This window comes from Pseudophryne corroboree, chromosome 2, assembly GCF_028390025.1.
Source record: "Pseudophryne corroboree isolate aPseCor3 chromosome 2, aPseCor3.hap2, whole genome shotgun sequence".
Taxonomy (NCBI): Eukaryota; Metazoa; Chordata; class Amphibia; order Anura; family Myobatrachidae; genus Pseudophryne; species Pseudophryne corroboree.
The window spans coordinates 369,383,238-369,527,416 of record NC_086445.1 but is presented as its reverse complement, the minus strand read 5'-3'; the positions used below and the strand labels follow the sequence as shown (position 1 = coordinate 369,527,416).

The 144,179-nt window shown below is 43.0% G+C and overlaps 1 protein-coding gene across 1 annotated transcript; it reads right to left on the bottom strand.

Moving 5' to 3' along the window:
- Positions 1-71,647: 71,647 nt before the first annotated feature.
- EFNB2 (ephrin B2) lies at positions 71,648-122,009 on the bottom strand. Its single transcript, XM_063953198.1, has 5 exons — positions 121,344-122,009; positions 99,570-99,850; positions 80,184-80,276; positions 78,449-78,562; positions 71,648-75,251 (listed from the first exon to the last, which is right to left on the bottom strand). The coding sequence occupies exons 1-5, from the start codon at positions 121,463-121,465 to the stop codon at positions 74,869-74,871; spliced, it is 993 nt and encodes a 330-aa protein (XP_063809268.1). The 5' UTR covers positions 121,466-122,009; the 3' UTR covers positions 71,648-74,868.
- Between the last annotated feature and the right edge of the window lie 22,170 nt (positions 122,010-144,179).

Genomic DNA, 144,179 nt, shown 5'->3' with positions numbered 1-144,179 from the left:
CTATAATGGGTGCAGTGTGTGCGGTGCACAAGGGCCCCTGAGTCCAGGGGGGCCCACACCACAAACACTGCACCAATTTCTCCTATACTTACCTTTCCTGAGTCCATCGCTGACCGTGTGGGCCCCCTCCTCTCCCGTAGCCATCGCGCCGCTGCTAGCGCACTGACCACTAGAGACTCTGGCACAGTGCCAGAGTCTACAGCGCTTGCGCAGGACTCTGAAAAGAATGGCACGGCGGCCAGAGTCTACAGCGCTTAGAGTGCTAGCAGTGGTGCAACGGCTACGGGAGAGGAGGGGGCCCACACACGGAGTCTGCACACGGGTCCCCTCCTCTCTAGAGACGCCCCTGGCACCAACACATGCCATGCTCATTTCTCAATAACAGGCACATGGCATCACACAAAGAGACAAATGGCTTTAATGCAATGGAGTGTAGATACACACCTTTTGGTGGCTCTCTGCAGAGACATGCAGGAATTGGCTGACAATGTCCTGTCGTAAGCTTGGTGATAATGTTACCGTAATACCTTAATTCATGCTAACTAGTAGTTACCTATAAGGAGGTTTTATGTATTTTTTGAGTATTCCACAAACGCAAAGTTATGCACCCACAATGCCATTAATAGAGCAGGAAACACATTGGTGTAGTTATATGTATATATGTATTTATGTATTTATATGTAGTTATTCTTGCTTTTATTTTTTATATTTCTGTTTTTCCCAAATTGCTATGTTTGAATTGCTGATCTGCTTTTGGTAATTGCAAATCGATATCACTTTATTTTCAAAATCTTTAAACCTCTTCTTTGTTTCTTTTTGAGACTGTATATAAGCCAGATTCCATTTGGGGATTCTAGAAGTAAGACAAAACATATGGAGTTTGATTTGAAATCCAGTATCATTTATTTCAGGTCCCCTTTGTAACCTTGACCAGCAAGCATAACTCCTGCATTAGTTTTCTATGTCAGGCATCAGATATCTACTATGCTTTGAAGACCTACTTCCTGCGTTATCAGTGAACATGATCACAGTCTATGCATCAACAGCATCTGCTTCAGTCAATGTCAAGACAAGAGCTGTTTTCTGTTCATCATATTCTTCATGGCAACCATAGGCTCTTAGATACTCATAAATATTTGCTAAAAGCATTGCCACAGGCTCTCAACATTTCCTGTGACCATCAGCTCTGCAGATTGTTTTAAAACGCTCCTTTCTAGCAGCCTTTTGACATTATTTCACTCGAGGGGGCACTTTTCCCTGCTGGCTACTCTACAATGCATCAAGTCCCTCACTCTGTGCACTGCTGCTCAGTGATTGAGCAGTTTTGTGCTGATCCATTTTCCTTCTGCTGCTGGCTGTACATTACATGCTTTTTTCTTATGAATCATTTCTACTAGCCGTGTATATCAGGTGCTGCAGCTCAACATCACAGGAACAAGTTCCTGGCATTGTGTATATTCTGATTTCATTCTGCAAATAACCATTATAACCCCTCACTCACTGTTTTTGGATGCTGGACACAATCAAAAGAACTGATGAACTAGAGCCAGACCTAGGGATATAATAATATATATAAGACGGATTAGGTGCACTGTGGCTGATGCAGAGTTAAATGCAAGTCTATTTGCGGTGAGTATCTTTCACACTGCGCATGCTCTGGAAATAACTACAGGCAGTGCAAAGTCATAATCATCTCAGGCGCATCGCCACTTGCAACTGAGTGGCTGCAACTTGGCTGAGGCAGGGCAATCTCATGTAGGCTAAGCCCAGTGAGGGTGCATTGGTGGAGTAACAGGCTAAGAGAGTTGCATGTTTGTGTAAATACGACTGTTCTCAGGTGGACTAGGGAAGTATTGTTGGAACCTTAGACATCACCTTTCTACCCTCAGTAAGCGACAGTATCCCCCCCCCCCCCCCCCCTCTTGGAAATGGAATTTCTGCCATCCAGTGCCTCTCAGCTAAGCAGGCTGGAAGTAGAGACAACATCTGCTGTTCCCTTCTATTGAGTGATGCTAGTCAGTGACATGATCATCATTATATAGGCACATGCATAGCAATAGCAATGTCACCTTATTAGGTGTCACATCCCTGAGTGCATAGTCACTACTTCCAAAACACTTAGCTGTTCCCAGAGCCTTTCTCTTTACCTGCAAACACCCTTTCATAGCTGCTCAGATCTCAAATCAGCAGGGGCGAATTTATAGGGCAGGCAGTCCTTTAGCACAACATTACCGATCGCCCCAATCGAGTCACTGCCCCCTTCATGTTAGGGCCTCCTGACTGCCAAAGAAACACTAACCTCACCCTCCCCTCTACCTCCACAATTTAGTAACCATTGCCCCCCTCCCCACACACACAAACACACACTCCCACACCAGTTACCAAAAAAACAAAAGTTGTAATAACAAAAAAATAATCACCCAGACTCATCTGGCCATCAGCCTAGCTTGGCTCTCATGCAAGTGAGCATGCTGTGCACCCCCCACCCACACCCTGGCAAGTGTCACCCATAGGTACATCCTCATGTGCCTAGCGGGAAATCCACCACTGGAAATTGGTAATGTCCCGTGCAGTGAAAGCCACAATTTGTTTTTTGGGAATTTTTATTGTGTTCAGATCTGATATATCTTTACAAATATCACTACGGTAGGTTTTGCAAGAGTGTGTACCTAGTTGTTGCAAGTCTGTGTGCCTAGTTGTTGCCAGTGGCCTGTTATGATTCACCCAGGATCAGAGTTTGTACTGGTCCCAGCAGGCCTGTATCTAGGTGTGGCAGAGGTTGCAATGAGGTTCATTGCTTGGATGGTAAACACGTTTATTTATCTCCAGGAATGAAAAACTTAATCAGATGCTAGTTTATGTGAGATGGTGATAGTACCATTATATTAATCTCTGTGAGAAGGCTGATAAAGCTGGATGCTGTGTGTGTTAAGATCAGAGTCTTCCCCTATCAAACTGCTGAGATCTGATATAAAAATGATTAGAATAATACAAAGAAGATATTTATAACATAAATATCTTCTTTGTTTATTGTAATCCTTTTTATAGCTAACACTCCCCAGCTTTGTGGAGATCCCTGGAGCTGCAGGGAGAAGAGAGATGAGGCAGCAACAGCTCTGCCTCGGCTCTACAGTCAGACACTGCTTTGCAGAGCTGTGGCAGGGCCACACCATGGGCAGTAAAGTGGCACAGAAATGGAGCTAATAGAGACATGACTCTGAGTGTGGGGGTGTGCCTAGTGCACTGATGGACACTTGGATGTGTCATGTGATCAGGACAGGAAGTGCACTGTAGTCAGAGCTCAGTCATCAGCAGCAAGAGAAGACACAGAGATTCAAGTAGCAGACTCAATGGACACTATGTAGCGAGGGGAGAGTTACAGTGAGTAGGGGTGAGACAGGCTCCCAGCATTCAGACCCATCCCCATGTGTACATCCGCTGACATTCACCTCACTGCACATCACTGCTTGAAAGACAAGATTCCTCTTGTTGCAGAGTGGAAAGTATTTTCTGGGTTATATAATCAAAACTAAAATACTATAAACTGTAGCTGCATAGTATTTATCCAAACTGATAAACTACATAAGGGCCTATGCTGCTACAATGTGATGAGCACCTGCCATTCACCTCTCATGTAGAGAGGCCTTAACAGTTTTGTCATAGTGACGTCTGTGTGTGTTGCCTGAAGAAGACTATAAAATCAGACATTGGCAGAAGTAGCCTTTGGTGATCTCCTAGCTTTATTTAATAAAATGGTTACTAATAGTTCAGTCTATTTCAACCAGACTATTATCAGCCATAGTAGTTGTTTTTGCACCACAAGCATGGCCAGTATTACATAGCCCTTGTATTATCCGAGGTCCTAAATCTGAATCTTTCCCAACTTTGGACCACACTAATGTTTGCAAAGCCAACTTCCATCCCACACCCCGCTCCTCAGTCTTTTAAAATTGAGCTGTGTTTTGCCATCAACTTAAATCTTTGCATTTTATTTTCTTATTTTACCCTATGTTATAAAATAATTGCAATAAAACAGAGCTCTTACAGCTGTAAAATTCTTAAGGAAAGAAAATAATTCAGGTGGGCGCATGATTCACTTATACAATAGGAATGTTGCTAGGAAGCATATGGGGGCCCAGATTAATTGTGCTAAAAAAAGAAATGCAAGAAAACAAAACTCTTCAAATCCAAAAACCTACTTTATGTAGTGGAAATGGAAGTATGAGATTTAAAAAAAAAATTAATTTGTTTAACTATCACTTCTGAATACATGGCATTAAATACAGTCACACTGACAGTAAGTTTCTCTCTGCTACCATTCTGTGGGTGCATTTCCAAAGTGATGTCAGTCTATGTGTAATTATGAATTATCTTTTGTCCTAAGACACCATTCAAAGCTGCCACCACATGTGTGTTTTGTAGTGTTCCAGAGCAGCAAGATTTATTTACTTATTGTATGTGTTTATTTGTGTAACTGAGCACTTGTGTACACAATAGTCCAAGAGCCAGGACAATGCTGACACAATTAATTTGACATAGACAATTATTTTTAAATGTAACAAAGTATTAAACAAACACACGCTGGCAGGTGGTAATGTTGGCTGTGGGCCTCCTGTACCTCATTCATCACTGGAACGTACTCATTCTCTTGTAACGGTTGTGTTACAGTCTGGTAAGCAGTCAGGGAGGGTTCTGTGGGGGTAATTCAGAGTTGATCGCAGCAGCAAATTTGTTAGCAGTTGGGCAAAACCATGTGCACTGCAGGGGGGGGCAGATGTAACATGTGCAGAGAGAGTTAGATGTGGGTGGGGTGTGTTCAAACTGAAATCTAAATTGCAGTGAAACAATAAAGCAGCCAGTATTTACCCTGCACAGAAACAAAATAACCCACCCAAATCTAACTCTCTCTGCACATGTTATATCCGCCCCCCCCCCCCTCCCTGCAGTGCACATGGTTTTGCCAACTGCTAACAAATTTGCTGCTGCGATCAACTCTGAATTACACCCTACATCCTAGCAGAGAGCGTTAGTCAGTGTGTTAGCCCCTGCTATTGTTAAGGGTAGTCGTAGAATTATTTTTGTTTTCAATAGTTAAAAGCTATTGTGATATATGAATGTAGTGTGATATGACATTAGACACTAGTGATACCAGTACATCAGTTATTACTTGGGCTATACATGCAGCAATTTGCAGTAAGGTATGTCTAAAACAAGGTAATTGTCTGGTTATATCATGTATATATTAAAAAGTAGTTTGGCTTGTCTTCTTCTTCTTTAGACAATGTAAAATACACATTTCACCATAATATGAAGGGAATGCGGTCAGGATCCCGAAGTTCGGAATACAGAAGCGGGAATTCCAACACTGCTCAGAATACCGATGCCGGGATTCCAACATGGATTACAATGCTGGTACCGGTATCCCAAACACCGGGATTCCAAATAAGAAACTGTTGCCACACAGGGGAGGTAAGCCGCTCAGGTAGGTAAAGGGTGGTTAGGTTTAGGCTGCGGAGGGAAGGGTTAGGGTTAGGCTGCGGGAATGGGAGGGTTAGGATGCAGGAAGGGGGGTTTAGGGTTAGGCACCATCGTGGAGGGTTAGGCTTTTCTTACTGTTTTTATATTTATGATTTGGAGCACTTTATCTAAAGTAGTAAACATATTAAATACTACCTCTATCTTTCCCCAAACTATCCCTGCGTTCCACTTATCATAGTGTTTACATGTGTTTCTAACAATACCTGGGTGTATAAAACAGCAGCACTTTTATTTATTTCTTGTGCTTGTATTTTTCTGAATAATGATCCTTTATACAAGGTTGTAAAGAAGGGAGCATTGCTTATTTTATTGCTACTGGACAGAGAGCTGTTACTATGAATCACTGATATTGCATCCTACATATACAATATTGTAAGTGTGTATCTGTGGTTACTAAGGTTGTGGTTTATTTTGTTGACATTCATTATGTTTACATGCTTTGTATGTTGATACTGACCATGTCAACACAGGACTGTCTTAACAGCAGTGCAGGCCTCTGGGCAAAGCAATGCACTGGGGCCCCTACCCATCCTCCAGCGATAGGGGTGGGGCGTTCTATCAGTAGCAGCTTTGATGTCCCGTGGGTGGTAGGGGGTGTTCTATCTTCCTCTCAGCATGTAGGATCTGGAGCAGTAATTTCTGCTAATTACTCCTAGACTGCACAGTTTGTGTGAGATGAGGGCAGGAGGGAGAACACTAAACTGTAGAAGGGGCATTGGGCTGAATGTAGAGACCCCAGTACTTGACTTGCAGGGTGGTAAGGGGTGTTTAATATGCAGGGAGGGGTGGATAGTAGGGTGGGTTTAATATTAATTTTCCAGTGGGAGTGCAGCTTGTGTGACTGCAGATATCTCCTGTTCCTGGAAATTGACTTCTTAGCTTTCAATGGGAAAACTAGAGAGTCTCACCTTCAGGAGGTATTGGGGACCTGGGGATCAGAGTTCAGGAGCCAGAGCAATCCACTGATGAAAATATAAAACTCCATACTAAACGTGTGGAGCTGGAGCAGGGACCATCTACTGGAAGGCTGATATCTCTAGTTCTGGGCATAGTAGAGACAAGATGCCAAGGTCCACTGAAAGGGGAGAGTCCCAGCCTTTGAAATATACTCTCAGAAAACTTTAAGTCAGAAAGAATCCGAGATATCTGGCTGGGAAGAGCAATTAAAAAGCTCAGATGGGGACCACTGCTTAGAAGTTGGATATCTCTGGTTCCCCATGGCCGATTTTCAAAAATCTGGTCTTCCTGAAAAAAGGGGACCCTTAGTTATCATCCTAGGGCCCTTATCCTCCTGGGACCCTTGGGCAACTGCTCATTGAGCCCATACGAAAAGACGGCCCTGTGTCAACACTGATGAAATGTCAACAGCATCAGAATGTCAAAAAAATGTTCCTGGTAGCTTAATGGTGACTTACCTGGTACTGCGAATCCGGCAACTCCAGTGGCATTTTCCAAGTCTAGCGGTGCTTTCAGGGGTGACTATCCTAACCGCCTAACACTCCCAGTTATATTTTACCTATATGCCTTCACATTCATAACATTTTTCTCTCCTTTTGTATTTCCTTATGTTGATATCGCTTGTACCTTTTGTTTACAAAAATATTTAAATGTACAATAAAACTAAGTGATAGTGAAAGAGAATCTTGCATTACTCACATGACAGCAGATATATTACTCATAATGATTTCTTCAGAAACTTTACCAACTTTTATTGTGAAGGAGATTGTAAACAATTGGAAACTTCTGGGGAGTATTAATCTTGTAACCTGTTTACAGTGAAAATTCATGTTCTGCACTGAAAAGTATAACAGTTCAGAAAACTCAGTGAAATCCTATTAACATTGTTATGATTGTATTGGAAAACAAGAGCAGCACAAATCCTATATTCCTATCATTTAATACCTTATATTTCATGTTTTGGAAAAACAGCACAATCTACTCACAGTACTGTGATTTGATTTGGGGTGAGATTATATTGTACATGACACAAATACCTGTCCACATGCTGTTAAAAACCCGCTAAATTGAAGCAATGAATTAAATAGCACCTCCAAGCTAATATGTCATTGGAAAAAATAAACAAACATGAAAAACTCCAAAATGTTGGGGAAGTAACTCACAGGGACAGCGGTTATCGCTAACACTGTGCCTGTGGGTTTCCCTTAGTACTGTATATAATGGGGATATTTTCAATAAAAATGAAAACATCCCCCATTTAAATGGAGTGTTTATAATCACAGCAGTGTCATGCGCTGATTTTGCACCCATACATCTATTCAGAGCCTCTGCACATAAAAGGAGCATTGCATGTAGTTTGGAGCTGTGCTGACTGTTGCTGCAGGGCACACTCTTTTCCTCATGCTGTGGTGAGACATGCTTCCTCTGCTCCATGACTGTGGTGGATGCACACAGCATTATAGGGGTTAGTCAGACTCAGTAGCAGTTTTGCTAAAAATGCAAAACTGCTTCTGAAAAATTTTTCATGCTGAGGGAAAGAAAGCACAGGGTAAGAGCGCCCACCATGTGTAGCGCAGCCTGCAATGCGATCGCAATTAAATTGTGATCGCATCGCAGACATCAGGAAATAGAGGTATACCCCTGTATACGCAGCCAGGCTGCATATATAGGCGTACCTCCACCCTGTTTCCCATCACAGGAAACGCAGACGGCGTGTATTGTATAGTGGTCACTGGGATTCACTGTATACTGAATGGTTGTCTTTGGGATAAATTGTATATTATATGATCACTGGGATACTCTGTGTACTGTATTATAGTCATTAGGATGCTCTGTGTAAAAAAATATGTTGGTGGAACAGAAAATAGCGCTTAGTGGAATGAAAAGCTGCCTAGATGAATTCTAGTGATTCCCAATCACCAATAACACAATACAAAACAAAAACTTGAATACACCTTAGGCGCTACCACCATATAAATGGATACCACATAACAATGTTAATAAAATGTCCGAAATAAATCTTTCAATGGCTGTTAAACTTCTTCAGGACTTTATTCCTCACAGTTCTTCAAGGTTCAATCCCTTCTTGTAGACGGGTGTTCACAATATGCAAGCAAGAAGGAAATATGCTTCTTGTGTAGTAGTTTAAAAAGTTGACAATTTATTTTTCATATTGAAACAAATGTAAAACATATAAGAACATAATTTCATCCAATTAAAAGTGACAGCTTCACTTTAAAAGTAAAAATTGGAACCATACTGTGCCAAGCTCCCAGCAAGGAGCAATGGAAAGAGTATAAATGGAAGGTTCTGGAATTCCTCCCTCCTCCCTCCACACTATCTGTTGGCCACTGGACTTGGTAAGTTCCTCTGTAGTTGTGGATGCAGGTAGATGGATCAAAATATGCCTCCAACGCGTTTCCAGTTGTCCTTAACTCTTCCTCTGTTTGCTATATGTCGCTTACGTGGATGTTCTGTGTACTGTAATGGCAGTAACTGGGATACTCTGTGCACTGTATGATGGTTATTGGCATGTTCTGTGTATTGCTTGTTGATCATCAGGATGATCTGTGTGCTGTATGGCAGCAGGGCCGAAACTAGGGGGGGGCTAGGGGGGTAGGCGACCTGGGCGCCAGATTGGAGGGGGCGCCGAGACCCCCTAACACCCGCCGCGGCACTTTTAACACTTTTAAACCCCCTTCTCCCGAGTGCCCAGCTCGGGGGGCGGGGTTTCGCGGAATGACGCGATTGCGTCGTGACGTCACGGCGCAAACGCGTCATTCCACGAAACCCCGCCGGAGGAGGGAGAAGGGGGAGCCCGGAGCCGCGCAGACGAGGAGGGAGAGGCGGCTGAAGAGCGGCGAGAACCGCTTCAAATGTAAGTCAGCCCCTCTCCCTTCCTCTCTCTCTCTCTCCCTCCACCACCTGCCGCAATGTGTAAAATGGGGACCTGTGCCTGCCGCTATGTGTAAAATGGGGACACTTGCCAGCGTACTGTGTAAAATGGGGACCTGTGCCTGCCGCTATGTGTAAAATGGGGACACTTGCCAGCGTACTGTGTAAAATGGGGACCTGTGCCTGCCACTATGTGTAAAATGGGGACACTTGCCAGCGTACTGTGTAAAATGGGGACCTGTGCCTGCCGCAATGTGTAAAATGGGGACCTGTGCCTGCCGCAATGTGTAAAATGGGGACCTGTGCCTGCCGCTATGTGTAAAATGGGGACACTTGCCAGCGTACTGTGTAAAATGGGGACCTGTGCCTGCCGCAATGTGTAAAATGGGGACCTGTGCCTGCCGCAATGTGTAAAATGGGGACCTGTGCCTGCCGCAATGTGTAAAATGGGGACACTTGCCAGCGTACTGTGTAAAATGGGGACCTGTGCCTGCCGCTATGTGTAAAATGTGGACACTTGCCAGCGTACTGTGTAAAATGGGGACCTGTGCCTGCCGCTATGTGTAAAATGGCGACACTTGCCAGCGTACTGTGTAAAATGGGGACCTGTGCCTGCCGCAATGTGTAAAATGGGGACATTTTTTCCTGCCGCAATGTGTAAAATGGGGACACTTTTTCCTGCCGCAATGTGTAAAATGGGGACACCTGTCTGCCGCAATGTGTACAATGGGGTCACCTGTCTGCCGCAATGTGTAAAATGGGGAATGGGGACACTTGCCTGTCGTACTGTGTAAAATGGGGACACTTTTTCCTGGATATGAAATATATGTTAGAAAAGGCAGTTTTTCAGGTAAAAAAGTTCTGAAAGACAGATATATATATATATATATATATATATATATATATATATAATATTTTTATTCATTTATTTTTTATTTTTTTTATTTTATTTCATTATTTTTATTTATTTATTGTAAAATATATTTTTTTTGATGCGGGGGGGGGGGGGGTCAAATGACTACCTTGCCCCGGGTGACAAAAATCCTAGTTTCGGCCCTGATGGCAGTCATTGGGATGCTCTGTGCACTGTGTGTAGGCTACTGGAATGCTATGTGTACTTCATGGTGGTCCCTGGGCTACTCTGGAACTGTATGGCTGTCCCTTTGATGTTCTGTATATTGTATGATGGTCACTGGAGTGCTTTGGGTACTGTAGCCCTCAAACCACAATCTAGGACTATGTTAGTGAAAACTTTACTAGGATATAGACTTAAATGACTAAAATGACTAATGACAGATTGCTTATTGATACATTAGTAATAATAATAATAATAATAATTTAATTTAATTTATATAGCACTTTTCTCCCATTGGACTCAAAGTCGCTTTACATACATCAAACATGAAACATAGTACAAGGATCTAGCAATACAGAAAGTAAAAGAATCACAAAAATAATAATAAACAGCAAAACCTAGATGGCATAATCAGCATAATGCAGGGTTGGTGCAGACGTTTTGGGTAATAACCTCCATAGGTAGTATATTCCATCCAAAAAAGGTACCAGGTGAGGCAGCCGTCTTGGGCACACTACGTAGGACTACCCTGAGTGGAATAGGTTATGCCTAGAAGGGAAGACACAAAATGGGTGGCTGAGGTGTCCTATGGCTAGGAATAGCGTCCCAACATAACCCTCAGGTCCATGTATTTTTTATCCCATCTACAAGCATACCAAGTGAGGCAGCCATGTTGGGGGCATAGTGTAGGTTGCACTATGGTAAGTAAGCCATACAAGAGCCCAAGGCATATGTGGGGGAACTGACATGTGTGTAGTAGTATGATATACCCTGTATAGATAGATCCATTACTAACATATTCCGAGATTGTTTTTTTTTTTTTTAGCAGTATGAGTGGTCTTGTAATGTGAATAAAACTGTTGAACTGCCTTATATAACAGATTGAAGCACTTGCACTTGTTTTCCAAGGCAATGTGATTTCCAGGGCTCTTTCAGAGCAGGAAATATATTTTATGTATACTAGATGCACTTTATGTAGTATGCAGTGTATTTCTACCCCTCCGTCCCCTACCCTATCCCTAACCCTCAGGCGGTGGCAGCTATGGATAAACCACCAGGGTGGGTCAGCTATGGCTAACCCTTAGGAGGTGGTGGCTATGGCTAACTACCCACCTAGAGCTTAACCGTAACCCTCCCTAGTGCCTAACCATAACCCCCCCCCCCCCCCCCCCGGCCTTAACTCTAACCCTGAACCCCAATACTCACCTTCGGCGTTACGTCGGTCAGGCGCCAGAATTCTAGCATCGTCACATGACCACTGGCAACCCCACAGCCGGGATGCTGAATGCATCCCACAGGGTGATAGGAACCAAGAACCAAAGGAAGTACCCTAGAGTGCCCACAGAGCTGCCACCTGCTCTGTCTAAACCTCCATACCTTCAATTTAAAAATAATTTCATAGTGCATAAATTAATAGTTCATGGTGGGAATCACTGGACAATGTAGCTGATATCACGTAGACTAATAACACAAATTGATGTAACTTAATACAGGAGTCATATGCTTTTGTTTATAAGCATGAAAAGCTAATATATAGAACATAAATTTTTTTCCTGCTATTGTCTCATCATGCTATTTTTCCTTATTGTCTATGGGGGTAATTCCAAGTTGATCGCAGCAGGAATTCTGTTAGCAATTGGGCAAAACCATGTGCACTGCAGGGGAGGCAGATATAACATGTGCAGAGAGAGTTAGATTTGGATGTGGTGTGTTCAATCTGCAATCTAATTTGCAGTGTAAAAATAAAGCAGCCAGTATTTACCCTGCACAGAAATAAAATAACCCACCCAAATCTATCTCTCCCTGCACATGTTATATCTGCCCCCCCTGCAGTGCACGTGGTTTTGCCCAACTGCTAAAAAAAATCCTGCTGCGATCAACTTGGAATTACCCCCAATGTTTTCAATAAATGTCATGGAAAAAACAATGAATACAATTATAAGAAATATAGGCAGCCCTCATATGTGAAGGGAACACACTATTCATTCTCCTTGTACTATTACATGGAGAATTACATACATAGACTCAGGACTGACCCACATTACATACTAACATAGCCCAAATTCCATATGATAGTACATTCTCACAGCATCTACATGCTCTGTATACTTTGGCTGTAAGAACGATGCATTAAGCCACAACTTAATGAGGCCAATGTTTTTACTGTATTGTCATAATGTGTTACAGAGATTTACATGCTGCCAGACTGGTGTCAACAGGGAATTGTTGTTTGAAAGGTGCTGATGGAAATGAATTTGATTTGTACCTGGTCACACATCTTCAGGTCCAAGGGACCTTGTGGTGCATTGTACGTGTGGCGATCAGCATGATCACCATGAGCAGGAACGCCTTGAACTGGGATCTGTCCTGGTAATTGCTCATTTTTATTTGCTCGTATTTAATAACTATAGGAGTCAGTTCTCATCTCTGCATGAAACACAAGAAAATAAACACTAGGGTGGAAAATCTGCCTTTCAAAACGGTATGCTATTTCTTTTCTTGAAAGATACAAAAAAATGTTATAAATCAATGAGTTTGACAACTTAATTTATTAGCACTCCCTCTGAATAACAATACAATAAAGTGTTTTACAGAAGTAGATGAAAAACAAATGTAAATACATTGTCCTTCAAGTAAACACAAAAAGCAGAATGCCAAATCAGTTCTTGAAATAATAATTTAAAGGGCCTGACAGATAGACCACACAGTTCCAGAATCTGGCAGGGCCGGACAGACCATCTGGCAAATGCCAATGGTAACAAGGGAAATGAAGGGACAGGAAGGGAAGAGAGAACTGGAGGGTTGTCTGTGGATAAACTGGACCTTCATGACTGATGAATGTAATACCTGAGGGGGGCTCTGAGCAGTGGTGGATTTCCCACTACGCAGCTGAGGCACATGCACTGGGTGCGGCACTTCTATTGGACGGCACACAAGGCTGATGAGGTCAGGTGATTCTTTTCTTTTTGCCATTACAACTTATTTTTTTATATTTTAATTTGCATTTGATGGAAGTGGGACAATGGGCAGCAAATTGTGGTCCTGGAGCTGGTAGTGGGGTGTGGTTGGGGTTGCTTTGTTGGCCTCCAGGCATCCAAACTGACCCCAAAATGATAGGGACAGTGACCAATAATGTGGCGTAGGGCGGCCTGACCCCTAAATCCACCCCTGGCTTTGAGGATATCCTATAAAGTTTGCCCTATGAAGTGGACTCTTAGGCTGACCTATTAAAGAGGCCCATTATAAGGGCTCTGAGGCTGGCCTTTTTAGGGGGCATTAAAGTTTGCTTTGAGGCAGGTATATGAGGCCCGGGGGCATTATATGGCATTTTATGTGACATACTAGGGCACTATGTGGCATTCTTTATGTAACAACTAAATGTTTGTCATCTTTTAATGAACGCTCAGCTGAACCCACTACTGTTTCAAATTAGGAATGGTGGTGGCAAGGTGTTGTAGATCACAATTCATTTTGACACATGAAGGTAGATCACAACCTATTTGAAGTTGGGCATGTTTGATCTAAATGGATAAAGGCAGCTTGGGTGTTTTTATTCAGTGGCAGACTGGCAACTATAAAGTCACAATTGAAGTTAAAGATGTCATGTTGGATGGTCTGTTGGCTTATTGTTTGTTTACATTGCTACAAATATGTGATTTATTGCACTTTTCTGCAATGTTGATGTTTACATGTTAACTTAAGCGTTTTACATTATGTTTGATTTGATGTTCTGGCTTACATATAGCAAATGATCAAATTATCACAATGTTTCAATACAATACTATGGCCTTTACCTCTTGTTCAGGGGGAAGTAATATGGAGCAAAACATCCCAGAATCTAATTTACACACCAAGCGCCGGAATGAAAAATACCACAGCTTGAAAAAGTCCACACAGGTGGATGAAATGCGTTGCTGCCCTTCTACTACTGGATCCTCACTGCAGCACTGTTAACTGACAAACCCGCTGATTGTGCTGTCATCATAGAGGACATTGCTCCATACTAATTATCAGCGAGCTCTGCAGCCGGCTCCTAACAACCAACACTGACTGAGGTTGGCCAAACTACACTTTCTCCTGAATGCAGGAAAATGGAGCCCCATGCCACAGCAGTGTGCACCCAGCACTAAGAGATCCCCTGCTACCTTTTGTGCTTCGGCTGTGGTACTTGCTACCAAATAATATGACTGCAGGAGATATGGCTTCTCGACCCACAGCAGCTCCCAGGATATACAGAAGTATTCAGCCAGCCCATGCCACCAAGAGATTTCCAGCTACCATATGCAAACTTCTGACTTTGGCACCCGCTGTTAGGGGGTAATCCACTGTCTCTCATTATGAACGGCAGACAGTGTTATAGAAAAGGGGGGTGTCGGGCTTGTTTTCTGGGCGTGCCGAGGCCAGATGATCCAAAGCTATTTCTTAGGACAAAGCAGCAAATCACAGAAGCAGCCAAGGAATCCTTTCACACAAGACGCCTCCTGCAGCATCATTATATTCATGCACAGCAGCTGCGTCCAGAGCTTCAGCTGTTGTGTCTTCTGCGTCCATCTCCGAATCAGGCCCACAGTCCGGTGACTAAGGCTGTAGCCATCTGAACATGGTGCTGTACATATTGCCCAAATTAATCTTTCTAAAAACCCAAGGATATTTGGTAGCTGCTGTTGGTTTTGTATATACAGACTCTGGCTGCCTATTTCAACATCCTATGCAATACTAATGCTGCATTTCCTATGAACTGATTTTTGGTCATCCATGGCATTAAATATAGGCTTGAGCAGAAATACAATGGGTCTGATTCAGAGGTGCACACAACTCATGTGCGCCTGCAATTACTCATGTATTCGCAAGTACAAAACATGCAAATGTGAGTTAAGCATTTCCTTTGTGTTCTTCCCTGTAAAGGACTGAGCATACCTTGCAATGCCCACATTTCTCATCTGAGCATCCAATCACTCCACCATCGGCAAACCACTGGACAAACATCAACTCATTGAGCAGGACTGGTACAGAGTCTCTTGTGCAGCTACTGTGGCTGCAGTGCTGCAAAAGAGGTTGCAGCCATATGCCAAAGCAATCCCATGACACTCCCATAACATGCCCATGGCACTCCCATAACATGCCCATGACACTCCCATAACATGCCCATGGCAGTACCATAACATGCCCATGACACTCCCATAACATGCCCATGGCACTACCATAACATGCCCATGACACTCCCATAACATGCCCATGGCAGTACCATAAAATGCCCATGACACTCCCATATCATGCCCATGGCACTCCCATAACATGCCCATGGCAGTACCATAACATGCCCATGACACTCACATAACATGCCCATGGCTCTCCCACAACATGCCCATGGCAGTACCATAACATGCCCATGACACTCCCATTACATGCCCATGACACTCCCATAACATGCCCTTGGCAGTACCATAACATGCCCATGACACTCCATTATCATGCCCATGGCACTCCTATAACATGCCCATGACACTCCCATAACATGCCCATGGCACTCCCATAACATGCCGATTGGCACTCCCATAACATGCCCATGGCAGTATCATAACATGCCCATGGAAGTCCTATAACATGCCCATGACACTCCCGTAACATGCCCATGACACTCCCATAACATGCCCATGGCAGTACCATAACATGCCCATGACACTCCATTATCATTCCCATGGCACTCCCATAACATGCCCATGACAATCCCATAGCATGCCCATGGCAGTACCATAACTTGCCCATGATACGCCCATATCAAGCCCTTGACACTCCCATATCATGCCCATGGCACTCCCATAACATGCCCATGGCAATATCATAACATGCCCATGACACTCCCATAACATGCCCATGACACTCTCATAACATGCCCATGGCAGTACCGTAACATGCCATGACAGTCCCATAACATGCCTATAACACAGATTCTGAGCTGGACGCAATGCCGATATCAATGTTTTTCACTCATATGATCACCAAATGATCACTCATGTGAGCACCTGATGCCCTAGATCCTTGCGACTTTCAGCACTTGAAACAATACATTCTCCAGTTACTGTGCTGGCTTGCCATTACTACTGTACCCACCACTGTCAGGGGCTGATTCAGTCGTAGGCAATGCCGATATTCACACAAATGGTCAATGTTTTTCCACTGTGTATACATCTAAGTAACTAAATAGTCGCACAGAGAATGTATCCCATGGTCCCATGGAGTCGCCGGACTGACTGAGGCACATGGTTTCAGAAATATACTGGAAATGTATTTGCCATTCATTTGTGGTAACTAGGATGTGGCTTTTCAGTACTTGCGCATACAGATGGAAGGATCTACACCAGGGAAGGGCTTATACTAGTGACAGCATACAGTCACAGATATGACTGCAACACAGACATCGCTGCATCCGACACAAGGACAGACATCATACCTGGATGCAACCAGAGAGATAGTGGGATAAAATCAGGTAGATTAATTTTACCAGAACCATACACAAAAAAGATTTTACCACTGTATACATAGGCGTTATCACCTTAAAAAGAAAGTTTTAAATTACCCTCCTTTTTTGGGATTCACGGTTTCTCACAGTTTATATACCAATAATTAATTTGTATTCCTTAAATGGAAAGAAACAAACACAATAGTGCAGATGGTAATGTTACACCAATATGATAGAGGAGAGAAATTATATGGACTCCTACCAGAAAAGGTGGTCTACTAATTGTAGACAATCAAGCGGCTATATGGAGCGGACAATGCCAGCCATGAAGTCTCACTTAATTGTTGGGGGTATACAGTATATATCAGGATATGTAGCATGTCTCCTCATACCTTGAAAAAGATACCCTGTGTGGTATCGAAACGCGTTGGTGAGGAGCTTGTGGGGACTGCTTTTGCACTCATACCCAGTGTGTGTGGAACATCTGTCCAGGGACGCCTGTGGATATATACACTTGCCTATTTGTCTACCTTGCTTGTAGACTGACATCTTCGGTGAGAGTACAATTCTTTACCCATTGTGTATTTTTAAAATTTTAATGTAAATAGAACAGTATTACACTATGTGGAGTTTTCTTCCCTATCTTTTAAAATAACATGGAGGATTGTGGAATGCGTAAGGAGTCTTCATGACTGGCATTGTCCGCTTCAAATAGCCGCTTGATTGTCTACAATTAGTAGACCACCTTTTCTGGTAGGAGGCCATATCATTTCTCTTCTCTATCATATTGGTGTAACATTACCATCTGCACTATTGTGTTTGTTTCTTTCCATTTAAGGAATACAAATTAATTATTGGTATATAAACTGTGAGAAACCGTGAATCCCAAAAAAGGAGGGTAATTGAAAACTTTATTTTTACGTTGATAGCCCCTATGTATACAGTGGTAAAATCTTTTTTTGTGTATGGTTCATGTTTAGTGTGTTGGTCCACTGGCTATGGGCTGCTCACACTTCTTAAGTGCAATCAATTTCTTTCAACATACCTTTTGAATTTTACAAGAAGCATTTATTTTTACATTGTCTGGGGTGAAGCATCCATTATGCCCATTGGGCCTAATTCCTGTTTGTACGCAATGCTGATGTTCAGACAAGGTACCTTTACAATGCTGCACGCAGTGAGATTTGTAGATATTTAGCACAAAGTGATTTACAGGAAGGGACCATTTTCAGGGCGTGTTTAGAGAAACATGGCGCCAGCATCAAACAGGAATTATGCCAATGTTTGACAGGCTTCATGTGGGGTATATGCCATCTGTCTTATATAAGTTTGGACAAGAAGGAAGTAGGACTCATACTAATCACTGCCTCGGTTCACTTAGGAGGTGAACTTTCCTAAAATTCCCTACCTCCACCCCTGCTCCCCCAACATTCCCCCCACCCATCATTGTGCAATGCAATGATGTGATTAAGCCACACCCATTTTTGTCAAATTCTACATACATTTTTAAAAGTTAAGAAATAGGGGAGAAAGCATTAAGAGTGCTTTATCTTTGGCATCTTGGTACAATTGAGCATGTGGAAAAAACACACACATTGACCTACACAACAAAAATGAGACACCTAGATTAAATGATTGCTCCCACATGAAAAAAAAACTAACACATTGATTCATTGCGGCCACAGACAGAAAAATAAAAATGAAACAAACATTGATTACCCCAGCCCCCTACAGAAGACTGACCTCACCTGCCGGGCTGTCACAGCTGCAGAGCTAATCGCAGGAGACCAGTCTCCAATTGCTCTATACAGTCCAGACAAGTGAGTGCCTTCCTCCAGAGAATACAAATGAGGCCAGTGGGTTGAAACTTGGCCCCATGCCCTCCATCCTGTGGGCTCTCAGCACCTCATTACCATCCTCCCTCATCACCTCAGCATCTCTTGATCTTCCTCAGCCCTCAACACCCTCCTTAGTCCCAATCACTTTGCTCAGCCCCTCATCAGCATTCTCAGTACCTCATCTACTTCCTCATCCCCACTCACCTTCCTCAGCCCCAGCCCCCATCACCTTCCTCAGCCCCATTACCATTCTCAAGCCCTAACTCCATCACCTTCCTAAGCCACAGCCCCATCACCTTCCTCAGCCCCCAGACCCTCACCTTTCTCAGCCACAACCTCTGCTCACTCGCAGGAGGGCTTACGATCTATAGGATTGTTAGCTGAAGGTCTTTACCATTATCTACTCATACTTTTACAAAAGAGAGTTAGATGTACTTTATAGTTAATAAAGTGTGGGTTTATAGAAGTGGAGATGTTGCCCCTACCAACCAATCAGATTCTAGCTACTACCTTCTGAAAGGTACTATGTAAATACTAAGTAGAATTTGATTGGTTGCTAAGGGCAACATCTCCACTTCTATGAACCCGTACTTTAGTAAATATATCCCTTAGATTGGAGATAATCAGATTACTAAATAGTGTCATTTTAGTTAATTAAAGTGGCTAGTTTAAGTACGCAAAGCTTTAGGCATTTTAATTAACTTGGACATCTGTTTCAGCCTCAGACTCTGCAACAGATGGTAATTTCAGTAGTATACATATTGGTCTAACTCTCCACTGAAATTTGTGTAACCGTTGTAACTAGTCTTATGATTACCTGCTCCAGGCTTCCAGCAATCTGAATCTGGGTTGATGATAATGGTTATGTTTAATCAGTTATTTTATGACAATTATTTCCTGTGGCAAACACTGTAAGTAGGTGTCTCACTCATGCAGCGATATAGAATTTAAAAACATTCCAATTATTTTCAGTGTTTTTAAACTGAGCTTATATAAATTTAATTGAACATACCTATTTATTTCCAGGCAATAGAATATAAGGGATGGTAAAAACATTGGGCCTCATTAGCGTAGGCATGTATAACGTAAACATACATTTAAGTTACAAATCTGCAGCTTGGCTTGTATTAAGTTGCAGATATCTTAGTATAAAGCCTTATTCATGTTTGTAATCAGACCAAAAAAAGCACACCATGTTGCACTGCAGGTGGGGCAGATGTAACGTGCAGAGTTAGATTTGGGTGGGTGTGTTCAAATTGAAATCTAAATTGCAGTGTAAACATAAAGCAGCCAGTATTTACTCTGCACAGAAACAAAATAACCCACCCAAATCTAGATCTCTCTGCACGTGTTACATCTGCCCCACCTGCAGTGCAGCATGGTTTTGCCTATTAGTGTCCTTTTTTGGTTTGCTAACAAACAATACACTGCAAACATACATCTGCATCAATATACGTTCTAAACACATATTTAGTTGGCTGGAATATAGATACAGCTGCCATAATCATCAACTTCATGATGATGATTGCAGATTTAAAAATAGAATAAATATTTACTGTAAAAAATAAAATAAAAAACACTCACACACAAATATATGTAATCATCAGCAGTGCTCTAGTCAGTGCTGAAATATTCTAAAATGCGGAGATTAATCTAATGGTGTGTACACACGGTGAGATTTTTTCTTCCAATTCTGACTATATAGTCAGAATCGGAAGAAAAGTTAGTGCAGATCGCAAGGTGAAAGTCACCTTGCGATCGCGATTCGATCCCGATGCGCGGTCCCGCCAGGTCGGCATCGCAAGAAAAGACAGACTGTGCAGGTAAGTCAATCCTTGCTAGATCGGTGTACTATCTAGTTCATCTCACATGTCAATGACATCTCATATAAGCCAAAATCTCACATAAGCCAAAATCGTAATCACACATAGGGGGTCATTCCGAGTTGTTCGCTCGTTGCCGATTTTTGCTATATTGCGATTAGTCGCTTACTGCGAATGCGCAAGGTTCGCAGAGCGCATGCGCTTAGTTATTTTACACAAAAGTTAGGTATTTTACTCACGGCATAACGAGGATTTTTCATCGTTCTGGTGATCGTACTGTGATTGACAGGAAGTGGGTGTTTCTGGGCGGAAACTGTCCGTTTTCTGGGCGTGTGCGAAAAAACGCTGGCGTTTCTTGGAAAAAGGAGTGTCTGCAGAAACATGGGAGTGTCTGGGCGAACGCTGGGTGTGTTTGTGACGTCAAACCAGGAACGAAACTGACTGAACTGATCGCAGTGTAGGAGTAAGTCTGGAGCTACTCAGAAACTGCTAAGAAATTTCTATTCGCAATTCTGCTAATCTTTCGTTCGCAATTCTGCTATGCTAAGATACACTCCCAGAGGGCGGCGGCTTAGCGTGTGCAATGCTGCTAAAAGCAGCTAGCGAGCGAACAACTCGGAATGAGGGCCATAGTCCATATCTCAAGAAAAGTTAGTCAAAATCTGTGCTATCTGGGCTCCGGGGAGTTCAAGGGAAATCAAAAGTGAAAATCGGGCATAGCAAGGATCTCACCGTGTGTACACACCCTTACATGTACTCATACCTCCCAACATAATCCTTTCCAGGAGGAACAAAATGCCCTCTTCCTGGGCTTCCCTCTAAATGTATGATCGCCATCACCTGTGTTTAAACACCTTACTTATAATTTACCGGTTCAAAACAGGTGATGGCAAACATAAATTAAGAGCGACGTTCATGAGCGGAACATTCTGCCTGTCCTGGAATGGGTCATGTTGGGAAGTATGTGTACTTGTTAAGACCTGTAGCTGTAGATCCACAATAGTATTAAATTATTTTATTACTTTAAACCAATGGTTCCCAAACTGGGTGCTGTTTCATCCTGGGAACCTGCGGGGAAGTTGCAGGGGTGCCACAAGTTTGTGGCCCAGAACTAAATGAAATTATTTATGGTCATTGGGATGAGCAAAGTCGGTGATGGTGGCTGCCAAACATATAATATGTGACAAACAGAAGCACAACCCTGTCCACCACTGAATAACGGGATCCGGTCTGAATATCGACAGTGCCTAGGTCGACAATGTTTAGGTCGACCACTATAGGTTGACAGTCACTATGTCAACAGGGTTTGAAGGTCGACAGGGTTTCTAGGTCGACAGGTCAAAAGGTCGACATAAATTTTTCACATTTTTTTCTTTTTTTTTACTTTTTCATACTTATCGGTCCACGTGACCTTCAAGTGGAACGGTAATCTGTGCCGAGCGAAGCGGCAGCGGAGCGAGGCACCTTGCTCAAAGCATGGCGAGCAAATCGGTGCACTAATTGGGCTTCCCGGTCACTGTACGGAGAAAACAACACCAAAAAAAACATGAAAAACTCATGTCGACCTTTTGACCTGTCGACCTGGAACATGTCGACCTAGAAACCCTGTCGACCTTCAAACCCGGTCGACCCAGTGACTGTCGACCTATAGTGGTCGACCTAAACATTGTCGACCTATACACTGTCGATCTAATGATCCTCACCCCTGAATAACTGACCCTAAGGATGACAAGTACTGACTATTTACTATTTCATCTTTTTGCTGAATTTCTCAATAAGAAACTTTTAGCCTAGGGCTGTCATGAAAAAATAATGCAAATAAACTAGGGAACCATGATTCAAGAACATTTGGGAACTCCTGCTTCAAACCATTACACTTGCTCTAATTGTGCCAGGGGTCCCAATGTTATTCAATGTGGGTCTGGTTTGCTGTACTGGGAAACCAACATGTATTTTGGTGGTCTGATTTACCACATGCTGATCAGTCTGATTACAGGCGCTTTAAGAGAGGAGGGGCCCCGCGTGCAGTTTCCAATTGGGCCCCTTCCTCTCCAGCACTGCAGTAGACTCTGGGGCCCGTGTGCACTGCACACCTTGCACCCATTATAGATACGTCAGTGAGTCTGATTCAACTGTTGCAATGTAACCACCCCAGCCTGACACAGGGGGACATGTACTAAGCAGTGATAAAAGTGAGACATGAGACCGTGGAGAAGTTGCCCATGGCAACCAATCAGCACTAATGTAACATTTATTTATTTGCATACTTTAAACATATACAGAGCAGCTGATTGGTTGCCATGGGCAGCTTCTCCACTGGCTCACTTCTCCGCTTTTATTACTGCTTAGCACATGTCCCCCATAGTCTGGTGCTAGTAGAGAATTTTGGGTGGGGAGCCCATCCATATGATCCTCTTTACACCATGGCTTCAGACAAAATTATTTTATGCACTGCATAATGAAAACCTGCTTAAACCCTTGATTCGCCTTATTCAAACTAGGCCTCATCGCCATGTGGTAAGTTACACTTATGCAGTGACGTGCGGTGAGTTAAATGGCAGGGGAGGCACTGGTCTTATTAACTCCCCCCCACCCACCCCCCAATGAAGAAGGGAAGAGAGGGGCAAAAAGCGTGGGCCTCCCCCTATGTCACAAAAACCAGCACCAGGCACAACCAGCCAGGGGGAGTAATGCCATAGCAGGAGGGACACTCACTGTGGGGTCCCCCTGCCATCACATTACCCACCCCTAAACTGGTCAGCACAGGGCTGGAATTCCTCAGAAAGTGGGGACACCCAAAAATAAAATGGGGTCCCGCCCTCCTGAGCAACAACCAGCACTGGGCTGATAATTTCCAGCAAGCCTGCCCAAGCATGCCGGCACTTGGAGAACCACAAGTGCCAGCATGCCCGGACATTATGAGCCCGCTGGCACCCATAGTCCGCCTGTAAAGAAAATATTAAAATAAAACCACCACACCATATGTTTTAATATTTTATTGTGCTGCACCTTCACCTGGGTGCGGTGGCATTTCAGCTCTTTTGCATGGCTGCTGCCACTCCAGGGCTTTCGGCGTCTTCACCTGATGGGTGGCGGCCTTTAAACTCTTTTGCATGGCAGCCGCCCTTCCAGGACTTCCCCGCGTCTTCTGCCTTCAGGAGCTCCTCACTGCTCCCCCTCTACCGTCGGTCTGACCCCGCTGCCTCGCGCTGACTTATATAAGTCAGCCAGAGGGGGTGGGGCGGGGCGATGACACGGCGAGCTGTGATTGGCTCGCGGTGGCCATCTTGAATTTCAAAAATGACGCTGAGGCGCCATTTTTTAAATGGGTACCCGCTGCCGAACTCTGCAAAATGGCTAGCAGGCACAGGATCCACCTGGATCCAGGCCTGCCGCCAGCCGCACTATGTCCGCCGGGTCCCGCCGTCACAAACCCATCGTGTCCCGCCGCATACGCTCGCTACGCAGCGGATCCAGCACTGGTTCCGGGTGGATCCTGCACTGGATCCGCTGGGCCAATCACATCTTCTGGACTGACAGGGGCGTGCTTTCATGTGAGTGAATGCACGCCCCTGTCATTGAGGCACCTTTACTGGTGCCACTTTTACGTACATTTTCAATGGGCTCTTACAGCCCGTAGATTGGCCTCGCCCCTGCCCGCCCCCTCATTGGCTGAACTTTACTACTGTCAGCGGGAGGCACCTCTCCCACTGCCTCCCACCCCGCTATGCTGCATCACCACCACAGAGGTGATGATTAGAATAAAACAAAGAAGATATCTATAACACAGACTCTGTTATAAATATCTACTTTGTATTATTTTAATCATTATGACAGGGGAGGCACTGCCTCCCCTGCCTCCCCTGACTGCACGTCCCTGCTTATGTGTACATGTGCTAGCTGTTAATACCCTGATCATCCTCTCCAGGCAAAGGGGGCTGCAAGTTCAAGTTCCCTGTAATTCCTCTTATTTTTACAATCACCTACTGTGGTAGGTATGTTATGTTGACAAGTACATTGCAGACATTTTTTATTTACAGGTGGATTACAGGCTCAGGGCTTTGTTTGTGAGGTGAGGAGATTGAAATGGATTCTCCGGGAAAAAAGCAGGCAATTTAAAGCATGGAAGCTGAGCAACAATAGAATAAAATCAGTCTAGCAGCAGTGTTGAGGATGGATTGTAGTAGGAAACATTAGGTTAGAAGGCCAGATAGGAGCATGTTTCAGCAGTCACGGCAAGAACTGAGAGATTGAATACAAGTTTTGATAATATGAAGATTGACAAATGGCTTAATTCTGGCTATGTTGCAAAGCAAAGAAGCAACAGTTTTGGGAGAGGGACTAACTATGGTGAGTGCAAAAGACGAGGGAGGTGTTTAAGACAATTCCTAGTTCAGTGGACATGAGAACCACAGAAAAGTAAATAGATGGTGTAATGGTTAGCATTACTGCCTCAAAGAACTGAGGTATTGGGTTAGACTCCCACCACAGCCCTAATACTGTGAAGTTTATATATTTTCCCTGTACTTGCATAGGTTTCCTCTGGGCACTCCAGTTTCCTCCCACATTCCAGCAATATGCTGGTAGGTTAATTGGCTCCCAACAAATATCTAACCCTAGTGTGCATTTGGGATGGAACATAGACTATATGCTTCACATGGGGCAGAGACAGATTGGCTAAATATTATCTGTAAAAGCGCTGTGGAATATTGGGTAAATGTATTATAGCAGCACAGATCGTGCCGCTATAACACTTCCTGCTTTGCCTCATTACCGAGGCGAAGCAGGAAAGGACATCGACAAAATGTATCAACATCTTGTCTACCGAAGCGGGGGAGTGAAAACTCGCTCCTCCGGCGATGCCCCCCTGAGCACATAGCGCATCACCTTGCAGGTGTGCTGTGTCTCCCTGCCCGGCCGGCTCCACTACGCATGTACGGGATCTCTCTACTCACGAGAGATCCCCTGTGCAGTCCAGAGCCAGAACCCTCCACAGCCAGGGACAGCTCAGTCCCTGCTGTGTAGATAGGGTATAGCCACCTGCAGCTGTGGAAATCAGTAGCTGCAGGTGTCGGAACGGTCAGTGCTGCTGACCATTCATACATTGCCAATGCATATCAGCGTGCAGTGTTATAGATAGCAGCGCTGATATGGACAGGTGTGCATAGCGTCACTGTCACTGAGCACACACCGCTGCTGTCATACATGGGGGAAAAGCGGTATCAGTGCATACCTCTTCTCCCCCATAGCAATGGATCATACATTTACCCCTATGTGTGTGCTATATAAATAATTGCTAATAAATAAGGAGCCCAGTTTAAATAGTGAGGCAGAGATAGAGAGGTGTGGGAAATGCGTTGAGTTGAGAAAGAGCTGGGACATCCATGAGGAAATGACAGATGAGAGAGGAGGGAAAGGGAGAAGAAAGGTGAGGACAGTTATATGTGGGTGTTGTCATCATAGAAGTTCTACTGGAGGCCAAAGAAGCAAATTAGTTCACCATGGGAGGAAGTGTACAATGATAAGAGAAAAGGGTGAAGGCGGGACCATTGTGAAAGCCACTGATAGGTCCAAACGGAAGAACAAGGAGAAAAGAGCCTTGGAGTTGGCAAAGAGAAGATCACTGCAAACACTAGTAAAAATAGGGGTGGAGAGTGGTAGGGTAACAGGGAGGGGCAGATAGGTGTGTGTTTCTTGGTGAAGCAGGTGATGAAGTCTTGGGCAGAGAAAAATACGGAGAGAAGATGAGAAAGGTGATTGCAAAGGAGGGAGTAGTTGAAGGTGGCAAAGAGGCATATGGGTTGTAAGAATGATAATAAAATAAGAAACCCGAAGCAGAACTGTTTAATGGGGATGCGTTCAGCATACCACCTGTCAGGATCCCGGCGGTCATGTGACCAACGCCAGAATCCTGATAGCACTCAGGAGACCGGCACCAGATCACCGACAGATGGGATGCTGAAGGTGAGTATCAGGGTTTTCCTTTAGGCTTAGTGCCCTGGTGGGGAGGGTTAGAGCAAGGCACTAGGGTGGTGGTGGTGGTGGGGGGGGGGGTTAGAGTTAGGCAGTAGGGCAGGGATGGGGAACCTTTGGCCCTCCAGCTGTTGTTGAACTACACATCCCAGCATGCCCTGCTACAGTTCTGCTATTTGGCCATGCTAAAACTGTTGCAGGGCATGCTGGGGTGTGTAGTTCAACAACAGGTGGAGGGCCACAGGTACACCATCCCTGCACTAGGGGGATTTAGCCATAGCCGCCACCCCCCTGAGTATTAGCCATAGCCGACACCCCCGGAGGGTTTGCCATAGCTGCCGCCCACCAAGAGTTAGTGTTAGGGTTAGGGTAGGTGACAGGTGGGGGTAAAAAATACTTACCCCCTCCAATGTTGGCATATTCAGATTGAGGATGCTGCGGTCAGTCATGTGACCGCCGGCATCCCAACCACCGGAATTTTGTATGTATTGCATTTAAAGATAGTTTGCAAAGCTGTAGGATGAAAATGTATTTGAATTGCAGGAAATCAGTGTCAAAGTAAGATTTCCTCCAGCAGTGCTAGGCAGTGAATATCATTTTGTATGATCTGTTTGGAGTGCGGGGGTTGGGGTTTTATTACTGAAGGCAAAGAGTGGTGGCTGGATCAGTAGAAACACATCAGTACAGTTGTACTGATTGGATCAGTAACTGTAGAGAGTAGTTTTTCAATGCGGAAAGTTGGCAAGTTCGGGGGCGTCAAGGTTACACTTGAGCATGTGATTAAGTAAAGGGAGAGGAGCAGGAGGCAGGCTATGCTTAAGGAGAGGAGATGGTGGTATGAGATATGAAAAGGTGAATTGGCATAGAAAAGCATACCTCCCAACATGACCCTCTCCAGGAGGGACAGAATGCTCTGCTCCTGCTCTTCCCTCTTACTATATGATTGCCATCACCTGTGGAGAAACACCTTTCTTATCAAGTAACTAGTTCAACACAGGTGATGGTAGTCATACATTAAGAAGGAAGTCCAGGAACAGAGCATTGTGTCCCTCCTGGAGAGGGTCATGTTGGGAGGTATGGAAAAGGGAGTGGACAAGATCAACAAAGTGACCATTACAGCCGTTAAGGAAGTCTAGTGAGGAAGGCCAAGTAAAGTAAAGTAAAGAGGAAAGAAGTTTTGTGGCAGCAGCATCTGTGGAGCTTTTATTATGGATATTGAAGTCATGCACTATGAAGTAAGAAAGTCCAAGGAGAAGAAATGGAGATCCAGGTCGCAACATTACCAAGGAATTGGGAAATGGGCCAAATGGGTCTCTAGATGACATAAGGTGGACTAAGCATAAAGGATGAATGGAGTATATCTCAAAGGAGCAGAACAAGTTATAGAGGTCAGGGGAATGACCCAGAAGGTGAGGCTCCCAGATTTGGGGGATGTAGAAGTAGCTTAGATCCCCAAGTAAAAGTATGAGGAACAAATAGATTCGCCATTCCTGAAAGTATGAGACATGCAGAGAATGAAGTAGGGATATGTGCATAAGATTAGCAGGATATCTATCTATCTATCTATCTAACCACTAAGCCTGAATAGACAAGTTCTAGAACACTTACAGTGATGTGCTGCTTATTATAATCCGCCACTAGAGGATCACACATGTGAATTTAACAGTTGAGTTTCATCACATTCTTTCTTTTTGTGTGTATATCCTGTGTATGTAGTGACCTTGTCACTCGATTTTATAGGATTACTGTCCAATAAGCATACACATGCATTTAATTATAGGGCCAGCCAGATGTTTAACTGCCAATATCCATGGGTTCTGTTACAGAGGTTACAAAATGACCAAATATAGGCAAATTGTCGTAATGTTCCCAACCTATTTGTGAACCAGCTACACCCCGGCCACAGCATGTTTAACTTGCTTCCTTCAGGCAGCTGTTACAGGGCCGTCCCTGTCGGGTCCACCAGAAACCTCAAGAGTTTCTTTCCTCAAGCAGTCCGCCTGCTGAACTCCTGAACATTGACTGACAATACGTACATGTAACTCACTTGTGTCCCTACAGTATACCTATCTGTATGACTTTACTTGCCCCACTCCCATCTGCTTATCTGTTACCTACTTAGCTATTGGGGATCGGTATGAAATACCTACAATCAAAATCCCGACGATCAAAATCCCGACTGCAATTGACCGATTGTCAAAATCCCAACATGGACAAAATACCGACATTTAAAATACAGACAAGGTCAAAATACCGACATTTAAAATGTCGACAGGTCAAAAAGCCAACACAAGGTTGTTGTTTTTTTAAATGTGTATGTCGACACCATGTAAGTGTACCGCATCCCCTCGCATGGCTCACAGGGGCACAGTGCCTCGCTGCGCTCAGCACACTATTATATTCCCCCTCCAGGTCCACTGGGATGGTAAAGTATGAACAAGTCGGTTTCAATGAAAAATCATGAAAACCTCATGTCGACCTTTTGACCTGTCAACATTATAAATGTCTGTAATTTGACCTTGTCGGTATGATAAATGTTGGTATTTTGAGCATGTCGGGATTTTGACCTTGTCGAGATTTTCACCGTCGGTCAATTGCTGTCTGTATTTTGACCGTCTGTATTTTGATTGTCAGTAAATTGACTGCATCCCGGCTGTTGTATAGTGTTGTATAGCAAACTGAAGACAAATTCCTAGTATACGCAAGTATACCTGCCCAATAAAGCTGATTCTGATTCTGATTATTTACTAGAATGCCTGAAAAAGATTCCTATTGATTTCAAACGGATCCTTATCAGGTAAGTCAGTAATTTTTGGCTGACACATGTAAAGATATTGGACCAGTTGCCAGATATCACCTCAAAAAAGAGGAAAAATAAAAAGACTTAGTCTTTTAGGGTTCTTGTGATTTTATTGTTCTAATGATTGTCTTTTTATTTTTCCTCTTTTTTGAGTTAAAATACTGGAATAAGAATATCTACTGCCATTCGAATGCCTATCTCCCGGTAATTAGGGATGGACTGGCCTGGAATATAAAGTACAGCTAAGATGGGTTGAGGAGATATGGCACCATTCTTATGTATTTCAAGCGATGTCATCTTCAAGTAAAATCGAAAGGTCAAGAATACTGTAAAAAAGTATTGTAAAAGATGGCCACCTTGTTGATTGAAATGGTAAAACATCTGGTTGATTTCCTGAAATTTCACAATGGAAGCTTTTTCTGTAAGATGGCCGCTGCATGGAACGCAGAGGTGGAACGCAATCGTCACTTCCGGCCATGAAGAACGGAAGTAAAAGGCCGGACCTTCTATTTATACAATACAGTCGGAACATGTGACCGGAGCTTTCCCTTTAAGATGGCCGCTATATGGAACGCAGCGGTGAGACGCACGTGTCACTTCCGGCTGTGGGAAGCGGAAGTAAAAATCGTCTCATTCGCTTGTGACACTTTCATTGAAGACTGCGTGTTTAAAATTAATTGTCAGTGCAAATGATCCTGTTTGGGGATAAAATATATTGTATGTTCTTTATTGCATGCTTAATTGGCTAATTAATGTAATTGAAGTGGGTATAAAAATCTGTTATGTGGGGGTCCTTGTTATCCAAGCTTGAAAAAGGAGAATAGTCCCCTCTTACAGGTGGCAGCAGAATTCAGGGCTGGATTAAAGGAGAGGCGACAGGGGCGGTCATCCCAGAGACCCCCACACATTAGGGGTTCCCACATACAGCTGTGGTTAAGTGGAGTAGTACTCCTCCGGTGGCTGGGCTGTGCAGCTGCCAAGGAAGTCATCCGTGTCCAGTGAGTGAAATAATGCGAGACAGTAGGCGGGAGCCCACAGCACGGGTTGCTCCAGCACTCTAGTCTTACCGCCGGCTGCTGCTCCGTGTCCATGTGCTTCCTGCCTTACCCGCGGATCAGCAGTTCAGCACTGTCCGGCAACCCACTGGAGAGACCTGGCTGCTCCAGCCATCCCTTCTCCTCCGGCCCGTGGATCATGTAAGTGAGCTGCAGCCCTCCCTTCCTCTTTGCAGCGGCAAGCCTGTCCCCATCCTCCCTGTGCGGCGATGGATCCCTATGTTTGCGGCGCCAGAGCTGTGTGCCATGCTCTTGCTGTGTGTGGGGGGGCTGTGTGCCCCTGCTTTGTGTGTGATTAGTGAGGGCCCTTTGGCCCCCACAAACCTTAATCCGGCCCTGACAGCATTACAGCTGGGTGCAGACATTTAGTCAGGTGCTGCTTGCTGGAGAGCCGGAATCCAGGGGCCTGGAAGAGGTGCATCAGAGCTATAAGGAGCTGCCATGGGGGGCACCCCTCGGTTTCCATAGTTACAGCCGCATCCTATGTGCCTTCACATTTATACATGTCAGCAAGTAGGAAGTGCTGAGACTCTATGTGGTACAGCCTGATAGCAGTGGCTGCAACTGATTAGACCTGCAGCAGCGGCCAGTTCAGTATAAAAGAAGGAGGCTGCATACAGAGACATCCAGCACAGCTCCCCTTTCCCAGCACAGCACCCCTCACCCAGCACAGCAACCCTCACAGCACAGTCAGTCAGCAGCCCTTACCCATCACTCACAGACTCAGTATAGGCTCGTCGCGGTCACTTTTAAGTTGAGAGTCTGAGGTACAGATGGCCTCCCCTGCTTTTCCTGGCTCCTTGGTGTCAGGACGTCGTAGCTGCAGTGCAGCCTGGTAGAGGCAGAGCCAGGCCCGGTGCTACCCGCTTAGCAAAGGAATGCAGAGCAGGAAGGTGCCAGGCTGGAGAGGCTCTCTGCCTACTCTGCATCCCCGCTGCTGCGCCTGGAATCCCTGCTGCTGCCGGCTGCTATGCCTGTCACTGTATGACAGGCAGCGGTGCCAGCAGCGTAAAGCCTCCTCTCCCTCTCCTGTGACAGTGACTGAACCGACAAAAAGGGGAGGAGCTACACTGGTGGAGGGGAGGAGCTACATTGGACCAGCAGACTGCAGAGCCACAGAGGAGGACATGCTGCTCCAGATCCTGCCAGCCAGGGATAGTAAGTGAGAAAGTGTGTGTGTGTGTGTGTGTGTGTGTGTGTGTGTGTGTGTGTGTGTGTGTGTGTGTGTGTGTGTATACTGTATATGCATGTATGTATGTATGTATGTGTATTTATGTATGTGTATTTGTGCTGGGGGGGATGGGGGGAGGATGTGAATAAACTGTACTTCTGTTGGGCGTTACGTGGAAGCTGCGCTACTACTGGGGTGTTACATGTAAGCTGCGCTACTGCTGGGGCGTTATATGGAAGCTGCGCTACTACTGGGGCATTACATGTAAGCTGCGCTACTGCTGGGGCGTTACGTGTAAGCTGCGCTACTTCTGGGGCTTTACGTGTAATCTGCACTACTATTGGGTTTATTATGTGTAAGCGGCACCACTACTGGAGTCAGCATGTGTAAGCGGTGCTACTATTGGGGTCGTTATGTTTAAGCGGCGCTACTACTGGGGTGTTACGTGTAAGCTGCGCTACTACTGGGGCATTACATGTAAGCTGCGCTACTACTGGGGTGTTTTGTGTAAGCTGCGCTACTACTGGGTTTATTATGTGTAAGCACGTCTACTACTGGGGTCATTATGTGTAAACAGCGCTACTATTGGGGTTGTTATGTGTAAGCAGCACTACTACTGCGGCGTTACATGTAATCTGCGCTACTACTGGTGCGTTACGTGTAAGCTGCACTACTACTGGGGAGTTACGTGTAAGCTGCACTACTACTGGGTTTATTATGTGTAAGCTGTGCTACTACTGGGGGTGTTATGTGTAAGCTGCGCTACTACTGGGGTCGTTATATATAAGCGGCACTACTACTGGGGTCGTCATGTGTAAGCGGCGCTAATACTGGGGTATGTGTTAGCTGTGCTACAAGTGGGGCGTTACGTGTAAGATGCGCTACTACTGGGTTTATTATGTGTAAGCGGCGCTACTACTGGGGTAATTATGTGTAAACGGCGCTATTGGGGTCGTTATGTGTAAGTGGCACTACTGCTGGGGTGTTACGTGTAAGCTGCGCTACTACTGTAGCGTTACATGCAAGCTGCACTACTACTGGGTGTTATGTGTAAGCTGCGCTACTAATGGGTTTATTATGTGTAAGCGGCGCTACTACTGGGGTAATTATGTGTAAGCGGCGCTATTGGGGTCGTTATGTGTAAGTGGCACTACTACTGGGGTGTTACGTGCAAGCTGCACTACTACTGGGGCGTTATGTGTAAGCTGCGCTACTACTGGGTTTATTATGCGTGAGCTGTGCTACTAGTGGGGGCATTACGTGTAAGCTGCGCTACTACTGGGGCATTACATGTAAACGGTGCTACTACTGGGGTAGTTTTATATAAGCGGCACTACTACCGGGGTCGTCACGTGTAAGCGGCGCTACTACTGGGGCGTTATGTGTAAGCTGTGCTACAACTGGGGCATTATGTGTAAGCAGCGCCCCTTCTGGGGGTGTTTTAAATGGGGGTACTATTGTGTGGCCACGCCCCTTCCTTGTGAGACCACATCCCTTTTTTGATGCGCACTGTCTCTTTGTTAATTTATAGTTTGCAGGGGGGCGCCGAAAACCCTAGCACCAGCCCTGGGCAGAGCCATGACTACACAAACGTCACAAGCACTACAAAGGCCCATGGGAGTAGCTGCTGCATCTGGGCAAGCGCAGCAGCACTTCCATGACCATTTTTCATGTAATACTGAATGAGCTGATTCTTTGCCCGTTGCCCAAATCCACTGCTATGAACAGCAAGGCTCCTAAGACAAATGTTCTGATATACTTGAACTTGAATTCTATGAAGTATGTTTTTACTGTTATTAAACTTATTTACTTCTGAAATATATTCTCACTATCTATCTATCTATCTATCTATCTATCTATCTATCTATCTATCTATCTATCTATCCAGCTATCTATCTTTCAGGCTGACTAATATCATTTTTTGCTCTGGACGCAATTCTAAGCCTTTTTCGCCTTATCTTTATTACTATACAATAAAATTGGATTATTTTAATTTCCAGTGATCCTGGCAGGATCATAATTGCACCATGCATATTGTGAATGAATTCACCTACCCAGAAGCAAAGTGCCCTTTGAAATGATATACAAATGTTCTTAATTATGGACTAATGCTTGCAGAGAATATATATTTTATTGAAATTTTTCCTTTTAAAAACTTATTATACATGAGTTGGTGAAGCCACTAACATAATGAGGAAAGTTGTTTTTTTCATACATACTGTAGCTATAAAAGAACAATTGCAAGTTTGTTAACTGACCTGACATGCTGTGATATTAAAAGCAATGAGCCTGATATCACACTAATGGGCCCTACACACTGGCCGACATCACTGCACGATATGAACGATCTTGTTCATTAATGAACGAGATAACGTTCATATCGTGCAGTGTGGAGGCACCGGCGATGAACGATGCGCGGCCCCACGCTCATTCATCGTTGGTGCCATGTCGGCTGTGCATGCAGGCCAATATGGACGAGATCGTCCATATTTGCCTGCACGTCTACGGAGCCCCCGCCGCCGGGTCGCCCGTCGGCCGTATCGGCAGTCGGGCAGCTCGGCGGCACATCGCCGAGTGTGTAGGGCGCAAAAGTGGGGCCTTCTTATAACCCTTACGCCCTATTAGAATTTGTTCAAAACTGAGAGTGGCATTATTGGACAGTTTGTTAAATATGTTAAGAAACTTTCTGTTTATGAAAGGGATCCAGCTGCTGAATGGTCAGACCAGGGGTATGCTGTCAATTTGCCGGCTGTAAGGATTCTGAAGCCGAAATCTCGACACCCAGTGAAATGCCGGTGGTCGAATCACGACCGCTGCCCAGAATCCCCACTTTACTGGTGGTCCACGCCACCACCCAAGGGGGAATAAATTAGTGTGGCGACCTAAGGTCGCCACCGGGCCCGATGTGTGGCGAGTGCAGCGAGCCCATGAGGGGACACTCTGTGCACGGTGCTGGTATTCCAGCTGTCGGGATTCTGGCGTCAGTCTGCTGACCGCCAGGATCCCAACAGCCAGGATATCATACTGATCCCAAACAAACACACACTCACAGACATATTACACGCACCACCGATGCAGGAGACCAGCTCCTGACACTGGAGGAAGAGGACACTGCTTCAGAAGGAGAGTAATTACTGACTAATTTAGCTAACTGGAAACTTCCAATTACTTAATTACAGCAAGTCCAGATGATTTTTCATAAAAATAATGATTTTAGTAAAAATCAGACTTGCTCTGGGGCTGCATGAAAAAAAGATGCAGTGATTTGTATATAAATCACTGTGGGGTAACATTTTTTGGAACTGTTGATGTTGCCCATAGCAACCAATCAGATTGTATCTATTATCTTCAAGAAGCAGCTAGATAAATGTTAAGTAGAATCTGATTGGTTGCTATGAGCAACATCACCAGTTCTAAAGAAAACTGCCACCTTAGTAAATGTACCCATATGTCTTATTTTCTCTCCTCTAATCGAATAGGAGAACATCGTGGCTTCAGGAAAAAATCCACGCTGCAGGGTTTTTTAAATTTCATTCCCTTAACTGAATTCCCCCCCATGGTAAGATGCGCTACTGCTGGGGCGTTACGTGTAAGCTGCACTACTACTGGGGTGTTACGTGTAAGCGGCGCTACTACTGGGGTCATTTTATATAAGCTGCGCTACTACTGAGGCGTTATGTGTAAGCAGTGCTACAACTGGGGCATTATGTGTAAGCAGCGCCACATCTGGGGGCGTTTTAAATGGGGGGACTATTCTGTGGCCTCGCCCCTTCCTTGTGAGACCACATCCCTTTTTCAATGCGCACTGTCCCTTTGTAAATTTATAGTTTGCAGGGGGGTGCCGAAAACCCTAGCATCAGCTCTGGGCAGAGCCATGACTACACAAACACACTCACAGACATATTACACTCACCACCGATGCAGGAGACCAGCTCACGACGCTGGAGGAAGAGGACATTGCTTCAGAAGTTTTTTACATTTCCTTCCCTTAACTGAATTCCCCCCATGGTTTGGATTTCAGTTGATTATTTGCTCACTTTTATTTATTTTACTGTTGTCTATTTCTTTAATATTTCTATACTATATATATTAATAAGCAGTTTATTGTTTGTCACGAGACATCCCTTCACTAGCTACATCCTTTTTGGCTAGAACTGTGAACATTTGTCTCTGTTACCACCCAGGATTTCCCCATACATCTGTGCACCAATCCCCCATTGAAACATTGTGGCACTGCAGCAGTATACCAGATCTCCAACGTTGATTGCCGGTGAAGACTGTCATACCATGGCTAGGGAAAACTAGAAAGTTAGTGGTTTCTATTGTTAAATGTGTTTTCCATTACTCTCCTCATCACCACATTATAGACTGTGGGGGAAATTTACTAAGCTCCCGATTTTGACCGAGATGCCGTTTTTTCATCAAAGTGTCATCTCGGTAATTTACTAAACACTAATCACGGCAGAGATGAGGGCATTCGTAATTTTTTGCAAGTCCAAGTAAAAAATTACGAATGAATACACCATCGGTCAAAACGCGGCTGTTTAAGTATGAATCTCTGTCATTTACTAAGAAGTGCAAAGCAAAAAAAAAACAAACACTGCCGTGAAAAATTACAACTCGTAAAAAAGTGCTAAAAAAAAACAGACCTTTTTTTTTTATTCGTGATTGGATAGGCATGCACGGATCCATGAGATCCGTGCATGTATATCAGTGGGAAGGGGTGGGAAAGTGCTTATTTTTTCAAAAAAAATTGCGTGGGGTCCCCCCTCCTAAGCATAACCAGCCTCGGGCTCTTTGAGCCGATCCTGGTTGCAGAAATATGGGAAAAAAAATGACAGGGGTTCCCCCATATTTAAGCAACCAGCATCGGGCTCTGCGCCTGGTCCTGGTCCCAAAAATACGGGGGACAAAAAGAGTAGGGGTCCCCCGTATTTTTAAAACCAGCACCGGGCTCCACTAGCTGGACAGATAATGCCACAGCCGGGGGTCACTTTTATATAGTGCCCTGCGGCCGTGGCATCAAAAATCCAACTAGTCACTCCTGGCCGGGGTACCCTGGGGGAGTGGGGACCCCTTCAATCAAGGGGTCCCCCCCCCAGGCACCCAAGGGCCAGGGGTGAAGCCCAAGGCTGTCCCCCCCCATCCAATGGGCTGCGGATGGGGAGGCTGATAGCCTTTGTTGTAAAAGAAAAGATATTGTTTTTAGTAGCAGTACTACAAGGCCCAGCAAGCCTCCCCCGCATGCTGGTACTTGGAGAACCACAAGTACCAGCATGCGACGGAAAAACGGGCCCGCTGGTACCTGTAGTACTACTACTAAAAAAATACCCAAAAAAAGACAAGACACACACACCGTGAAAGTATAATTTTATTACATACATACACACATACATACATACATACTTACCTTAAGTTCCCACGCAGGTCGGTCCTCTTCTCCAGTAGAATCCAAGGGGTACCTGTTGAAGAAATTATACTCACGAGATCCAGGGGTCCAGGCTCCTCGGGAAATCCAGGGGTAATCCACGTACTTGAAAAAAATAACAAAACGGTGTCCCGACCACGAACTGAAAGGGGACCCATGTTTGCACATGGGTCTCCTTTCCACGAATGCCAGAAACCCACTTTGACTTCTGTCTAAGTGGGTTTCTTCAGCCAATCAGGGAGCGCCACGTTGTAGCACTCTCCTGATCAGCTGTGTGCTCCTGTCCTCACTGACAGGCAGCACACGGCAGTGTTACAATGTAGCGCCTATGCGCTACATTGTAACCAATGATGGGAACTTTCTGCCCTGCGGTTGACCTAAAGTGACGTCACAGCTGGTTAAAGTGTGCATGTCCTGTTTTGTTTATACAACATAAGGGTGGGTGGGAGGGCCCAAGGATAATTCCATCTTGCACCTCTTTTTTCTTTTCTTTTTCTTTGCATCATGTGCTGATTGGGGAGGGTTTTTTGGAAGGGACATCCTGCGTGACACTGCAGTGCCACTCCTAGATGGGCCCGGTGTTTGTGTCGGCCACTAGGGTCGCTAATCTTACTCACACAGCTACCTCATTGCGCCTCTTTTTTTCTTTGCGTCATGTGCTGTTTGGGGAGGGTTTTTTGGAAGGGACATCCTGCGTGACACTGCAGTGCCACTCCTAGATGTGCCCGGTGTTTGTGTCGGCCACTAGGGTCGCTAATCTTACTCACACAGCTACCTCATTGCGCCTCTTTTTTTCTTTGCGTCATGTGCTGTTTGGGGAGGGTTTTTTGGAAGGGACATCCTGCGTGACACTGCAGTGCCACTCCTAGATGGGCCCGGTGTTTGTGTCGGCCACTAGGGTCGCTAATCTTACTCACACAGTCAGCTACCTCATTGCGCCTCTTTTTTTCTTTGCGTCATGTGCTGTTTGGGGAGGGTTTTTTGGAAGGGCCATCCTGCGTGACACTGCAGTGCCACTCCTAGATGGGCCCGGTGTTTGTGTCGGCCACTAGGGTCGCTAATCTTACTCACACAGCTACCTCATTGCGCCTCTTTTTTTCTTTGCGTCATGTGCTGTTTGGGGAGGGTTTTTTGGAAGGGCCATCCTGCGTGACACTGCAGTGCCACTCCTAGATGGGCCCGGTGTTTGTGTCGGCCACTAGGGTCGCTAATCTTACTCACACAGCTACCTCATTGCGCCTCTTTTTTTCTTTGCGTCATGTGCTGTTTGGGGAGGGTTTTTTGGAAGGGACATCCTGCGTGACACTGCAGTGCCACTCCTAGATGGGCCCGGTGTTTGTGTCGGCCACTAGGGTCGCTAATCTTACTCACACAGCTACCTCATTGCGCCTCTTTTTTTCTTTGCGTCATGTTTGAGTTCCCATCATTGGTTACAATGTAGCCTATGCGCTACATTGTAACCAATGATGGGAACTTTCTGCCCTGCGGTTGACCTAAAGTGACGTCACAGCTGAGCAGAAAGTTCCCAGCATTGGTTACAATGTAGCGCATAGGCGCTACATTGTAACACTGCCGTGTGCTGCCTGTCAGTGAGGACAGGAGCACACAGCTGATCAGGAGAGTGCTACAACGTGGCGCTCCCTGATTGGCTGAAGAAACCCACTTAGACAGAAGTCAAAGTGGGTTTCTGGCATTCGTGGAAAGGAGACCCATGTGCAAACATGGGTCCCCTTTCAGTTCGTGGTCGGGACACCGTTTTGTTATTTTTTTCAAGTACGTGGATTACCCCTGGATTTCCCGAGGAGCCTGGACCCCTGGATCTCGTGAGTATAATTTCTTCAACAGGTACCCCTTGGATTCTACTGGAGAAGAGGACCGACCTGCGTGGGAACTTAAGGTAAGTATGTATGTATGTGTGTATGTATGTAATAAAATTATACTTTCACGGTGTGTGTGTCTTGTCTTTTTTTGGGTATTTTTTTAGTAGTAGTACTACAGGTACCAGCGGGCCCGTTTTTCCGTCGCATGCTGGTACTTGTGGTTCTCCAAGTACCAGCATGCGGGGGAGGCTTGCTGGGCCTTGTAGTACTGCTACTAAAAACAATATCTTTTCTTTTACAACAAAGGCTATCAGCCTCCCCATCCGCAGCCCATTGGATGGGGGGGGACAGCCTTGGGCTTCACCCCTGGCCCTTGGGTGGCAGGGGGGGGGGACCCCTTGATTGAAGGGGTCCCCACTCCCCCAGGGTACCCCGGCCAGGGGTGACTAGTTGGATTTTTGATGCCACGGCCGCAGGGCACTATATAAAAGTGACCCCCGGCTGTGGCATTATCTGTCCAGCTAGTGGAGCCCGGTGCTGGTTTTAAAAATACGGGGGACCCCTACTCTTTTTGTCCCCCGTATTTTTGGAACCAGGACCAGGCGCAGAGCCCGATGCTGGTTGCTTAAATATGGGGGAACCCCTGTCATTTTTTTTCCCATATTTCGGCAACCAGGATCGGCTCAAAGAGCCCGAGGCTGGTTATGCTTAGGAGGGGGGACCCCACGCAATTTTTTTTTAAAATTTTACAGTGTTTAATAAAAAAATAAAAAAAAATAGAACCCCAGCACGGATCACACAGATCCGGCCGAGATTAATTGTAAAAAAGTCGGCAGTGTTTTGCTAATCACTGCCGTAAAAAACACAAAAAAAACACGAATGACATCGACATCGGAAGAAAAGAAAAACCCGAATACGACAGCTTAGTAAATCCATCGTAACAAATTCAAAAAGTTGCAGTTTTACACTTTCGATGTCATTCGTGATTGAACTTTGACCTGAAACGGGAAAATACGAATCTTAGTAAATTTACCCCTGTGATTCCAATTATCTCATGCCAATATTTGTGATTCTAAATAATATGTTTGACTGTGATTCCAATAATATTCTGCCATTCTTTTACGATTCAGATTGTCTTTTGCATATTGAATGCTCCTTTGTGATGTGAAATGTAGCCAATTGTCTTCCCTTTGCTCATCTTTTATGCTCAAATTATTCTTTTTATGAGTATTCAAATTGGCAGTTAACAAATCATCATCTTCAATCCAGAGTTCATTGCAGTTAAATAAAAAGACATCCCGTTGGAATTGTTGACTCACTCCTGTTTAATATGAACCTATCCTACCTTGCTAAACACAGTACTACATGACAAGGTAAGGGGAGAAACATTTCAGGGGAAAGGTGCGTCACATAGCCACCCAACACCTGTGCTACCTCTCTCAACCACATAGACATACCCACCAACCCTGGGGTGTTACATAAACTCCTAGGCCCAATTATAGTTACATCCCTGATCATATAACTTCTCTGAACTATGAATAATACATACATGGTTGGACTAGCTTCATTTTGAATGAAACGCTCTAATTTTTTCCTCTTATAGCCTCATCGCCTAATTATACATATTGTCCCCATATTATGCTGAGGTGTACACAGTGCCTCCATAGTATGCACTGCACGCCCCGTAATACCACGAAGTATACACAACTCCTCCCCATAATACCAGAGTATACACAACTCCCTCCTTAATACCTTTCAGTATACATAGTAATGTCCAGTTTAACACCCCTCGTTGCACACAGTAACCCCATATTACATTCCAGTATACATAGTCCCCTCCCTCATACTACACCTCAGTTCACATAGCACATATTATAGTCTAGTATACACAGCCCTGTCTTTCTACCCCTCAGTACACACAACACCCCCATATTATATTCCAGTATACACAGTCCCTCCCATTACTACTAGAGATGTGCACTTGAAATTTTTCGGGTTTTGGTTTTGGGTTCGGTTCCGCGGCCGTGTTTTGGGTTCGACCGCGTTTTGGCAAAACCTCACCGAATTTTTTTTGTCGGATTCGGGTGTGTTTTGGATTCGGGTGTTTTTTTTTAAAAACACTAAAAAACAGCTTAAATCATAGAATTTGGGGGTCATTTTGATCCCAAAGTATTATTAACCTCAAAAACCATAATTTACACTCATTTTCAGTCTATTCTGAATACCTCACACCTCACAATATTATTTTTAGTCCTAAAATTTGCACCTAGGTCGCTGGATGACTAAGCTAAGCGACCCTAGTGGCCGACACAAACACCGGGCCCATCTAGGAGTGGCACTGCAGTGTCACGCAGGATGTCCCTTCCAAAAAACCCTCCCCAAACAGCACATGACGCAAAGAAAAAAAGAGGCGCAATGAGGTAGCTGTGTGAGTAAGATAAGCGACCCTAGTGGCCGACACAAACACCGGGCCCATCTAGGAGTGGCACTGCAGTGTCACGCAGGATGGCCCTTCCAAAAAACCCTCCCCAAACAGCACATGAAGCAAAGAAAAAAAGAGGCGCAATGAGGAAGCTGTGTGAGTAAGATAAGCGACCCTAGTGGCCGACACAAACACCGGGCCCATCTAGGAGTGGCACTGCAGTGTCACGCAGGATGGCCCTTCCAAAAAACCATCCCCAAACAGCACATGACGCAAAGAAAAAAAGAGGCGCAATGAGGTAGCTGTGTGAGTAAGATAAGCGACCCTAGTGGCCGACACAAACACCGGGCCCATCTAGGAGTGGCACTGCAGTGTCACGCAGGATGTCCCTTCCAAAAAACCCTCCCCAAACAGCACATGACGCAAAGAAAAAAAGAGGCGCAATGAGGTAGCTGTGTGAGTAAGATAAGCGACCCTAGTGGCCGACACAAACACCGGGCCCATCTAGGAGTGGCACTGCAGTGTCACGCAGGATGGTCCTTCCAAAAAACCCTCCCCAAACAGCACATGACGCAAAGAAAAAAAGAGGCGCAATGAGGTAGCTGTGTGAGTAAGATAAGCGACCCTAGTGGCTGACACAAACACCGGGCCCATCTAGGAGTGGCACTGCAGTGTCACGCAGGATGGCCCTTCCAAAAAACATTCCACAAACAGCACATGACGCAAAGAAAAATTAAAGAAAAAAGAGGTGCAAGATGGAATTGTCCTTGGGCCCTCCCACCCACTCTTATGTTGTATAAACAGGACATGCACACTTTAACCAACCCATCATTTCAGTGACAGGGTCTGCCACACGACTGTGACTGAAATGACGGGTTGGTTTGGACCCCCACCAAAAAAGAAGCAATTAATCTCTCCTTGCACAAACTGGCTCTACAGAGGCAAGATGTCCACCTCATCATCATCCTCCGATATATCACCGTGTACATCCCCCTCCTCACAGATTATCAATTCGTCCCCACTGGAATCCACCATCTCAGCTCCCTGTGTACTTTGTGGAGGCAATTGCTGCTGGTCAGTGTCTCCACGGAGGAATTGATTATAATTCATTTTAATGAACATCATCTCCACATTTTCTGGATGTAACCTCGTACGCCTATTGCTGACAAGGGGAGCGGCGGCACTAAACACTCTTTCGGAGTACACACTTGTGGGAGGGCAACTTAGGTAGAATAAAGCCAGTTTGTGCAAGGGCCTCCAAATTGCCTCTTTTTCCTGCCAGTATAAGTACGGACTGTGTGACGTGCCTACTTGGATGCGGTCACTCATATAATCCTCCACCATTCTTTCAATGTTGAGAGAATCATATGCAGTGACAGTAGACGACATGTCCGTAATCGTTGTCAGGTCCTTCAGTCCGGACCAGATGTCAGCATCAGCAGTCGCTCCAGACTGCCCTGCATCACCGCCAGCGGGTGGGCTCGGAATTCTGAGCCTTTTCCTCGCACCCCCAGTTGCGGGAGAATGTGAAGGAGGAGATGTTGACAGGTCGCGTTCCGCTTGACTTGACAATTTTCTCACCAGCAGGTCTTTCAACCCCAGCAGACTTGTGTCTGCCAGAAAGAGAGATCCAAGGTAGGCTTTAAATCTAGGATCGAGCACTGTGGCCAAAATGTAGTGCTCTGATTTCAACAGATTGACCACCCGTGAATCCTTGTTAAGCGAATTAAGGGCTCCATCCACAAGTCCCACATGCCTAGCGGAATCGCTCCGTGTTAGCTCCTCCTTCAATGTCTCCAGCTTCTTCTGCAAAAGCCTGATGAGGGGAATGACCTGACTCAGGCTGGCAGTGTCTGAACTGACTTCACGTGTGGCAAGTTCAAAGGGCATCAGAACCTTGCACAACGTTGAAATCATTCTCCACTGCGCTTGAGACAGGTGCATTCCACCTCCTATATCGTGCTCAATTGTATAGGCTTGAATGGCCTTTTGCTGCTCCTCCAACCTCTGAAGCATATAGAGTGTTGAATTCCACCTCGTTACCACCTCTTGCTTCAGATGATGGCAGGGCAGGTTCAGTAGTTTTTGGTGGTGCTCCAGTCTTCTGTACGTGGTGCCTGTACGCCGAAAGTGTCCCGCAATTCTTCTGGCCACCGACAGCATCTCTTGCACGCCCTTGTCGTTTTTTAAATAATTCTGCACCACCAAATTCAAGGTATGTGCAAAACATGGGACGTGCTGGAATTTGCCCATATTTAATGCACACACAATATTGCTGGCGTTGTCCGATGCCACAAATCCACAGGAGAGTCCAATTGGGGTAAGCCATTCCGCGATGATCTTCCTCAGTTGCCGTAAGAGGTTTTCAGCTGTGTGCGTATTCTGGAAACCGGTGATACAAAGCGTAGCCTGCCTAGGAAAGAGTTGGCGTTTGCGAGATGCTGCTACTGGTGCCGCCGCTGCTGTTCTTGTGGCGGGAGTCCATACATCTACCCAGTGGGCTGTCACAGTCATATAGTCCTGACCCTGCCCTGCTCCACTTGTCCACATGTCCGTGGTTAAGTGGACATTGGGTACAGCTGCATTTTTTAGGACACTGGTGACTCTTTTTCTGAGGTCTGTGTACATTTTCGGTATCGCCTGCCTAGAGAAATGGAACCTAGATGGTATTTGGTACCGGGGACACAGTACCTCCAACAAGTCTCTAGTTGGCTCTGCAGTAATGATGGATACCGGAACCACGTTTCTCACCACCCAGGATGCCAAGGCCTCAGTTATCCGCTTTGCAGTAGGATGACTGCTGTGATATTTCATCTTCCTCGCAAAGGACTGTTGGACAGTCAATTGCTTGGTGGAAGTAGTAAAAGTGGTCTTACGACTTCCCCTCTGGGATGACCATCGACTCCCAGCAGCAACAACAGCAGCGCCAGCAGCAGTAGGCGTTACACGCAAGGATGCATCGGAGGAATCCCAGGCAGGAGAGGAATCGTCAGAATTGCCAGTGACATGGCCTGCAGGACTATTGGCATTCCTGGGGAAGGAGGAAATTGACACTGAGGGAGTTGGTGGGGTGGTTTGCGTGAGCTTGGTTACAAGAGGAAGGTATTTAATGGTCAGTGGACTGCTTCCGCTGTCACCCAAAGTTTTTGAACTTGTCACTGACTTATTATGAATGCGCTGCAGGTGACGTATAAGGGAGGATGTTCCGAGGTGGTTAACGTCCTTACCCCTACTTATTACAGCTTGACAAAGGCAACACACGGCTTGACACCTGTTGTCCGCATTTCTGTTGAAATACTTCCACACCGAAGAGCTGATTTTTTTGGTATTTTCACCAGGCATGTCAGTGGCCATATTCCTCCCACGGACAACAGGTGTCTCCCCGGGTGCCTGACTTAAACAAACCACCTCACCATCAGAATCCTCCTGGTCAATTTCCTCCCCAGCGCCAGCAACACCCATATCCTCCTCATCCTGGTGTACTTCAACACTGACATCTTCAATCTGACTATCAGGAACTGGACTGCGGGTGCTCCTTCCAGCACTTGCAGGGGGCGTGCAAATGGTGGAAGGCGCATGCTCTTCACGTCCAGTGTTGGGAAGGTCAGGCATCGCAACCGACACAATTGGACTCTCCTTGTGGATTTGGGATTTCAAAGAACGCACAGTTCTTTGCGGTGCTTTTGCCAGCTTGAGTCTTTTCAGTTTTCTAGCGAGAGGCTGAGTGCTTCCATCCTCATGTGAAGCTGAACCACTAGCCATGAACATAGGCCAGGGCCTCAGCCGTTCCTTGCCACTCCGTGTGGTAAATGGCATATTGGCAAGTTTACGCTTCTCCTCCGACAATTTTATTTTAGGTTTTGGAGTCCTTTTTTTTCTGATATTTGGTGTTTTGGATTTGACATGCTCTGTACTATGACATTGGGCATCGGCCTTGGCAGACGACGTTGCTGGCATTTCATCGTCTCGGCCATGACTAGTGGCAGCAGCTTCAGCACGAGGTGGAAGTGGATCTTGATCTTTCCCTAATTTTGGAACCTCAACTTTTTTGTTCTCCATATTTTATAGGCAGAACTAAAAGGCACCTCAGGTAAACAATGGAGATGGATGGATTGGATACTAGTATACAATTATGGACGGACTGCCACGGTTAGGTGGTATAAAAAAACCACGGTTAGGTGGTATATAATACAATTATGGATGGACGGACTGTCTGCCGAGTGCCGACACAGAGGTAGCCACAGCCGTGAACTACCGCACTGTACACTGGTTGATAAAGAGATAGTAGTATACTCGTAACAACTAGTATGACGACGGTATAAAGAATGAAAAAAAAACCACGGTTAGGTGGTATATATTATAATACAATTATGGTTGGACGGACTGCCTGCCGAGTGCCGACACAGAGGTAGCCACAGCCGTGAACTACCGCACTGTACACTGGTTGATAAAGAGATAGTAGTATACTCGTAACAACTAGTATGACGACGGTATAAAGAATGAAAAAAAAACCACGGTTAGGTGGTATATATTATAATACAATTATGGATGGACGGACTGCCTGCCGAGTGCCGACACAGAGGTAGCCACAGCCGTGAACTACCGCACTGTAAACTGGTTGATAAAGAGATAGTAGTATACTCGTAACAACTAGTATGACGACGGTATAAAGAATGAAAAAAAAACCACGGTTAGGTGGTATATAATACAATTATGGTTGGACGGACTGCCTACCGAGTGCCGACACAGAGGTAGCCACAGCCGTGAACTACCGCACTGTACACTGGTTGATAAAGAGATAGTAGTATACTCGTAACAACTAGTATGACGACGGTATAAAGAATGAAAAAAAAACCACGGTTAGGTGGTATATAATACAATTATGGTTGGACGGACTGCCTGCCGAGTGCCGACACAGAGGTAGCCACAGCCGTGAACTACCGCACTGTACACTGGTTGATAAAGAGATAGTAGTATACTCGTAACAACTAGTATGACGACGGTATAAAGAATGAAAAAAAAACCACGGTTAGGTGGTATATATTATAATACAATTATGGTTGGACGGACTGCCTGCCGAGTGCCGACACAGAGGTAGCCACAGCCGTGAACTACCGCACTGTACACTGGTTGATAAAGAGATAGTAGTATACTCGTAACAACTAGTATGACGACGGTATAAAGAATGAAAAAAAAACCACGGTTAGGTGGTATATATTATAATACAATTATGGATGGACGGACTGCCTGCCGAGTGCCGACACAGAGGTAGCCACAGCCGTGAACTACCGCACTGTACACTGGTTGATAAAGAGATAGTAGTATACTCGTAACAACTAGTATGACGACGGTATAAAGAATGAAAAAAAAACCACGGTTAGGTGGTATATAATACAATTATGGTTGGACGGACTGCCTGCCGAGTGCCGACACAGAGGTAGCCACAGCCGTGAACTACCGCACTGTACACTGGTTGATAAAGAGATAGTAGTATACTCGTAACAACTAGTATGACGACGGTATAAAGAATGAAAAAAAAACCACGGTTAGGTGGTATATATTATAATACAATTATGGATGGACGGACTGCCTGCCGAGTGCCGACACAGAGGTAGCCACAGCCGTGAACTACCGCACTGTACTGTGTCTGCTGCTAATATAGACTGGTTGATAAAGAGATAGTATACAATACTACTAATATACTGGTGGTCAGGCACTGGTCACCACTAGTCACACTGGCAGTGGCACTCCTGCAGCAAAAGTGTGCACTGTTTAATTTTAATATAATATTATTTATCATGTACTCCTGGCTCCTGCTATAACAACCTGCAGTGCTCCCCAGTCTCCCCCACAATTATAAGCTTTATATACAATACATTGATGTGCAGCACACTGGGCTGAGCAGTGCACACAGACTGAGTCACTGTGTGACTGTGTATCGTTTTTTTCAGGCAGAGAACGGATATATTAAATAAAACAAACAACTGCACTGTCTCTGGTGGTCACTGGTCACTGTGGTCGTCAGTCACTAAACTCTGTCTGCACTCTCTTCTAATCTACAGTATCACAGCAATCTCTCTCTCTCTCTCTCTTCTAAATCTAATCTAAATGGAGAGGACGCCAGCCACGTCCTCTCCCTATCAATCTCAATGCACGTGTGAAAATGGCGGCGACGCGCGGCTCCTTATATAGAATCCGAGTCTCGCGAGAATCCGACAGCGTCATGATGACGTTCGGGCGCGCTCGGGTTAACCGAGCAAGGCGGGAAGATCCGAGTCGCTCGGACCCGTGAAAAAAAAAGTGAAGTTCGTGCGGGTTCGGATTCAAAGAAACCGAACCCGCTCATCTCTAGTAGTCACCCGAATCTACCCGAATCTACCCGCTACACAGTCCATGGGGTATTTTATGCAAAATAGCCTTTAGAGAGATCTGAAGGACCCCTCTCCATTACTTATCCGTTGCGCAAGCACAGACTGATGGACATGCATGTGCACTTCAACTGTCAGGTCCGAAACCCGGAAGTAACTGCATCACTGGGACAGACATGGTAAGAAGAGGATAATACATGCTGGAAGACATTACCACAGGTAAGTAGGCAATGATGGCCTTTAATGATCAGGTCAAATCTTGCATGATGCTCTCCATGTTGTTTGATTATGCCCACATACCCATTTAAATGCCATCATCATTATACTGCATTTCCTGTCCATCTGTACTCTCTCAGAAGTACTTTGGGATAGGTGGTTAGTTACGGGCACATATATGCTGCAAATTCTGTTTAATATTAGCCAGTTTTCAAGCATATCAATAGTAGATAGATAGATAGATAGATAGATAGATAGATAGATAGATAGATAGATAGATAGATAGATAGAAAAGGAAATAGACCACGCTTATTTCTCATGTTACAATTTCCAGTAATTAACTGCTTAAATTATTAAATAAAATGCCCAAGAAACACTGTAAAATATATAAAAAATATTTTAGAATTAAATCCCACAAAGTTTAGCTCATGAGAAAACTGATGGGAGAAGTAGGAGGAAAGCTGTGATCAGACACAGCCAAATGTGTGGAAAAGAGTGAAAATAACATGTTTGTAACGTCCTGAGATTCATTCTCAGGATATGCATAACTGTGGGCAGACGTATAGCATTTTGACAAGATATGTCTCCACAAAGATCTCTCCATTCAGTTTAGAGTGAAAAGATTATATTTTAGGGGCAAATCCCACATAGCCTTCAAATAAAAACAACAAGCAGATGGTAAGTATCTGAGTAATTGCATTGTTAACTGAACATTTATGTACAACTTCTTGAGAAAACAGCTACTTTGCAGCACACAGCAGCATTGTGACGTATGGTTAAAAGCCTAAAATATCCAACTTATAAATATTACTGGAGGATAAGGAATCCGATATGATTTATTTGCATTCTTTTCATTTTTACTTCTATTTTGGAAGTTTCGGTACATGGGAAAATCTTTTTTTGCTATTGGTGACTGAATCCTTTTTATGTATATATCAGATTTAACATTAGGCCACAATCTGTACTTGGCCGTTTAGTTATTATGAGATTTTATGGCCCAATCATTTATCATACAATATCTGAGGCTATGTCCCTGAAAACACCCGTTTTCGGGGGCTATCCGCAAATTTTATGTATCCCAGCAATGTAAGAAGGAGGGATCACAGCAGGTATCTCCGATACCTATTGCAATCCCTTCATTGCCACCCGCAGCCACATCCCTCATAGGTTTCTCTGAGTCACTAGTTGAATGACGAACTACAATACTAGGGAGCATGGCTATGCATGTGGGGGCGTGGCTATAACTAATTATGAACACCACTGTCCTCTTTATATACTCTACCGTCTAATGTAGGGTGTGTGGTTATGCGCTCTTGGTGGAGTAGTTCTGCCTCCACCGCAGCCTAGGCACAATGCTAGCCTGGGCCTACATTGTACCTGCACCCCCCACTCAGCACTCCTGCCTGAATTTATTAAAACATCTGCTGTAACACATGAAGACTGCTGTAAACAGACAATTCCCTAATGTCTTGAACAATTAATGATATTTACTGTTGGACAACTGCTGGCTATTATGTGGATTAATGCATCAAAAGGTTATTATTCTCACCTATGTTTTTTCCATTAAAACACTTATTTCATGATTTTCTTTAAATTGAAGGTTGCTAGCATCTAGAGTAATCAGCTAAACAATATCCTATTTATACAAGTATTAACAGATATATAGGTTATTAATAGATATATAGGTATTTTATATACAGCAGTGCATGAAAACTGAACAGGCTTTACAATATAGAGATTAAGGAGATGGTTACAATATAGTGGATGTTTACAGATTGCTGCAAATACCATTGCAGTCATACAGTGTATCAGTATCTTAGGTCTAAAATGAAAACCTACTGTATTTATTGTTGTTATGCAAAATATCCTGTATATTGAAAGCTCAATAGTTCATTCTCTAGGCCCGTCTCTCCTAGATATAAATAGTTTGTACTTGTTGACAGGTTACCGTTTGCTGACATACAAGCAGTAAAGTTATATTAATGCTTTGTTTGCAATTGTAAATAGAATGGTTAGAAATAATGCAATTTGTCATTATTAATTGACTACTTCATTGAATGTATCGATTTTTATTATTATTATTATTATTATTATTATTATTTATTTATATCAAATGAATAGGGCTTAAAGTTATATGAATGTAGTGCTGGTATTATTTCACAGAGCAGACTAGTGGGGGGAACATCCCTGGAAAATATTACAGTTGTCAACAATTATGGGGTTCCAAAATTCTTAGAAGTCCCACCAAAACATTACTTCTGTCCTAGCTTACGTAAATTGTTCTTGCCAGGCAGTAAAACATTCCACAAGATAGAAAGGAACAATTAGTTTATTTTTTATTTTATTTTTTATACTCAGAAATATTTTTGTTTTTTGTATTTATATTTATACTATTAGAATCCTTTGGTTTATATATTAAATTATATACTTCATTAATTTGAGAACTCTCACCTTTGTTGTCTGTGATCATTAAAATATGTTTATTGTCATGATGAAATAAAATTATGTGACACAATTATTATCATTATTTTTTTAATAGACTACATTAAATCAATATGAATTAAGGCTGTTTAGATAGCGATATCCAGTAAGGCAGCAAACTGGCTTATCTCTACAAGGGTCTTGCTTGGTCCAAGGACCTGGGCTCATAACCAGGTTGTTCATATTCTTCTTCTGGCTATTGCATCAGCCCGGAGGGTGTCAAATTTAGGGACGCTCTCCTGTTGCTCTCCCTTTCTGATCTGTCATCAAGAGAGGGTTGTTCTTCAAACTCATCCTGGCTATCTTAACAAGGTGGAGTCCCGTTTCCACCTTAATGAAAAAATAGTGGTACTGGCCTTCCAATCCCTGGACCTCTTGGTAGGGGAGGCCTCCTTGGGTGTGTTCCATGCTTTTCGGATCTACGTGGATCGTACCAGTTCTATCAGGAAATTGGATTCTCTCTTTGTCCACAGTAACCCCATACCTGCATCAGTATACATAGCCCCCTCCCTCATACTACTCCTCAGTACACACAGCACCCCCATATTATATTCCAGTATACACAGCCCCTCCTATTACTACCCCTGAGCACACACAGTACCCCCATATTATATTCTAGTATACATAGCCCTCTCATACTACTCAGTTCACACAGCCCTCTCATACTACCCTCTCATACTACTCCTCAGTACACACAGCATCCTATTACTACCCCTGAGCACACACAGTACCCCCATATTATATTCTAGTATGCATAGCCCTCTCATACTACACACAGCATCCCCATATTATATTCCAGTATACACAGCCCATCCCATTACTACCCCTGAGCACACACAGCACCTTCATATTACATTCCAGTATACATAGCTCCACCATCCCCCTTACAAACACCCAGTACACACAACACTTCCACGTTATATTCCAGTATACACAGCCCACACTATACTACTAAGCAGTAACAAAAATTAAATGGGTGAGATGTATCAAATATAACAATGCAGTAAAGCCTCAGAAAACTGCAGTTTTTGGAAGATTACTGCATCACATATGGATCCCCATATGTATGAATAGGTTTCACAGCAGATATCAGAGACATTTGCTGTGGTTCTGTATCATTGCAGTATCCAGCTGGGGAACGTGTTCATTATGCCAGTTAATTAATCATAACATTCTGTGACAGGGAGGAAATCTGCCACATATGAAGAGGAGTTAAGGTATATACACCTGCTTGTGTGGGATATTCAGGGAGAGAGATAGGAGAGTGAGCACAATTGGCATCACGCTGTGTGCTGGATGTTGCATACCCTGACTTACTGGGATCAGTATGAATTACTGGCGGCCAGGATGCTGGCCGTCAGTATACCGACAGCGGCATTCCGGCTACCAGTATTCCAGCAGCGGGGCGAGTGCTAGAAAGCCCCTTGCCGGCTTGCTGCACTTGCCACGATGCGGGCACGGTTGCCTGCTGTGCTCGCCACAGTTTATATTCTCCCTCAATGGGTGTCGTGGACACCCACAGAGGGAGTATAGTCTCTGTCGCCGGTATTCCGGCAGCGGCATTTCACCACTAGTCAGGATTCCAGCGTCAGCATTGTGACCTCCGGGATCCCGACTAGCGGTACTGTAACTGCTTTCCGACTTACCATATTGCTGTACTACTGTGAGGCTGTATTACTATAGTTCTGAGCTATTCCCGGTTATACTCCTGTATAAGAAGCTATTGCACTGGCTGTACATTTGCTGGAATAAATGCCCATATGTTTTCAAACACTTCAGTCTCCAGTAGTCACCCGAATCTACCCGCTACACAGTCCATGGGGTATTTTATGCAAAATAGCCTGTAGAGAGATCCGAAGGATCCCTCTCTATTACTTATCCGTTGCGCAAGCACAGACTGATGTACATGCATGTGCACTTCAACTGTCAGGTCCGAAACCCGGAAGTAACTGCATCACTGGGACAGACATGGTAAGAAGAGGATAATACATGCTGGAAGACATTACCACAGGTAAGTAGGCAATGATGGCCTTTAATGATCAGGTCAAATCTTGCATGATGCTCTCCATGTTGTTTGATTATTCCCACATACCCACTTAAATGCCATCATCATTATACTGCATTTCCTGTCCATCTGTACTTTCTCAGAAGTACTTTGGGATAGGTGGTTAGTTACGGGCACATATATGCTGCAAATTCTGTTTAATATTGGCCAGTTTTCAAGCATATCAATAGTAGATAGATAGATAGATAGATAGATAGATAGATAGATAGATAGATAGATAGATAGATAGATAGATAGATAGAAAAGGAAATAGACCACGCTTATTTATCATGTTACATTTTCACCTCCCTGGGTCTTGCCCGTGGCCCTCTCCCCACCTCACTGAGTCTTGCCTGTTGCCCATTCTCAATGTGTTTTACTTGTGAGCCTATCTCTCCCTGTTACTGTGTTCTGCTTGAGGGTCCCTATTTGCCCCTAACAGTCTCGCTTGTTGCTCCTCTGTGTTTCTTTCTGATGACTCTCACTCTCTCTCATGTGACTCCCTTCCTGTCTCATATATAATGCACCGAGCCAAAACTGGGTCTTTTTCCATAGCTTAGTACAGGTGAGTTAAACTTTGTACCTTAATTATCTAATGCAAGCAACACTTCCTAAATATCATATAATTCATTGGAGGTAATAAGTGTATTGCTGTTCATTCACTTTATATGTTGAATTAGAACTCATTATATTTGTAACTCTCCATATTTCCTTACCCTGAAAAAAAAACCATGATACACAATCCATTTGCTGTGTGTATTATGTAAAAGTGATTATCTGCATTACACACGAAACAGCCACATTCCTGTGTAATGCTAATACATATCTCCTAATATTCAAACAGAGCACACTGCTCACACTAGCAATATAGGTGACGGTCACCGGATGGATAACTCTATTTCATATGTCTGACATACTAAATGAGAGATGGGCAGCTCATTCATATTCCTTTCTTTTCGAATTTCAGTTAGCAGTTCCTATCATCTCTTACAGATGACATTCCATTCATAAATGTGGCAGTAAACCCAGTTTGTCCATGTTAGATAATTAATAGTGTCACGTCAACAGCAGTGACAAACAATCTAGTTCCTATTCTGCCTAAGATAGCTCTGGCTATAACTATGAGAAATTGCTTCCTTTGAAGATTGCTTTCACTATGTATTTGCCCCCTAATATTAACTTTTGACCTCTGTGACATATTTGGAACTTTCAACATATTTCACAATTATATTTAAGGCACCCACAGATATATAGTGAATGACAAAAAGTTTTTTTTAAAGTGCATTTCAAGTTATTTCTGGGCTATCCTGACTACTCTGCATATTGCTGGCAGCCGTTGCTTGGATGCAGTGTCAACAAGAGACATTTCAGCCATCTGACAGTCTACAAGCACCCAAAGTCAAGTCAACTGTTTTACTTATTTGTTTGTTTTAGAGGCATTATCTTGTCAATCACAAGCCTCTAAAAGACCGGACAATTTGTAAATAGCTATCATAACACAATGTCAGTCAGTAAGCTGCAAGTTGTAAGAATAAAAATGTTATCACATAGTTTGAAATCAATTATTTTTTTCAAGTTTAGGTATAATAATCATATAGGCTCAATGAAAATGGTATGCTTACATACTGCATGGGAATATTCTAGTCTTTACAGATTTCTGCTTGGCCAACACTTAGGAAAATGTGAAGTGACAGTTCAAATGATGCTTTTTACAAAAGATGATAGGCATGAGTGGTAAAAATAGATTCTATGTATTTAAGTGCATTTTTTTTTAATTCTAAACTGTTGGGGCCTAATATTTAGAAACATCTAGTACAAGTTGCAGGGGTTTAGGCTACACTGTATATGTCACAAATTGTAATAAACCATATACTAAAAGAGAACATTAGCAGCACCAATGAATGAAAACATGAACTTTTGGTACATTTAGAGGGAAGCACTACTTCCACGGAGTTTTCTTGTAGGGGCCTATTCAAAATTACCATCCAATGGCCCCGTGTAAATTATGTTTCCAGACCGTCACAAGTTGAGACTGCTTTCAAAAATGCACCAGAGCAATTCAGTTTTGCTCGGTCCCAGGAAGGCTGCTACAAAAAAAAAGCTGTCCCGTGAGCTTATCCACTACTACAGTTTACACTTGCAGTCAGAGTTACTGCACATGCGTTATCTTATTTAATGCATGTGCACAGCTAGGGCTGGAGTAAGCAGTGCAATGTTAATGGATGGGATGGAAAACCAGCCCGGGAAATTTCTGGAAGCATCCCTAATGAAGGCGCGGTCTGATGAGGGGGTCTATCAAAGAGGCAGGTCCCCCCCTAATAGGGCCTGATTCTGAGTTAGATGCAGTTGCAGCTGTCCTTTACTGAAGTTGTGCCTGCAACTGTTTTCTAATGCCGCTGCAAAACCCTCCCCTGGGGAACATTCGTGTGTCCAAATTTGCAAGGATTGAATGCACGCCAACATGCAAGAACACAATTGTTAAGATAATTAACCCACTCACTCTCATGATCATACCTGAGCCCTCAACATTAACTTCCCTCAATTCTAAGTTAATTCCTTCTGATAATGCTGATTATCTTTACAGGAATAAAAGCTATACCTTAAACACACCGTAAATACACTTTAAACCTTTAGCCGCTGCGGCCGCTATACTTAATTCACACTCTACGCACCTTTTACGCTATTAGCGTACAGAGTCCCGTACAGTGTACAGACTTTGCGTACACACGCCTCGCTGACAGTACAAAGTACTCACAGTGCGTACACACCCAGAGATACACTTTAAACCTTCTACAGCAATCCAATGCAATAATAATAATACACTTTAAACCTTAGCAGGGCAATGAGCACACGACACCAATTGTGATTTTACCGCTGGGTTCCGACACCACAGTGGATTATTTCTGAGAGGGGGTTTACAATACAAATTATACACTACAATACAAGACAATATATATAACAGAATAATGGCTACAGTCAATGTACATACGTGAGTATATTCGCGTGCGCTTCCCGGTCCGGTCCTCCGTCATCAAATAGATAACGTTGTGAGTCTTGTGTGTGGCCGGGCTGCAGCAGGCTTTATTTATACAATTCTTCCAAAAGCAATACAATGGATACTGTAATCCCTTTGTCCATTGGACACAGGAATGCACTTATACAGTACAGGAGAGGTCATAGGTTGATTTGAAAAGGTAGGCAATGTCTTTCTCTACTGCTCTTGTGGGTGGTCTCCGCTGGATTCCCGCCGCATACATAATATACAGTAAATACAGTTTATATCTATATTCTGCTTCTGCACATAACTATCCGCAGGAACATGCGATCTTCCGCAGACCAACACCGGAATGTTACCCTTAAAATACTCTACAGCTGGATACCAAATACCACCTTATAACCTTAGTCTGTCCCCTCTTATCCTGTAAAGGTGAATTCCTTTGTTCTGCAACCATTTAAACAGCTCTAACTTTCTGATGTGGTGCAAGGAAACTATGTGTACAATGTGCACTATTTGGATTAAATATGTAATGTGTTTTGATGGCTCTCCATGCGTACATAAACTCTGCCGTAAATACCCATACCACGCGCCGATGCGCAGGACCGCGGGAGCGACCATACGCAAATTGCAGATATGTGCACGCACGGCAGAACAAGTGCACGCGCAGTGGGCATGTGTGTGCAGTTTGTACGTGCTGTGTGTTCTGCAATATTTTTCGACTTTGACAGTCCACCCTTTGGCAGTCACCAATAACTGCCACTATCTAATCACTTAACAGAAAAATATCGATACAATATCTACAGACGATTGGATGGTCGGAGGAGAGTTGTAGGCGGGAAATGTATGACCTAGTGGGATAGTAAAAAGCATGTATGTATGAATCCATGGGGGGGTCCATTCCGAGTTGGTCACTCGTTATTTTTTTCTCGCAACGGAGCGATTAGTTGCTAATGCGCATGCGCAATGTCCGCAGTGCGACTGCGCCAAGTAAATTTGCTATGCAGTAAGGTTTTTTACTCACGGCATTACAAGGTTTTTTCTTCGTTCTGGTGATCGTAATGTGATTGACAGGAAGTGGGTGTTTCTTGGCGGAAACTGGCCGTTTTATGGGTGTGTGTGAAAAAACGCAACCGTTTCTGGGAAAAACGCGGGAGTGGCTGGAGAAACGGAGGAGTGTCTGGGCGAACGCTGGGTGTGTTTGTGACGTCAAACCAGGAACAAAACTAACTGAACTGATCGCAGATGCTGAGTAAGTCTGGAGCTACTCAGAAACTGCTAAGAAGTGTCTATTCGCAATTCTGCTAATCTTTCGTTCGCAATTTTGCTAAGCTAAGATTCACTCCCAGTAGGCGGCGGCTTAGCGTGTGCAAAGCTGCTAAAAGCAGCTTGCGAGCGAACAACTTGGAATGACCCCCCATGTCTGAGGGGCATGTATCATCGTGCCGTATATGTTTTAGATAAGCTTCCAGGTATTGCGAAGTATACATTAAATCCTTCTTATCCCGTATTAAGGGTCTGTAAGTGGGCTGACAAACACTACCGAGCTCTTTTCGGCTTCTTGTTCCAACAAATGGGGTGCACATTTAGTTGATGATACATGGAGGGGGAAAGTATGTGAGTGCTAGTATATGTGGATATCACCTGTCGACTATGTGTGTCATTAACTGAAGGTTATAGAGATGAAGATAAGACACATATCTAAAATACATTCACATAACATTTACATAAACATTCTTGGGTAGGGCTGATGTCTTTTCCGGATGGGTGTATCTGGGCAGAGGGGAAGACAAAGGAAAAATGGGTGAAAGAAACAGGCCATGGAATTCATTTGCAATCCTTATCATAACACTGTCTCTATGGATGGGTCGTAAATTAAATCTGCTGCTATGACAATGCCCTCACTCCTTAAACTCATCAAATTTGTGCCGTGCTTGCGCCGCGTCAGAATTCGAACACACCTAAATATCAAGCCAATAATTATGACGACTCCCAGGATACAAAGGAGAAACTTCCCTACACTCATAATAACATTTTGAGCCCACTCTCCTAATCCTGAGAACCAATTTCGTGGGTTCAACCATGAGACCCAGCCGGTCAGCTCATTACCCACAGCGGTCAGGGTAAGGTTGTGTCTCCTCCAGAACTCCCACTTCAACTGCAATATATCATCCATCTTTTGATCGATAATCTCTGTGGGGTCGTCAGTGCTGTTTGTAATATACGTACAGCACTTCACACCATACTGAGTTGCCAAAGTGACACAGTACCCACCCGTCACGGCTGTGATATAATTAAGGACCATCCTGTGCTGGATCAGTTCCGTCTTGTAAGCTTGTAACTCCCTTCCCGTATACCTGAACGTGTCGTCATACAATCTCAGTGATATTATCTATCAAGTTCGCTAGCGCATGGATATACCTATAATTTATAATTCCTCTGGCAGCACGGGTGATGTCTAATGCGAGAAGGAATTGAATCCCGGTGGATTCGTGGATCAAATCAGAGGCTACGTGCTCTGTCCTCTCTATGAGGTGTCTCTTGACGATGTGTTCATAGTGAGTATGAGTATAAGGAGCCTAAGCACTGCGGTGAACATTTTTCATCTTATCATGGGTTATGGTCATGACCTCTGGCAACACTCTTCCAGCATAACACAATCCCTCTGAGTTCGGGGCAAGCCACTTATACGCCTTCCTTCCACATATGAAATAGGCATCATCGGGGAGAACATAGGGGACAGAATATGACATTACCATATTACAAACTTTCCAAGTGAAAAACCCAATCATAGTTCTCTCATCTGCTCAGTACAAGTATTGGGCTGGATGATATGAGCACAGTACCCTGGTGATACTTCTCCAACCCACATGGTCTTGCTTCCTCGAATATACCTATACCGAAAATACCTTCCACTGTTGGCTATTTGGCGTACAAGTTCAGAGTCTATGGGTATCCTATCAGCTCTGTGCGAAAAGGCCATTATCTGGTTATTCCACGTCACTTCCCAATTTCCCGGTTTTCGGTAATTGGAAATATTGAAACATAATAAGGATCTATCTACATGATACTGGTGGAGCTTCAAACTAGGGGGCCTAGAAATATTGAATTTCTTGTCCACCGGTCTCCCACCCCATAATTCGAGTACCTCATATATTGCTAAAGGGTACGGTACTAATCCTGACTTGCTCTGACCTTGAGGTACTTGTGAGCACACCCAGCATTCTGTCTGGTTTAAGACCTTACCCACTAGTGAGTGGTAATCACTCAATGGATGACGGTCCATGTTGATATTAAGGCTGGACTGACATCTCTGGATGCACCCATCCTCGAATATGTTCTCACAATTCCTACAAATGCAATTTTCCCCAGCCAATAACCCTTCACAGTGCCTCCGAGCTCCCTGACTACCAGATTGCTTTCTGATACTCGCCTTTGCTCGAGTGATGTGTTGCTCTTGAGATTCTACAAATCCATCCTCGCCATCAGAACCCATTCCAGATCCTTTCTCAACCTCTCTGGGACCCTCTCCGAAACACACTGTCCTGGTCAACAACAGGATTAACAGGAAAACCCGAAACGCAGTCTCTTGGGGTAAGTCCATCTTGTTAAGGGAAGAGAAGGGAAACAAGAAGGGGGGGAGAAAGAGAAGAAGAGAAGGAGGGTAGTGGGAGATGGAGAGAAAAAAAAGAAAAACTGGTGCGACAACCGCCTCTGGTCTTGTTGTTCTCCGCGCTCAGGTGCCGTCTCAACAGTACTGCCTCTCAACCTTCCCGGAACAGACACTCCAGTGATACAATGTTCTCTACACTCTGCTCTTTGTCACGGGTTCTCTCTGGGTCAGCGACCTTCTTACAGTGGGACGAGTGGACCCAAGTCTCTCTTTCGGCAACCTTTAATATTGTTGTGCTGGTTAGCAAGACTTGGTACAGTCCTTCCCACCTGTCAATGAGGCAACCTGAGCGTAGAAAATTTCGAATCATTACATAATCCCCAGGTTCAATGTCATGACAATTACTGTTCGGTAGGTCAGGAATCACCAGCTTTAGACTTCTATTTTGATTCCTCAGCTGCTGGTTCATCCTAACCAAATATTTTACAGTCACTTCGTTATTGCATTTCAAATCATCCTGGGGGTCTATCATTACATGAGGTTGTCGGCCAAAAAGAATCTCAAAGGGTGATAGGTTAAGGGGGGACCTGGGAGTGGTTCTGATGCTGTACAATACTAGTGGCAAAGCTTCTGGCCACAACAATCCAGTTTCAGCCATCACTTTGCTCAGCTTGTTCTTAATAGTGCTGTTCATTTTCTCCACCTTCGCACTTGCCTGTGGTCGGTACGGAGTATGCAGCTTGCTATTAATTCCCATCAGTTTGCACATGACCTGAAAGACTTCACCTGTAAAATGGGTACCCCTATTGCTTTCAATTATTCTAGGGATACCATATCTACACACAAATTCCTGCACAATTTTCTTTGCAGTGAACGTAGCAGTATTTGTGGCTTCTACCCAATTGGAAAATACATCAATACAGACTAACACATATTTTAAATTCCTACAGTGTGGTAACTGTATGAAATCAATTTGTATTACCTGAAAAGGGCCGTCTGTCGGAGGGATATGGGATGGTTCTGTTGGTATTGACTTTCCAATATTCTTCCTTAAGTAAGTAAGACATGTCATTGCTCTCTTACCAGCATGAGAAGAGAATCCTGGCACACACCAGTAGGCTCTCACCAGCTTACACATACCCTCTTTACCCAGATGAGTCAGACTGTGTGCCGCCTCAGCTAAGTTTGGAAGATATGCTCTTGGGGCCACTGGCTTACCGTGTCCACCTGTCCAGAGTCCTGAGGACTCCTGGCCATACCTCTTTGACCTCCAGACCGCCTTTTCCTGGAGAGAACACAAATTTTGCATTTCAATTAATTTTTGTGTGTTGATTGTGTTGAATGTCATCAGTGATGTGATGTTCGTTTGTATGGGGGTGCTGGTTGCTGATTTAGCAGCTTCGTCTGCCCGGCTGTTACCAAGTGAGATTGGGTCTTGGTTGTAAGTGTGTGCTTTGCACTTGATAACAGCCAGTCTGTCTGGTTCTTGTATCGCTGTTAGAAGCCTTTTTATGTAGGATGCATGCGCTACAGGTGTGCCAGCTGCCGTCATAAAATTTCTGAGGCGCCATAGGGCCCCGAAATCATGCACTACTCCAAAGGCATACCTAGAATCTGTGTATATATTGGCTGACTTACTCTTGGCCAATTCACACGCTCTGGTTAGGGCGACCAGCTCAGCAACTTGTGCTGAGTGCGGTGGGCCCAGGGGTTCAGCTTCTATGATACCTCTGTCGTCTACAACTGCGTATCCAGTACACAAGTCTCCCGAGTCCGTCTGTCTGTGGCAACTACCGTCAGTGTAAAAGGTAAAGTCTACGCCTTCCAGTGGGTTGTCACTGATGTCAGGTCTCGCAGTGAAAGTCTGATTCAGGTATTCCATACAATCATGCGTATCAGTATCTGTACTAAATCCTCCTTCACCATCATTCTCATCCTCCACCCTTTGTGCCTGTACAGGCATACTTGGCAGATAAGTTGCAGGATTTAGTGTGCTGCAACTCTTTATGGTGATGTTTACAGGGGCCATTAGTGCTAATTGCCACTTTGTAAACCGTGCCGATGAGACATGTCTGGTTTGGGCGGAGTTCAGTATGGCTGATACTGCATGAGGTGTATGGATGGTCAGGTTGTGTCCTAACACTACGTCTTCGCTTTTACTAACTAGCAAAGCTATCGCTGCAACACTTCGCAAGCATGTGGGGAGAGACCATGCTACGGTGTCCAACTGTGCACTGTAGTAAGCTACCAGCCTTCTGGAATCACCATGTCTCTGGGTTAAGACTCCTGCTGCGCACCCTGCACTTTCTGTACCGTATAATTCAAAAGGCTTCCCATAATCTGGCATACCTAATGCAGGTGCCTGTGATAGGCACTGTTTGAGTCTCTCAAAGGCCAATTCGGACTCATCTGTGTGCGAGATCCGATCTGGTTTGTTCGAGGAGACCATTTCTTGCAAAGGTAAAGCTAGTATGGAGAATCCTGAGATCCAGTTTCGGCAGTACCCACACCTACCAAGGAAAGTGCGGATCTGTTGCTGGGTTTGTGGCAGGGTCATGTCGTGAATCGCCTGTATTCTATCAGCGGTGAGATGTCTAAGTCCTTGAGTCAAGCAATGTCCCAAATATTTTACCCTGGTCTGGCACGGCTGCAACTTATCCTTTGAAACCTTGTGTCCCGTATTAGAAAGGTGAAACAGAAGCTGTTTCGTGTCTTTCAAGGACGATTCGAGTGAATCAGAACACAGCAATAAGTCATCTACATAATGTATTAATACTGACCCGCTCTCAGGTTGAAAGGATTGAAAACAGTCATGCAAAGCCTGGGAGAAAATACTTGGGATGTCAATGAAACCTTGGGGGAGACGAGTCCAGGTGTACTGTACTCCCCTGTATGTAAATGCAAAGAGGTATTGGCTGTCAGGGTGCAGAGGGACAGAAAAGAAGGCAGAACAGAGGTCAATGACAGTGAAAAATTTTGCAGTAGGGGGAATTTGCATGAGGATGACAGCTGGATTGGGCACTCAACTATCTTGTTTATCCCCCTTAGATCCTGCACTAGCCTGTAACCCCTCCCCACTCTTTTTCACAGGAAAGATGGGACTATTGGCAGTGCTGGACGTCCTGACTAGTATGCCCTGTTGTAGCAATCGCTCTATGATGGGGTACACTCCTAATTCTACCTCTGGCTTCAGAGGATACTGAGGGATTTTTGGAGCTATCCTACCGTCTTTTACTTGCACTACTACCGGAGCTACATTCTCCATCAATCCAGTTTCTTTTGCATCTTTGGTCCAAAGGGAACCCGGTATTTGTGAGATCATTTCCTCTACCTTTGATGGACACTTGTCTATAACAGCAAAATGCGACATTAGCCTTTGAGGGGTGTCTAATATATCTTGCACTTCCTGAACGTGATTCTCAGGTATATCCAAGAAGACACCCTCAGGAGTACAGTATATGACACACCGCATTTTACACAATAAATCTCTTCCAAGCAGGTTAGTCGGAACCGCTGCAGCCAGCAAAAAGGAATGCTTGTTTGCAAGGGCCCTATCGTAATCTCTGCAGGTCTACTCAAAGGGTAGTGTTGCACTATTCCTGTTACTCCCATTGCCGAAATTGTTTTACCCGTGGTTTTCATACCTACAGTTGAATTTAACACTGACCTGGCCGCCCCTGTGTCTACAAGAAAAGGTAATGGTACACCAGCTACATCAACCGTGACCTCAGGTTCACTACCAAGGCTAGCAATCAACTTCACTGGCTGCAGACTACAGGTGTGGCCCAACCCCTATTGTGTGGCGAGACCCTCCCGCAGCGCATTGGCAGCTACGATATGTGGGGGAGGTAGCTGAGAATTTCCGGAGGTCTGCCCATCTCTCCTTGGGGGGTACCTCCTTGTTTCCCCTGCATGTGGCTCGTAACTTCTCCTATGTGGTCCCTGATCCCAATTATGTGAGTAGTAGTGTGGTTCGTATTCTCTGTCTAGGGTTCTATCTTGGCTATGCGCTCTACTACTCCTACAGTCTTTGGCAAAATGCCCTTCCTTCCTACAAATATAGCATGTTCTAGGTCTGTCCCAAACAACATTGGTCCGGGTTTTTGGCTGATGGGGTTTTGCCGTAAGGGCCTGTATACTTACCATCATCAGTTTTTCCCCCTGTGACTACCTGTGTTTAATGATGTTCCTATCATGCTCGACAGCGGACTCTCTCAATGCAGCCACTGAGATACCTCTCCAGTTTGGTAGAGAGGGCTGTACCCTTGTTCTGAGTGCCTCCTTCAACCCGTCCATTAATACTGAAACAGCTACCTCCCTATGATGTGCATTGTCTCTAATGTCCTCGATCCCAGTGTATCCAGTCATTTCCTGCAGTGCTCGATGGAAATATTCGGATGCCGTTTCACCTTCCTTTTGTCTTATGGAAAAGATTTTATTCCATTTGACAACAGTAGGGAAATATATTCCTAATTGCAGATTGATTTGTCGTACCTTCTCCTGAGTGTACTCATCAGTGATAGGTACTTCTTCGTCTAAATTGCAATCAGTTATGAACTTCGCGGGGTCAATATTGGAGGGTAAACATACCCGTAGCACTGTTCGCCAATCTTTGTTTGTGGGTTCGGTAGCGTTACCTAACTCTTTAATGAACCTCTGGCATGCGACTAGATCCTTTCTGGGATCGGGAAATTCTGACATAATTGACCTCAATTCTGTCCGGGACCAGGGACAATGCATGGCAATGTTCCTGATGGGAGTGACTCCCTGAGCGTCAGTCTTCCCATTGGGGACTGCAATCACCCTGACAGGATTTAATTCAATTACATCCTTCTGGTTTGAGTCTACAATGTGGGGTGCTATGGTTTCTGCATAATGTACGGTACCGTACTTACCTGTGGACACAACCTCACTTATCCCTCCGCTAGGGGGCCTAACTACTGCTCTTGTTGGTTGGGCCGTGCCCACCTGAGTGTCTTGTATGGTGGCTGCTAGAGAGAGTGCCGATATCGTGCTGAGCTCATCTTCTTGTTCGCAGTCCTGGGGAAAATTTAAAACAGGGTACAACTGGAATGGGTTAGGGTTAGTACATTTTGCAATTACACTCTTATTCTGTACCAATGTATCATTGTCTGTAGCCATTTTCTCCCCAACAATATATGGTGGTGGTGCCATCGCCATTGTTTTCCCGCTAGGTTTGGAACCTGCTGCGCGAGCTAATTCCTTTTGCATATCCCCCTCCTGTTGCCATAAATTTAAACAGTCTGTATGTTTAATCCTTTGTTTCTTGGATTTTATCAGACATATCCTTAATCTTAAGTTCTGTAATACCTCTGGTTCAAAGCTGCCCACTCTAGGGAATGGTACCCTATCATTGTTGGTCATACATATCCACTCATTGCATAAACCTTCTGTGTGTGAACCATATTTTTCACACATGATAAACCTTGCTGAGCCTTTTGGCCACAATTCTGCCTGAACCCTGTCTAAACGTCTCTTACTTGAGCAACTGGCTCCCATATTTGTGGGTCTCTTCTAATACCTTTTAAAAAATTCCCACAAATACCAAAATACTCAATATAAGTAGACGGTGGAAGTATACCTGAGTGCCTTCCACTCGCTCGCGCCCACGCTGGCCAATACAACGATACACTGTTGATAGCGGATCGCAATGTACCCAACTTAGGGCTCCTATCAGACCTTACACCGTAATTTCTTTCAGTGGAAGTTCTGTTTGGAATATTTTCCTGAGAGAGGCAGTGAAAATTTCCTTTTCGGTATCTTTCAACTGGAATTGTTTGTAGGGTGAAAAACAGAGAAATTAGATAACTATCCTTCACCCTTTCCAGTGAAGACCACCAGGGAGATTTCCCGAAGTTATCAAAGAAAAACCCCTTTGTCTATACAATCACGTCTGCGTATGCTCTTCCACAGCAAATGTGACACAATAATATCACGTTTCGCAATGCAGAACAAACGGACATGTGATGCAATAGCACAGCCTATAGATACTAGTTATCTATATGCCCTACGATTGTTGTAGACCACCTAGTAGACCACCTAGAGTTGTATGGGATACCACTCAGTCCACCAAGACCACCTAGTCCACTTTTTTTAATAACGCAGGGTTGCGAACCCTACGCCACCGGGTCTCTACTAACCCAGTGTGTACACCTAGACCACCTAGCAGTCCACCTAGTCCACCTAGTTCTTGGGTTCAGTATCCACTCACTCCTGCACTCGCTCACTCAGATACACTTTATTTTTCTGTACAGAAAATTATCATTCAGACAAGCAGCTTTACTCCCAGAGGCAATACAGTAAATAAGGGTTTTATACTAAACTTTGGAAGCTAGGCAATCTTGTGTTATTGTAGCGTGGCTACTATCCCACCTTTAAACTAAACGACCTATCGTGTGGTTTTATTATGCGCACACAACGCTACGCAAGCTTGCGTAATTACGCAACAATGCGTACCTTTATGCCACGTGTGCGGCCTTGCGCTACGTGCACGTTTTGTGTACACTGTCCTCACGTTTCCGTACCACGTGTACCACTGTGCGGACGCAATAAAACAACTCACACAATTTCTATAAATGTGAGCAACACTAACTATAATCGCTCACTTAACACGCCATACAGTTTCTTTTCTGTATAAACCTTTATAACTAGGCCAGACTGCGTTTGTGTTTTACACTTACTTCCTTAATATTTATATTATGAATCTAGTAATCTGAATGTTATGGCAACAATGTGGGAGAGTATGCACAGAGTATGGGTGTACGCTTGTGTTGTGTACGCATTTGGCGCCAAAAATAAATTCACAGATTTTAAATAGCTTTTTTCCTGCTTTCCTTACGAGTTCTTACCAGCATCCCTACAAACCATACAGAGCAGACACCATCTAATCAGCAATAAAGTAGGGTTTTCAGTGTATCCACCGACCACGAAAAGGATACGTAGGATCCCTGTCCACCCTTATGCTGATAGATTATGTCTGCTTGTGACCTGTTAAGCAGTAAAAATGTGGAAAATCGGACGATGCCCCCAATTGATAATGCTGATTATCGTTACAGGAATAAAAGCTATACCTTAAATACACCGTAAATACACTTTAAACCTTTAGCCGCTGCGGCCGCTATACTTAATTCACACTCTACGCACCTTTTACGCTATTAGCGTACAGAGTCCCGTACAGTGTACGGACTTTGCGTACACACGCCTCGCTGACGGTACAAAGTACTCACAGTGCGTAGACACCCAGAGATACACTTTAAACCTTCTACAGCAATGCAATGCAATAATAATAATACACTTTAAACCTTAGCAGGGCAATGAGCACACAACACCAATTGTGATTTCACCGCTGGGTTCCGACACCACAGTGGATTATTTCTGAGAGGGGGTTTACAATACAAATTATACACTACAATACAAGACAATATATAACAGAATAATGGCTACAGGTCAATGTACATACGTGAGTATATTCGCGTGCGCTTCCCGGTCCGGTCCTCCGTCATCAAATAGATAACGTTGTGAGTCTTGTGTGTGGCCGGGCTGCAGCAGGCTTTATTTATACAATTCTTCCAAAAGCAATACAATGGATACTGTAATCCCTTTGTCCATTGGACACAGGAATGCACTTTTAGAGTACAGGAGAGGTCATAGGTTGATTTGAAAAGGTAGGCGATGTCTTTCTCAACTGCTCTTGTGGGTGGTCTCCTCTGGATTCCCGCCGCATACATAATATACAGTAAATACAGTTTATATCTATATTCTGCTTCTGCACATAACTATCCGCAGGAACATGCGATCTTCCGCAGACCAACACCGGAATGTTACCCTTAAAATACTCTACAGCTGGATACCAAATACCACCTTATAACCTTAGTCTGTCCCCTCTTATCCTGTAAAGGTGAATCCCTTTGTTCTGCACCATTTAAACAGCTATAACTTTCTGATGTGGTGCAAGGAGAATATGTGTACATTGTGCACTATTTGGATTAAATATGTAATGTGTTTTGATGGCTCTCCATGCGTACATAAACTCTGCCGTAAATACCCATACCACGCGCCGATGCGCAGGACCGCGGGAGCGACTATATACATATTGCGGATATGTGCACGCACGGCAGAACAAGTGCACGCGCAGATGGCATGTGTGTGCAGTTTGTACGTGCTGTGTGTTCTGCAATGTTTTTCACCTTTGACACTTCCTGCATACCAACTCATAATATATATATATATAAATAAAGGGATAGGGTTATCAGTGACCGATGGTGTCTAAATAAATATAAATATCTATGGAGAAATGGCATAAAAAATTACTGGGGTAAAAAATTTAACAATAGATTTATTTCCACATACAATAATAAAATAGGATATTATGATACAGCTAAAAAATTATATAGACTAAAATATATGGAGGGGAGTTGCAGGACACTGTACATTAAGAAAGGGCTACAACCATATATTTAAGTAAAAAAGAGATAAAAAGTAGATAAAAAATGAGAGATTCCTGCTTATCTTAATATGGAGACTCACATGAGGTACACCCATGCCATTTCTTCATAGATATTTATATTTATTTAAACAACGTCGGTCGCTGATACCCCTATCCCTTTATTCCTATTTATTTTCACAGGCATTTTACCTGTGCCAAATACTTAGGGGTTAGCGGACACCCTATAAGAATAAGGGAGTGTTTACATTGTGTCAACAGTGACCTTTAACTTGATTTTATTCACACCCACCTGTGGCGCCGTACTCCTATTGCTTTTATATATATATATATATATATATATACACTGCTCAAAAAAATAAAGGGAACACTTAAACAACACAATGTAACTCCAAGTCAATCACACTTCTGTGAAATCAAACTGTCCACTTAGGAAGCAACACTGATTGACAATCAATTTCACATGCTGTTGTGCAAATGGAATAGACAACAGGTGGAAATTATAGGCAATTAGCAAGACACCCCCAATAAAGGAGTTGTTCTGCAGGTGGTGACCACAGACCACTTCTCAACTCCTATGCTTTCTGGCTGATGTTTTGGTCACTTTTGAAAGCTGGCGTTGCTTTCACTCTAGTGGTAGCATGAGACGGAGTCTACAACCCACACAAGTGGCTCAGGTAGTGCAGCTCATCCAGGATGGCACATCAATGCGAGCTGTGGCAAGAAGGTTTGCTGTGTCTGTCAGCGTAGTGTCCAGAGCATGGAGGCGCTACCAGGAGACAGGCCAGTACATCAGGAGACATGGAGGAGGCTGTAGGAGGGCAACAACCCAGCAGCAGGACCGCTACCTCCGCCTTTGTGCAAGGAGGAACAGGAGGAGCACTGCCAGAGCCCTGCAAAATGACCTCCAGCAAGCCACAAATGTGCATGTGTCTACTCAAACGATCAGAAACAGACTCCATGAGGGTGGTATGAGGGCCCGACATCCACAGGTGGGGGTTGTGCTTACAGCCCAACACCATGCAGGACGTTTGGCATTTGCCAAGAACACCGAGATTGGCAAATTCGCCACTGGAGCCCTGTGCTCTTCACAGATGAAAGCAGGTTCTCACTGAGCACATGCGACAGATGTGACAGAGTCTGGAGACGCCAAAGAGAATTTTCTGCTGCCTGCAACATCCTCCAGCATGACCGGTTTGGCAGTGGGTCAGTAATGGTGTGGGGTGGCATTTCTTTGGGGGGCCGCACAGCCCTCCTTGTGCTCGCCAGAGGTAGCCTGACTGCCATTAGGTACCGAGATGAGATCCTCAGACCCCTTGTGAGACCATATGCAGGTGCGGTTGGCCCTGGGTTCCTCCTAATGCAAGTCAATGCTAGACCTCATGTGGCTGGAGTGTGTCAGCAGTTCCTGCAAGACGAAGGCATTGATGCTATGGACTGGCCCGCCCGTTCCCCAGACCTGAATCCAATTGAGCACATCTGGGACATCATGTCTCGCTCCATCCACCACAGACTTGTTGCACCACAGACTGTCCAGGAGTTGCTGGATGCTTTAGTCCAGGTCTGGGAGGAGATCCCTCAGGAGACCATCCGCCACCTCATCAGGAGCATGCCCAGGCATTGTAGGGAGGTCATACAGGCACGTGGAGGCCACACACACTACTGAGCCTCATTTTGACTTGTTTTAAGGACATTACATCAAAGTTAGATCAGTCTGTAGTGTGTTTTTCCACTTTAATTTTGAGTGTGACTCCAAATCCAGACCTCCATGAGTTAATAAATTTGATTTCCATTGATAATTTTTGTGTGATTTTGTTGTCAGCACATTCAACTATGTAAAGAACAAAGTATTTAATAAGAATATTTAATTCATTCAGATCTAGGATGTGTTATTTTAGTGTTCCCTTTATTTTTTTGAGCAGTGTATATATATATATATATATATATATATATATAGATACCGGATAGGGGTATGAGCGACCTGTGGTGTTTTTATGTAGCCAAGTGTATTAAAAAGATTTATAAGAATTATAAAAGTAAAGATAAAATATCAATTTATTTCACAACATTAGGAATGAATTTAAAATGCAATGCAGATGAGAGACAATTTTCTGTAAAAATTAACATATGAAAAAATGAAAAAAAAAAGACTTCTTCATGGGGTAAGAAGAAGTCTTGGAGACGAAACGCGTTGGGCCTTCACCCAGAGACCTCCTGCTATATCAGTTAAGACCATATGCTATTTATTCCACTTTTTAAATGAGCTTATTTGCACAGGCTATTTTTTGCACTCCAAACTGAGGATTTTACATATATACAATCCCTTTTTTAAAAACTATTTTAGAACTATATTTTATGTTAAGCACTCTATTATTTTTTTTTTTTTTTCATTTTTTCATATGTTAATTTTTACAGAAAATTGTCTCTCATCTGCATTGCATTTTAAATTAATTCCTAATGTTGTGAAATAAATTGATATTTTATCTTTACTTTTATAATTCTTATAAATCTTTTTAATACACTTGGCAACATAAAAACACCACAGGTCGCTCATACCCCTATCCGGTATCTCTATTCTTTGTCTTGCGGCAACATACCATTGCCGTTTTATTAGGGGGCAGCTGACGCCCAAATAACTGGGAGTTTTTTTCAATTGAGAGTTTGTGTTATCACAAGTGGCGCAGCATTCTATTGCATTCATATATATATATATATATATGTATATATACAGAAAATTCAGCACTCACCATAGCAAGCTCACTTATCCTCACAACATCAATAAATAAATGATGGGGGTTTCGTTAGTGAATTGGTCAATGCACGGAAGCCTGCAAACCAATCGCCAAGGTACCCCACCTTCATGCAGGTCCTACACTATCTCTGTGATAGTGATGTTCTTCTCTTTTTAGCTCAACCAGTTGCAGGTGAGTGCCCCAATGTGGAACACTTTTTCTTTCTTGTTCAGTTGTTTATGCTCACACATCAATTCAGCCAGCACTTCACTGGCAGACCTTTCCCTCTATCACATGTAATGTATGATAGTAAAGAAGTTGGGGGAACAACACCACCCCGCTCTGCAGAGGAATGAGGGGGTGATACTGTAGCACTACACTGAGGAAGGTGAGGAGCCCTGCCCCATGCAGAGGAAGGAAACAAACAAGCTGTCTCACCACATGGGAAAAGGTTAGGGCTGTGCAGTGCATCAATTATCCTCAAAACACCTACTGTAGTAATCTTCGTCCTCCCCAGACTTGCCAGCACCAACATGTGTCCTTGTGTGTCCCTTGCCGCCCAGCCTGCCCCTGTGTGTCTCTTACTGGCATGTGTCCTTGTGTGTCCCCTGCCACCCAGCCTGCCCCTGTTTGTCCCTTACCACCTCTAACGTTGCTGGCTGCCGCTGCTGAAGCTGGAGGCGGAGCCATGACTCACAAGCTTCCTTAAAGGCCCATGGGAGGAACTGATGTGTCTAAGCATCTGCAGCAGCCCTCCCACAGCCATGTTACCTGCTGCTTCTAGTGTAAGCCGGCCAGGCAGAGGCAAATCCGCCCCTGGTTGTAACATGTCCTAGTCTTATAGTCTTATAGTCTAAAGCTGCCTACACTCCGGAAAAGGTGGTCAGTCTGGTAGTTGTTCTTCAGAGAGTCACAACTATAAGAAGTCTGACTGGATCTGAATCTGCCAGACAGAAAGCATTCAATGTGTGTGGTGTGCAGAGTGAACCAGAAAGTGATAAACACTGGCAACAACGTGTGATCTTGGCTTATGATCTTGACTATATAGCCTAGTCAGTCATGCAGCGTGTAGATATCTATTTATAGAGCAACTATAAACTGGACAGATATAGGTCACCTGACTGGCAGTATTGGTGTCCAACTTGGAAAAGTCCCATAGAAGGTCAAATTACAGGAGATCCATGTGTTTGCCAGCTTCAGACAAGTGCAGGATCACTTTTTTGTTGACTGTTATCTTGGCACTGATTGTAAAGTATGTATAAAACAATGTTTTCATGTCAAGGAATGTCAATGTAGGTCAGTTCTTTAATTATTATTTTGAACATAAGACATAATAAGCTGCTGCATTTCTAGTATACCATAAGCCCCTATACACCAATTGTTCCATATTTAAAAATTTGTACATTTGTGTGTGTTCGATATAGCAATTAAGGATAACATAGGGAAATCTTAGTTTAAAAAAAAAAATCAAACAAGAACTTCCATAGGAAAAAATATTTTATTTTTTAAGAACAAATTCAGTTTGAAACAGACGTGGAATGTGAAATTTCAGAGTTTTGTTGTATGGGAGGGAACGGGCTGAAGGGCTAAATACAATGTGAAACTAAAGCAAAACTTGTAAACCTAGGAAAGGCTATTTCGTTTCTTAAAAAAAGGAAACAAATATTTATAAACTCAGGCATAATACTGTGTTACTTACAAAATTGGACAAAAAAATTATTTTAAATAAATATTCATGGTACACAATTACGGCACATATATGCAGCAATTTGGCAACCTTTTTACCTTTTCTTTCTCATTACAGTGCAAAGGGAAAATGACACTGCCTTTAAACAAGCGGTAGCTAAATACATAGCAAAAATTCAATTTTATACAAAACATTTTGCTTAGACTTTGTAAAAAAATCCAACATTGCTCTATGTACACAATCTGGTTAAGAAAATCCATTTTCTGTCTTTTTTTTTCCAAGTGTAATTTTTTTTTCTATATTAATATTTAAAAAGGTGATAAGGCTACGGACACACCCCAAATCCAGATACATTTCTTAACATATTTACAGCATCTTTGCTTTGACATAATGGTGCAAATTCCTAAGTCAGGTGAGGATCACATGATCTCACAAGCAAGGCATTTACAGAAAAACTTTCCAAACCTGAACCAACTTCTAAACAAAAGGGAACAGTTTGAAGATTGTCATTCGGCGTCAGACACAAAACAGACATAAAATAAAAGGTTTGATACTGCAGGTTGATGCATTGGTTACCAAGATTTTCACAGCTTTAATAAAAAGAAGGACATTGCCAAAAGATGGTAAAAAAAAAAAAAAAATTATATAAGTTCCTTCTGGTAGCAAAGAGGATGGCCAAAACAAGGTAACACTGAAGATAGGTCATTCCTATCATATGAGTGTACCTTTATTTTACATGTTACGTTAGGATGCTGAACAATTACATGCGTCATGTTGGAATATAAAAAAAAGTGTGTTGTAAATGTTAAGAAATAATTGCCATCAATCATTTGTTTATCTGACCACACAACTATTCCTTCTTGCCAACAACATTTTCAGGTTCAAGAAAAAAGGAGAGCAATCAATCCTCTGACAGTTCATCGTTGCAGGTGCTCCTTAGAGACTCGAGAACCTTAAAACGCTGTTACTAATTTTTTTTCTTTCCAATTCAGAGAGCAAAGTGTTACCATAGAAACAGGACGGTGTTGATGATATCTGTTTTGCATAGCACATAAATGTAAGAAAGAAGAAAAAAAAGAAAGAAGAAAGGAGGGAAGAGGGACGGTGACAGGAAATAAAAGGTAGAAGAAAATAAAATAGGTATTGCTCTCTGTAACCTGCTGAAGTCTAGTAACATTGTTGCATTAAGGCAAAAGGAAATTCTAATGCAGAAAATGACTGACAAAACATCTTCTCATCTTTGTTATACGTACGATGTAGTAATACTGATTTCCTGCTTTTTTGGGCTGGAACTTCCTAGTCTGCTCTTGTGTAAGACGCCTTTAGAGGTCTTTGTTATTTTTCCTTTTTCTCATTATTGTTATTTTTGGAATCTAGTTGCTCTCTTCCCCCCCAGAAGCAGCGTCTGATTCTATGCTGTATTGCTTAAAGTTAAGTCTATTTAACTGTTGCAAAATGGATTTCACATCTTCTGGAGGGGCAGGCTGTGCAATATTAAATTATATATTAGTAAAATCTTTTTACTATATATCCCCTGTGCTATTCTCCTATTAAATAAGTCATTTTTTATTCTTTCCTGCTCCCCATACTAATAATTTATGTTATACCTAAGAACTGTAACATGTTTGCCATATGTGCTTTACTTTGAAACAGAGCACCAGCTAAATGCCGTGTCACCTACAATACCAATGCTCCACCCCTCTAGGCAGTGTGATCACAAAGAAAACACATCCAATGATTTTGTTTTAGAAGGACCAGGTAAATGGCTTTCTCAAATTCATATCAAAGAGAGAAAAATAAAATTTCATATTTTCACGGACTAGTGGAACATCTGCTCTTCTATGACCTCTGACTCTAGAAGCACAGGTCACATTTGGCTTTCTGTTATTATCTAGAAAGCTTTTCCTAGCTGAGGAATAATATGGTCAGTATAGCACCTGAGACCACTTATGAATTCAGTCACAAACAGACTAGGATTTTCATACAACATTCTCTTATTGCCTTTGTCGCCAACAGTCTTGCCTCCTAACGACTTACTATTGTCCTTCTCTACCTGCTTATCATTTGTCTAAAAATACTTCTTTGTCTTTACTTGTAGTGAAAGTATTCTGGAATAACACACACTGCTACTAGATAGTGCTACAAGACAGAAATCCGTCTGGTGCAGTCTTACTCCACTGCATCTCATTTGCCGTTCACATCCTAAGATATAAAAGTGCTTTGCTGCCTATGTAGGTTTTTTTCCTATGCTTGATTTCAGTGGCAGCAGGATTTAACTGCAACCATCTCTTTATCCCATGGACTCCTGTACTTGCCGACAGTCTAACGTCTTGCTGGAAGGCTCTGTATTAGCAAATACAATTTCCATAATATATTACCCATTCAAGTGTAACTGCGGTACAGTGGATGGAGTAAGAGTCCGCAAAGGTTAATGTTCCATTAGTGATTAAGGAGGTGGAGTGAGGGGGAATCTTATGTGAAGGATAAAGTCATCATAGACAACAGACAAAAATGAAACAGTGAAAGACTAAAATGCAAAAAATGTAGTTTTTGTGTTCTTTCACGTTTTAGACACACACGTTTCTGACAAATCCAGTATGCATTGAAAAATCTAGTTGTTATGAGATCAGGACATTGCATTTCAAGATTAATATTCTAGAGTATCCTTAAAATGCCTCAGATGAATAATGTCCTTGAATATGTCTATATTAACCTGGTTTTCGTATATGCTTGGATGCCTGGCGCTCATGGCTTTGAGGAGGGTGAACATGACCAGGGTATAGCTATCAGGTTGGGTATTTTGTTGCAAAGTCTTCCAGCTTGCAGTGAACACTTTTCACAGGAACCATCAGATCCCATAAACTGTGCGGCTTTCTCTGAAGAAAGGTTTTCTCTTGTGCCTGTTCCCCTATACAAGTCCATATTTATGCATAAGGGATCACCAAAAAACCCCATCAGGAAGCAACAGACCTTTATTTGTCCTTAGTATTGTCAAAAGGTGCCACCGAATACCTCAAACCTTGTAGTAAATATTTGCTGGACTCTGTGGTGGCATTTCTTGTACAATGTAAACAGGATGTCCGTAATCTCCGCTGACCTTCTCATAATGGGGACAGAACACACTGTCTGCAGTCCTTAGAGGGATGATAATGTCACTTGGCTCTGAACCATTATTATTGCCACTGCGCTTTGGTGTGGCTAATGTACTAAGGGACAAAGTTGTTGTATGTTGAGGTGAATGCTTTCTGTGTCGTCTTCTGTATTTCAACAAAAGCACCACTAGAGTAATTATAATGACGATGAAGATGATAGACCCTGAAGCAATCCCAGCAAATAAGGCCACTTCGGATCCTATGATACTTGTATGTCCAGAACTTTTGCCATCTGTGCTAGAACCTTAGGGGAGAAGGAAACAAAGCAAAGCTTTACGAACCATAACATAAACATACAGTACAATTTTATTTGGTCAAGGTTAACATTTTAAATTCTCAGCAGACTAGGACGAATAAACTGGATCATAACTGAACTTTGATAAAGCAATTACCATCATAGGTAGCTAAATGCAAACAAAGGGAGTAAGTGATCAATATCAAACAAGACTTTGTGTCTCATCTTATTTCCATGCTGACGTTCAACCACAGTATTTCTGCGGTGGGCATGCATCAACATTGGCAGCTACAGTAAGCTATGGATACACCTCTTCTCATAGAAATTGCTGGATATCCTGTGACGCTTTTACAGCATTTCCCAGAAGATTTGCCACTACTGTATGAAGCATATCTTATTGTGTTTCTCAAAAAAATGCTGATGAACCTTTTTAGTGCCTGAGGGAGCTGCAGCAAAGTTCCATTATTATGATATGAGTCATATCTTTCACCAGTCTGTAATGTCATTTCATGCACTTTTCAGTGCAGAATGAGGATCTAGCTACACTCAGGAAAACTGAAGTTAATTTGGGCAACACAGTAGAAATATTAATAATTCAGCTTATATAATACACAATTAACTAAACAAATGACTGCACATCTGGCAAGCAGTAAAAAGTGTCACATTGAACAGTCTGATATTCTCTGCTCTCAGCACATTAGGAATTAATTAGAATAATAAGCACATATAACATAATGAGCACAATGGGGAACATTATGGATGAACACATGGCGTATGACTCCTCCCTTTTTCACGTTATCGCATATGTTACAAAGATTATTCACAACAGTCTCAGGCATAAGGCATCCTCTAGAACATGCAATTCATTACAATTTCATATTAATGAATACAAAAGCACCAGCAAATGACTGATGTGTCAACAATATATTAATGTGATTGTTCTCTAAATGTTAACCCGTAAGAGTTAGCCTGTCTCCCCTCACGAAGACATGGACATGAATATGCATAGGGAAAACATTACCATTAACCCTTTGTACTTTGTATATAAAAATACACTACGAATATTTAATTTCATGATCTCATTAAGCTTTCATTGTGGAAACATGGAAACAGGGATTTTGGGGCTGCATAAGATTCCGGTGTCACATACTGCTAGGAAAGGAAACCCATCATGAAATGAGCCCCCAAGATGTGCCAATTGTAAAGACCAGGGACGTGTAGTGAGGTAAATGGCTCTGGAGGCACTGGCTAGTACCAGAGTCAGATTTACATACAATATATGAGCCAAAGGGTACATCTGGGCATTATACACAGGTGCGGCAGTATATATTGCTGGAAATTTGGTGAGTTTTGGACAATAGGCACTGCCTCACCTGCCGTAGACTTTTTACTTTTTTTTACGTTTTGAACATAAAAATAATTAGAGTAATACAAAGAAGAGATTTCTAATATATTCTTTGCATTTTTCATAAACTTTATAAAGTCAAAACCCTATTTTATAGGTTAGTATGACAGGATGGCTCTGCCTCACCCCACTGTACGTCACTGGTAGAGACTACATTTGTGGCAGTATAATATGTACACTGGTATGTGTGAGAAATCTGCACGGGCAGAGGCTGGGGTGACACGGCTTGCTGCTGGATATTCTATACTAAGATGTACATAGAGAAATAGAGAAAAAATACCCTTCATTTCATCTATGACACTAATTATTGATTTCTGTATTTGAATGGATTATCTCTTATAGCGGATTATGCTTTTAATAAACTGTCATTATCCATATATGTGGTCAATTGTATTGCTGGTCTAATGGGAAGTGATTGTTAGCACCCCCTGATTCATTGTTTGGAGGAATATATATATATATATATATATATATACCGTATATACTCGAGTATAAGCCGAGTTTTTCATCACATTTTTAGTGCTGAAAAAGCTCCCCCTCGGCTTATACTCGAGTGATGCTCCCGGAGTCCTGTGCAGGAGCAGAGCACAGGGAGCAGCCATGAGGAAAGGAGGAGGAGGAGGGAGGGGGACTCGGGAGCCGCAGCAGCGCACTGTAATTGGTGCATCAACCAGTGACGCTGCTGCAGCCATCCTTCTCCCTCTCCATGCTCGCTGAAGCACCGCCGCGCCGCCCGCCTCCTCAGCCGCTGCGTTCTGTCCCAAGGCTGGCCACCGCTGCCCGCACCTCCTGCCGCTGCCTGCACTCCCGTGCCCCGTCATTGATGGTGAGTAGAGACAGGCTACGGGGGGAGCGCGGGTGCGTCGGGGGGGGGTAGTTGGGGGCTGGGCATATCTGGCACTATGAGGGCATACGGTATCTGGCACTGTGGGGGCATATGTAGCACTGTGGGAGCATATCTGGCACTATGAGGGCATATGTGGCACTGTGGGGGATTAGCTGGCAGTATGAGGGCATATGTGGCACTGTGGGGGCATATCTGGCACTGTGGAGGCATATCTGGCACTATGAGGGCATATGTGGCACTGTGGTGGATTATCTGGCAGTATGAGGGCATATGTGGCACTGTGGGGGCATATGTGGCACTGTGGGGGCATATCTGGCACTATGAGGGCATATGTGGCACTGTGGGGGATTATCTGGCAGTATGAGGGCATATGTGGCACTGTGGGGGCATATCTGGCACTATGAGGGCATATCTGGATATGAGGGCATATCTGGCACTGTGAGAGCATATCTGGCACAGTGGGGGAATATGTGTATCTGGCAATGTGGGGGCATATATGGCACTATGAGGGCAAATATCTGGCACCATGGGGGCATATTTAGCACTGTGGGGGCATATCTGACACTGGGGGGCATATCTGGCAGTATGAGGGCTGTGTACGGCTAGAGCTGCATTTCCCACCCTAGGCTTATACTCGAGTCAATAAGTTTTCCCAGTTTTTTTGGGGAAAATTAGGTGCCTCGGCTTATATTCGGGTCGACTTATACTCGAGTATATACGGTATATATATATATATATATTGATATATATATATATATATATACACACACAAACACACTCACAAATACATACACACACACAACCCCCCATCCCACCCAAAAAATAAATTAAAGAATTTAATACTAGATTACTGATAGACTCCCAAACACTACGTACTGCAGACTATTAGAAATTAATTATATGCACTATGTACTGCAGACTGTTAGAAATTAAGAATATGGTAATGAGACCTACTTTTAGGGCCATTGACATATGGACTAGTGGTTGAACTCTTCCCATTGGTACCAGACTCGTGGTCTGGACGTCTTGTTGGACTTGCATTTAAACTGGTACCTGGAGAGTCCGCATCTACAAGAAAACATATGAATCGCTTAATTATACTAACACTTTATAAAGTAGAATCCATGAGAAGGTATTATGCAAAAACACTGCTTTGTCGATGTGCTAACAGTGACATTTTTCCTTTAAGGAAACACATAACGTAAGTTATTTTAGAGGCTGAGATTGTAAGAACATGTGGGGAAACTATAGGGATTCTCACAGTTGGCAAGCAATGCTCTGCAAATGACATTTCAATTTAACACAGTGACTTGATTGACTACAAAACTAAGTTCTAATTAGAAATATTATTCATTCTTCCCACATAGTAAGTTATCTATATGCGAAAACACAAGGAAACTTGTTTAGATTATATGAAATAATATGCCTTTTGAAGCAAGTGTGAGAATTGCATGTGTACTATAAACACACAGCAAATAAGCATAATTAATAACTATTTAATGGACCAATAATTGTCTTTTTGTTGTTGTATGACTGCCCAGCTTCATTAAATATTACATTGAAAATCAAGAAAGATTGCCTTGAATTGAAACTTTCAATCTACTTATACTTAGAAACCTAGAAACCTACATGGAGAGTAGAGAGTTATGGGGTACATTTTCTAAAGCTTCTAATAATGGAAAGTGGTGATGTTGCCCATAGCAACCAATCAGATTCTGTCTATCATTTCTCTATTGCATCCTAGAAAATGATAGACAGAATCTGTTTGGTTGCTATGGGCAACATCACCATTTTTCAATTTTAGTAGCTTTAGTAAATATACCCCTAAGTGGCTGCAAATTCCATGCAATCCTATTATGCATCAGCACAGGTTAGCAATAACATCTTCCAGTTACACTGTATCTTTTCCATTTTGTACTGTATTTCTAAAGGAGCAGTTTATGGAATGTCTAGTCTATGAGTTGTGCTGGAACATTGAAGGCTGCACCCTGCTGTATGGGACACGTAAAGGCCAAATTCCTCTGCCAAAATGTGCAAAATATCATGGCTAAATGTGGGATGAAGTAAATATGCCATGGAATAGTTTCTAAAATTGAGTTCATTTATATTGGAGGTCAGGACTATTAGAACATTGTTGGCTCTGCCGACTGATGGCTTGTATAGAATAATGGGAGCTTTTACATTATAATGAAACGTTATTGTTCTTAAACAACAAAGCTATGTCTAATTTTAGTAAATCAAGGTTTTGTCAGATCTTTAGACAATTACGGGAGAACATTCATGTCTAGTGGCAAATTTTACCTAGGGGCTGCAGGACTGCAGGATTCCACCCACTCCCACCACCACCACCACCCACAAAAAATTGACCTGCCTAGCAGTTGCTTCTCATTGAAAGCGCTCCCTGCTGCTGAAAATGTGTGTTACACAAGTGTCTGGTTTCACACAGCCAAAATAACAACCAATAAACTTTTGAAGTCAGATCGCATTAAAGGAATTATGATAATAGAATAATGGCTGTGCCATATAGAAAACTTTCTTATAGTCGAAATAAAGATATTTATTCCAGTTGTCTTTGTTTTGAATAAAAACATGCTATTAAAGGTCCTTTGTGCTAAAACATTATATTAAAAATCAAGTCATATTAATCTATGATGAATGATCAAATGAAATAGAGTTGGGTTTTTCTTACCTTGTCCAACCTTCATGAGGATCTTCATGGCTCTAGTTACACACACTCCTCCTTCTTGGTTATCCACCCCTTCGATTGAACCATTAGATGTAGCTGTAGAACAAGACAAATTGTGGAATTTTAAAAACACACTCTATATTGGCTAATGCCCATATTTGAGCCCAGAGCCACAAATTCTAAATTGTAATCTAGGGGTTTAGAAAGCTCATCCACCCCCTCAATCCCCCCCCCCCACACACACACACACACACACACTTTGTTGGTTTTAAGTATTTTCCCGCATCAACGTAATTTATTATGTTAAATAAATAAGATCTGGAAATAACATGGATGGTGTAATTTATCAGTTAATTGTCATCATTAACAAAAGTTAGCTGTATTTTGTCAAAGCAATCTGGCATTTTTATTAGATGATAATGTTTTAAAATGCTGTATACTATAGATGAGCATGAAAGACAGTGGCAGGTTCCTAAGTCAGCATAGGGGTTTATTATTCTTTGCTGACTTAGGAACTTTATACTTGAAAGAACTAATAGAAAGCTGAAGACAGTTTGTGAACACTCATTTCTTTTCAAAGTAAATTTAGTGCCAAGACATTTTGTTCCAAAAACAAGACAACCATTATATTTGGAATATACACTTAAAAACATCACTTATTCATTCAAAACTTCATTTGGATAATGCATGTCAATGTATAACATTGATACCTGATAATTACATTGTCCATTTAAGATCTGTAACTTGTACTTTGCATCTGTATACACCAATTGTCCATTGTTACAGCAATGTATGAGTATGACATCCCTGTACCACAAACTGTTGTACACAGTGCTCATAAATACCCATACTGTAAATGTCTTTAACTTGTTTATATGTGTACTTAACATATATAAGTATTACACACAGACACTATAGGTTTTTATCCTGCTTTATTTCATTTACACCATGGCATTCCAATGCACTCCCGTGGTGTTTCTTTGTAAAATCATGTCGCCAGACCTATTTTTATGCCGAAGAAAGAAAAAAAAAAGCAATAGTAATCTAATCTATGAGTACATCTGACAGCGTGACACTAGAACACAAGGCTCACAAAATAATGGAGACATAGTTTTTTTTTTTTTTGCGGAAACAAAAATCAATAGCAAGCAGCAGTACTAGACATAAATCAAATGTGTCTGTGATAAAAGTGTTTTTCTTTTTTTCAACCTATTTGTTGACGCACAGGCCGGCAAGATAGAGGAAAAAAAATAGGTAGAGAGAAACTAAAAGCTGAGCTGTAGATATGCTGAAGCAGTATTTTTATAATTGTAATGAAAGCTGCAGGGTGCCTTGTCCCTTGTCATCTACCAAATGTATTTACTATTGTATAGAGTCTTGCTTCTTCTGCCAGTCTGTCACTCACATCTAATATTTTAATGTGTCAGACTAGGGAATGTACAGTGGAGGAGGAGTGTTTGTAACAGAACATCTTGCAACCAAATAGAACACACCTATAGGGGTAGCTGATTAAAGAAGCGTCAGCATCTAATTCAGGCTAGAAGCTTCACCTAATAGAATGCCAACAGAAATCTGTCTCAAGCCAGCAATTCTCTATTTGAAGACAGACTACACTATGGAGCAAAGAAAACATAATATACATAAAACTGTTTCCTAATAAGTATTTATAGTAATAGTAGTATTATATGCTATTTTTAATATTACACTATGTTTTTGCTGCTTTTTTTTATCTTTTAACCCTGCATTGGTGAAGGCCTTTGTGTCATGTAATTCTGCATGTCACAGTCTTTTTGCATGATCTCTGTTAGAGGTTCCTAAAATAGCTTTGGGCACTGCAAAGCTCATCTTCGAAATGAAGTGTTATCTGGTAGCATAGCAAAAGGCCAAAGCCACATTACATCCTTAATTAAAACTGACTGCTTGTAACAACCTCTATAGGGAAATTCAGAACACCAGCAATTTGGATGAATTCCTTTGCTTCCTATTCTAAGCACAAAAAAGGCTTTTTATTAAGCAAACACATGAAATGACTGGAAGGCCTTTCTGATATTGAAGGGGTATTCTCTGTGGCCATTTTGTATTCTAAGCAGATGACAATGACATTTAAAGCAAACGAACATCAAAATCACCATAGAAACTACCAAACAGAACGAGTATCCTCTTTAAATATCATTAATATGAATGATCAAAAATTATATCTAAACATTTTGTTGGATTTATTTAAGCTTGAGGCAATGTGCAAGGATTGTTTTCATATTCATCATAATGGCATATATGTATTGCCTTATCCATAGCTGCTGACCTTATCAGAATTTTCTGGAGCTCTCATGGGACACTGGGAGTAGAAATCCCTCCCTTATCATATTCTGCTGTGAATTAGGTCGGGCGTGGCTGTGAATCACATTATCATGTCCCCACCTACAGCTGTAAAATACAGCAAATTACAACATTTTGCAGTTGGGGTAGGGATGTGATGATGGGATTCATGGTGCCACTCCACCTCCCCCCCAGTGGCATCTGGGACCTCTTTCTTCAAGATCTCCAGGAGGGGAGCCCCTCAAAGTTGCCAACTATCCATCTGAACAATCACCACATATACCACTGTAATCAAAAGTGGGCCTCCAGCGTGTTTTTGTAAGAAAAGCTTGGAAAATAGAATGCAGTTTCCCTCTAAGGCAGTGGTTCCCAAACTGTGAGCCGTGGCTCCCTGGGGTGCCTCGGGACACTTGCAGGGGCGCCTTGGATTGATGGTCCAGGACCAATTCAAAATAGTTATGGTCAATATAATAGGCAAAACTAGTGCTAGTAGCTGTCAGTCATAAAATATGGGGACAAACAGAAGCAAATCTTGTCCCTCACCACACAATTGAGCCTAAAGATGACACATAAACACAATCTACTTCATTTAATATTTCTTTCTAAATTTCTCAATAAGACAGTTTTGGCCTAGGGGTGCCGTGAAAAAAATTCTGATACTCTAGGGCGCTGTGATTCAAAAAAGTTTGGAAACCACTGCTCTAAGGTGTGAAAGATAAACCCAATCTTGCATACATTGACTGTAATTGTGCATTTGGAGATCTCGTTATCAGTGCCGTTTCTTGCGGCGGGCGAGCCGTGCAACCGCACGGGGTGCCCGCTGCGGCACTTTTTGAGGACTTTGAAACCCTCCTCCCCTCTCCTCCCGAGTGCCCAGCTCGGGGGGCGAGGTCTCGCGGAATGACGCGTTTGCGTCGTGACGTCACGACGCAATCGCATCATTCCGCTAAACCCCGCCCCCCGAGCTGGGCACTCGGGAAGAGGTAGAAGAGGGAGCCAAGCCGGCCGGCGGCGGCGCCGCGCAGACGAGGGAGAGGCGGCTGAAGAGCGGGAAGAACCGCTTCAAATGTAAGTCAGCCCCTCTCCCTCTCTCTCTCTCTCTCCCTCCCTCCCCCCCCCCCACCACCTGCCGTACTGTGTAAAATGGGGACACCTGTCTGCCGGAATATGTTAAATGGGGACTCTTGCCTGCCTTAATGTGTAAAATAGGGACACCTGTCTGCCGGAATGTGTAAAATGGGGACGCAGTCTGCCGGAATGTGTTAAATGGGGACACAGTCTGCCGGAATGTGTTAAATGGGGACTCTTGCCTGCCTTAATGTGTAAAATAGGGACACCTGTCTGCCGGAATGTGTAAAATGGGGACACTTGCCTGCCGGAATGTGTAAAATAGGGACACCTGTCTGCCGGAATGTGTAAAATAGGGACACCTGTCTGCCGGAATGTGTAAAATGGGGACACTTGCCTGCCGGAATGTGTAAAATGGGGACACTTGCCTGCGTAATGTGTAAAATAGGGACACCTGTCTGCCGGAATGTGTAAAATAGGGACACCTGTCTGCCGGAATGTGTAAAATAGGGACACCTGTCTGCCGGAATGTGTAAAATGGGGACACTTGCCTGCCGGAATGTGTAAAATGGGGACACTTGCCTGCCGGAATGTGTAAAATAGGGACACTTGCCTGCCGGAATGTGTAAAATGGGGAAACAGTCTGCCGTAATGTGTAAAATGGGTGTACATGCCTGCCGCAATGTGTAAAATGGGGACACTTTCCTGCCACAATGTGTAAAATGGGGGCACGTGCCTGCCGCAATGTGTAAAATGGGGACACTTTCCTGCCGTACTGTGTAAAATGGGGGCACGTGCCTGCCGCAATGTGTAAAATGGGGGCACGTGCCTGCCGCAATGTGTAAAATGGGGGCACATGCCTGCCATAATGTGTAAAATGGGGACACTTGCCTGTTGTACTGTGTAAAATGGGGGCACGTGCCTGCAGCAATGTGTAAAATGGGGACACTTTCCTGCCGCAATGTGTAAAATGGGGGCACGTGCCTGCCGCAATGTGTAAAATGGGGGCACGTGCCTGCCGCAATGTGTAAAATGGGGGCACGTGCCTGCCGTGCTGTGTAAAATGGGGTCGCGTGCCTGCTGTAATGTGTAAAATGAGGAATTTTTTTTTTTATCCTTTGGTGGCCGTGATGATGAGATCAGATGAGGTCACGCCCATCTTAACAATGCCACGCCCATTTTAACGAGGTCACGCCCCCTTGCCAGGAGCACGCGCGCCTTCGGCGCCCATGCTTTCACTCTTTATATCTAGGGGGGGGGGGGCCATTTTTTTATGTGAGTGGGGGGGGCGCATTTTTAAATCTCGCACTGGGAGCCAAATTGGCTAGAAACGGCCCTGTTCGTTATTAATTGAATATCTATTGATGGAATCACTGTCTGATGCTGACAAAGGCCTTCAATATGTGCACAAACCACTTATCTTGTTGTGCTGACTACACTGTGGTCTTTGATTTCCTCTTTCGATATATATTTCTAGGTATGTAAATAATACATGCAGCTAAAAGCAATGAAGGGGGTTCTTTTATTTATTGCTGAAACAAATTATTTAAAGGAAGTATAAACATGGTCCAAAAGCTCCATTACTTCAAATAGATCCTGTAAAACCAATACTAAGATTTTGATAGACTAAGCAGTTTTAAAAAAAAAGCTGTGATGATAAAAAAAGTATAATTCCATATTGTAATTATAGAAAATCCTCTATAGATGCTATTTATCAATATTAATAGGTAATTGAAGCAACGGGGCATTGAGTGATGCTCTGGTTTTTGCCAAAGTTATAGGTAGTCCTCCCTATTACAAATAGAACCCTATAAAAGCCAAGTAACATATGGAGATTAGAAAGACACAATGAGTGCACTGAGGTATGAGATCTAATAGCGGTTGGAAGTTAGTAGGTTTATTAAGTGTTTTAATTAAAGTACTGTGTGGTAATATGGTTCTGAAAGGGTCATTAGAAAACGTGGGATTGATAAGTATTTAGGAACAGAAACCGATGTTTTCAGCATTTTACTATGCAGTGAGGATCCTTTAGCAAGCGTATTATATTATCTTCTGTTGCAGTTAATGGACTTTGTGTTTATTTCAGATGTTTGTTAAATGCTTAAAAAAATTGTCACAAAGCTCATTTAAAGCTAAAATGAACCAGCCATTTGTGCCGCAGCAGATTACCTACAAACACAGTGATGATACACGTCAGAGTTAAATGGCTCTTGAAAGCTACTACATTAATACTCTAAAGGCAGATATTTTGCAAAATTTTGTTTTTCAATTGCCTTTTTCTCTCATTGAAAAAGGCTTTAATAACATTACCTTTTAAAAAGAGATTTGCTCAATTTGTGCTCAAGTTACAATGGAAGTTTCTTTTTTTACCCCTTTGGCTCCATAATAAAATCACAACATTAATTTCCTGTCATTTAAAAGGGAATTAATATTCCAAATGCTTTGTTTTTACAAATTCTATAGCCAGAAAAACATAAAAAGCTGTGGCAAAATGCTGGAAATGGAATGTGCAATTTAGAATGCCTGAGGCTGAAAGCTGTTCCTACTTTAAGAGCATTTGCTCCAATTATTTTATCATTTGCTCTTGGCTTTGTTTTCCTAGGAACAAAGTGCTACTGAATTTTTGTATTTAGAAAGCATGGTGTGAATGTTAACACAATCTCTAATTTTAATCTCTCGATTTAATAAAATAATAAATGTAATATTGCCTAGTGTCCTTATTTAGGTTTAAAACCACACAATGATATTAACATGACATATATGTATGTTACTTTTAACAGCTTAGAATGCATGTATAGCTCAATGTTTGTGTCTGAATCACTATTTCCAATAACTGGCAAGCACTTTGGATTTACACTCTTTAATTATTTAGGAAAGAATGGACAATCTTTGGTGTGCCAACAGTTGCTGACTTTCACTGATGCATAGCCAGCAAAAAGCTTTAAAGTGTCATTTAACAACAATTTTAACTCATCTGATCCACAATGTGTCCCCCCAGGCCTAGTCTAACAAAAACTGATTCAACGTACGTGATTGGAAATGATCTGATCAGCAAGTGCTGCTGTGTATACTTAAATGGTTAGCATTACTGCCTCACAGCACTGAGGTCATGGGTTCCATTCCCACCATGGCCTAACTGTGTGGAGTTTGTATATTCCATCAAGTACTCTGGTTTCCACCCACACTCCAAAAATATACTGATAGATCAATTGGCTCCCAATAGAAACTTAACCCTAGTGTGTGTGTGCATGTATATGTGTTTAGGGTGCACTAGATGGGCCAAGTGGTTCTTATCAGATGTCAAACTCTATGTTTCTATATTGAGATTTCTTTATGTAGGTCTTCTGATCAGGCCGGCTGACTACACTGAATGGAGCACCTTTGTAGCATGGCGGTTTGGCTCATCTTCCGATATGGCCTAAACTCTTTTCTATGTGATACAGTTTTGGAATAATGGTGATGTGTAAAGTATGCATATAAGTCCTGTTGGAAAACTTGACCAGATTAATAACAAAGTCCTCATCCCTTCTTTTCCTGTATTAATGTCTGTCACCATCTGAAAAATACTATGGCAGCAAGGCTGATTTGTTATTTTTCATATTTACCTGTATTATTTGTTATTGGTGTAATTATAGTTGTTTGGAAGATAATCTGATTTTCTGTAATCTAGATACAGGCAAAATAAAGCTAAGTACTCCTTAGGGTTTCAACACAGCCAATAATCCTTTTTGGTCACTTATAGATTTATTGGATATAGGGGGCATCCAACTGCACGTGGTCAATGAGCGCGGGAAATTGTATCGCTGGGGGCTATTCTATTAGCCACAATGCAGAGTGCTCCTCCCCTTGATGCCAGCATTTATCGCGGATTATGCTTCGGGTGCCTCAGAAGCCATAAGCGGCTGCTGGAGCCGCAATAACACATGGGACCCGATCCCATGTGTTTTCGTGCGATCGCGGGTCCATTTTCGGCCTGTGATAGGATACAGCGATAATGACCATCGGCCAAAAACGTATCGCCTGCAATTGGATACCCCCCCATAATGTGTAATGGCTTACTGACACAGGTGGAGAGAAAGGCTTTAGAAATAACACAGCATAGAGAACCATTGTTCTCCATGGAACAACACCACTGTCGACCACATGGGCAGCAATAAAATATGTGGCTAGGAAGAGACGACAGTAATTGTGCCGACATCATTTTCTTGTAACAGCCAATAAGCCTGTGCATAAGTCCTACGTTTTATCTGACATTGTCAGTCTATTTATCTGTCTTTCTATCTATGCTGTTCAGTGTTTGAAATGCTAACTCAAAATGAAAAGCTACTGAATCAGCAGTTAAAACCGAAGCAGCAGGCACAATCTGTTTCTGGCTATGATTTTATATCGTCCCCATGGAAGGGAAGTAATATTACATTTTAATATGTCTTCATTTGATCGTTATTATGCTGCCTCCCAGGAGACTAAGCTGCTGCATAGATCTTGGCAGATTTTGGCCTATCAAGACAGTAACATTGCACTAATCAGATAGAGCACTAAGCTGGCTGGGTTTCTGCTCCTACATATACTTTCACTAATGAAGGCTGGAGAAAAAATAATAACAAAAAAAAATCCATTCTTTGCACTTGGTTGGCGCATTGTACTCAGTTTTAGATAGAGTATCTGTTCTCTAATTACTGTCTATAATGTAGACTCTCATATATTCTGTTCACGCTATGCAGTGATTTAATCATAGTGTGAGATGAATTACCTGGGAGTTTTAAAGCCTAGTTAAACGAATATTCATTTCTCCAGTCATATCCGTTTGGGCTTTGCAAGAGAGAGAGAGAGAGAGAGACAGGCGTAATAAACATCCCTAGACTCCGTAAAAAAATCTATTCTACTCAGTAAAACAGAGAGCAGTGAAAGCCTTTAGAGTCAAGCATTAATAAGAAGCAATCCTTATTGCAAGCTGTACTTGATCTAATGTCCGCTTCACAGGATTATCAAGCTCACAGCTCTCTTATCAAAGAAAATCCTTTGGCAGCAAGAGCATACAAGCACGCTCTGGCTGTTTTCATTTGTCTGCCTGCCTTATAGTGTATAATGTTGGATTTTTTATTTTATTTTTTTAATTAGCAACCTCTCTAGCCAATCCAATGCAGAATATATATGCCTGATGTGACAAGCTAGATTCAGGAGTTACTGCAATGTCACTGTGTCATCAACTTGATGATCCACTGGTAATCCCAGCTACTAAATGTGTGCATAGTTAACTCCTCTAATACCAAAGATCATTAAAGAGACAGGGAACATTGCCCATTACTAGTGAGATGTTACTCTTAGTGACCTTAGCTTACACAGAAGTCATGACGGCCAAAAAATAAACATATTGAAAGCAGGTTTTAGACAAAGATATACAATGTGCCGGGAGAACGGTCAGCCAGATCTTTATGTCAGCAAGTGACAGTGCTAAGCAAACTGAATAGCAGCAGAGAACTGCAGGCATAAAGATGGCAAACACATGATCCAGATCCCCACGGTCAGGATACTGGTGCGAGGATTGTGTCCCTAGTTGGGATGCTGGCGTCGGCATCCCAAGCAGTGTCGGGATTCCGGCGTCAGTATTTTGACAGCTGGGAGCCCGACCAGATCGCCAGCAGAACATGTAAAAAAAATAATAATAATGTAAATTAATGTAAACAACCAATGTTATGTCTACAGGATGAAAGGTATAAAGTCTGAGATTGTGATTAAACTGTTGGGTTATGAGACCAGTGATGAGGAAAACAAAGGTATTGCTTTTACAGCAGTTTTTAAGGGAATGAAAGAAAGCCATCAATTTCTAATCACACAAATATCTGCAGGAATACTTTCTGAAGGGATATTTCCCTTTTAAAGCTGCTCACACAGAAATCCTACTCAATTACACAAATACATGTAATTCTACAACATCATAAAGTGAAAGCTGCTTTGGTAATCAAGCAAGAGGATTGTATTGCTGTACTAATGTTTATAGACATTACATTAGGTTGGACATAATGAAGTAACAAACACACACACACACAATGGGGGATCTGTACTTTGTGTATGCGCAGGACCCTTTCTGCGCATGTGCAAATGGGTCCTGTGACAAAGGACGCAGTACGGCATCAAACTGTCAGCAATTGATAGTCTGATGCCATTTAGGGGCTGGGAGGGGGTGGCGACGGCCTCACTTTGTGAAAATGGAGGCATGTTGCTGTTGTTTAGTGAGAGGGAATAGGCCAGGATCTCCAGAGATTTCCTGGACTCTTATGAGGTTCTGCGATGGGCGGCTTGTGTGGCCCCATAGGTGCCACATAGGTGTATCCAAAGAAGCAGCAGCAACAGCTACACTAATCACATCTAAGTTAGCCGCAATATGTTTGCGGGAGCTGCCTGAATTCAGTGCTAATGTCCAAACCCCTATATATAGTAACACCTAAGGAAATAAGGGGAGAATTTGTGCACAGCACCACACCTCACAACTGTCCCGATTTTTGCGGGACTGTCCCATTTTTTGGGGACTGTCCTTCTGTCCCACCCGCAGACCGCACCTGCCCACGGCGGGGACGGGGGCAGATGAGAGGCTCCTGTCATCGCTGCCCTGCTTAGCAGAGCAGCGGTGAATAAATGCTGTGCGCATGGGTACAGCATCTATTCACTGGAGACAGAGAGAGAGGTGGCATGCCAGCGGCTCACAGAGTGCTGGGCATGCCCCCTCAGTGACGGAAACGAGGGGCGTGGCTCACGAGCGAGGCACTCCCGCAAAGTCATGCCCCCTTTCAACAGACCATGCCCCCTTTAAAAATCGGGCGCGGCTTCACCGCGTGGATGTCCCGCTTTACGTGGCAGAAATTTTGGGAGGTATGCAGCACCTACTGATGTGTTCACATAATAATGCAAATACTCAAAATAGAGGAAAAGTATGCAGTCTGTATGATAAGGCATTATACAGGCCCAATACAGATGGCTTGCGCCATGCATACTGATTCCAAAACTCCATACACCGCTCTCTACATAGATCTATAGTTATATACACATTATTATCACATACATAGTGCAGAGCTCAAATTCCCCCCATATTCTTTTGATGCTATATACATATATAGACTTTCCAGAGTGAAAAAAGGAAAATACCTATTCAGTATCCTTAAAAGTAGGTGAAAATATAAGTTTTCACCTACTTTTGTAAACCTTAAGTACCGAGATGTCACTGAAATCTCCATCTTACCCGACATCCCAAAAGTGGAACATAGTCCCCATACACTAATATGGGAAACTCCTTATTTCTCTTATTTCCCAATTCATCCTCTCGATCCCCTGCTCCTTCCTATGGGAAGGAGGCCCGAGTTGAAAAAAGGGATGCATTTGAATCCCTCCACCCCTGTTTGGCTGCCCCCGCCCAACATTGGCACTTCGTTCGCATACGTGAACGTCTCTCAATCTCATTGGATTATTTATTGGTTAGGAACAACCTTGATTTTGTACATTTGCTCTTTTTTTTAATTAAATCTCTTTATATTATTCTATTAGGATGTCAATGGTCCTTTCAGTTTTAGTTTGGTGTTTTAGATTAATAAGGATTTTATCATTCATAATACAATGACTTAATGAACTCAAATATACTTTCCTATCTTGACATGGTAGAGGAAAATACCATCCAAAGTTTTTTTTTTGTTTTTTTTTTTGGTTAAAGGCAGATAAAACATCAAGTCACCTCACATCACGTGGAACTCTGGTGGCAAGACAAAAGCATAGTAGAGAGATGAATATTCTCAGTGCTTAAAGTGGTCCGAGAGAGGTGGTGGAACTCACCTCCCCCCCACGCCTGTGAAATAAAGGGAGTGCGTGCGCCGCAGGCACGATGCAAAGGGGCGGGGTCTAAAAAGGGATGTGGTCTCATAACAAAGGGGCGTGGTCACCCAATAGTATCCCCAGTTCAAATTACGCCGCACAGTAGCACAATCTAATTCACACAACACCACATAGTAGTGTCCATTATTATTGTTATGACAAAGTTTAGTGCCCCTTACATACAAAGCCCACAGTAATAGCACCCCAAATACACATAATGCCCACAGAAGTAGTGCCCTTTATACAATGCCCTCAGTAATAGTGCCCCTTATGCAATGTCCACTGTAGTGGTAGTGCCCATACTATTGGTGCCCCTTACACAGTGCCCCCATTAGTAGTGCCCCTTATGTCCCCAGGAGTGATGCTCCTTATTAGGTGCCCCCTATGCAATGCCCTCATTAGTAGTGCCCTCCAGTTTTAATGCCCCAGTAGTAATGCCCAAGTAGTTATGCCCCCTGTAGATTTCCCCCCAGTAGTTATGCCCCCAGTCAGAAGTGCCCCAGTAGATGTGCCCCTGTAGTTATGCCTCAGTAGATGTGCCCCCATTAGTTATGCCCCAGTAGATGTGCCCCCAATAGTTATGCCCCTAGTTGATGTGCCCCCTGTAGTTATGCCCCCATTAGTTTTGCCCCCAGTAGATGTGCCCCCATTAGTTGTGCCCCCATTAGTTATGCCCCCTGCAGATGTGCCCCCATTAGTTATACCCCCAGCAGATGTGCCCCATTAGTTATGCCCCAAGCAGATTTGCCCCATTAGTTATGCCCCAAGCAGATGTGCCCCTATTAGTTATGCCCCCAGCAGATGTGCCCCTGTAGTATCACCCCCAGCAGATGTGCCCCCATTAGTTATGCCCCCAGCAGATGTGCCCCCATTAGTTATGCCCCCAGTAGTTATGCCCCTGCAGATGTGCCCCCATTAATTATGCCCCCAGCAGATGTGCCCCTGTAGTTATACCCCCAGCAGATTTGCCCCCATTAGTTATGCCCCCAGCAGATGTGCCCCCATTAGTTATGCCCCCAGTAGTTATGTCCCCTGCAGATGTGCCCCCATTAGTTATGCCCCCAGATGTGCCCCTGTAGTTATACCCCCAGCAGATGCGCCCCCTAGTAGCATCGCTTAAATACACACACACACAAAAAAAAACACTATACTCACCAGCCCCGCTCCTGCTTCCAGACCGCGCTGTCCTCCATCTGGCCGCCCGCTCCTTGGAACTATGGGAGAGACGTCATGACGTATCTATCTCCCATAGCACCGCCCAGACACACACTGCCTGAGCCGGAAGCCGGAGCGCCTCCGGGAGTCACTGAGGGGAAGGAGCCGGTGCGCCCGCTGGTAACATAATCTCAGCGGGCGCCTGACATTTCCCTCCTAGTTAGGTGAGCCGGAGGAGGCGGAACTGGTTCTGTCTCCAAATGGAACTGACTGAAAAGCAGTTTTGCCCCGTACCAGCTCACTTTAACCTCTGCACAGCTCCCCCCTCTCAGCACATATTATCCTACACACAGCTCCCCCCTCTCAGCACATATTATCCCACACACAGCTCCCCCCTCCCAGCACATATAATCCCACACACAGCTCCCCCTTCCCAGCACATGTAATCCCACATGCAGCTCCCCCTCCCAGCACATATAATCCAACACACAGCTCCACTTTCCCAGCACATGTAATCCCACACACAGCTCCCCCTCCCAGCACATATAATCCCACACACAGCTCCCCCCTCCCAGCACATGTAATCCCACACGCAGCTCCCCCTCCCAGCACATATAATCCCACACACAGCTCCACCCTCCCAGCACATATAATCCCACACACAGCTCCCCCCTCCCAGCACATATAATCCCACACACAGCTCCCCCTTCCCAGCACATGTAATCCTACACGCAGCTCCCCCTCCCAGAACATATAATCCAACACACAGCTCCCCCTTCCCAGCACATGTAATCCCACACGCAGCTCCCCCTCCCAGCACATATAATCCCACACAGAGCTCCCCCCTCCCAGCACATGTAATCCCACACGCAGCTCCCCCCTCCCAGCACATGTAATCCCACACGCAGCTCCCCCTCACAGCACATATAATCCAACACACAGCTCCGCCTTCCCAGCACATGTAATCCCACACACAGCTCCCCCTCCCAGCACATATAATCCCACACACAGCTCCCCCTCCAGCACATGTAATCCCACACACAGCTCCCCCCTCCCAGCACATATAATCCCACACACAGCTCCCCCTCCAGCACATATAATCCCACACACAGCTCCCCCTCCAGCACATGTAATCCCACACACAGCTCCCCCCTCCCAGCACATATAATCCCACACACAGCTCGCCCTCCAGCACATATAATCCCACACACAGCTCCCCCTCCAGCACATGTAATCCCACACACAGCTCCCCCCTCCAGCACATGTAATCCCACACACAGCTCCCCCCTCCAGCACATGTAATCCCACACACAGCTCCCCCCTCCCAGCACATATAATCCCACACATAATCCCCACTCCCACAGTACATATAACCCTATAAACACCTCCCCGCCCACCCCATCCCCCACAGCACTTTTTAACCCACACAAATCAAACAGCTTCCCCTATGTGTCTCCCTCTTTCTTTTTAACTGTGTCTGCATGGGTGTTGGCGTCTCGTCTCACTGCGCCAACAACTCCTCCCCGTTGCGCGGCTACAGAGACGAACAGGAGGTGCCGTTTTATTCCTGCTGCCAGCGTGAGGGGGACAGGCGGAGGCGGGGCTGGCGGGCAAAAATAGACTGTGTGCATCGCTGCATACCCACCTCATATATTAACGAGGGAGGCGCGGTGCACTGTGACGGCAGGTATGACAGCCGAGTCAATCAGGAAGCACTGCCTGACCATGTACAGAGTCCTGTGGCCGGGCAAGAGGTGGGCTGGAGGTGGCGGAACTCGTTCCGCCTCCCAATACAACTGACGGAACGCAGTTCCGCCCCGTTCCGGCCCACTTTAACCCCTGAATATTCTGTAGTGCAACCTTAACCCCACGCTCATTAACTGTAATTTGAACTATATTGGAGCATTTTGGAGGGTGAAGCAAAAAAAAAAAAAAGGGAAAGTTACGAGAAACATAAGCACACACAGGCAACATCATCATTTTTCCTTATGTACTGGCCTTTCAATAGCTATCAGGAACACTTTAAACCTCAGTGTCTTGATTTAATGAGCACAGATTTCACAGACCACAGCTGTCTTTGTAAAGAACAGTTCATTGCCATCCTTGCCGATAGCAAAGAGAAAGAGTGACAAGGACACAAGTACCTTCCCAGGCCATAGCCCAATACGCCTGCATTTTCTCAAGAAGATCAAATGGTGCTTGCAGTAATAAATTGTCTTTCTTCCGCCCTCCTGGCAGCGGAGGGCGGTGTTTTCTTCCATTTAAGCACACAAGATATTCAGCAGAGATTGGAGAGTTAGTAAGGAGTGTCATATGGCCACAACAATCTAATAGTTTACCTCGTGTAATCTACAGATTTAAGTATCCCTATTATTCATAATAGAAACGTGTTTGTTCCATCTACAAGCAGTACTCATTACAATGGAAGATAAACAGAGAAAGAATTACAAAGCTCATCGAGTAGTTAAATAAGCAACCTACAGAAATGAATAAAAATGTAAATAAAGCTCTGATGTAAGTCTTGAAGACCTAATTTAGTCTTGAAAAATGACTTTATTGCCCAACAATGCCTAAATTTGTTGTCCGACTTTAACCTGATAAGACTCCACAGGGCATTCTGAGCAATATAATACTGGCAGAAACAGAACTAGCATTTATATGTACATTTATGTTCATGGCCGTTCTAGAGTAAGGCTGGAGGGCTTTCATTAAAAAGATGGGAATACACAATAAACAAGCACTTAATTCCCTCAGATGATATGCCAAAAGTCATACATGCATTTGTATCATCTCGATTAGACTACTGTAATGCCCTCTACCTTGGTCTACCAGCAAAAGAATTGCAACGCTTACAGCTGGTGCAAAACACAGCTGCCAGGCTATTAACCAACCAGCCCCGTTCTAGCCACATAACACCCATCCTCTACTCCCTTCACTGGCTGCCTGTAAAATGGCGAATCATCTTCAAGATTGGCTTACTGAGTTTCAAAGCATTACATGACCAAGGCCCAAGGTACCTGAAACAGCTTCTGACCCCATACTGCCCCACTCAATTACTGCGATCTGTAGATGAAGAACTTTTAGCAGTACCTAGAATCTACCGTAATTCATCTGGGGGTCGAGCTTTAGTCATGCGGCTCCGACTCTATGGAACTCACTTCCCCGCACAGTGCGAGAGGCCCCAACTATAGAAACCTTCAAAAGTAGACTCAAGACTTTTCTGTTTACTCAAGCATTTCCATAATGTCCCTTTTAGTATCTTCATGCTTCTGTATTTTATGAAAATGTACTTCATTATTTTCTGTACTATATTATGCTATGTATCTGTTAAGCGCCTTGAGTCCTATTGGAGAAAGAGTGCTATATAAATAAAATTATTATTATTATTATTATTATTATTATTATAATAAAAGAAGCAATTAACAGTAATTTGCAATAGCAAAAAAAAAAGGGGGGCTTTGAATGCAGTGGACAAGGGTAAGGCACAAAGAGGAGAAAAGACTGAAAATAATTAAAAGGTTTACATACTGTATGTTCCACACAATACAGCAACAGAGCTCTATAATGCATGGAGGACCGCAGGATTAATGAGTTAACTCATTCTCAGCCATAGTGACTACTCAACACCGCAATTACTGTAATTAAACCATTACAATATTTTGGCTTGAAAACACTATCCACAAATCAGTTTGAATTGATCAGCTGAATTCCCTGGCTAACAAAGGGTCATGGTACAGGGAAGACACACACGCTTGCTCTACTGGCACTAATTGCATGCAATGATATTAATGACCCAGTAATTGCGTTACAAGTGGCACTGAAGTGGAAAACATCATTTTGAGGCAGAGTTCATCTCTTAGTGGTGAGATTTTACCACTGACTGAGTTAATGCCAACTGACAGTTTGGAATATAACACTACAGTTTAGAAAATACTCCACTTTCGTTGTATAATAGCTTGGATGGACATGCTGTAAACTTTGATGGAGAACAGGCCAGTAAACCCAATAAATGCCACTGTTAGACTTTTGCCCTGATGATGAACCTCCTTCCTTCGTGGTGAGCTGCTTCATACTATCTACTGCTACTTTCTACAAACTTGGGCTAATTAAAAACAACTTTACAGTATCATGGTTTTACAGCAAAGCAGTTAAACAGTTGAATTACAGATATGCCTAACTTATTGCCGCCTACAAAAAGAGGCAAAGCAACAACAAGTGACCTCAAGTGAACAATAAAAAAATAACAGGAAAAAAAACAGGAATTATGAAACTAAACTGCCATTATAATGCTACAATATAAAGAGGTTTGTATGTACTCAAGCTTGCGTAAAGTTGCCATTTTAAAGTGTACCTGTCACCTACACACAATGGTATCAACCTATTCTGCATTGTCATGTATATTGCTTCAATCCAAAAATAGGTTGATACCATTGTGTGTAGGTGACAGGTAGGTATGCTGGGTTGAAGCAATATGCATGACAATGCAGCCTAGTTTTCATAACTAGCAAAATCCCTAAGGCTCATGCCTCATTGATGTCACTAGTTCTTAGTCAACTGATAGGCTGAATTATTGATTCATCCAACAAAATGGCAGTCTCCAGAGTGTGAAAGCGACTGGAACATTTTACAATAATATAAACTGCAAGTTTTGCAAAATGTCACTGAATGAAAGATATTATGCCAGAAATTCTAAATCCTAATAACAGATCATGGTGGCATGCAATGGTAAATCACAATAGGCCGTGACTTCATTAAAACTTGTAAGGCTACCAAGACCTTAAGTTCTATTAAAGTGAATAATACATTAATAATATATTACAATCAAACTAAAAGAAAATGGACATGATAAAACACTATTAGAGTAGTACATTCTTGCTAAATCAGCAATCTTTTTTGCAAAGACTGTGTGAAATTACATAGTGTGTTATAGAACACATTTCTTTCTTGTTGTTTTCCTGTACACGAAAGTACATTTATTTCAGTGTGTATACAATGAATATGGACTCTGTCCCTGTATAGACAGACAGATGTTGTCATGCATTTCTCACACCTTTTATAGGGATCAGTATGAAAAAGCGGCCGTTAGTATACTGACAGCGGGATTCCGGTCACCCGTATGCTGACAGTGGGACGAGAACTGGAAATCCCCTTGCGGCCACACTGCGGGCACGATGACTCGCTGTGCTCACCATAGATCATAGTCTCCCTCTATGGGTGCCATAGACACCCATAGAGGGAGAAAAGCCTGTGGCCCCGGGATTCCTGCTGCGGTATTTCACCGCTAGTCGGGATTCCGGCATCAGCATTGAGTCGTCTGCGATCCCGACTAACGGTATTGTAACCGTATCCTCTTTTATAACTTTCTATTGTTCGAATGTTACACTGGTGATTGGATGAAGCCAGCAACTGAACAAAATAGTGTTATTATACACATCAGGCAACGGTTGAGTATTATGCAAAGATACAATTTCCGTTATCACATTTGTGAACAGAAAAATGTTCCGATTGAAAGATTTTGTACACCTTGATTGCCATTGTAACAAATGTTTCCAGTGGATTTTTACTAGAGCTATCAATGGTTGTAAATTATATGTCATTTTTCTAAGGGACTCTAAAAAGAATAGGTGCAATTGTGTGCTCTATAAGAGCTGTGTTTTTACTCTGTAGTGATCAATTTCACATGGGGCTGCAGCACCAGTCTCCATTCTGTGTTAGCACTTAAGACATTGTTTTGGTGCCCTGTAAGTGTAGCAGCAAACTGCCAGATCTTATCTGAAAACTCACTGAATTCTGGTGGAGCTTACAATGAAAAACTTTCTTTGTCCCTGTCAGACTCTTTAGTGCATGCCAATAATTCTCAGAAATGTGTTTTTTATTAATAGTTTTATCAGTTTGTTGGTAGCTCAATTGCAAACGAAGTGTATTTAGCAATGACCTCGAGATATTAAGATATTACAAAGCAGGTTTACGTAGCTGTTATGTTACTAATTTCTGTGAATGAGCCACCACACACTGGCTAACAGAGCTCATTGCTGTTGTTGTTGTTGTTGTTGTTGTTGTTGTTGTTGTTGTAAAACAATAATATCCTAGCATAGAGCCTGTGCAGGTTCTCATAAAGGGAATCTAATAAAAGATTCACTGGCCTGCATCTAGCCTGCAGCAAAAAGATGTACCCTTCTGTTATCTTCTATGACTAAAATGCATCCAACTCCACATTAGACCAACTCATGCAACTGGTTAGGGAATGAGATTGTTTGCATTGAGGCAAGAGGGTCATTCATTAAGAGGGTTAGTAGAAGTTGGAAGAAAAGAAAAAAAAGAGGACAAAACATTTAGGCAAACCTACATATCTGAGTTTATCCATGTCAGTATAAATGATCATCTCAGTGTAAGCTGAACTAATGAGGTCCGCATGCAAGCCAGAGATTTTCAGTCGAATGTTTCCCGAGGCACTTCTTTACCCACTTCACAGGTCATAAAAGATGTTAGAAAGCCGAAAAATGATTATATTTCATGATAGTCTGGGCAGTACTTTCAAAAAGGTTAGCAACTGGGCTTTGAGGTCTGAGGTAATGAAAGTGTGTTTCTTGGTTTGCAGGCTTTGATCAGTCCTCAGCCTCCAAACCCATTTAATGCTGCTAAAAAGCAGGGGACATTACATGCCTTTTCATTTCTACTCTTTTTCAGGATGCTGAAGGAGATTTTGATACCCCAACTATTTAAGTAGACTTATATATCAAATCCAGTAGCTTTTCTTCCCTGTGTCTGCCACAGGACTCCAATGTTAATCTATTTTCAATATGAAAACACTTTGATTTCTAGAAAGGGGATTTAGCTGATATATATTCTGATAGATACTGTCTGTCTCAGATCCAGTTACCAGTGGACATTAACAGTCATTTAAACCGTAAAGGATCCATCTACTGTTATGCTTAGCAACAATTCATACAGCAGAATTTGACGTAAGAAATAAATAAAAACAGGCATACGTACATATGATGTAATAGTCCTTGTTCCTCTGGAATTCCAGTCCCCAGAGATTTGGGCTGAACTCTTGAAACTTGATGGTGAATTTCACATCTTGGTCTGGTTTAGCACAATTCAGCAAAGGTGTTTTGTCTTTTATAGTGCAGCTATCTGCTTGGTCCTTATCCACTAGGTAGACTTTATAATACTCGTATTGGGCTGTAGATTTGGAGTCCACTTTGGGGCATATAATATCAAGTTTATCTCCTATTTGTGGATAAAGTATCAGCCCTTGTCCGGGAAGGAATCTAAAAACAAAAACAAAAAACAGAAATGTGTAAACCAACAAGATACATGGTCACTTTTGGTCAGGTCACTGTAAAAATGGCTATTGGGCTACAAAACTTATATTGCATTAAATCATTTTACCGCTCTATACAAAATGGAATGTTAAGCTGATAAACCGATGCTGAAAAAACATTTATAAATATAACAGAAAAAGTATGCTACATCAAGTAATGTTCCTAATAAGCCAAAACAATGATATAAATGCAAGACATTCTTGGCCATTGAGAAAAAAAATGTGCAATTATTATTTTAAAAAAAGACTTATTATAACTGAAAATGTTTGTAAACATTATGTTACTGATCAAATCAAACATAATGGATGGGATGTAATTAAGTCTGAGTTCACCCGACTTGCAGTTTGCTGGCCAAGCTCAGACATTTTTTTAAAGGGGCAGTCATACAAGGCAGTAACCATCCTTTGCAGAGGAGAAACATTAAACACTACACTTAGAAATCCGCATATCAGGCAAACTTGGACTCCATTACATTCCTAACCACAGAGTGACCCATACAACAAAAATAATACCTAAATCAGGTTAAGAATGGTTGTGTATTTACAGGTAGCACTATAAATTCACCTACATTAAAGATTTTCCTAACATGGGCTGCTATATGTTTCCTTTTTCACAGTCCTTCTCTATTCCTCTTATGTTTTGGCTAAAAGCTAGTGGTCCATGGTAAGCAATCACCAAATTCACTATATATAGTTAGTTTAAAGTTGGTAAAAAGAGCCCCGAGGGAAAGGGGGGGAGGGGGGGGGGGGGGGGGGAATCTGCACAGGAAGTTTAAATCTTTATGTAGGTGGTAGTGAGAAAAATTCATGCATTTAACATTCGTCACCTTCACGGCTCTATTTATAAACTGGCTGAAAATGAAGCCTCTGAATTCATGTGTCTATTTCAGAGCTGTAGAATCATCTCCTTAACGCACAGATTGCCATTATCAGCAAAACCGTACATGACTCCAGAGTGCTCCAAGAAAAGCATAAGACCATATAGCATGCTAAATGAAAAAGAAAATCTTTTAGTTTGCCTTGGGGATGTAAACTGCTAGTTCTGAATTGCTATAATGATGTAAACATGTTTCTGTTGCTTTTATAAAGTATGTAAAGTAACCAAAACAAAATAACCTAACCCAAAACATAATAGTAAATGAAATATAAATCTAATTCAGTCTTGTTTTACGATATTCAATTCACTTTACATAGGAGAGACCAATTTCAAAAAGCACTATATTAATGTTACATACTAGTCAAGCCTTATTTAACTAAATGAAGTCTAAACTAAAAGTTAAGTATTTTGGTCACAACATGCCATACTACGGTATACGTAGCGTGGTCTAAGTTTTATTGCTTGCGGCAGTATGCCTGTGGGAAATTGAAACAAGAGCTTTCTAATCACCATCCTTTGCGGAGTAGAAACATTAAACACCACACTTAAGGGGGGTACTCATGGGAGAGATGTGTGCTGAACGATCTTAACACAGACCGCTCAGCACACATCTCTCACCCCGCTCAGCACAGCGCGATGTGCTGAGCGAGGGGGAAAGCCGACGGGGGGCCGCTCACTTCACACAACGGTGAAGTGAGCGACCCGCTAGATTGAGCCTGCATGCAGCTCAATCTAGCATCGGCGATAGCGATGCGCGGGGCCGCGCATCGCTATCGCTGGAGGGCATACACACGGCAGATCCGTGCTTAAAATCTAAGCAATCTAGCAAGATTGCTTAGATTTTAAGCACGGATCTCTCCGTGTGTACCCCCCTTTAGAAATCCCTACTCATTTGTAAGCAGCTAAGCCTGAAGGCTCATTAAAATATTAAAGACTGAGAACAAAGACTTCAGCCAGCAATTCCTCCATAGTAAGTCTCAAGAAGGCCACCAGGTAAGTTTATTAATTGCTAAATCAATTCTCTTGTCATTCGAAGGGAATCACATTTGGCCTAGCAACTGAGTGTCAGGTTCTGGATTATTTGATATTCTAACTTTATACTAACTGCTTTTCTTGGTTAACATTATGGATAATCAAAACCATGGAAGATTATTGCTTAAATCCCTGCAGCTATTACATGCAATCACACAGCCAGAATAACTTATCTTGGTCCTAATCAGATGCTGCAGCCTCATACTAAAGCTCACATGAAAATTGAGCTGTGCTAAAAGAACTGTGTGCCGACCAATAAACTAATGTTAAATAAGAAACCATATCTGTTATTGTTCCAGCATTTACTGGCACATTTTGTTTTACATCCTCATGTCTAGCTTGGATTTAATACAGCTAGAACTCATTATTCATAATACACAGCTGGTGAAATCTGAAAGTGTCGCTTGTAAAATATCCCTGCTTCATACCCTTTCCCAGAGTACTGTGTCAGTTTGCCAGTCTTATATGAAACTTTTGTAAGAAATGTTAAGGATATGAATGTAAAATGCAATAAATATCCTGCATATGGGAATGTAAAGTCTTCCAGCACCAAATATAGAAGCAGTCAGCAATTTAATGAGCCAAAATAGCATAATTGAAACCGATGTTCCTAATATGAAACTAGTTCTTCAAACATCACCCTATTTGAAAAGAAAAATTCTGAAATGCATCGGGCAAGTGTGATGTGTGCCACAGCACAAACAACCGGTGTACACAGTAATTAGTTGTTTTTTGCTCGTTATTCTTGATAAATGATGCTTTCTACTCTGGATGAGGGCCAGCTCTTGACCCATGACACTGCTACACACTTCAGTACTTCAAGCCGGCATCGCTCCTTCTTAACCGTCTGGTGATCATTTTGCAAAGAGGGGTTTTCTACACTATGGGGTCCCCTTTTGTTCTTTTTGAATGTGTGATCATTTATTTTCACGGCTTGCTGGGGGGGAGATAACTCTCAGAGTCGCTCATTCATAAATGGCAACAGAAAAATGGTGAGGTACTGGTACTCAAGCAGGGAGCAAATGTAAAACAGAGAGCAGGAACATAATTATATGTAAGTTAAAACAATATACATATTAGAGGAAAGGAATGCTGAAAATAAACTAAAATCTAGGGTCCATATTCAATTCTCTGCAATGCGTGACTTTCAGATGCATACATATTATACAGTAAACCAACCTCGCCAATTTGCCTACACCCCTCTATATCAAGTGAGGGGCATCCGGATTTTCAAGCTACAGTAACATGGTTGATAGTCAACAGTTTGACATTTGATGGTCAACACTGAAATTAGATCGACAGGTAAATGGTTGACAGTGACTTTAGTTTGACAGGGTCAAAAGTTGACATGGTTGAAAGGTCAAAATTCAAGTGGTTGACAAAAAAATGTGTTTTTCATGATTGTGAGGATCAGGTTTACGGTTAGGATTATGGATGGGATTAGGCTGTGGGAGGGGAAGGTTAGGGTTAGGCTAAAATATCAAAAACATGTTTCAATCTTTTTTGTGTTGATCTTTTAATCCTGTCGACCTAATGTCCCCACAGACCTTTTGACTCTGTCGACCTACTGACTGTCGACCATCTGGTGTCGGCCTATTGACTGTTGGCCATGGTACTGTCGACCTATCAATCCACACTCCATGTGAGGGAAACTTGGCGATTTTGGTGCCCACAAAGCATCGTTCCAGTGACTATATGAGGCCACCACTGGTAACTGAATTGCACCCTAACAATATTAAACACAGACATATGGCTCCATTTGCCTTCAGTAGTGTAGGCTTCATACAATATTTAGTCTTTTTACATCATATTATCATAAATGTTCTTTTTTGTAACACAATGCACAGGGAACAAAATACAGCACTGCATTTGTCATGACAACTCAGTTTTATGATATGAGTTAGTAATTAAATGTATGCAAAAAAAAAAAAAAAACAGGAGCAATTTTTCTCCACATGTCAATCATTCCCTGGTCTGGTGCCACAGGCAGCTCTTTCATACTGTCCAAGAACTTCCCAATGTCATATATTTAGTTTGTAAGCAATATGTTTCTAAATAAACCCTGTGGATACAATACTGTTTTTATTTTTCATTTAAAGCTGCAGGTACTTTCCAGAAATATTTACCCATGATGAATAAAGAGAGCTGAAAGTACAGAGTTAGAATAGGAACCAGTTGGACAAGTATTTCTGTTACATGTCCCAGCACATTGTTGTGCAGTGTGGAGGTAATAAAGTACATTTCAATGCTTATTTAATTACTAAATAGTAATTTATACTGACATAGCTCTTACCCTCTGTGACCTCCCTTGTATTGCACAAAGAAACTGTGCAGCTGTGTATAATTTTACTCAATTCTTAATCAATTTCCCACCTCTGTCTCACAATTGCTATGTATACAACAATAATATTACATTTCACAGTACAAGTCGGCATCATTGAGTCTTCACACTTGATTCTCTTTGATCTATTGTTTGAGTTTAAAAATGTGTGAGAGACATAGCAGAGTTTGCCTTGCTCAAAAAACTGTTTCAGTGTTATTAAACGTTATCCAACTGTACACTTTACAAATAGAATGGAGTAATATTCTGAGAAACCCACTAGACAGGATTTAACTGAAGTCTGGAAAATATATAGGGGAATATTCAATTGAAGTTGAAACGGCCATCTTGTCTGAATGACTGCAGTTTTCGACTTTTTCAGGTCGGAAGGGGTACTGACCTATTTAATCCCCGGCTTTTTTATCTGACAAGACAGGGAATTCGACTTATCGGAAAGCACGTGGATCAGCGGAATAGCTGCCAATCCGTGTGCTTCTGACGGAAATGGGGACAAATCCGACAGGTTTTGACCCCGTTTCCAACCATCTCAATCCAACTTTAAAAAAAGAGTTGAGGGTGCTGAGCGGAGGAGATGGATGAGAGCAGCAGCTACAGAATCATACGCTTGCCAATAGTTATTTACCCCAACAGCATCGCTCTCTTCTATGCTCGCTGCACAGACTCTTGCCAGGATAAACCATGTCATGCCAGTGGAACACTCATTACTTGCCAGACTTCACTGTGCGGAGACGGGGGAGAGCAGCGGCTACAGCACTGTAGCAGGAGGATGGGGCACCACTGCCACTCACGGCAGCATCCACCCGGCTCCAGCAAGTGAGGTCCCGCTTGCTGGAACCGGGTGGACGCTACTGTGTGGTCTAGCGGCAGTGCCACATCCTCTGGCTACACTGCTGTAGCCGCTGCTCTCCCCCGTCTTCCCGCTGCTCTCCCTCGTCTCCCCACTGCTATCCCTCTCTCCCTCTCTCAGTGCCTTAATCTCAATCCAACTTTTTTTTAAAGTCGGATTGAGATGGTCAGGAACGGCCAAATCCTGTCGGATTTGGCCATTCATTGAATAGGTCCTGTCGGATCCATTCCAACAAATTCATGTCGGAATGGATCCGACTTTAATTGAAAATACCCCATAGGGTGTACACCAGGCATGTCAAACTCATGGCCCTCCAAACATAGAATTTGACAGCATATAAGAACCACTTGACCCATCTAGTCTGTCCTTAACACATGCACACACTTATACACTAGGGTAAATTTGTTGGAAGCTGATTAACCGACCAGTATATTTTTATATTGTGGGAGGACACTGGAGTACCTGGGGAAACCTGGGAGGGCAGGGAGAGAACATACAAACTCCACACAGTTAGGGCCATGGTAGGAATCGAACCCATGACCTCAAGGCTCTGAGGCAGTAATGCTAAACATTATACCATCTGTACTTCCCTGAATACTTAGGCTTGACACAGCAATTGGTGATAGGTACACTTTAACCTGACTAATATGGGATGTACTGTATACAGAACTTTAGGGGGAGATGTATCAAAACTTGGAGAGAGATAAAGTACCAATCAATCAGCTCCTAACTGTCATTTGTCAAACACAGCCTGTAAAATGGCACTTAAGAGCTGAATGGCTGGTACTTTATCTATGTCCACTTTATCTCTCTCCAAGCATTGATACATCTCCCCCTAAGTGACATAAGGACCTCACCTCCCATTCCTGCCGCTCACAGAAAATTCTTGAATGTTCAAAGTCAAGCTGGCACCTGTTAAACAACTGACTTTACATGCAAACCATAGATCAACAGATAAATCAATGGATAAGTCTGAGTGACAGAAGGACACAGCAGAACATGAAGTCATTTGGCTGCACCAAGCTGCATAATCAGTAGCTCTAATCATTCCTCCACATCACAATACAGTTTGCAGACTCCTATCAATTCAATTTAATCTGCAGGTAATTTACACCTGTATAGTTAGATTCCTGGCGGCAGCGCTCCAAACCACAGACTGTAAAGTAGGGTGGGGTCTGTCTTGCTATGTGCAGGCGAGGCATTAGACAAATAATGACAGAAGACTGTACATGAATTAATGCCAAATACAGATTTTGAATGATGTCACTTTAAGGTGGTGAATTGGTTTTAAAAACGCAATTGACATATCTGCACAACATAAATGCATATAAGGATTACACAAGTGTGGCTAAACTGGACACATCCTTTTGGTAGCTTCATAGACTTTAACATACATTAAATCTACAAAAGTGTGATAATGCTGCAGTCTAAATAAATAAATAATATAGTGTATAGAGGGCCTTATTCAGAGCTGATCACTCTCACAGCCATCTTGACTTCTTCGCATGTGCAGCGGCCGCAGTGCATAGGCTATTATGATGCGATCGCATCCCAGAAGGATTTCTTTGCATCATGAATGACAGGTGACGGGCGTCCAGGGGCGGCGACACGGCATTGGAGGGGAAGAGGGGAGGCGATCTGGAAATGCAGGCGTGTTATGGCCCTTTTCGGGGGCTGGCCAATAATGATGGCTGCGTTTCCTGCGATAGGAAACATGATGTGGTGCGCCTGCCTACGCGCTGTAGGTCAACCTCTATTTGAGTTTTGTGATTGCATTGTGAGGCGGTGGCACACATGCTGAGCAGACTTGCCCTGTGCTGGGCTGCCCCCAGCATGTGAGTAGTGCAATTGCAGTTTTTGCTAATTTTGCAAAAACTGCAATCAACTCTCAATAACCCCCATATACTGTTCTGTGATACTATATGCTGTGCTACAACTCCTTTCACTCATTGATTTTAAATATTTTTTTTTAATAAAGAAATTATATTGCAAATAAACGGAATGGAGGTTATTATTGTTCATTTTTTTAAGGTATCCATCTTTATTTTTTCACTTATAAGCGTCTGGAGCCAGTGTGGTTTTACAATAAAACCTAGAATTGTTCAGTCCTGTTTTGCCTTATGATTTGCTGTTGGTTGTGATCCAACTTTGCTGAATGTGACTCCAGTACAGAAGGTGTTAATATTCCCTACTTAATAGAATATTCAAGTTTAGTAGTAGTGTATTTAAATCTAAAGGAGCTAGTCAAATATTTACAGTTGTGACCATACGTTCAGTTTAGCTGGTATGGTTATAAATATACCGTATATACTCGAGTATAAGCCGACTTTTTCAGCACTTTTTTTTGTGCTGAAAAAGCCACCTTGGCTTATACTCGAGTCAGTGGCAGTGCAGTGTGAAGGAGGGACACGGAGCGCACAGCGCGTGCCTCTCCTGTGTCCCTCCTGCATCTCCGGCGGCAGCGGCGGGTCTATTAAAGGAAGTACCCATTTGTGACCTCTGATCACGAACCGGCACTTCCTTTAATAGACCCGCCGCGGCCGCCGGAGATGCCTGGGGGACACAGGAGAGGCGCGCGCTGTACGCTCCATGTCCCTCCTTCAGAAGACAGCGCGGGATAGACGGAGGGGTAAGTAACAGGCACTAGGGGAGCATATTTGGCACTTGGAGAGGGGGCATATGTGGCAGCATGAGGGGCATATGTGGCAGCATGAGGGGCATATGTGGCAGCATGAGGGGCATATCTGGCAGCATGAGGGCATATCTGGCAGCATGAGGGCATATCTGGCAGCATGAGGGCATATCTGGCACTGTGGGGCATATGTGACAGCATGAGGGGCATATCTGGCAGCATGAGGGCATATCTGGCACTGTGGGGCGTATTTGGCAGCATGAGGGCATATCTGGCACATCTGGCACTGTGGGGCATATGTGACAGCATGAGGGGCATATCTGGCAGCATGAGGGCATATCTGGCACATCTGGCACTGTGGGGCATATTTGGCAGCATGAGGGCATATCTGGCACTGTGGACATATTTGGCAGCATGAGGGCACATCAGGCACTGTGGGGCATATCTGGCACTGTGGGGGCATATCTGGCAGTATGAGGGCATATCTGGCACTGAGGGCTGTGTACGGCTAGAGCTGCATTTCCCACCCTAGGCTTATACTCGAGTCAATAAGTTTTCCCAGGTTTTTGTGGTAGAATTAGGTGCCTCGGCTTATATTCGGGTCGACTTATACTCTAGTATATACGGTATATGATATTTGTATTTTGTATCAAGACCATGCATTAAAGGTGTCACACCTTTTCTATCAGTCAACCTTTCTGCTTTTGGAAATGATGAAGAAGATATAACTGAAAAAGCTAGGATTTTAGAAAAGCTATATTGCTTTATTTTGGGTCTTGTTATACTGAGAGTGAGCATTCATTGTTAGGCTGCCGCTTTTACAGGCCACACAGAGAGGATGACCTCTTTAAAGCCCCAGGATCTGAAACAAAATGAATGTCTTTTAAAATAGTATTGCTCTGTCCTGCAATTTCCACTCAGTGTGATAACATGTTTTGCTCAATGTACATAATAAAAACAAGGATGCACACAAACATAAAAAAAGGTTTGTTTAAATATTTATATTCAGACAGACAACTAGATAATACTACTTTTTATTTATATTATTTTAAATGTGCCTGGAAAGTGTAAAGGACACAAGCAACATATCTGTCTAGTAAATACATCAAAAGACACCCACTATATGTTCGCTAAATATGTAAACATTAACTTGGTCTAGACACAACATACAATGAACACGGTTTGCTTTTACTTATTTATACTATAAATAAATTAACTTGCTACTATATTGAGGATACGTACTAATCCAACAGGAGTTTTATTTGGATTATTTACAAAACAAATTCTATGGCTATAATTGCCTTATACATTGTTAAACAAACATTTTTACGAACACAATAAAATAGAAACATGGAAATAAAATATTGTAAAAACTATGCAACAGCTACACAATACCTTTCTAATAGTATAAGAAAAGTTAAAATCATAAGAACCCTCTTTAAGACCATATTTGACTGATACATCTAACTTTATTAACAAACTGTCTACTAACATAAAGGATTCCTTTGTGCCCTCTGACATTGGTTTAAAAAAAAAAAGAACATAAGGGGATCTATGAATGTGAGCACTGTGGCCAATGCAAATATACAACACAAAATATTTGAATCATCCATCAGCCAGAAAAAGTAAGTAGTATACCATCATGTGCGACACTGAACTTGTACTTATTAGGTGGGTTTGCACTACACAACAGTTTAGAGACAGACTCGCATGACACCATTCATGTGTTACAGCTATTGCTGACACAATAAGTGCCAGCAATTAATAAAGTCATTTCACCCTCTACAGGAAAGGACAGACATTTATTTTTTAAATATGTAATATTATTTATTTAACTTTTTTTTTTTATAATGTTACACTGTTTACCACATACAACATTGGAACAATTCTACCACTTTCCAGCAATACCAACATACCATTATGGCAGGTGGGATCCCATCTAGGTGGGATATTAATAAATTGTCCAACATGACACTGAAGTATACTGTTTACTTTACTGAGTAACTAACAAGTATACAAAAAAAAACTAAACTGCAGTTCTCAATTGGTGGTATGCATCAGGCCTGTGGACAGGAGAGCATAGAAGAGTCCTAGGCTTTTTGGAAGTCGGAACACCTCTGAAGGGATGAGCCAGAGCCAGAAACAGGAACCCTAGCATGAGCAAGCTAGGCAGCGGGTAGAACATTAGACAGAAGGTAATTGGGGGCTGATGCGAACTAGAGGTAGTGGGGCTGACTGGAGAGTCACAAGGGGCATGAGACAGGAAGCACAGAGGGAGGTCATGAGTCTTGAGATCTATGGTGGAGAGGGGGGCAGTGAGAGCTACGGTGGAGAGGGGCAGTGAGAGCTACGGTGGAGAGGGGCAGTGAGAGCTATGGTGGAGAGGGGGGCAGTGAGAGCTACGGTGAAGGGGGCAAATGTGCTATGCTGAATGAATGTCACATGTAAATTATAATCTGTTTGCATACTCATTCTAAAAAAAAGTTGAGAACCCCTGGTTTAAAAGCATGCTTCCCATCATTTTTACCTACCCTAAAGTAAAGCCTAAAGGGAAGGTCCAGGAGGCAAGTGCAGGGTGCATGATGACGTGGTTCATGTCATCATGATCTCCCGTCCCAGCTGCACAATGCCACAAACGATACTGGAGGATATGACTATGATGATGCAGTATGCAGCGACTCAGTGAGGGACAGTGAACTGTTCTTTCTGGGATTCCATGAGAACTCCCCGAAAATTTGGGAGACTCTTGGTCTTTCTGTGACAGAAGGGAAGTATGGTTTAAAGTAAAATTTGTGAGACTGGTATTTTGTGAGCAGGCACTTAATACAACAGGTCAAAATGAGGTGTTTGTTACAAGTGCTCTTTTAGTGATAACATGATCAAAACACTAACGGGTGGATTCTCCGTGATGCACAGGACACCTACACAAATTCAAACAACATACTTCTCCAAAATACCAAGATTTTAGTGGGCCTTAAGTTATAGGGTAAGGCATTGCTACTAAGCAATGAAATTTTAATATAACAACAATTTCTTAACAGACCAGTTGAAAAGGAAAAAAAAAATATGTGTAATGCATGGGACTTTATGTTCACTTTCTGGAGACTCACCCTAATGTAAAATCTTTCAGACAGACAAGATAACATTAGTTGGGACCAGCTCAGCACATGTACAAGCAAGCAGTGAGGATTGTAAGGTTAGGAAGAACAGGCCTATCCAAGATGGCAACTTTTTCCAATCCTGAAAAGCTGCATATTGGCAAACTTCCCAAAACCAAAACAAAATGACATTTAATTGTGACTAGATGTAAGTAAAGCAAACCATCATTTCTTCTTAGCTGACTTCTAAACTTTTTATTAAGCTAGAAAGACTGCTGACATCATTGCCTCAGCTATCTGAAACTACATTGAAGCTATCTTCAATGAGAGCGTGAAACCTCACTGAGATCTTAATTTCAACCACTATTACATATTCAATTTCCAAATCTCTAAAAATCTACATTGGTTGCAACTTCATCTGCCAAGAATCTGCACTTTTTTTCCATTCTTACTTAATGTCACTTCCAATAAAGTATACTGTCCAATATGCACGTTTACAGTACTTATATATTCCCTTGAATTTTCCAGTGCCTCTCTCTAGCCGGCTTGTTAGATTTGCTTGAATACCTGTCTCCTTCATAATATCCCCTCCAGACTGTGATGTAAGTTGTCTGGCCTACTATTTTGTGCTTGATATAATTTAGGAAAAAATATATGTAGTTCAAAATTACAAAGGCTTTTCTACCGAACGAAACACACAGTCATGTCACATATTAAAAAATATATGATTTGGTAGCCTGGGAACTCAGTTAACAGCTAGAAAGGGAACCTAATATTTATATCATGCTTTAAATCAACTGCTTTGTAATTAACAGCCATATACCGCAATGAAATACTGGGTGTTGGCCAGTCACAGCTGCCAAATGGGGGTGATGTCTTGCACTTTGAAACAAATTCCATCAATGCTTGAGAAAAAAAAAAAAAATCAGGAGAATGAGTAGCAAATAAAATAAATGCAAATATTATCTAAAGATTACTGTGCTTTCAGTTTGCACAGTGCGTTCCAAACCAATGATAAGGAACAAGAAGAATGAGTGTGGGATGGTAATATACTGAGTCAGTGTGTGACTCACATTGTCCTATCAGGTAATGCATCCTTCCACCTTTGCTGCATAGCAGATGTTGCCACACTGTTGAGAACAAATATTAGCATGACAAAAAGGCTCCTCTTTAGCTAAGCAAATGGTCCCGTTTGCTATGCAGTTTGTGATCTCCTCATTAGGTCATCAAAATGCGCGATCATTAATAAAAGCTTCATTATGGTTATCAATCTTTAATTTAGTCATAGGCTGATTGCCATCATGCATTTTGGCTTCCCATTGTTAATGATTTTTTAATGCTAGAAAAACATTAGAATTCTGTTTTACGAGCTGCCAAACCTTGTGGATTGTAAGTATCTGTAAATGAATGCAAACAAGTGAATAGCATTGTAACTGCCTGCTTCCTATTTTCTGTGGGTAGACATAAATAGGATTACCAGGCACCTAATGGCTAACATAGAATTCACCTTCATGGGCTGGTTCCTATGCTCTGCAATGTTCAGGCATTTGTCTGGCGTATAACAATGTGGCTGATATGGCCTGTACCAGATGTGGAAAGCAAAATATTCAGTAGTTGAAGGAAATGAGAGACAGACAGGCACTGCTCCATATCAGTTATTGCCTTTCTTTTGTACAAATAAGCATGCAGGCCAAAGCCATCACTTTACTTCTTTTGTTATTTGAATGCCTTGCATATGCGTAGTCTCCAGAAGAGGCAGTAAATCTGCTGGACGCACATGTAGAAAGCTATACTGTCCTTACATCGTACATACTGTGGCTGAATGACACCTTGCTAAGGGATCGGTATGGGATTCTGGCATGTAGCATGCCAGAGAGCTAATGGCTTGCAAATTAACCCCTTAACTACAAGACAAGGTGGAAATGGTCTTAGCCTTGCAGTGCTGAGTACCTATGTGAACTGCTTACTATCTGTATAGAGTTTACATGTACTCTCCCTGGCTGCATGGGATTCATCCCAAGGACTATACTGGTTGGTATATGTGACCTAGGGGGAGATGTACTAAACCTGAAAAGTGATACATTTCACAGTGATAAACTGCCAGCCAATCAGCTCCTAACTACCATGTCACTGGCTGTGTTTGAAAAATGACAGTTAGGAGCCGATTGGCTGGTACTTTATAACTGTGATTTTTATCACTTTTCAAGGCTTAGTACATCTGGCCCCTAGTGTGAGAGTATACATTTGTGTGCCTGTCTTAGGAAGTTTAGATTGTAAGTTCTAATGAGGCAAGGGATGATGTGAATGAATAGCAAATCTCTTGTACAACACTGTGATAAATGTTGGCATTATATAAAGAAAGAGTAATAACAAACCCACCATTATCGTTTACCGTTTTCTGCAATGGAGATATTTTACCACTTATACAAACCAAGGCTATAAAAAAAAATCACTATGCTTAGGTTTTACTTGTACCTAAATAAGGTGTACATCTGTCTGGGAGGAAAAGAAAGCTACACATTTCACAGTACTTTGAGAGTTCAGCGATAAATGACTGTGCTGATCTTGTGGGAAGGCAGTGACCTGTCCACTCCTGTGATTATGTCAGGAAGGACAGGGTTGCATGTGACAGAGGCAGTGTCATGATGTGAGGATGGGAATATAGACAGGAGGCCACAGACTGATAGTAGAAGAGCCTTGTTGCACTGACAGAGCAGAATCGTGATGTTGCCTCCTGTCAAACTGATGTGGAAATATTATGTGGTAATAAACACACTACTGTATGAAACACAGTTTATCTCACAGATGTTATTTTATTATTCACTGTTGTACTGCGGATATCATCTGACGTTAAAACGTTAAGGTATCTGCACTTGGATTTCAAGCAACAAAGAAAGATGTAAAAAGCTGGAAACCCATCCAAGCCAACCTGCCAAGAAACATGATTTAATGAAATCATCTGAGACACACTTAATCAAAAAATTGTGTTTAGGATTATTTGTGCAGACAGAACAGTTACTGTGAGCTTCTGTGTTTTCTCCCAGTCTGTGCTATTCTTCCATCATAAAGAATTCTATTCTACCAGCATACAGCCATTCAGACTATAAAACAAATACTCTGTCTCCTGCACCTGTACTACCACATCTCAGCGTGAGGTTTAAAGCTCTTCTAAGTGTCATTCCTCGGTGTATCTTGTATCTGTAAGGACAAAGTGCAGGGAAAAACAAAAGCGAAAGAGCCTCTTTCTTTCGTGCTTTTTACAGGGCTGTTTTCAGCTGGAGAGCAGAAGTCAGGAAATCATCCTACGTTTTACTGCTTTGCTGCATAACAAAACCAATGGCTTTAAACAAAGAAATGTCTGATGCATTTAATGTGACATTCTGCACTGCTCTAAAAACAACTAAATCCCTTCCCCCTTTTCTTGTTTCAGCAGCCAAAAGACCTATTTTAAAAGGAAGGTGACTTTTTGCCTTCAAGAGGGACCTGATTTTTGATAAATGTGTATGAAGGATGCAATGTGACATGTTTATTTAAACTTCTACTTTAAATGTAAAGCTCACAATCAGATCTATTTTCCAACGATGAGGCCTTTATTCCCCTACATACACTCTCTGCTGCTTCACAGTATGAGCATGCCTAGAGCCAATACATATAACGTAACCACAGAGCACTGCCTAATGCTACACAACTGTCACTACTGTTTTCTAGAACCCGAGGAGTCAAAAGAAAACATGATCAAACATGAGCTAGGATAAACAAGTTATATAAATAAAAAGCAACTATAATCATATTTCCACATACTGAATGTAGGCTTTTTTTTTTTTTTTTTTGCAGCTGTGGATTTTGGGGCTTATTCAAGCACAAGGTACAATGTCCATACATGCCCTGTAATCCGTCTCAGCCCATTAGACGGTAGCTTATCTTTCATGTGTAGTGCACAATATGAAAGCTAGGATCTGATTGGTAGCCAGGGGTTACGTTATTAAATGACACCCCCACCCATGTAACAGTGACTATCTCTAGCCACAAGCAAGCGAGACCTTTATTCATTTTTTTCATGCTGTTTTATTCTTGCTTCCAAGTTTCGTTCACTCCTTACATAATACCCAACAGCCTGAGCAATGCCTTTCGTTCCAACCACCCTTTCAGATACGTGTCAGTTGTAACATCAAGCTAATCTATGTGTTGCCATGGTTGCACCCTTCATCTGCCTTTACATTTTTTTTTGTAACTGCATGAATTTGTGGAAGATGGGAAAATGGTGGTTTTATTGCCATACAATCAGATTACAGCTGTTAGTTTCACTATGCCTTCTTTTTCTATACCTCTATCAAAAGGGATCAGTTTCTTTAGACATTGTTCTTAATTTAAATCACTCCTGTATAGATCTGGCCCCAGTTGTAATCCCCTTATTAACTATGACCATGGGTTGATTTGCTTAAAAATAAAAGCAAAATGGTGTTAGCTTTGTTCTAAATCAAAACTACAAAATGGATTACTAAAGAAATCAGCAGATTTCACACAGCTTGTACGGTACTGAATTTAAAATGAGAATTAAACAAATCTAACAGGAAAGCTGGGTGAATGGTGTACATTTTTCTTTATAAGGCAAGGCCCGGATTGCTCATATCTTTTGTCTTGTTAGGCTCTGACTAAACAATGAAGCCACAGGAGTTTTCCCAAGCTTTTCTAATACTGACCATTTGCTTCTATATACCATTGGGACAAAAATAATTCTAAGATGTGAAATCTGGATAGAAGCCGATGTCTCGGAATCTCTGCATCAATATATTTGAAACACTTAAACACACCTATTTTTAAACCACCAGAAAAATAACACAAAGAATGAACATTTAGGAAACTCTATGAAAATGGATGACCTGCAAAACAAGTTCTACTTATGTCAGCCAGCACGGAAGGAAAAGATTAGGCCAGCATAAATGCTTTAATTACTGGCTTTAAGAACAAGAACTTTCTTCTCATTTACAAATATGCCACTAATGTGTACTACATAGGAATAGTAACAATGCTTTTAATTGGTGGTCACCATGTGCCTGAGAACTCACTGTTCGATCTTCAGTGTTACAGTGAGGTCTATTTTGGGGAGGCTTAAATATTTACGAGAATATAACCCATCAGTTCACGAGGAAAGCAAAATCACTGAGGAATGAAACGCTTCAAGTTAAAATCAACATTCAGCATAGCCCACAAAATGGCTGCCACCACAGTACTGAATGTCTTGGCATATTTTTTATATGTTAAACATAGACCTGTCTAAAACACTACTGCATTTACTTACATATCTCTAAATTAAGAAACAACTGTACAAGCCAAGTGCAACTTATAAGCAAATGAAATAAAGTCAAACAGAATTCTGCTCCAAATACACAGCCTTGAGAAATTTACTACATTATTCTACTTTCTTGTGATTGTAAAACTGCTTGTAGATTACACATACCACTAGCAAAAAACAAAGTTGCTCTTTGCTTACTTACAGTGTAATCATGAAATAATGTGTACTCAAAATAGAACAGTTTACAGGCAGTTTATAGGCCTGTAATCAGAGCTTGCAATAAAATGCTAAATAATTTAACGGATACCTTTAGTCAAACTACAGCTGGGTGGCTGTAACTACCCTTTGAGCTCTCTACGCTATTAGAAAAAAAAAGTGTGTCACATTATAAATGATACACACAAATGGTTTCTAACTGGACAAAGTTGATTTAATAATATATCAATGTCTTATATATGTTCAAGAAATGTTCAGTGTTTTCTAATAACAGTTATTGAGATGTTTAATTTAATTTGATGCCATGTTCTTAGGCTTTAGTTCACATATAGCATTGTGTGCAACTTTCACGTAACGCTTTCCTACTTTCAAAAGTTCTGAAACAATGTTGCTAGGAATTCTGGGAAAAATCTATATTTATGACTAAAACATGAGAAAAGAAGGCAACAGCATCAAAGTCACCAAAGTGTCCAATTGGCAGATGCATGACATAGCTGGGAGAGTTTTGACATTGCAAGTCTTTGGGGAAGATGGATGAGCTGAAAGTAATACCTTCAATAAATTGGTTCAACAAACAGATTAACAAGTAAAATGTGATTTTCGTGCAGAATACCAAGTACTTTCTCTGTTCACATACGTCTGTTGTAAATTAAAGGTAATGTTTGTCAATAAGTTTAAAGTATCCCACATTTCATATATACCTCTAAGTAATTATTAAGGTGAGTGATAGCATCAAAGGAGACCGCAATACATTTCACTACACAGTCGTTTGACCAAGAACACAAAGGATATGTACCCTGCGTATAACAATATACTAATTCATTATTGCCTATAGTCAGTTAATCGCACTTCACTTTGCATATTTTATGGGGCAAGAAATAGACAGTAGATAATACAAGTATACCTGTATTCAATACTTAACTGAATGTTCAACATAATATTCTGCTTAGACGTATGAAGTTGTAATAAAGAAATAAAGCCAATAAGAAAATGGAACTGAAAATAAATACATTGCCTTGTTCCCTGCCTCCCAGTCACAATCCTGAGACAATTACTGAGCTAAACAAAGTGCTTTACCTGAGCAGGTTTACAGATAAGAGGCTTGGAGATAATTACAACAGATAATGTAACAATTAAACCCCAGCTGAACCATGGAAGAAAGATAAAAGGGAATCGCTATATCTAAATTTCACCTCTTCTTGGTGTTCTGGATGCCAGCAATTTACCTGAGCTAATATGGTTTGCAGGTGTCAAAGAAACGTAAAAGGATTATAAAACTAAGATGTTTGTATAAGTCCTCAAAGTGTCATCACCACAACTTGGGCTGACTGAGATTTAGAGGTAAGTACTTAGCAATCCATTTTAGACTTTTCTTTCTTTAGCTTGAAATTGTAATTGGGACGGTTGAAAGCACTAACCCAAGGGAAAGGATTCCTAAATAAATTATTGTCTACAGCAGTTTAACATGCACTGAGATATGGTTTCAGTGGGGACTTTGTTCCAGGGCCTGCTCACTTGTCCCTTGCAGTAAGGGCCATTACCTTCAGGTTTCTCATCCTAACAAAATGTGAGGAATGTGCATGTAAAATCAGCAGCAATTCCACCCCTGGTGTTTTCTGCTTTCATTGCTTTCTATATTAAAACCGACATGATTAACCTCAATACAAACTGTGGAGCAGAATTCAAGGGGGTATTCACATGGCACTGAATGTGCATTTGTCTTATAGAGCTTACCTACAAAATCATTCTCCTAAATGGCTACTGCATACATGAATCAGACTGAGAAAGTGGCCTCCGATAGACTTTGCCAACATACTAATTAATATTCTTACTATCCAATTTTTTTTTTATGATGGAAAAGATACATTTATGGTAGAGACAAAAATGCATTTACACGTTCGACTTAAAAAAAATGATACTAATAATTGAGATATAGTCTTATCCTATGTGCTGTGCCACTATTTTTATCAGATTTGTTTCGGAATTATCCAAGCGTAAACAACATGAAGGCAGGAGCCTGACATATGCATGAAATGTACATTGTGATTCCAGGGCTGTATTTTCTCTAGTGCATACATTTCTTCAGATTCTGAGTCTACCAAGAGAGATGTTTTTTCCCTTATAACAGTATCAGTAGTGACAGCCGACAAACTATGAAGAATGTATTTATATCTTGAGCGGTTAATCAAGCGCAGCCCTGTTTAGCCATGAGAATAATGCATATCCATAATATTGGTTTTGTGGACCAGAACATAAAGGCGGTGGTAAGAAGGCCCTCAATCTTCTAATTATATGGAACAGTGAGGATACAGTTATATAACTAGGAATGAAAGTTATTATCTGAGTATATCCCCCATAGTCATATTTATAAATGTAATGTTCTTCTAGAAATCACCGGACTGAATTAATATCTCATATGAAACGCAGTGACATTCATATTTAATCACTGATCCCCAAAGTGGAAAATTACATTTATTATTAAATGATACATTCAACTAATGTCCACCTAATGCACATAGAAGACTGCATGTTTTAATTATTTTATCTAAATGACTGCACAGTAGTTCAAGAACATTGATTCTCTAGGGTTTCTTCAACATAAAAGCAAATGAGTAGACTACAAACTAGAGCACAATTCTGCCTTAGGAGCAATAGGTGGCATTCTTAATGTCACTTCAATAGCAGTTGATACGTAAAACGATCTTAAACACTGAAGATTGCGGAAAGAAAGGCGCCATAATGCAGTCATTCACTTTGGTGTCATTTAAAAACCAAAACAAAGTACTAGTGGAAGGGCACAGCCATAACATTAGGAAAACAGCTACACTTAGGAAGCCATGATGTTGCTAATCAGATTTTTTTTTAAAAGTCTTAATAACATCATTCTTCAATGTACAAGATTCAAAAAAGTTGATGAACAAAATACTGGGTAGTAAAGAGATTTTTGTTATGAGGAACTGATCAAATGGTTGGACTTAGACTGAAAACTGAAACATTAGGGGTATATAAGCAGGCTCTAGCTGTGTGCATTGGAAGAGTGACCTCTGTAGGACTGAATTGATCACTGTTTTAGAAATGTTCTCTTTACAATGAGACCCCTTTTGGAAGTCAGAGGATTTGGAATTAGCTCAGGTTTTCCAGTCCAATGTATGGTATATTAAATTATAAATGATACATAACTGCCCTAGCAGAAAAAGACTCACACAGCACAGGTTATTGTTTAACCCAATAACCCAGTCAGACTCCAACCAGAGCAGAAAAGGGTAATGTCACTCTGCAATACAAACCTATGACTATTTTATGGCATGCACTACTACCACCTCATGGTGACATTCATATGAATATGTGATCCCCATTCAGTCTGTTGAGTGCCTTTGCTAAAATGGTCCCAACACTCTTTGGGCAGGAAAGGGAATGGAAATAATGTCTTTAAAGAAAAACTACAACTGTAATTGAGTTTTGCAATGGGGTAAGGAAGATGCTATTATATATTGCATTATATATTGTTTATCGCACTCCACTGGGTGTTGCATTAAAAATGGGGTGGATGATGGAAAGGTCACAAACCCTCTCTTATCAGTCCTCTCTGGCCAGGGTACACTGTCAATGGTCTTACAGTGTAAATGGTAGACAGCCCTGCCCCGGATATGTAGATAGCCTCTCGGTAGGGATCTGGGGGGAGCAGCGCAAGATTAACTACAAAGACGATCCTTAACCTTTTGACTTTTTGATGTCTTCAATATTTTTCCTGAGCAGCCACATAGGAGAGAAATACCCCCGACTACATCACCTGCTAAATGGGTTGTACTGCCTCTCATTGTGCTTTGTGTGCTTCCCAGCAGCTAGAATATATAACTGTACTTTACGTGTTGGAGTCGGACAACCCCTGAAGAAGATAGGTGTGCAGCACGTCATGTGCACAGGAATCACATACACAGCATACATGTTTAATGGGGAATCATATGTATGCTTTCCGTGTAACTACAGGAGTGGAAGCACCAGTGTGTGTGTGCAGATGTACGCTGGCTGCCGTGCAGGGGAGCCGGGTCAGCAGAGCCCATAGAGCCTGCATTGTGTGCTTATGGAAATAAGCCGCCACAGCCGCCCGCTGAATGGAGCCCCAGCACGGGGCTGATTAATGGGCACAGCTAGGCGGCTCTGTGCATTCAGGGCGAGGGGGGGGACGTCTCCCCGAAGGTGCGCTGGCAGCTGCACGGCAAATGGTCACCACCACTCAGCACTGAGGACCTAGATCTGGTCCCAAAGTGAGGACTCGTGTCATAATGCTGATATCACTTCTCCTTACAGTGGTGACACTGCGGATTGCGTATAGTATGGAGCACGGCAGACGCACCTTGCACTGGGGTGACGCACTCACTGGCCGGCGACTGCAAGTAGTCCTGGGCGGCTAAGAGGGGTAAGTAGGTCTGGGTGCACTGCGGCTCCTTCTCTATATCCCAGGCTGCCCTGGAGTAGTAATTACAGCGGTATAGCATGCACTCTCATGCCGGCTCTGTAGTGGCACTTGCCAGCGGTGAGGTGTTACTCCCAGAGAGTGCAGAACCGCTTCTATCGGGCGCTGCACACAGTGTATACCTGCTGTATACGCATATATAGCTGCCCCATTTATATCAGAACTCCCCCGTATGTACTTGCTTGCCCCCACCATCTCTCCCCCCAGCATGCATACCTGCTCTATACTTGTTCTACCCCCGCGCATACCTGCCGCCCCTCCCCCCCTCCATGTATACCTGCTCCCTCGTATACCTGCCCCCCCCCCCATGTATACCAGCTCTCGCCCCCGGCTGCACTGTGCATGTCGTGTAGCTCAGCACCTTCCGCCCGTGCATGCCAGAGAGGTCTACGCTGTGCTGTACACTGTGCACACACTACTGTACTGGCATACAGGATGGCATAGAGGACGCATCCCTTAGCGCAAGTACCGGCACTGCTACCGGTAGGTGCTATCCACACTGAGCTGAGTGTGCGGGGCTATCACTATCACTTACAGTACAGCACACAGTGCCCGGGCAGCCCGCACACCGCCAGCCACCCGCCAGTGACACACATGACACTAATAATAAGAACATAAGAAGACACTTACTTGGGGTTGGAGGAATTCCAGTAAATGGGGTCTAATACTAAGGACCGGGAGATAGCAGTCCTAACCAACAGGATCCAAAATCCCAAGCTGTACTTCCACAACGCGTCCCTGCCGAGTGCCATGGTGCGGGGTTACCCCGATCCAATGCGGGATCCTCTGCCCAGCGAGCTCCCTCTGCCAACTCCAGCCAGAAGGTGTAGTAACAAGTCCAGCACTAGCAGGGGATGTATCCAACCAATTCCCCCAGAGGATCAGTCCTCCACGCTCCGGAATATCAGCGCACTCCCGGGGGGAAAACACAAGACACAACTCCAAACTGAGAAGAGCTCCTGCTGCTGCCCGGTGCCCGCTTATCCTATGGCATCGCCTGCAGCCACTTTGTCAGAGCACGGAGCCGCCAGCCCTTACTGCGCTTCCTGTGCCCGCCTGGCACTATGATTCGTCCCCGGGGACCAGCCCAGAGAGGGAAGCTGTGCTGAGTGATCCAGCTGGATGCAGTCAGTGCATAGAGCCAGTCTCCAAGGGGAATGACTGAAGGTAAATCCTGCGGTTGCTTCTGTGCCGCCTGTGCCCTGGCTGGGTATGGCTCTGTGTGTGCCAGTGACTGCTGCTATATGTGTGTGTGAGATCAGCTCTTCCAGCCACACTCAGCCAAAGTAACCACGGCCAGCCCGGTGCTGGGTGCCTATAAGGCGGCCCGCCCCCTCCGTCCCGCCCCGCTCATAGGCTGAGAGGAGCTAGCACAGGCGTGATTGGCTGCGCTGCACATCCGTCAAAGAGAGCCCAGGCTGAGAGTGTCTGTGGCAGGGCTGAGTATTGTGTCTGACAGGTACAGACCTCCCATACAATGCTGCATCCTGACTGCTCCGCATTAATATTCATTACGTGACCCGCTAGCACCCTCCTGCACTACTGCACATACCCCTCCATCTATACGCGGACAAGACTCACTTTGTTTCTCTTCCTCTCACTCACTATATGCTGAATACATTAACAAGGGCTACGGTGATAATGATAATAATAATAATAATAATAATAATATATCCCTCCGATAGTAACCTGTATAATAACACACTGCTGGTTATTTCTACCAGCTCTTCATTATGGGGATTGTGTGTAAATCAAGTTATTCTAACTAGATCAAATAAACTACTTATCCTGTATCGCTAAATTACTTAGCGTAAATGAGTGTTATTTGTGTAGGTGTCATGTAGGGGCCGGCGACTTGCTGTTGTTCCCGTCTCTAATGTAATCTACTTGTATCAATATGTAAATCACACTGCCTGACTATGCAGCCTGGACAAATGCAAAAAGCTATATAAATTATACTTGTATACACGTATAAATCTGTATGTGACATAATTATGCGTCTATGTACACACGTCTGCGTTTATAGAAAAAAAAGTATGAACATATACACACACATGTGTGTATCTATCTATCTATCTATCTATCTATCTATCTATCTATCTATCTATCTATCTAGATATCTATATATAGATATATATCTATAGATATATACACATATACATATATATGTGTGTGTGTGTGTGTGTGTGTGTGTGTGTGTGTGTGTGTGTGTGTGTAATATATATATATATATATATATATATATATATATATTAACCATATGGCTCTGGCACTCACTGTTGGCAAGAAATACTGTGTTCTTCTTACCCCGTTGCCCTACTACATGGGGGGGGGGGGGGGGGGGGGGAGACAGCTACAGCTGTGTACAGGCCACGACTTTACTAATGAACAGACCACGACTATTTTGTTGCCATCTATTTACAATTGTGAAGTTACAGTAAAGTACAGCTATGGCGCATCTGGACCTTATAAAAGTTAATAACAGATAACAGGAATATGTCTTATGTCGAGACAGTAATCGATAATTAGCTGCTGTAATATCTGCAATAATCAGACCATTCCCAAAGAGGGGAGCTACCCGCAAGGTTTCCCACGTTGGGCTAAAAAGTGTGTTTTGTCAGAAAATAGCCATCCCCCGGGTGAGCACTGGGAGAGTATTTAATGTTGAGGAAGTTAAGGTAATTTAAAAAGAGATTAGGATGCACTACATGGCTGGAAAATTCTGAATAGGAATTAATGTAAAATATACAGTACATTGACACTGTACACTCTGCCCCATCCCAGGTAATATGCATTTTGTGTGTGTCATGCGTGTATTGTATGCGTATTAAATGTGTCCTAAGATAGAGGTAACTTTGATTTATTTAAACATTCTGCACATTGACAGAGGGCTTATTCTACACTGTTAATCCTATTAAACGCGAGTCTTATATTTTGGCAGATTTATTTTTTATTTGATTTCTACAAGTGTTAGATTTGATTAGTTTCTCTTTGTAGCGATCAGAAAGTATGTATATCCTGCCGTTATGCATATAAGGATACATCGTGCTACAGTTATAACTGACTATAAAGTAATTTGTGCTCAACATTTATGGGAAATGGACTATTTTGCAGAAGGTTGGAAAGGTATAAAACGACTTCAGCAGAGCAATGCTTCTGTACATAAGGGCAGATCTATGTGTACAGATTGTCTGAGTTATTAGGATCTGTTTCTGAGTAGCTGTATGTGTAGAACAACACTCTGAGGCCCAAAGCCCTCTGTCTTTAACCTTCCATCTCAGGTTATAGAAGCCAATATTCACTGGAATGAAGGGATAAAGACCCGCAAGATTGAGGAGACGGTAATGCGTCAATCCCTGACCTGAGACTATAAATAGGTAACTATTGGCTGCAGCCTAGATCATCTACAATAAAAGTATTTCATATCAGTCTGAAGTTTACAGATCATCTGACTGCCACAATAAATAAATAAATGAAGAAGTGTTGCGATGGGCAGGATACACACTCTATAGGGTGGTCTGCATGTTGGCAATGGAAAGCCCTAGACTGTCTGTCTCCTCACGGTAGCCTCCCACAAATCCCTATACATCCCCTTGGGAGCTGTGTAACTTACACACTGCAGTGCCACACGTGTCTGCACACTATCACACATAGCAATGTCACTTTTTGCGACTAGCTAAAGTTTGATAAGAAACCAATTCTCTGTCAGACTCTGGCTGGTCTCCTGAAGTGCTTTGCACCACGTCTGGGAACTTATCTCACTTTGGCCAAGAGGTGCTCATTATATAGGAGATAACACTATAGTCAGATGTTTCACTACATTGTGGCAGCAGTCACGTCCAGATGGGAATATGCATTATGATTATGAACACTTGTATTCATTTTCTTTGTGTAAAAAGTACTGGTAATACAAATATGGTCACTGCATGACCTACTGATTGCTAAGTGACTCCCAGTTCACGTTCTGGGATACAGTGTCAGTGATCCTTGTAGATTTCGCGTTCTCAGGCCCAGCGAGTGCATTGGGGGAGGTCTCCATAATGTATGCAGCTGCAGGTCTGGTGTCACACAGCCAGATCCAGCTCTGAAGGAGCTGCTGTACTCTAAGATGTGTTTTCCACGGTGCCATTGCGCCCACTAGCGGTCACCATTAACGCAGAATACCCGACCTCACCAAACCTATTCTTAGGTCCTGCGCTCCACCCGTTTAACCTCTTCACTGTCTAAGCTGCTTTGTGACAATCTCCCACCATGCTCATCTGAATTTACTGCTGCTGTATAAGCACATGTACATAATAACTAACTGGTCCATACCAGGCATTAGGAACTTTTTTTTTTTGTTCTTCAGACGACTTGGAACCACAACTACAGCATGTGTTACAGAGCATAATGGGACTTGTAGTCCCACATTAAGAGAAGTCACATGATACTTCTACTGTAAAATATAAAAAGTCGCCTTCTGTGCAAACTTCACCATAACTGTTTAGCAATAGTAATAAAGGGCTACATTAACGGTAATAGCCAAGTAGTACCAGACCATAACTCCTATTTTTATAGTAATACACTGGAAAGCTGGATAGTAAATTAGCAGACAGCTGGGAAAAGTCTCTGAAACTGTAATGGTTACAAGGACAATGGGAGAGCAGTGTTCTGTCTACTTCCATTAATGAGGACACAGGTCCATTGCACACTTCCTATAGCCTCCTTTTGATGTGTTTGAGTTTGAGTGACAGCTGCTGAAGACAAAGTGTTTGGTAAATTTGCAGAAACCGAGACAAAACAGTGAAAAGCGGCATTATCCAACAACAAGCAGAGGGGAGTGGAGAAAACTCTCAGCTCATTACTACACAGGCAAGTGTAGAATTTACTGGGGAGAAAAAAAACTATTGTTAAGTAGGGTGTCAATTTTACCCCACCTATTAAATCATATAGGAGATTAATACAGTCCTCCCTAACCCTGCATTACTCACATTTCCAGCCTCCTGAGCGAATGTGGATTCTTATCTCAGAAATGTGTTTTGCACCATCAAAGACAGGGAGCAGTTTGTCTCTAACACTCCATTTTCCAATGGTCTCTTTTGTAGCAAACTATTAATTTAATTTGCAGCTTCACAAAGGTCGTGGATCCGGTTTTCATCAGAATAAAGGGTCTGGCTCTCAAGACGGTCTCAAATCACATTTAGCTGGAGACAGGGCTTTTGCTGGACAGATATCCATCAACTAGTGTACACAAAACAACCAATACCCAAACACAGAGCCCCTCTCAGACCACGAGATATGAGCAATTACATGCTTTAACATAAGCAACTCATGTGGCCAGGTCTAAGCTTGTGTGTGACAGGGAAGCCTTCACATAGGTCTGTCTGTGTGACTGGCCCTGTCTCCTGGTCGATAATGTATACTTTCTCCAAGGTTCCTGTACTTTTCTTGTTTTTATATATATATATATATATATATATAAAAGATGAAAGATGAGGGCGGCACTCACGCAGGCTTTTGCTGGTGTAAATAGGTCAGTTTAATGATCCGCTGGTGTAAATAGGTCAGTTTAATGATCCTATTTACACCAGCAAAAGCCTCCGTGAGAGCCGCCCTCATCTTTCATCTTATACACTGAGAAGCAATACCTCTGGGAGGGCACCACAGCACCTAATTTTGTAAAGAGGAGTGCCGGGACTTTCTGTGCTTATATATATATATATATATATACACAAAACAAAACTGGTGAGGTCGACACTCACTTATGTCGACATCTGCCTGGGTGCCGTCCTAAAGTCCAATGGATATCGAATGTGGTTCTAATAGAGAGGGGTATGCATCCATACACTCTTTTACAAAGACCTGTGAGTGCCTCCTGTTCTATATAAATGATGAGTGGATGGATGCATACCCCTCTCTATTAGAACCACATTCGATATATATATATATATATATATATATATATTAGCTTAAGCTGTGATATATGTGATGGGGGGCATAAGCCGTGACCTTTCTCTCTGCTGCATCCTTGTTCTAATCAAACTAAAGGAAGTGGGTGATCTTACACCGGGGTTCCAAATATAACTTTTATAGCTAAAAATATAACAGCAAAACAATTGCTCTGATAAACATTGCCTTGGGAAGCACATGTTCACAATTCATGTGTGTGTGTGTGTGTGTGTGTGTGTGTGTGTGTGTGTGTGTGTGTGTGTGTGTGTGTGCGCCGCGTGCGTGTGTGTTTATATATATATAAATATATATATACATACATACATACATACATACACATATATATGTTCACACACACACACACACACACACACACACACACACACACACACACACACACACACACACACACATCACAGAAGCTCTGTACACGAGCATTTTGTTCATCCTATAGCTCTTTTGTTGTAGCTCGGAATGGGTATGTTTGGAAGTTTGTAGCCAGCTACCCAGCAACTCAGCCAGTCCTATGTACATGGTGATGATCTGTCTGGGGATGTGAGAGGTATAGTGTACCATGCCGTGGGTGTCAGAGCTGTCACTTTCTCCCCTATTGGCTGCATTATATGTCACCTACAGGTAAAACGTTGTGAGCGTGTGCAGCAGCTGCCGGGACTCTGCAGCACCTACATTACATCCCCGCTTATCACTGTACATAAGCGCACTCACTCCGGGAAGTGTTTAGATTTCCTTCATTAATGTTGTCACCGCATGTTACTACATGTAACTGTGGATTCCGATATCTGATGTCCCATGTGGGTTTCTGTTCAGAATAAAGTTACAATGTGTAAAAGTGGAAATAAAAGTAACACATGTTGTCTACATAATAACTATGTAATTAGTAAAATGCGATACTTGTGGATAGGAATAACAGAGTATGCAGTGTCACCTTTATTTCCTTTTTGAATTTGATCGCAGAAGACAAACCAGACAGAAGATTTGCAGACACTACACAGGAAATATTTCCGGGAAACCTTGTCAGACTGGCAGTAATCAGAATAAAAACTGACAAAAAAACAATCCTTCCCCCACGATGAGTGCAGCAGACATACCTCACAGGAGCTGGGGTTTCACTTCAAAGGCTTCTTAATCTCTGATAAGATCCCAAACAAAGCAATGTAATAATACAGAGAGAAACCCCAAGAACTTCCTGTAATCTGCAGTGAGATAAGACTGCTGCATCTACAATATTATGTCTGGATCTGTATGACTTCAAATATTGTTAGGTCATTATTAGAGGCTTGATCACCGTGGGGTCTGTGTCTTATAGTAATATCATGTGAAAAGTTGTTAAAAAGCAAAAAAGGGCTAGTAGTGAGATGGAAGGACATGGAGTAAGTGTGTCCTTAGTTATTATTACAGAAGCCTGAGTGTATACCATGTCACCCTTACTTCTCTATTGCTGGGAGTGGGACTTCTTCCCACAAGTATTGGAAACAGGAGGGAGAACAGCAGCTATACTAGTAACAATATTGGGATTAAAGTTCCCAGCACCGTGAACAGACGAAAAATCCCACGTACAATGTGAGATATTTATGTGCTCCTAGTGATGTGAGACTACACAGTAGCTGACTCCCTGACACATGAAACACAGGGTCTCATTTCACTCCCAGCACCCAATCCCATGGGAATGGCAAAGGTCACTCTAAGATTTATACTGATTTAGGAGGGACAATGTATATATATTTCCATCACATACCAAACATATTCAGGGGCTGTGCAACCTGAGATTAAGGGATTCTGCCAGGCATTACTGTGTACTGTAGGCAACAGCTTCCAAGTAAATGATCATCTATATTTTACACTTGTGCAGTAATTGTAAGCACTAAAACTAAATAGATTGAAATATCTATCTATCTATCTATCTATCTATCTATCTATCTATCTATCTATCTATCTATCTATCTATCTATCTATCACTCACTCACTCACTCACTCACTCACTCACTCACCTTTTCTTAATAATAGGAACAGCAGCTCTCAAATCAGCAGCAAAGATTGAATGTTTGAAACAGATATCATAGAGTTATACAACGGGCACTGCTGGAAAGTATTAAATTCAGCTCCTGTTTCTCTATCTATCTATCTATCTATCTATCTATCTATCTATCTATCTATCTATCTATCTATCTATCTATCTATCATAGTTTGTTTACATTATTGTGTCAAAAAGATACCACATCACTGGGGTAACAGTACAGTAGTAAACAAGCCCTATTTGTTTGTTTGTCTGTCTATCTATCTATCTATCTATCTATCTATCTATCTATCTATCTATCTATCTATCTATCTATCTATCTGTTAAAATATATGTTAAGATAAATGATGAGAATAGTATGTAACAAGCACATCACATTACAACAGACTATTTTGCCTTCCCTAATCAGGTTCCCTGTGTATTATTTCCAGCAAGCTGCATTCAGCTTAGCACATGTACTAATTGTGTAACTATTGTTTTCCTTTCATATGATGACAGGTGATTCATATATGTTTTTCTTCTATTTCCCTGTTCCCTCTGATAAACAGGAGATAATCGTGGATGTTACAAGTGTGCAAATGGCGTGTAATTAGAAGATAGGATGTGTCGGGAATGACTAAAGAGGAGGCAGGCACTCGGGAGATTTATGTGGGTATATACACAGGAAGGTTCATAGGGGCTGAGACCAGAAGACATTAACTTTTTCCCAAACATTCTGATTGTGTCTTTCTGCAGGCAAAGACCTTATCTGTATATGGCTTTTATTGTTTCATCTCACACAGAGGCCTAAAACTGCTGCTCTAATTAACGCTCTTACTTTATACACAAGATACATTAAAGAAGATCTATCACCAGGTCCTTTGATGGTATTATTTTGCTGTTCTATATAGGGAAATATACACTATGAGCTGATTGAGGCGTGAGGAAAGAAACTTCAGAAGTAACTTTGCACAGGGACAAACCATGTTGCAATACAAGTGGTGTTAATACATTTCTTTTTATTTATTATTTTGTAGACAGGGAAAATACTGGTTAATTCTAAAGCCCATAAATATTAGACAGCTTTATTTTTATACACTGCATTTCTAAATACAGCTAGGACATGCGTATCCAGATCGAAATCTATTTGCCTAATTAGAACTGCACCACAACTACCCCACAATGTACATCTGACCCGAGCAGCACAGTTTTCGCAAGGTGCAAGTTTGTTCCTTTTTTATTGCTTTATTTCCAACTGTGAATGAGCCCTTTTATAAGTTGGCTCAGGGAAGACAATTTTGTTTAAAGTACTGTTTATGCTCTTCTATACTGTCCTAAGGCAGGCTTTATCCCAACACGTGAGCTGCAGTGGCAAACACAGGATTTCTAGAGGGGGGTTTCCAAATGCAGTACACAATCTCCCACTCTGCAGAACGTTGGAGCAATTGTGGGAGACTGGGGGAGCTGTAGAAGAACCTAGTAAAGACCCTGGACATTAATGTATACTGTATGGAATACAGTATTAATATTTAACACTATAGATGGTCTATAGTATAGGCTGTATCACACATTTAAATAATATAAATAAGTGGTCAGGAAAAAGATTAAACATACCATAATAAATAAATAATACAAACATAACAGAACCAGTCCTGCTCTTTTTAAGCACACATTCTCCCACCTCATGGTAAGGCTCCTGTCTTTTCTTCCTGGTTGCTACTGTCGAAGTAAAAAAAAATATTACATAAAGAGAACATACAAAGTACACACATATAAGTCGCTATATTTGCAAATACGCGCAGCGAGCACAGCTATATATGGTAACACACGCATTTACACGGACATGCCACAGAGATGGATTCGACACTTATTTCATGCAGTACATAATTGTGGTGGTATCAAGTGCCAGACATCATGATGATTTAGAATTGTATATAATGAAGTAATGTCATGTATGTGTATTATTTGAACGAAACCAGATAGACCAGTCTTGTTTACTATTGAAGCAACCAGATTGATGTGTAGATTCATTTGATGCTTGTTGTGAAGTTGTGGGACATTGCAGCGGATAATTATGATTACATGTATAAAAGCTAAAATCACTTTTATTAGAACAATACATAGACCAAACAGGTAGTGGACAGGAAACTGCGGCCAGCACTTTGGACGTCCCCAAGGCTGAACCTGTTCAGCATATACAAAGGGACTGGTGACTTATCGTGAACCCCTCCCCCAGAAACTAGATAACACATTGATCACAAAGGTGCTCAGTTTTACTTTTTGGTCTCAGAGGATGATGGACTTGCTGCCAGTTCAGTTCCTGTGTTTATTTACAGAGAGAGGGAGACATAAGATGCATTGGAGGGAATGGTAATTGTAACGCTGGCCTGTAACTGAAACTGTATGTAATGGCATGTAACTGTATGTAACTGTATGTAATTGTATGTAACTGTAAGTTACATCTGCTTACTGTGTGCGTGTAACCATTTAACTATAGGTATACTGTACTTTGTAATATATATTGAATCCATATCCTTTTAATAACAAATATACACATCAATGAGCTTTGAAACTCAGATAATGTGTGGGTGTATTGTTTTCTCTTATGGGATGCAGTGTTTTGCGATGTATTGCGCACATTCATGGGATATGGTAATAAGAGATGCAAGCATTTACAATATATGTTAGAGCGGGCATTTTAAATATTTGTGAGAAATCAATCTGGCATTCTTACTACTCTCTTGTCCAGTGTACAGATTGAGGATTCACACAGCAAACTTGGTAAAAAAGATTCTACCACTGGGCATGTGCAGCAGCTCTGCTCTGTCCCTTAAACTGCATTATGTGGTGGTAGCTCTAGTTATCGTATTATATGCCATTGCTATTGTTTTCATAATTTGAGCCACTTGCCAAGAGGAGGGGGGTTTCTGGGCAACTGGAAACCCCCCCTGCATTTGCCTATGAGCTGTGAGGTATACAGTAATCCAGCCCAGGAGTGAGCTCTCTGTCCTGAAAAGACAACTCAGCTTACAACGTCTGCTGAATGCTTGCCTTAAGGGCCCCATACCCTAGAACCATAATGCCTGATTTCATCTGATTTCAGGCATTAGGGCCGATATATCGGATGAAATCGGACATTTTGGATGTGTTTTACATCCGATCCAATCCGATTCGCGTTCCCATGAGCATCGGATCGGATCCCCTAGATTAGAATGTGCTGCACTCGTGATATGTCGGCCCCGCAGGCATGGCTGGGATTGCACAAAATACATCGTATACAAAAGGACAGCATACGATGTATCTTATGGGATCCTGCCTCCTGGGAAGCTGCCGGGGTGATCGCCTGCGATATGAGGGTCCGACATGTTGCAGTAGTGTATGGGACCCTTAAGGGACAGCATAATGACCTTGCATGGGCCATTTCACTTATTGCTCTTGTTGGTTGACAAAGAAAGTAAAGTAAAGGGGGATACACACGCAGCGATATTCAGCTAATTTCTAAGCAATCTGACCAGATTATCTGAACATCTCTCCGTGTGTAGGGGTGCCAGCGAAAGCGATGCGCGGTCCCGCACATCACTATCGCCGGTGCTAGATTGGCCTGCATGCAGGCACAATCTAGCAGGTCACTCATTTCACCGCTGGGTGAAATGAGCGGCCGCCCGTGTCCATCTTCCCCCTCACTCAGCACATCACACTGTGCTGAGCGGGGGGAGAGATGTGTGCTGAGCGGCCTGTACTAGACCACTCAGCACACATCTCTGGGGGAATCTCCCCGACAGTACATCACGGGTCCTTGTGAGAGTAATATGTGTGTGTGTGTGTGTGTGTGTGTGTGTGTTAAAGGAAGCTTCAGCTCTGCACTCTCTTTCTCTCATTAATACAAGAGTCTAGGGGGTCAATCCGAGTTGTTCGCTCGTTGACGATTTTCGCAATGGAGCGATTAAGGCAAAAATGTGCATGCGCATGGTACGCAGTGCGCATGCGGTTAGTATTTTAGCACAAAACTTAGTAGATTTACTCACGTCTGAATGAAGATTTTTCATAGTCGAAGTGATCGGAGTGTGATTGACAGGAAGTGAGTGTTTCTGGGCGGAAACGGACCATTTTCTGGGAGTGTGCGGAAAAACGCAGGCGTGCCAGGAAAAAACGCGGGAGTGTCTGGAGAAATGGGGGAGTGGCTGGCCGAACGCAGGGCGTGTTTGTGACGTCAAACCAGGAACAAAACGGCCTGAGCTGATCGCAATCTGTGAGTAGGTCTGGAGCTACTCAGAAACTGCTAAGAAATTTCTATTCGCAATTCTGCTAATCTTTCGTTCGCAATACTGATAAGCTAAGATACAATGGCAGAGGGCGGTGTCCTAGCGTGTGCAATGCTGCTAAAATCTGCTAGCGAGCGAACAACTCGGAATCACCCCCATGGTGCCATCCACAAATAGGAACAATTTGTAGCAAGAATTGGCAGCACTTATAGTATATGTAAGAAAAATATATGTCAACATGACCTATCTAATTCAACGAAAGATGATAGATTGAAATATTGCACTAGATCCACTACATCTTGAGATAGATAGATAGATAGATAGATAGATAGATAGATAGATAGATAGATAGATAGATAGATATATCTAATATATAAAAATGAAAATGTGTCTGTCCTTCTGTCTTTCTATACAAATCCACAGTTTACAAGCGAAGATCGTGAAATTTTACTGACAAGCGTATTAAAACATGGCGGAGGCAACTAATACAATTTGAAATCCCTATCACCCCTAGGGGGGCAGACAGCAGCAGATGAGTATATAAGGAGACACCATAACTCCGGATTTGCTGAAGCAATGTACTCAAAAATTGGTACATATATGCCTCACAATCTCGCAAAAACACTGTGGGAGGAAGACACCAGGGACGTGGGGTGAGCTAAATGGCTCAGGAGGCACTGGCTAACCCCAGAGCCAGATTTATATGCAATATATAAGCCAAAGGGTACATCTGGGCATTATATGCATGTACATCAGTATAAACTCCTGGAAATTTGGTGAGTTTTGATTAGAGATGTGTGTAAAGGATACACAGGTGAGGCACTGCCTCACCTGCCATAGACTTTTTACTCCAGAGTTTGGGCTATAAAAGTTATTAAAATAATGCAAAGAAGATATTTCAAACAAATTATCAGTATTTTTCATATACTTTATTCAGTCAAAACTCTGGTTTAAACGTAAGTATGACAGGAAAGACTCTGCCTCACCCCACCGCACGTCACTGGAAGACACCCCTAGCACCCCTAGGGGTGGGACAGCAGCACAGAGTATGTCAGCAGACAGCAAAACTGTGGAAGGCCTGGAGCAATTTACAGCAAACTTGGTACACACATGAACAAACTCTGTGGGGGTTAGACACCACTAGCAGTGGGACAGCAGCAAAGAGTATTTCAGGAGACAGCATAAATCCTGATTGGCTACACCAAATCAAACTTGGTACACATATGACTTACACTCGGGAAACAAACACTGTGGGGGTCAGACACCCCTAGCACCCCTAGGGATGGGACATCAGCACAGAGTATATCAGCAAACAGCAAAACTGTGGAAGGCCTGGAGCAATTTACAACAAACTTGGTACACATCTGACTTAAAATCTGGGAACAAACTCTGTGGGGGATAGATGCCCCTAACACCCCTAGGGGTGGGACAGCGGTACAGAGTATTTCAGGAGACAGCAAAACTGTTGAAGGCCTGGAGCAATTTACACCAAGTTTGATACACATCTGACTTACAATCTAGGGACAAATTCTGTGGGGGTTAGACACCCCTATAGGTGGGAAAGCAGCACAGAGCATTTCAGGAGACAGCATAACTCATGAATGGCTAGACCAATTTACAACAAACTTGGTACACATATGACTTACACTTGGGAAACAAACACTGTGGGGGTCAGACACCCCTAGCACCCCTAGGGGGTGAGACAGCAGCACAAAGTATTTCAGGAGACAGCATAACTCCAGAATGCCTAGACCAATTTACAACAAACTTGATACACATATGACTTACAATCTGGGAACAAACACTGTGGGGGTAACACACCACTAGCACCCCTAATTGTGGGCCAGCAGCACAGACTATATCAGGACATGCATGATATGTCAGTGATGACAGGGCTGCATGTGACAGGGCCAGTGACAAGATGTGAGGAGGGGAATGGAAGTAGCACAAACCCAAACACTGAAAGTTATATAGTGGAAGTAGCACAGTCCTCCAGCAGCACAGAGTATATCAGGAGATACATAATGTGCTGTGCTATATAAGAAACTGTAAATAAATCGATAATTTCACAGGGGCACTGACATGATGTGAGGAGGGGTATGGAGGCAGCAGGAAGCCACAGACTGAGAGTTGTATAGTGGGAAGAGCAGAGTCCCTTGGGGGACCAAAAAGGGGTCCGGCCACTACTAAAAGTGCATCTGGGAAGCAAGGTATGCCTATATACTAGATCTCCAACCAATGTAAATTAACAAACAACTATCATTCTAATTTACCATCCTAATCCCATAGCGAAGCACAGGTATTCATCAGATCTAATTCAAGTTAGTCTAGTGAGAAAGTGTGAAGCCTGTGGTTGGGCAGAAAGTGTGTGTCTGACTGAAAAACATGACAGTCTGCAGTTATTCATTGTGTGTCTCTGTGGGGGTGACAGTCCGCAGTTATTGTGTGTCTGAGTGGGAGGGGGGGGGGAGTCAGTTTTCAGTCCGAGTGTGTGTGGGGGAAAGGGCAGTCTGAGTGAGTGCGTGGGAGGGGGTAGTTTGCTGTTTCAGTGTGTGTGTGTGTGTGTTTTTTTTTGGGGGGGTGCCACGTTGGGAATACACCTATACGTATACAACACGTTGTAAAATTATATACATGTGTAAGATGCATACGGGTGGTCTGCATATTTATATATATATATATATATATATATATAAATAAACACAATAGTATCCTTATCTTGCGCCAAAATAGGAGCATCACTATGGGAGAGATCCCTGTTGATAGATCTCAATAGCATACAAGGTAAAACAATTTCCCAGGTGCACTAGGTAAAGCGTATTTACAATGGTTCTTTCAATATTATTTCCGTAGGTATGAATTGTATACTGGAGAATGTTTATATCTGGGGACCTTTAACAGACACCCCTCACCAGATAGTCACCCAAACAAGAGGCCCAAGGCCAATTAGTAAAAAATTTGTTTAATGACACACATTTGAACAAATGGATTTCACACATAGTTCATCATGCAATGTTTACATAAAATGTGTCTAAAATAATGCCAGTAAGATACAACCAGTGCGTTTGATATACAGTGGTAACTCTAGATACTCCCTCACCTCTTGCAAGGTGTGTAATCAAGAGGGATTATCTTCACAGACTAGGTTGATAGCTTTTGACTGACAGACCCAACGCGTTTCGTCTTAATGACTTCATCAGGGGTAGCGAATATAAAAAAAACAAGCTTATTTGCCATTGGTAGGTTTATATGTAGAAGATCACATCCTTAGATATATAAATAATAAAACTTCTATGAGGCTCCTGATAGGAGCTTTAATTGTAGTTCCTCTTAGGAATGCTGACAATCATGTATCAATGTTTTAACAAACTACATTGGAGATAGTTATAATTAATCTCTTGTAAGGCTCCTTATAGGAGCTTTGGCTGTAGTTCCTCTTAGGAATGCTGGCAATCATATGTTGGTGTTTTAACAAACTAGCTGAATATAATATTCAAATCTTGTAACCAAGACTGTTCAAATTCAGTTGCTGGCACATATAAAATATGAGTCAAAAAATATATAGCTGGTTTGACAATCACAGGGATGTAAGCACTGAAACTTCCTCAATAAACCTCACAAAATGGATCCTGGAGGATTTAGCAGTAACCATGAGTGTGGAAGTGCCACTTCCACACACATGGTTACTGCTAATATTGAAGGGGCTGTGAGAGTGCTGTGGTGTGGACATTGAAGGGACTGGTGGGAGAGGGGGTGTTGTGGTTATGATGTCTCCGTGTTATTTTTACAACTGACTATAATGCACAGGCTGTGGAGAGGAGCCAGGCTGCCATCACTTGGAACAGTCATCCGGAAGAATCGGTCATCGACTAGGAGACAAAAGACCCACAGCATGGCTATAATGAGGGGTGTGGTTCATGGGGATGGCATGTCTTGTGAGGCCATGCCCCTTGTAGTGAGACCACCTCCCTTTTCTGTGAGCACGCGCGCCGAAGGTGCATGCAAATACAACTGGTACCACAGACATTCTCCCCTTTCCCTAACACGGTGCCCCTCCTGTAATTTTTTTCTGGATCCGCCCCTGTGTGTATATATTTATATATATATATGTGTGTGTGTATGTGTGTGTGTATATATCTCCTAGGAGCCTCTCAGTTGGGAAGTCCTCAGTCCAATAATTTCAGTGTACACAGTCCAAGCTTGAGAAAGGATCTCACTGGAAACAAAACGTTGCTTCTGCTACTGCAATCACCTGGTGTGCCATCTATTCCTTGGATTATATTACCCTTTCTTTCTGGCACTTGGAGTTGATATATATATACACTGCTCAAAAAAATAAAGGGAACACTAAAATAACACATCCTAGATCTGAATTAATGAAATATTCTTATTAAATACTTTGTTCTTTACATAGTTGAATGTGCTGACAACAAAATCACACAAAAATTATCAATGGAAATTATTAACCCATGGAGGTCTGGATTTGGAGTCACCCTCAAAATTAAAGTGGAAAAACACACTACAGGCTGATCCAACTTTGATGTAATGTCCTTAAAACAAGTAAAAATGAGGCTCAGTGATGTGTGTGACCTCCATGTGCCTGTATGACCTCCCTACAAAGCCTGGGCATGCTCCTGATGAGGTGGCGGATGGTTTCCTGAGGGATCTCCTCCCAGACCTGGACTAAAGCATCCGCCAACTCCTGGACAGTCTGTGGTGCAACGTGGCATTGGAGCGAGACATGATGTCCCAGATGTGCTCAATTGGATTCAGGTCTGGGGAACGGGCGGGTCAGTCCATAGCATCAATGCCTTCGTCTTGCAGGAACTGCTGACACACTCCAGCCACATGAGGTCTATCATTGTCTTGCATTAGGAGGAACCCAGGGCCAACCGCACCAGCATATGGTCTCACAAGGGGTCTGAGGATCTCATCTCGGTACCTAATGGCAGTCAGGCTACCTCTGGTGAGCACATGGAGGGCTGTGCGGCCCCCCAAAGAAATGCCCGCCAACACCATTACTGACCCACTGCCAAACCGGTCATGCTGGAGGATGTTGCAGGCAGCAGAACATTCTCTTTGGTGTCTCCAGACTCTGTCACATCTGTCACATGTGCTCAGTGAGAACCTGCTTTCATCTGCGAAGAGCACAGGGTGCCAGTGGCAAATTTGCCAATCTTGGTGTTCTCTGGCAAATGTCAAACATCCTGCACGGTGTTGGGCTGTAAGCACAACCCCCACCTGTGGACGTCGGGCCCTCATACCACCCTCATGGAGTCTGTTTCTGATCGTTTGAGTAGACACATGCACATTTGTGGCTTGCTGGAGGTCATTTTGCAGGGCTCTGTCAGTGCTCCTCCTGTTCCTCCTTGCACAAAGGCGGAGGTAGCGGTCCTGCTGCTGGGTTGTTGCCCTCCTACGGCCTCCTCCATGTCTCCTGATGTACTGGCCTGTCTCCTGGTAGCGCCTCCATGTTCTGGACACTACGCTGACAGACACAGCAAACCTTCTTGCCACAGCTCACATTGATGTGTCATCCTGGATGAGCTGCACTACCTGAGCCACTTGTGTGGGTTGTAGGGAGGTCATACAGGCACGTGGAGGCCACACACACTACTGAGCCTCATTTTGACTTATTTTAAGGACATTACATCAAAGTTGGATCAGCGTGTAGTTTGTTTTTCCACTTTAATTTTGAGGGTGACTCCAAATCCAGACCTCCATCGGTTAATAAATTTGATTTCCATTGATAATTTTTGTGTGATTTTGTTGTCAGCACATTCAACTATGTAAAGAACAAAGTATTTAATAAGAATGGCCCTCATTCCGAGTTGTTCGCTCGGTATTTTTCATCGCATCGCAGTGAAAATCCGCTTAGTACGCATGCGCAATGTTCGCACTGCGACTGCGCCAAGTAACTTTACTATGAAGATAGTATTTTTACTCACGGCTTTTTCTTCGCTCCGGCGATCGTAATGTGATTGACAGGAAATGGGTGTTACTGGGCGGAAACACGGCGTTTCAGGGGCGTGTGGCTGAAAACGCTACCGTTTCCGGAAAAAACGCAGGAGTGGCCGGGGAAACGGTGGGAGTGCCTGGGCGAACGCTGGGTGTGTTTGTGACGTCAACCAGGAACGACAAGCACTGAAATGATCGCACAGGCAGAGTAAGTCTGGAGCTACTCTGAAACTGCTAAGTAGTTAGTAATCGCAATATTGCGAATACATCGGTCGCAATTTTAAGAAGCTAAGATTCACTCCCAGTAGGCGGCGGCTTAGCGTGTGTAACTCTGCTAAATTCGCCTTGCGACCGATCAACTCGGAATGAGGGCCAATATTTCATTCATTCAGATCTAGGATGTGTTATTTTAGTGTTCACTTTATTTTTTTGAGCAGTGTATATATGGGGGGTAATTCCAAGTTGATCGCAGCAGGATTTTTGTTAGCAATTGGGCAAAACCATGTGCACTGCAGGGGAGGCAGATATAACATGTGCAGAGAGAGATAGATTTGGGTGTGGTGAGTTCAATCTGCAATCTAATTTGCAGTGTAAAAATAAAGCAGCTAGTATTTACCCTGCACAGAAATAAAATAACCCGCCCAAATCTAACTCTTTCTGACCTCCCCTGCAGTGCACATGGTTTTGCCCAATTGCTATCAAAAATCCTGCTGCGATCAACTAGGAATTACCCCCATAGATAGATCAACATCAATGACCATGTGTAACAGATCTAGAATCAGAGTTTTTTGATTTTCAGAATGGAAGGAATCGGGGACAAGAGAAGGCCATTGCAGTCAGAAATGTAGCAAAGTTAAAGTGTTCAGATAAGGTATACGTTCAGGCCACTACTGGTTCTTCTTATCTTGGCAGGCGTACAGTGTCTGAGATCTGTAACATCATAGCCAAGTACAGCACTCCCAGCGTAACAATTGCACAGTGGAGCAGCGACCGACAGCTTCACATGTTGGAAGCTGCTGTCTGTTCCTCTTTTACATAAGCATCAAGTGCTATATTTGGGGACAGCATAGTTGCATTAAAAACACTGGATGAGTGACATTATGTCACCCTTTCAGTGTTTTAGGTGTCCTCTACCCAGGGGCATATTTAGGAGTGAGGCCACCCCTAGGCAAACAGTAAATGGCCTCCCCTCACCTGCCCAATGTTATTATTTTTATTGATTGTTTATAAGCCCTCATTTGATGATAGCCAATTTAATAGAATGATAAAGAAAAAGCCACTAACTGACATTTTTATATTTTTTATTTATGTATACATATTTACCAGGACAGCTTACAGGGGCAGTATGTGCATGCCCTATCCATTTACACTCCATGTGCCGCCCCTAAACAAGTTCCGCGCCTAGGCACATTCCTCATGTGCCTAATGGGAAATGCACCACTGCCCATACCCATTGGTGCCCTAGTAAATTACCAAGATTCAGTCAAGATTCAACTAAAGGAAGCAGCCATCATGACATTCAAGTGAAGCACTGTGCTAATAAAACCTGGCAGCCAGAGGCGTAACTAGCATGGGGCAAGAAATGTGCGTGACCTGGGCGCCGTGGCAGCCTCAGCAGAGGGGAGGCACCACCGGCACCTTCGTGGCCTGCTCGCCCCAAGTGCCCACCACCGCCGGAGCTCTGCTCTGTTGCCTGCCGCCTCAGCTTGCCGGCTGCCACTAGGTAAGGGGAGGGGGCAGAGATGAAAGTGTGGCGGTACATGGGGGTACAGCATACCGCCCGTCCCGCAGCTGCTGTGAACTCTCTTCTATTAAAGTATAACCATGTCATAACAGGCCGCTGTATGGCTGAGAATGGCTGTCTCTCAGCCAACAAGCGGCCTGTTACCATGGTGATGGGCGCTGACTATGCTGGGAGGCAGCGCTGTTCCCGGCTCTGTCTTTCCCCCGCGCCCGACATGCTCTCTCCTTTCCCCGTTGCTTGTGCTGATTGCCGACTCTCCATGGTGATGGCGCTGCTCTGGCAACTGGGTCTCCTGTGTGATCCTTCCAGCTCCGGGCTGCCATAGGGGATTTGTCTGCTGGGATGGTGCTGCTGCTGCTCTCCACAGTGCACAGCCAGTGTTGCAGGTGAGTGATTGCGCTTGGCAACAGTCTCCGCTCTGTGGTCCCACTCTCCCCTCTGTGGCCTCACTCTGCCCGTCGCCTCGCTCTCCCCACTGTGTCCCCTACTCTCCCCTCTGTGGCCCCACTCTGCTCCCGGTGTCTCCCACTCTCCCCTTGTGACTCCATTCTCCCCCCTGTGTCCTCTGCTCTCCCCTCTGTGGCCCCACTGTGCTCCCTGTGTCCCCCACTCTCCCCCCTGCTGGAAACTCACTCTACCCAAGTGGAAGCAGGTGGGTACACAAATTTAATAAAAATCACAAACATGAACACTTAAAATGGAGTCCATCCTTAAAATAAACAAATAGAAAAATAGCAGCAAAAATCGGCAAAGGGGTTAAAAGTTCCAAGCAGAAGAAAAGTTTTTGTTTGAAATATCCAATAGGTCAATAACTACTCACACTCCTGTTGGAGTACCCCCCTGCTTCCACTTAAGGAGAGTGAGTGTCTTTGGGGAGCCAACATTACCACTTTATGAACACAGTCCAGGAAACAGAACTGAAAGATACCTTTATGGGAGTATCATCACACCGAGAACTGTGAGTTGGGGTACGCATGAGTGGACCCATATTTCACTCCTTTCCATACTAAAGATACCTTGATGTGTTTAACACCCACCTTGCGAGTGTGAGTTCTTGGGTACGCTTCATTTATATATATTTCCATCCTAAAACATCACGCCGGGCGTAGTTCAAGTGGGCGAGGCCACGGCATTGGGCAAAGAAACCTTGATGGGCTTACAGCTTCTTAATCAAAGTGTGAGTGGGGTACGCTCCTAAGCCACCTCTTGATCTTATAAAAAATACACTAAGAACTGTGGATACATAAAAGGTATCTACTACACATTGGTCTTTATTTTTATTCCCTTACATGTCACTATACTCTGGAGAAATTCCATCAGAACATTCGCTTTGAGGACGCCATTACAGGAACCTTTATTAAGGGACGTTATGGTGATTTTTATTTGTCTATAATTTTGTGTTAAAGCGCTGTGGTTATAAACACAGATCTCTGATTTTGTGGTAGTATTTGATGTTTTGGAGATGTGGTGACATCTCAGGAGGTCTGCTATACCATAGCTGCTGAGCGCCTGTTCAGGAATACACCCTAACCATACTGTTTTGCTCCAGTATGACAATTCTGCACCGACACTGAGTCCGGATAACCTGTCTGTCAGGGGCACCGTGCGGCTGTCCGGTGGGAGGGAGCAGTAAGCGGGTCACCTGATGAGGACAAAGCAGGCACAGACACAGGGAGCGTGGTGTGGACTAAGCAGCACGAGCGGCTCTCACTGTCTTTCCCCCTTCCTGTCAGCGTAGATGCACTGATCGCTCCATATGCATCACTGTCAGCAGGTGATTAGTTGAGACAGCTTAGAGGAATGCACGGGGCAGGGAGGGGAAGGGGGGTTAGTCTGTACATGTCCAGCACAGTGTATGTATTATTATTATTATTTTTTTTTTTTGGGGGGGGCAGCTGTGCTATAGGGAAAAGAGACCTGCTTAGAGAGAGTTGTGTCTGTGTGTGCTGTGTGTGTGAGAAGGTGGGGACCATGGGGAATAGCGTGTAAGAGGGTAGCTGAGTTAGTTGGGGGAGCTGTGAGTGGGGGTTGTTTGTGAGCAAGGGACAGATATCTGAGGGGAAAATCTGATGGGGGCTGTGTGGTGGGATCTAAGTATGTGGGTAGAGCTGTGTAGGGGGGGCTGTGTGGGGTGATCTGAGTGAGTGGGGACGGCTGTATGTGTGTGCGGTAGGGGGTCAGGGTGCCTGTATAGGGCTGTAACAACAGGGCCGCCCACCATATGGCACCTCTCCCTGACTACCAGTGGTGAGGGGAGGGTCACCAGTCTATCTTGCCTCCAGGCTTACGCCACCGGTGAGAGTTAACACATTGATAGGACTAGAGGGGGGAGAAATACACTTACGGGGGGGAAAAGACACTGGGAGACATAGAAAAGGGGGAAAAAAGATACACTAAGACATGGAGGGAGAGACACTGGGAGAGGATAGGTGATGGTGTGCTGAGTAATGACACAGGGGGTAGGTGATGGTGTGCTGAGTGATGACACAGGGGGTAGATGATGGTGTGCTGAGTGACGACACGAGATAGGTGATGGTGTGCTGTGTGACAACACAGGGGGTAGGTGATGGTGTGATGATTGACGACACAGGGGGTAGGTGATGGTGTGCTGAGTGATAAAGCTAAATATTTATCTTATATAAAACCCTTTATGAGGTCTAAGAACACTGTACGCTATTTACGTATGGAGTACCGTAAGGGTACGCTCGTTGCGTAACGATCGCTTAGCCGTGGTCGAGACGCTCAAGCGTCACGTTCGCTCACGGCCGAGAGATCACAGGCAGGCACGCTATTGGCTGCCGACTAACGTAATGATTCGCTATAGCGTAGCGGACGCTCGGGACCACGAGGAGATCACCAGCGGCGCTGACGCTCACAATGTTAAACCTTTAAATCTAAACCATAAACAATGTAATATGCTGTAAAACCTTAGTGTAGAGATAGGGTGTAGATGCAACACAGTGTAACCTTATTAACTTAAAAGCTGATTGAGCGTCACCGACGCTCTGTGAATACTTAACACTATAAGAAATACACAGATACCGTGCTTAGGGTCCAACGCCTAATATATATATTATGAATGTTATACTTGCAAAAGAATTAATACAATACAAGTCATACACTACAATATAACATAGACTACCTAACCAGATAACTACACAGGAAATACAATACAATACTATTACGTTTAAGAGAGTACGAGAGAAAGAAGAGAAGAGAGAGAGAGAGATATGGCCCATAACAACAAGAAAGACAATATGATTGCGGAGAAAACTTACGCACAAGGGGAACGATCGCATGCGCCTCTGGACATCCAGCTCCCGATTTTCAGCAATGAGAACCGTTGAAGAGTGAGCTGGATGTGATCGGCTTGTCTATTTATGCCCCACACACAATACAATTCAATGGTCCCTACAATCTCATTGTTCATTGGACACAGGAATTCCTCCTCGCATTATAAAAAAAGGTCATAGGTTGATTCATACAGGTGGGCTGTGACGATTCCCAACTGCTCAGGTGGGTGGGGAACTGGGTTTCCCGCCGCATGGATAAGTAAGTGC

Excerpts from the sequence above, each read along its gene's own strand:
- EFNB2 (XM_063953198.1), bottom strand. The coding sequence starts at position 121,465 with ATGGCACTCGGCAGGGACGCGTTGTGGAAGTACAGCTTGGGATTTTGG. Across the intron at positions 99,851-121,343 it reads TGGAATTCCTCCAACCCCAA|ATTCCTTCCCGGACAAGGGC; the intron begins GTAAGTGTCTTC and ends TTTTGTTTTTAG. Across the intron at positions 80,277-99,569 it reads CAAGGACTATTACATCATAT|CTACATCTAATGGTTCAATC; the intron begins GTACGTATGCCT and ends CTTGTTCTACAG.